We start from the raw sequence: 131,176 nt of genomic DNA on the forward strand, positions 1-131,176 counted from the left end.
GTGATAAATATTAGCCTGATATGGTGTGTAAATAAACATTCTGCGGTCTCTACCAATTAATTCTACGATATTCTTAAATTTTCTTCCATTGATGTACACTCATCCGTAACAATTCAAAGACCAAGCCTAATTGGAAACCAAACAATTTAAAATCACCATACAAGGCTCGTAAATTCGTTCTTCATCATTCATGAGCGAAAATGGAAACAGCATGCGAATTAACGAAGTGGCGAAAGCTGAACAGCGCGAAAACGAAACGAGTGATACCTGAGAAAAGGAGCAGATGAAGGAGAGACAGGAGGAAGGAACGCGACGTCGACATTTCTCTGGCTCAAACGGAGGTTCGAAAAAGCATTATCAGCAAAACGCAGCGTAGCGGAAACTCGGTAACGCCCGGCGGTTATCGTCTAGGCAGCGGCATTGCGGAGAGTAAGGTGAGGGCGCGGAAGAAAGCATCAGAAATTCAGCATGCAAATTGAAAACCCTAGGCAGAGAGAAGAAGATGGACTGAGAAAGAATGATGGTGAGTCGGAATGTTCTAGATCCCCGAAATCCGGTAGAAAAGAAAAGAGAAGAGAAGACTTACGAGAACGAGTCCACACCGTTGTGCATACACGCACCAGCAGAAGAACGAAGTAAGCGAAGGTATGCAGAGAGAGAGAGAGAGAGAATTTAGCGAGAGACGAAAATGGCGGAAGAGTAGAGAAGAGAACGATTTTGTTGAAACAGTGAGTGAGTGAGTTTATGCTATGCAAGAGTGATGATGGAGTTTATGAGTGTGTGTGTGTGTGTGAGAGAGAGTGCGTAGTGTTGGAGTGTTAAGTGAAGTGAACGCTATGTTTGGGCGCGTGTGACCATAATTTGTTCATGAAACGACAAATTGGAGGCCGTTTCATGTCGTCATTAGAAACCGTTTCTTGTTTTTCATGTGATACAATTCCCCAGAGGCAAGTGATCCCATGTTACGCGGCCTCCACGTTAGCAATGTGGACCACTTTCTTGCTTGATCAGGTGATTTTGTTGTCCACTGAAAATAATTATTCATACAAGTGATGTTTTCATGAGCTTTTATTACATGACTTAAATTAAGAACTTGACCATGGAAAATATCGACATATAAAGATTATTTAAGTGTTAATTAATTAGATATTTTTAAGTTTAATTTGATTAAATTATATTTTTGGTTCTTTATATTATTTTTATATTTATTTGATTCTTTATCTATTAAAATGTTCATTTTATTCATTTATGTTTTATATTTGAATCAATTTAATTCTTTTAAAATAATGATTATTTTTAATTTTGTAATATAATTTTGAATTAACTTTTTACTGATTCAAGATGTGAAACTTGTAATATTAAAGTTACATATATAAAAATTATGAAATATAATTGATGTTTAAATCTAAAAAAAAAACTATAAACATAGTGAAAATAGTGTGAGAAATGTAACACTGTACATTTATTTTCTAATAATTGTTTATTTGATTGGAAAATTTTTCTGATCTTTCTTTTTGTAACTCTCAGAAAAAGGATTGTTTGATGTCTATTTGGTTAGCCATCATATGGACAGTATGGTTGGTTAGGAATGAATAGTCTTTTCTTCCACTCAAATATCTGCATTGGAGATAGTAGATTTGGTTAAAATTAGAACCTAGAACTGGTTAAGGACAAGGCATAAAGATTTTAGGTATGACTTTGCTTCTTGGTCCATGAATCCAACAGTTTGCCTTACCTAGGTAAATGTATTTAGGTGGTAAATGCGACTATTGGAGAAATCCAACTCTGCAATTTCTATTTCAAAGTTGTGGGTTGAATGTGATGAACTAACTTAGGTACCTATTTTGGAACAATATTTTTAGTAATGCATAATACGCATATCACATATGATATTTTAGTAATGGGTTGGAGTACCCCTTTTACTTCCTTTAATTTCAATTATTTCGATTATCAAAAAAAATTATGATTTGATTGGTTTATATATTGTGGTGTGTTGTTGTTTATTTGCTGAGAACTCTAAAAATTTAGAAAATTTTAAGGAGTTTTAGTTGGTCAGGAGTGTCTTTGAGCAGAAGTCAAGCTCGACTTGTACGGGAAAATATATAAGGTCTTTCTAAAGAAATGGACCTCATAAGCCTATTTTCTTAAGAAAGTTAGAGAGTCTAGAAAGAAGAGCTCTGGAACCTAAGGAGGATCATTTTCTCTTCTAACTTCTTGAATCTCTTTTTTTCCCTTCTCCGCGACTAATTTTTGGTGATTATCTTGTGAATCAAGCTCGTAGAGCGAAGAATCAAAGTAGTTGTTGTTGGTGGTGTGGAGTAGCTTGGAGCATTCGTTCGCTTTCTTCTTCCTTGTTTCCCTTCATTTCGGAGGCAAGGGAAGTTTGTAGAATGATTTATTTGTGTTGCATGTGTTGATTTCTGTGTTATTTAGTCCATTGGTGGCATTTATGTTGAGAATGCATGCAACTCATGTTATGGGGTTTCGAGGTTACGAAGGATAAAGATGGATTGATGACTTTGAGTTTGATAGTAGTTGTGTGTGATGTTTTGAGTTGTATAAGGTATGAAAAAGAAAATTTATGGATTGCATGCATTTGTAGATGATGTGTGTAGCTAGATTTGTTGAGAGAAAGTGATTTTCACGGAGGAACATCGCATTCTCACTCAACTAAAAGTGTGTGTTTGCCTAGTGTTTATGCACAAATGAAGAAAATTAACCCATTTTTCATATTTTTGCTCAATAATGAGTTTTGGTCACTTAGTGAGGAGTTTTAGAGAGCTCAACTTGCTTAGCTAGAAATTGGTCACTCAATAATGAGTTCCAAAGAGCTCAACTCATTCAACTAGAAATTGGTTGCTTAGTGATGAGTTCTAGAAAGTTCAGCTCATTTAATGAGATAATTTTAGCTCAAAAAATAGTAGATGGTCAAATTAGACTTTGTAGTCTTCATGAACATTGTGGCCTTGGATGTTATCTTTCCAATGACTTTGGAACCACCTAAAAAAGAGGTTTAGAACTCAAGTTATGACCTTTTTAGTAAGCAAAGGTCAAGTTGTTAACTTTAGACTAAACCGTTGTAATTTTTGTGATTTTTAGCATAATAAATGCTTTAAATAAAACAAGAGATCAACATGAGAGTTTTATATAATTTTCTTAGCTTTTGTATGAGATAAAGATGAACTTGATAGGATTAGTGGAACTCTACCATTGTGTTTGGTTTATCGTGAAAAAGTCTTAAACGGTCGTTGAACGTGAAAGTAACAAAATGTTACTTCTCATTTTTCTGCTTTGGAATGAGAGAATTTTGTTTACATCATTTTAAATGATAATCCAAATAAGCTCTACATGTTGTAAGTTGTCTACTGTTGTAAATTGCCTATTGTTGTAAGATGCTTATCAATTTAAGTTGCTAGTTCTTTATACATTGATCTGTGATAATGTATATTGATGATTATATTGTTGAATTGTTAAGGTGTGATGCTGAGAATGTTACAGGTATTTAGGCATGTTGATTGACTTAAAATAAAAGGAGAGGGTGTTTTTGAAAGATTAGATATCCCATAGTGTGGATATTGGTGTGATACCATGTGAGCCCAATTATTAAAAAACCCTCCTTAAGTAGGCATTGTCTCTTGAGTTATTGAGTTCCTCTAGATCCTTAGTCAATGTTGAGTAAGGTATAAAATCAAGAGTTCAAACCCTTAATTGATTATTGGAGAGGTACGTGGTATCATGAGGGTAATTTACATGCTAAATTCATAGGTGACTTGGTCAATGCATGTCAAGATTGTAGTAGGCCCATGTCCAAGTTATGTTATACTTGGTGGTGGTACTAGGCTTTTCTAGTTTAAGTGGCGACATCCAAGAAATCATATCGTAGGAATTAATACCCCAATTGGTTATTGATCTAGCAGGTGTAAAAAGATCAGTTAGTTTGATAGGGTAAAGTCACTTAGACTACTCACCTATGTTGTAAGAGGTCTTTGTAGGTGAATGCATGAAAATGCATTAGTTAAGATGTACGCATATGATATTTTGTTTTTGGTGATTGTTCATATGTTATGCAAAGTTGTATGTTGGATGACATGGTTGTGGTGTAAGTTTGATATGCTTGAACTGCTTATGTTTCAAACTTATTTTATGTCATGTTGAGGTGATTTGTTGTGTTGTTAAGTTGTAGACTATAATGTGATTTTGTTGCATGGTTTACATGATGATGTTGTTGATAGTATAGTTGTGTTGCTTCATACTTGTTGTATGATTACTCTTTATACACTAACTTACCATTGCATGTTTGCTTAGTGATTGAACTACAATGATCATGTTTACATGGGAGTAGGACATAGATAGGCCAAATGTTGATGTCATCTTGAGAGCCATGTTGTTGACAATGTAGCTTGGTGCTACTAGTGATGTTGTTTTTGCAATGTTGCTTGTCTAGTAGTCTAAAATTATTCTTTACATGTATGAATTTATTATCAATTGCAAATTTCAGGAACTGTTTATGTATTAACCTTAGGTAGGTGTGTATGTCTTTAAATTTTTTATTTTTTACCATGTTTATGACACATTTGGTTTGAATTTCAATTGTTTTCAATAGTTTTCATATAAGTAAATTTTATGTTGTAAGTCTTGAGTCAGTCAAAAAAATTCAAAAAAAAAAATTAAATTGACCTAAATTTAGGAGATAAAAGTACTAAAATGAACATTTTAAAAATAAATAACCAAAATGAATATGAAAAATAAGATAAATGATCAAAAATATAATTTATTCATTAAATTTTAAAAATTACTAAAGTCGACCTAATAATAAAAGATTGGGGTAAAATGTATAGCATCTTAAGTTTGAATCCTATCCTATCATTATAATTTCAACAGATAAAAAAATAATTTTGAAATAATGATTATAAAACTTGCTGGTTATAATTTTTAATTATATACAAATTATAATTACATAATAATGTACTTAAAAAAGTAATTATATAATAATGTAAAAAAAATATTTACATAATTAAATATTTTGATTAAATTCAAATACGTATATAAGAGTAATATTATATATATTAATTATTTTATATTTATTTTTTTATCCATAATTTAATATTAGTGTAACTCACACTTAATTAACTCACATGATCCAACTTTTATATTTGACACTGATTGTTTGTATTAATTTAATTTTAGCATGCTGGTAATAGATATATTCCACATTTTCTCAACGGGGGAAATTTGGTAGAGGAAATTTTTTTTTATACTAGTAACTAAATACTGATTGTTTGGTAGGGGATAAATTTTTTCACATCCAGAAATTATGATTTATAAGAATTACAAATCTTAAGAACCATAATTTTTAAAAATAGTTAAAATATGTTTAATTATACATAAAAGTTCAAGAAAATATTCATCCAAAATTCTCGAGAAATTAAAAATTTTCATGTTTGATTACAATAGTATATTCTTGGATGTATAAATATTTTTTACAAAAATATTCTATATTAAAGTAAACTCATTAGAAATATTTATTTACCTAAATTTTATTACAAATGTGACATTAAATTGTTTTAAAAATTTGAAAATTTATTATAATTATTTAAATACAAAATTCAAAAAAGAAAGAAAGGAAGAAAAAATATAACACTATAATTAAGAAGAATAAAAATATATTATTTCATTTCATTCAAGTAAAAAAAATAAAAATCTATTAACAAATACTATTAAAATGTAAAAACTAAATGGACTTTAATAGAATTATTAAAATTGACAAGATCAATAAATAATAAAATACAAAAAAGAGAGAGAAACAAAGATATGGAAGAGAGATGAGAGGGGAAGAGTGAGCACGACTGCGGGAGTGAGAGAGACAGAGAGCAAGAAAGAGAAAAGGAAAAAAGAAATAAAAATAGAAGGGAAAGAGGGAGAGAGAGGGAGTGACATTGAGTGAGAAAAAGAGAAAGAGAAATAGAAAATAAATATTTTTTTGTTTTAATAAGAGATATTGTGATTTCTTTTTATATACATAAAACTTTTATTCTAACTCAGAAAAGTTGGATTCTCATTTTCTCATGAAAATAATTTTGTGAAAAAGTGGGATAAAAATAATTTTTGAAGAATTATATTCTCGAGAATCTCTTTACCAAATATGAAAAACTAAAATTTTCAAAAAAAAAATATTCTAAGTACCAAACATCCCCTAAGATCGATAAATTAATGTATATGTGGATTTGATTGAAAAAATAGTTTAAATTCTTGTAATATAAAACCAAAAAATGTCCTAATTGTACTATTTAAAGAATTGCTAAAAAAAAAATGGAAAACTTAATTAATGAAATTTTATTATAATTTTTAATACACTTTTTTTATTTAAAAAATATTTATTATTTTAAATAGTTTCTTCAAGACACTAATTAATAAATTTCGTGTCTCTATATTTATTTAAAAGTGTTTAAAAACTACCAATATTTGTTGAATCAATTGATATTGTATTTAGTCCTCAAACCTGAAGGTCTTGGATTTAAATCTTGAGTTTTTTTTGTTGTAAGAATAAGAAAGATTATAAAAATGATCGCAATGAGAATTGAACCTAAATTCTCATATTTTTAAAAATTTAAGGATAAAACAATTCAAAAATTATGTACACAAAAATAAAAAATTATTTATATATAAAAATATAAATAAAAAGTATATTTTTTTTACACCATAAAAAGTATAGATTTATAAAATTTAACGTATAACCATTTTTTCTATAGCAATTAACTTAACGTTCAACTTAAAAGTAGTAGTATATTAATTATAACTTGTTTATGTTGTTCAAAATTTTATATTTAATTTTATACTTTTTTTATGATTATTTAATTTAAAATTGTATATTTGTTTATTTTCTCTAATAGTAAGATTAAAATAATAATTTACACAAAGTCATAAATTTAAATTTTATTATCATTGTTGTAATTTTTATTGATAAAAAAATAATTTTATTTTAATAATAATTTAATCATCCTAGTATTAAATGTTGAGAGAGAAGAATAATAAATGATATTTAATAAGTCAAACATAATTAATGTGCAAATTTGTAATATTTAATGATGAAAGAAGGTATAAATATATTTTTGTTTTTAATAATTTTGTGAATTTAATCTCTCTATTTTTTTTAATATTTAAGGTTTATGCGCAAGAATTAAAAAAATGATTGATATTTTAATTTTTAAAAATATTTATTATTTACTTTCCTTTTATACCTTTTAGATAGTTGAAAAAGAAATAGATTCACTGAAAATGAATAAACATATTGTGCAATAAACATACATTAATTATCAAGAGTAAAAATGAAAAAAATAATTAATAAGTCATTGATTTTAGAAAAAATGATAATGAAAATTAAACAAAAAAAATAGTTTCAAAACGTCTATAAAAAAAATTGAAGGGAGTATAAGTTTGATTTTCAATATTTTTTTATTATAAATTTTGTCCCTTAATTTTACAATTAAACAATGTTGATCATTAATATCTCATTCAAAATTAAACAAAAATTGTTGATAACTATTTGTAGATAATATTATATGTAGTTAGTCACGTAAAATAATAATAGCATTAAAAATTATAAATAAAATTATTTTATATGATTATAAATTTTAATTGAAATCAAAAAGTAACATAACATATTTTGTATTAAAAAAACCAATATTGTTATTTACATAAAAATCATCGTGACTAAGTAACTATTAGGTTGGTATTGTACTCGTTTATTTTGTGTTGACGTAATAAATGTATTAATTCAATTTTGTGTACTTGATGTTGAATTTTATTTTGCTAAAATTACTCTAAATTAAGTCTCTTATGTTTCGTGTGTCTTTTGTATCCTAAATTATGACATCCATTATTGATACACCATTTTTGTATTCTCACAAAATTAAAAATATTTATCATGTCAACACAAAACAAATAAAGTTAAAAAAAACACTATGATAAAGATTAAAATGATTAAAAATTGCATGTATAAAAGATTGAAAAAAAGATTGAGAAAAGATAAGTATATAAACTAAAAAAATTATTTTTAAATTATAGAGACTCAATAGTAAAGTAAGTGAAAATATAAAGATCAAAACAAGAAAATACTATTGTGGAGAAAAGATAGATACTGGAAGGAGGTTGAACAATATATATAAAAAACTTCCACATTTTCAAGTTTGTAAAGTAATATATATAATAGACAAAGGGTCAATAAGAGTAATCAATAAAACACAAACAATATTTTTATACTGGTTCCCCTCAATCACCTAGGCTACATCTAGTTCTCGATCTAATCAGATTGAATATCACTAAATTTCAACAAAGTTACAAGTATTCTTTTACCAAACCACTTTTGGCTCAAACAAGAGTTGTTTGACTAGTCTCTTCAAATCAATACCCAAATATTCTTTTACAAACAAACCTCTTTAGGCTCAAACCCAAGTATTTTTTTTCAAATAAGCCTCTGTAAGCTCAAACTCAAGTATTCTTTTATAGTTAAGCCTCTCTAGGCTCTACCTTATAACAATGGTTATAAAGGTATTACAAGATCATAGTTATTGTCTCTTCTAGACGTGATTATAACAAATTGATTTGGTACAAAGACTCTTGAAGAAGATTTTCTATATTTACAATTTTGTTCTCAATATGTGCTTCTCTATCTTCTTCTAAGTTTTAGAGTCTCTTATATATAGAAGCTTTGAAAGAGATGATCATTGCATCTTCTTGAGTTTGATTCATAAAACTGTTTTGTCTTACTCCTTCATCTGATCTTTAGAGAGAGCAAGTATCTATTGCTACATTAAATACTTCAATTAATGTATTTCACCTAAATGTACTCCTTATCTTTGATAGATCAAGTTACTTACCAGAGTAGCAAAGCGGGAATAATAGGAAGCAAAGTCAACGTGAAGGCGAGAATGCATTCCTTTTTCAACATCTTTTTCGTAAAATCCAGAATCTTTGTCATTTGTTCAGCTACTCTTCATGCTTTTATACAGTTTTAATAGAATGTGAGTTCCAAGACAACAACTTTTGGTCTATTAAGGTATAAAACATTCATCTGAACATTTAAAATCTTCAGTCATTATAAATAATGATCGTTAGAGGAGGTTTGCATGCTTCGTCTAATTAGCTTCATCTTATAAATGATACTTCGTCTTACTTAGTTAGACACAATAATTTTTATAGCACGTTTTCTTACTAAAAATGTAGTATTTGTTATTATTAAAATTTTATAAAACATGAGGGATCGTCTTTTGACTTAACAAATACTAATAATATTTTGTAAAAGTCTAAGATTTTTGGAGGTGTAACTGCCTACTGTCAGGCCCATGTTTTAACTAGGCCTATTTGTTTTTTTCTGAAAAATATATAAATGTGTTATAATTTTGTAATATTTTCAAAATAAATCAAAATTACTATTTTGTTCAAATTTATTTTTTTATATTTAAATATAAAAATGATATAATTAAAAAAATTTATTATTTTTTTATGTATTACATTCATAAAAGATAAAATATGTTTTTAGTCTAAATTTTTTTAAAGTTTGGTTTTAATTTCTCATTAAAATAATTATCTTATTTTAGTTATAATTTTTAAGAGGCATCACTTTTGGTTTTGTAACGACCTGTCATGGTCGTCACATTACAGAACAACATCACACACCACTAGAATATATATATTAAATAGTATAATAAGAAAATATATACATCTATCCAACCATAAAGGCTCAATAGGCCAAATAAATATATACAATGCCAATAAAATGCTACTCCAAGGTAGCCTACAAAAAGATCATCTACTCCTACTCCTACCACTAAGTGGCCTCCAATTGCTCATAACAGCCTATCCTTGCCCTGCTCCCACACATAGTATGATCATCGCAGTCCACGCTGTGACACCCTTACTACCCCAACACATACATTGTAATAATGTAATTAAGTTAAGAAAAATAAACTTTCAAAGTTGGTAAAAGGGTTCACATAAAAACCTTTAGAAACATTCTTCGATATCCAAAATGTTTTGAAAATGAAACTTGGAAAATAAAACATAAGAGGTTATAAAATGTTTTCAAAATAATAAGTAAGCTCCATTTACAAATAAATTACATGTCCTAGAAGTCCTCTTCCCCGATGTCACAATATCAGAGCATACACATAACTCAATTGTTGGCATTCTAGATGCCACTCATAGCCAGATCTTCCTCACCTAAAACATCCACAAATTATACGGTGAGAAAAGAAAACATCTATATGAAAAACACACAAGAAAAATCCACAATATCGTCTCATCATAACTCATTACTTATTAAAGTATTTATAAGTATTTCTATCTATCCTAATTCTATCAATCACGCAACATCTTCACATCACAATTCACAATCACACCAATCCATCACAAATCTTGCAATTAACCTTATGCCAAGGTCACGCCTGTAGCATCTCTTGCTCGAGGTCGTGCCACCCCCGACATAAGCATTAATTACCTCACACATCCCACCCTATGCCAAGGTCACGCCTGTAGCATCTCTTGCCCAAGGTCGTGCCACCCCCAACATAAGCATGAGAAATCACACATCCTACATTGTGCCAAGGTCACGCCTGCAACATCTCTTGCTTGAGGTCGTGCCACCCCCGACATAAGCATGAGGAATCACCCATCCTATACTATGCCAAGGTCACGCCTGTAGCATTTCTTGCCTAAGTTCGTGCCACCCCTGGTCACAAGTGTGAGGAACCACAATCACATTCTCATTCACATCCACATTCACATCCACATCCACATCCACATCCACATCTCAATTCCACAATACATACACAATCCACACAAAATGGTGGTTCACATACCCCTCAAGTAATTCACCATGAATCCTCACCTAGATCATCAATTTTATCAAATAATATAACAATAACATTCATAAATTAATATAATAATCAATAGAATTAGAAATTTAATATAATCTTAACATAAACGGTAAAATCCTCAATTATTTCAAAACCTAACTCACAGTTACTTTTCTACGATTTCGTTCTCTCTCCCAGATCATCATTCTTACAAATTAAATATATATTTCTCAATCCTAAATATATACAGAATCACATAAGACCAATAATTCTCCAAACAGAAGTAATTATAAAATTACTCATAATCCTACGAGCTTCCTCTTCTACCCAATTCCCTCATGTAACTTTGTATACAAATAATCCCTTTTTCCCCCGTACCTTGATAAGTAGTAGCTGAACCTACGCAAGATCTGGTTGGTCTCCCTCGCTGGGTTCCCCTCGGTCTGAAGCAGAAAGTAGAGGGAAAGAAGAGAGAGCAGAAGAAAAGAAATCAGAAAATGGTGTACTTTTTGGGAGTGGCAGAGCGCTCTATTTATAGGCATCAGGCTTCGTCGGAACAGCCCGTTTTGGAGCCTTAACTCAACTAAAAATCACATCCAGAACGGCCCGTTCTCAAACCAGAACGGCCCGTTTTGGGGTGCATTTAATACGCACAACGGTCATATTTTGGAATGGCCCATTCTCAACTCTGGAACGACCCATTCTCAATTTGGGAACGCCCTGTTCCCATCTAAAATTTGTAGACAATTTTTGTATTTTGGAACGGCCCGTTCTGGGATACAAAATCACTCTCGTTTTAGTCGTTTGGAACGGCCCGTTCCGATTTGGGAACGACCCATTCTGGGCTACTAAATGACCTCTATTGGGCCTTTGGACCCTCAAACAATTTGTGAAAATCGGGCTGTTACACACGCCACATGGAAACATGCAAGGGTAAGCTAGTGAAAAGAATCAACATATATATATATATATAAGCAACTTACAACAAAACAATACTATCATCATCCTCAACGGTTCAACATACAACACATAACAACACACAACTCAACCACAGCTTCACAACACAACAACATATATACAACTTACATCAACACAAAATCAAATCATCAACAACTTATGCATCATCACACATTACAACTTGGAGATCTCTTACAACATAGGTGAGCAGTCTAAGTGGCTAGGTCCTACTGAACCGACAACACAAAATCTTTTTGAGCTTGCTAGGTAAACAAAAAATTTGGATAACAATCCACAACATGATAACGATTTCTTAGACTTTGCCACTTAAACAAGGAAGTATAGTACTATGTCAGGATAAGACAGCTAGATTTAGGCCTACCACGACATTATCTAGCTTAACTAAGCTACCTCTGGGATTAGCTTACTAACTATCCTCCAAATACTACAACTCTCGGATACTCGGTTAGGAACTAGGTTTCCGACTTCGTACTTTACTCGAATTGGCCGCTTGTAGTCGGTATAGCTCGACCTGGCCCCTATACCGTGGTCGCTTTATACACGTGTGCTTCGACCTTGCCCACACACGGGACAACTAAGTCCTAAAGGAGAACAACACATCACCCACTCCAAGGGACAACTTCCCAAAGGAGAGTTTTTCAACAAATTGGGTTCTTAGAGCACCACAACTATCTCAATCCACACAATAGGATGAGCAACTTCGAAAACATCTCCTCTAGTCCTAGTAATCAACAACTCATCATCACAACACGATCAACACAGTTTTCAACTCATCATCTCAATCAACTTTCAAATTGTACAACTCAGTCAACTCACAACTTTAACAACACAATTTATCAGCACAATAACTCATTAACATTATTTAACAACACATTTTAACAACACAACAACTCATTTCAACTTTAAACAACACAATTATCATTTCATCAGCTCAACTATCAGCTCATTTCAACTTTAAATAACACAGTCAACTTAACATCTCAATAGTTCAATTCACAATTTATAACTCAACCATCACAAATTAATATATTTTCAACACATAGTACGACATACAACTCTCATCTAACAACTTAGCAACACAGTCTACTAATAACTTTTGTATCGTCTCAACACCTCTACACACTTCACATCATACTTCTCACAACTCACAACATTATCATCATGTACTTCACAACTCTCAACTAGATCATCTCATCATATTTCACAAAATATAAATAGTCAATACATAACATAAAACAATTTTAACAACTTAATTTCAACGTGCTTCAACAATATCATCTGTTCAACATATAATAGATCAACACACAACTCGTAAACAACTTCACAACATACAACATATTCAACATACAATACAACTCACCCATCATGTTTACTACTCATCTATCATGCCAACTTACACAACATTTATATAGAACAAGAATTAACTTAAGCACCCAAACAACTTTCAACTTAACCAAATCACTCCTTGTGAAATGATAACCTTAACATAAAATAGCATATCAGGAGTTATACTCCTCCTATCATTCTCATTCGTATCTCATATGAAAGATAAGAAGATTTCCTACAACTCTTATGAGACATCAAGTCCTAATTCCATATCTACTTTGCTAAAAATTATTAAAACTGCAACAACTAACCTAAATCCTAACAGCTTGACCTTTTCTCACTAAAAAGGTAATAAATGGAGTTCTAGACCTCTTTTTTGAGTTATTCCAACTCTATTGAAAAGATAAGATCCAAGGCTACAACTTTCATGAATACTACAAAGTCAAATTCTGAAAGCACAAAAATGCTCAATGCTTTACCTCTAAGAATTCTCTCCTAGCTCGCGACCCCCAAAGGGCTCAGCCGTTCCCAACGGCTCAGCCCTTTTTCTCCAGGGAATGCTTCCCTTGCACGCTGTTCCCAAAGGGTTCAGCCCTTTAAAAGGGCTCAGCCATTGATGACAGAAACACTTAGGTTCTTCACCATTTTCACCAAAACCAAACATGCAAGCTTACTCAATCCATATAAAAACACCAATACAAGAAGATCCAATACAAGAAATCATCAATTTTGAACACACAACACAACATGCAACTCAAAAATCATCAAAAACACCACATGCAAACCCACTAGCTTCCTTTACCTCGGAGAAGAAGAATTCGAGCTTCGAGGAAGATAAAGAAGAAGAAGAGGAATATTCGTGCTTCCAGCTAGAAATCCACACCTCTACTCGGCACAGAGGTTCATGGTGGCGGAGCTGCTGAAGAGGCTGCAGTTGTTGGCGCAGAGATGGTGGCCCTCGGGAGCCTTGCAACGATGTTCCTCTACCATCTACGGTTGCGGTTTCTCTTTCTTCGTTAGTGAATTCTCTGAACCTTGTTGAGGTTGGGAAGGGGAAAGAGTGGATAATAAGAACAATGACAGTGAGAACTGAGAAGAATCTTAATAGAGAAGGATTAAGTGTGTGAAAGAGAAAATGAGAATGTTGAGGGAAAAGGGAAGAAAAAGAATGCATTATGCATTGCGGGTCTTACAAGTTTTCAAAATTATTTATATAGTACTTGATATAATAAATGATAGCATAAAAATATATTGAATGAAAAATATAGTTAACATCTTTTTGAGATTTGTTAACATTGTTATTTGTTTAATTATGTAATAAAATATATTAGTTTTAATTAAAGGATTAACACATCATTCAAGCTATGAGGTTTTTTAGAAATTTTTAATGAAGTCTTTATACTAAAAAAATTGTAATTGAGTCTTTCATCCTGTTATATTTTTATAATTTAGTCTTTAAGGTTAAAAATTTGTTTACGAATCATGAAATATGACATAATATTTTTTATATCCTCGTATTTACATAGTCATATCAAATTACTAACTATTTTATGAGTCTGTTTGGATATAAATTTATAAGTACTTTTGAGAACTTTTCTATTGAAAAATACTTTTTATTTTTAGTAGAGAAACTCTCGAAAGCGTTTCTAACTTGTATCCAAACAAACTCTATGTATTATTATCAATGTGTTGCAGGTTTTAGTCTATCTATAAAAGTTATATGATCTTAATCATAAGAATTATAGAATAATAAAAAACTTTAACAGGTGAAGATTAAACTTACTCCCTCTATTATTTATTATAAGAAATAAAATATAAATTTTTGTTTATAAATATAAACAAGCTTTAACAATTTTTGTCTTATTTAGTAATAATTTTTCTAAAATATTCTTCCTTTAATAATGACCTTTCAATTGTTAACAAAGACAACTTAAAAAGAATATTATAAGATTAATAAAATTTAACACAGATAACTAATTTTTTTAATATGCATAACATCAATTTTTTTTATTTACAATAAATAATAGAAAAAGTAATACATATGAATAATGATATAAAATATAATTTAATATGATTGTTTATATAAAAAATATTCTGCCTTATTTCATAAATAATAAATAAATATCTAATCTCAAGGACTAATTTATAATAATAAAATATATATATATATATATATATATAATAAAAGATCCAATTATAATTTTTTTAAATTTAGAAACTTAATTAAAATTTAAAAAAATCATAGACAAAATGATGATATCTATTTTTATATTATAAATATTTATATTTTAAAATATTTATACACAGCACATATTTATGGTTTCGCTTTAACCTGAGATGTTATGAGTATGACCCTGAGAACACTTATGGTAATGTCCATTATCTTTATTGAATGCTACATACATGTACTATCTAGATTCTAGCAATACTGCAAAGCATGAGGATCTATCTGAGTTCTGTCAATTTCATCAGTTTTTTCCTCCATGAGATTCGAGTGGATGGGAATCATCTATTCTACAAGGATGGTTAATGGGTCAAAGCCAAGCTGGTATTCCCTCAATGCTTCCTCGCATCAAGTAATGCTTGAGTTGAGGAGGCAACGTAGGGCTCATTTCCATCAACAACAGTTACTAAGCATTTAATTATCTCTCACACATATGTACTTTAAGTTTTATTTTTTGGTACATAAAATGGTATATAAAGAATGACACTCCAAGACTATTGGATAGAGAGTGAATGACATACTGAAAATCCTAAGATCAAATACCACTGTCCACTTAATGTATTTGAAGTTCAATAATATTTAATTTAACTCAGAATTTTACTTGTCAAATTGAAGACCACAGATGAAAGAATTAAAAAAGCTCAAGATTGTTGGAGTCATTCAATAAGCAAGGTTCTATATATTGTTTACATTTTAGATTTCTGCTTATTTGATTGATGAGTACAAAAGTAGTTATTAGTTTACTGGTTAGAATTAAAAAATTTGGAGATAGGTGATGAGTAGTGATTATAAAGGTCAGATAAGGATTATCAGTAGGTTATATTGATAAGCAGTCGCCTAGTACTGATGAGATGTTCTTAGCAAAAACAATGTTCAGGTTGGTTAGGACAAACACACATTTTATCTGAAAATTTGAGTATAAAATAAAATACTTGAAGCCGAAAAAATTATATTAAAATCATATTTTCCTGTCGATGGAACTATGGAAGTCAAAAATTTTCCAACATTTCCTTTATGCTCTTAGTTAAGGATTGAAACAATCAGGGCAAGAAAAAATTCTGTGCTATATCATGGCCATTTTCTGCACTCGGTAATATATTTTCGTATGTGGTGTTTTTATTAGCTCAAAAACTAAAAATTATTGGTCATTGCAACTTGGTTACATCGAGAGTATTGATATTGTTTTTTCTGTTAAATTATAAATTTGACATGACTTGTTTTTGTGTTAGAAGGAAAAAGAAGGATAAGGTACTTTTCATGGCAAAACTAGGAAGGTACCCGAGGATAAAGTAATATTTTAAGTTGTGACTTCATACTCAATGCAAGAATTAAACTTCAATATATAGTTAAAGAATACAAATTTCAAACCAACAACGATTGATAAATGAGGTATCTGATGTTTGATTTCTCTGAAGTCAATATGATGTGTTTAAATGGAGCAAATTTGTAACATTTTACAAGGAAAAGAGTAATGAAAAATTGTTCAAAAGAGGATGATGTTGACTTTAATGTGGTATTAACTATTGGCTTAAGCAACTTTCTGTCATTAACAAATGTAGAAGAGACTGGAAAGCCCTACTCTCCAATTTATCTTTATTTCTTTTGTCTTCTGTCATCCTATCTTGTCTTGTTTCTGTGGGAAGATATTGGATCCCTCACCTTTTTACTCTTTTTTGACAAGGCGCATATTTTCTCTGTTTTATCAGATGCAACTCTGTTGCCTTAATATGCTTTTGAGTTGAATCACATTAATTGACACCTAGTATACTTATCCTTAAAAAGATACTGTTTAATTGTAGTACGTGTTTTTACTCATGATTTGGGGTAGAATTCAACATGTGCTTCAGATTCATATGTACAACTAGATGGTAAATAGAATTCTCAAGTCTCAACTTCCTACCCCTATGTTCTCTATGGTAACCAATTGAAACAATAGGTAGAAATCACGAGAAAATAACGAGTATAGCCATTAACCAGTGCAAAGGTAAAGGATCATGTGCAAGTTCTTTACTCCTCTTACCAAATATGAAGAAGTCGTGCACTTTTGGCATGTGGTATGTTGCACTTGAAACATAAGAAGAAAGAAAGATAGGGTTATTATTAGCAATTTTAGGCTATTACTACGAAATCTTTATGCTTGTATTTTGACTCGAGTCCTTTGAGAACAAAAGGACAAAGAAGAATCGAGAAAGGGTAATTGATTGGTCATGGTTGTTGAGAGGTGGATTCATAGATGGAGACATTTTGTGTACATTTTGCTCTTAATGTCACTTTTACAAAATGGTATGAATGAATTTTACTTTATAATATGTTTGGATAAATTAAGTTATTTTAATATCAATAGTAGTAAGGTTAAGTTATGTTTCATGACACATTTGAAATTTGTAATATCAGTTAATCTACCTCAAACACAATATTTATATATTTGATAAAAAAAAATTTCTTTCTGTTGAGTATAAATTACAAACAAACTTCAATTAAAACAAAAATTTTAAAAAAAGGTACTTTTATTTGAAAGTTGGTTAAGTCCAACTTAACTTTCTAACTATAATCTAAATACACACTTAATAAATCGGGTAATTAAGAGTGGTAATATCAAATAAATGTTGAAATCTTGTGATCTTGCTTAGTTTTTGGAAGTATTTTAAATTAGATACATGCAAATATCCTTCTATCTAATTTTATTTATGCATGTTTTTAATTTTAAATTCCTGACAGTTTTTTTTAGTTATTATTAATTATAATTATTTCAGTATTGACATGATAATAAAATAAATAATATTAATTAAGATGATTGTCTTTTTTATTGTTAATATAAAAATGTTTATATTGAATTATTGACAATGTATTCAAATTAGACATTATTCTTATATTGTATCTATTTTAATTTTGCATTAGTTTGTTCTAAAATTTGTTAATTAAATATATAATAACATTAATTTTTATGATGAACTTTTAACTAAAATTCTCTCATAAATAATAGCCCGTTAATTACAAAAAATATGCTAATAACATGTCACTATGTCAGACAGTTTTTTGTCATTATGCATAAAACACCCGAATGTTCACGCACATGAAGAAAAACACTAAATAATTGAGATTTTTTTGTCGGTCGCTAATAATATTGCATATTTATAATAATATAGTTTTTCAACAATTATTTTTATATCTTATGAAATATGAAAATTTTACTTTAGACGTAAAATCGCGACTCAATTTATTATTTTACTTTTAAAGGAGACGACGCAATAAAAACAGAGTTACATTTCTTATGAAAAATGAACGTATCTCATGAAATAATCATTAAATGAAGTAAACATGGTTAATTTTATAAATGTCAAATGATTTTCTCAAGAAAGTCCGATTTAATAATAATCCTTCCTTAATTTTGTAAATATAAGATTAAAAAAACAAATCTGATGGATTGATTGATTGATGAGTCAAAGAAACATTAAAAATTGTATCTAATATCTAACTCTTTAAAGATGATTGGTTTGAACGGGACATCCTTTGACTGATTGGTTCCACCTTTGACTAAAACTACCAATTCCCAGCAAGAGAAAAACCAACCCCCACCACTTGCAGCACAAAATAGACACTGTGAAAGAATTAGAAGGAATACAATAATTTTGATGAATGAAAGTGCCAAAACTAATTGAATCACAATATACAATAATGATGAGTGATCCAAAACACTAAGAAGAAGAAGAAGAAGAAGAAGGTGACTCAAATTTGTAGTACTTATCCACAGCAATTGACACATCCCAAGTGCAATTGAGTCCCTTTGGGATGGTCACAAGGTCTCCAGCACCAAACTCTACAAACTCTGATGACCCTTTTGCATATGCCTTCACCTTCCCTTTCAACAAGTAGCATGTTTCTTCAGCATCAAATTTCAATTGGTACTTCCCTGGAGAACAACCCCATCTTTCATTTTTTTTTTTTTTAATAATATAAACCCCCCCATCAAAAGGAAACAACACAATATAGAAAGTTTATATATGCATGTTATGAATCTAAATAGAAATAAAAAAATAAAATAAAAATTAAAGGAAGATCAAGTTTAAAAAAACAAAAGGGCATGCATACATACTTGGGCCAACCCTTGATGTTCAATTCGGCTAGGCGTGACTCGGGGGGGTTGTTTTCAATGGTGATTCTAAGGTTAGGATTGGAATCTGAAGCCATGGAAGGAGGGGTTGGAGAAGAGAATATGTGTATTATATGATGAACAGAGTTGACCAGTGTGAGAAAAACTATGTATGCTTCGTGAATGTGGGATTTTGGAGAGAAAAGAAATGAAGGAATCTTTAGGATAAGAAAGAGGTTGAATTGAATAATGAGGATGTTGTGTTGGGTACCCATATTTAACAACCAACCTATCACATCATGCCCGCTATGCATGACAATTGTTTTTCAACGAAATCATTTAATGCACCTTGCCTCGTGGAAATGTGTAATGGGAATGGAACTAGGGTAGGGAGGCTTTACCTTTCATTTTAAAAAAATAATATTCACCATGATTTACATTTTCCCAAAATTTGTCGCACAACTTTTAAAATTACATATTTACTCATCAAAATTTTACATCTTTTTATTATTTTATTAGTTAATTTTTTAATATTGTTAGTTAATTATTATCATGTTAAGTTGATCATTGATATCTCGAATTAACTGTTGATGTATTATTAACGTAATATATTATGTTATGATATTATTTATATGTCATATCATTAATTTATGTTAATAGTTAATATGTCATATAAGACAATCAATTGATATGATAATAAAATATGTAAAATTTTAAAAATTAAGTGGCAAAAAGAGTAATTTTAAAAGTGTGATAAAATTTATAAAATCGTGAAATACAAGTGATAAAATAATGTAATTAAGTATTAAAAAAAATATTTGTTGAATACAAATATTTTAAAGATTCTGGTCAATAAATAAAAAAATAAATTGGTCTTAAAAAAAATCATGTGAACAAATAGTTAGATATCATTTGAGTATCTAACATCTAGTTCAATAAAAATATTTTACTATTAGAAAGAAATTTGATCATACATTATCAAATTTTAAGATGATTTATTTACAAAATATGTTGAGTAAGAATCAATAATAAGGCAGTAACTAGTTTGTAAGATGATATAAAAATTTAGTTTTTAAATATATTTTTTGTTAGATGACAAGTTTTATTTTTATGTTTTGATTTTGGCATTATTCAAATTTAGGAAGACAAAAAAATTAGTATAACTTTTTAATGAGAGAATTTATACAAGACTCAATATGAGTAGTAACGAGATCATGTTTAAAGAATAAAGATCAATGTAACATAAACAATAAAATTTGGTTTAAATATAAAGAACGGATTTATTTAATTAGATGAATGCGAGAGCCTTATTAATAACTAGACATTTTTTTAAATCTTGATGTTTGTATTAACTATAATAAGTCTTTAAAGTTATATATATAAAATAACCTAACTCATCTAGACTTTCTTTTATAAAAACAAAAGTGGTAGGAAACTAATAAGTCCATGAATACATTGAGCGAGTAACATTAAGAAAAAAAATCAATTGTAATCCTTTATATCTTACCTCATCTTAAGGGGTTGAAGAAAAAATGAATATGGGGTGTGAGTCTTTTCATTGTTAAAGAGAGGATTCAGAGAAAAAAGTAAGAAAGAGAAATGAAGAGAGTTATTAGAGAGATAATGGAGGAAGAAAAGGAGGACTAAATTTGAAAGGTATTTAAGATTATTTTTAAAAGAGAGGGGTGTATTTATTAATTAAAGAAAGTATAAATATTATTTGTCATACCAATACCTTCATCAATGTCAAAACTTGGCCCATTAAGATCAGCTGATTTGCCTCAACTTGTTCAAAATTCTCTTACTGAGACAAAAGAAAAGCCTATTGTCTTATGCTCCGTTTGGTAGGGAAATAAATAACAAAGAAAAGAAAAATAAGTGAATAAAAATATGTGCAAATGGAATGACATTAGTATTTAGTAGTAATTAATTAAGAGAAATGAGACAAAAATAAAATAAAATTTTAATATATTTTATATAATTAAAATTGATTGTGCATTTTTAAACCACCAATATCTATTTAAAATATTTAAAAATATAAACAATTGTGGCAATTTTTGAACTGGCAATATATGTTCAAAAAATAATAAAAAATGATTGTGATAATTTCCAAATAGTTAGAAACAAAAAAAAAACGATAATGAATTTTCAATTTTTTGTCAATTCAAAAAAAAAAAATAACAGCAAAATGAGTCAAAAATGTGTTTTTTCTCGCCTACTTTATGCATACATGCAAGAGAATTAAAAAAAGTGTGAGATTTACACTTTTTTTACTTTTCTCTTTCCTCATTTTTCCTATATTAAACAACACCTATTTATTTGATATACATTTTCTTTTCTTATTTCTTTCTTAGGTAGCTGGTGTAAAATTTTTAAAAAATATATAACCAAGTGAACTATTAGCTCCTCGTTATAATAAGTTTACCTTTTAGGTTCCTACAACATCATACCTTAATAAAGCTCTAATGACATTATGACTTTGGTTTCATCATCACTATTTAATCAAACATACTAACAAAAAAGTAACTCATTTTAATAATGGTAATTGAGAAAGAATTGATAGAATTTGTCACAAGAAAAATAGATTAAAAGAAAACATCACCTCGATTTCATTATGTTTAACATGAATCTTATAAAATTAGACAATTCAAAGAGTTCATAAGAGGATATACAAATTCAATAGAAAATTATTATTATGAGAGTCTAAATGGTTGATAAATACTATTTTAAAGGTGTAAATTCTTAAAATTTTTAGTCTAAGATTAGAATTAAGGCTAAATAAGCTTAATCACTCAATATTTTAAAATTTGATTTTCAATCCTAGTTAAATTATTTTGTCAACTTGTAATTCTCTATTAATTTTTTGTTACATAAATTAGTTATCTGAATTAAGTCTCATTTATTAAATAATGATGTTTGTTAAAAAGTGATGATCGACTAAATTATTATTATCCATGTAATTATCAACTAGATGTTAAATCATATGATATGTGTAATTTTTTTATTTGTTATAATAATTGCTACAGTAATCATGTAAGCATATGATTTGGTAGCCGTGTGAGTGTAACGACTCGCCTAGCCGTCGCACAACAACAACATCACACAGAAAAGAGTATGCATATAAATAGCAAATATATATACATAGGTCTAGCCTGAGGCTCAACAAGTCCTATACAAAAACATCAACCTAGCTACACTAGGTAGCCAAAAACAACAAAAAATATCAGCTCCATCTGCCAGCTGTAGTCCTACTACTATACTCCAACCTATCACTGCTCTGCTTTGCTCCCATACACAGTATGATCATTGCAGTCCAACCCACATGGAAACAGGCAAGGGTAAGCTAGTGAAAGAATCAGCATATAAATGAATATAAACAACTTTAACTTAACAGCACATCATCAATTTCATCAAGGTTAACATACAACACATAACAACATATATCTATATCTTAGCTTCACAACACACTGCACACATACAGCTCATATCATTCAGCAAAATCAACATCTAACAGCTTATGCGTTGTCACACATTTCAACTAGGAGATCTCCTCTAGTCTTAGTGATCAACAACTCAGTCTTACGGCCTACACAGCTCAGCCTTACAGCCTACACAACTCATATTCAACAACACAACTCAACTTTTTTTAAACAGCATATTCAACACTCAGCACAGCTTCGCTTAACAACATTAACAGCTTAGACAGCATACAACACAGCTCAGCATAACAACATTCATCAGCATAAGCATCATACAGCACAACTCAACTTCACATCATTAACAGCATAAACAACATACAGCACAGCTCAGCTTCACATCATTAACAGCATAAACAACATACAGCACAACTCAGCTTCACATCATTAACAGCATAATGTAATATCTTTTCAACACATAGTACAACATACAACTTTCATCTAACAACTTAGCAACTTTCTACATAACCAAATCACTCCTTGTGAAATGACAACCTTCACATAAGACAGCTTATCGGGAGTTATACTACTCCTATCATGCTCATCCTTATCTCCTATGAAAGATAAGAAGATTTAATACAACTCTCATGAAGACACCAAGTCCTAATTCCTTCATCTACCTTGTTAAAAATTCTAAAAACCGCAACAACTATAACCAATGCTGACAGCTTGACCCCTCTTCACTAAAACAGTCATATTTGGAGTTCTAAAACTCCTTTTTGGGTGATTCCAGCGCCATTGGAAAGCTAACATTCAAGGCTACAACTTTCATGAAGACTATAAAGTCAAATTCTGAAAGCAAACGCACGCCCGATGCATTAAAATCATGCCTGGCGCAAATCTCAACCAGAGACCTATTGAGGTCTCCATGCCCAACACAATTATCCTGCGCCCGGCGCAACCCCAGACAGAGACTCCCAATGAGTCTCCATGCCCGGCGTGCTCCAATCACGTCCGGCGCCATATCAGTAATAAAAACACAAGACTCACATCTGATAGTGCGCCCAGCGTGGTTCTCCCCACGCCCGGCGTGATTCACCCAGGGATTCCCCATTTCAAATCACGCCCGGCGCGACTAGCTTTGCGCTCGGCGTGAAAAGACAATGGTGGCTTCTGATGAACGCACGCCCGATGCCAAGAACTGTGCTCGACGCAATTTCAAACAGTAACTCTCATAACTTCAAAAAATTCAACCAAAACCTGCAAATCAGCCAGCTCAAACACATGCAATCCATAAAATGAACTACATTTACATCATACAGCTCAAAAACCATCTCTTTTTCAACATGGAACCATCAATCGCATCAAAATCCCCATTTTTCTCAATTTTTCGAAACCCTGAAAATGCACAACTCATCAAATCCGACCATCAATCTCCAGAAATCAAACAACATTTGAGTTTCTAAACTCATTACCAAACAATCTGCACGAAATCTAGCTTCCCTTACCTCGGAGAAGAAGAATCCAAGCTCCGGGGAAGCGAAAAGGAAGAAGGAGAGAAATGGAGAAAGGAGGAGTCAACTCGGAGCACTCAACCTTTACTCAGCACCTTGAGAGACCAAGGGAAAGAAGAGAGTGAGAAGAAATGATATTGAAGAGAGGAAGTGAAAATGAAGAATGTTGAGAGGAAGGGGGAGAAGGAGGGAGCGGGTCTCACAAATTAAATAAAAATTAATTTTTAAATGTAAGAAAGAAGTATATATATATATATATATATGGTTTTGAAAACTAATTTTTAGAACATGTTAAAGTTTATTTTCTAAAACACATTTCATATATTTTGGAAACTGAGTTGTTAAATATTTATTTATTATTAAAAATACTTTTGTTCAAAGAGAAATTTGTAAAAAAAAATGGTAAAAAAAGGTGCAAAGGGTGTTGAAATGCGTAAACTGAATTGCTCTTCCTCTTTTTTTGGCAGTCCAATCTAAGAAAGTCTTTTGTTTTCCTGTCACTTTCATTCGTTAGACTTCCATCTCTTGCACGGAGGATTTTCTTTTAACTATTCTTTTCAATTGCAATATCTCAAAGACTTTCATGGTTAACGAAAATATTATAACTAATGGCATATGTTTTAATTGAAAAAGTGGAAAAAGGAAAAAGAAAAAGTGTTTTTTTAAAACATTCATTATTATTTTCAATTCAATTATAATAATAAAAAACAATTTTGTTAACCATTTTCGATGAGTAATTTTCCTCCTGACTACCTTTAATAGGGTTTCTCTTTTTGACCATATTTTATTCTCCATCTATAAAATCCATGATAGTCATTCATTGCCGTTGTTGGGTATAAGAAAATGAAGATATGGTAAAATGTCAAAAAGTCTAAAACTTTTAAGTTGACACTGCGTAAGCGTAACTTATGTTTGAGGTTAAATGATTCACTCGATCTTTAAAAGGTGCAAAAAGATCCCACCGTCCAACCGACGTCCAGTGGCATTGAGCACAGGAAAAAAGAAATCAAACTTAGCCTTTATTTGACTCATAAAGAAAATAAACCATCCTTCCCTATTTTAGGCATCAACTTGTGACTGGAAAGAAAGAGATTCCTTTTTTGTGGGCTTCACATTATTCCAATCTTCCCTTCTGAAGGATTGAATTGAAAGGAAACAAAATTTTATCGAATAACGAGAATAATACATATTTTTCTTTTTCTGTTTTGTAACATCATATCGAGAGTGTATAACTATTTTATTTCTTCCTTTTCTTTCTTTATTTTTTTCTATTAATATATTTTTCTTTTCTTTCCCTCTAAGGAATCAAACAAGTTTCTGAATTCTGAATCCTGTGAATTTTATTTTTTGTACTTCCTAATGTGGTTAAATGATCCAAACTTAAGTTCTAAGCGTTCATGCATTGAACTATCACAAACAAATGCCTAGTTATCGACAGCAAAGTAAGATAATTTACCGGAAACTTTTAATTCCTAACGAATTAAGAAAACAAACTAGCAAGAAATAAAATTTCGCAATATATTTCTGATCCTCCTAGAACTCTGTCAGAAAAATTAATTGAAACTAAATTAATTATTCGGTATGTGATACCCACTTGAAAGTTTAGTCTTACGTTCGATTTGATCCCTACTTTGCTGGCAGCATAAACCAGTCTCAGGAAGAAAAAAAACACATATATGGTGAGTTTTTACTATAAAATTTATTTTAAGATAAAAGATTTTAAACATGAATTTGCAATTGGATTCAACGTTTTAAGAATGGTCAACAACGCTGCTTTCCAAATAGTTACGAGATAATAACATTCAAAAAGTAATTGGCAGCATCAAAATGTACATAGCAGAACATAAACTTCAAGCACATGTACGCTGCCAAGAACTTTAGGCCATTGAACTCTCCTCACCATGAAGCAATCAGCTATCGTTAAAGAATGCCAATGGAAAGAGATGCAACCATCTAATCAGTCCGAACCAGTGTGAGCAAAAAGTAGGGACGCATTTGTGCCTCCGAAACCAAAAGAATTTGACATGGCTACTCTAATTGGCATTTCTTCTGAAGCAGACAATGGCTTGAAACCATCACCGAACACAGGATCTGGCTTAGTTAAATTAAGAGTTAATGGAGCAATTCCCTGTAGTAAAAAATAAACATCACAGAGACTAAGCATACAGGGACTCGTTATAGATTAAGCACCAAAAGCAACAGTAGGTGCAAATATACTTCCCCACTTCTTCTAGATGCAAGTGCACAAAAATTAGAAATAAATAAATAAAAATGCTTACATGTCGTATTGCCAAAACTGCAAATATTGCTTCAACAGCTCCAGCAGCACCTAGGAGATGACCAATAGCCCCCTGAAAAATTGCTTCAATTTATTATTGTTCTCCCCATTCAAATAACACAAAATTTAAATGGCATCTCCCATAGGTGAGAACTGAGAACTAACATCAAAGAAGCAACCAACAGTTAGATTATACAGCCAATCAGATAAGTATTTCTTTGTCATACAGCTTGCTAACCTTTGTGGAGGAGAAGGCTAAAGCAGATGAGCTTGCACGGTCAGAGAATATAGTTTTGATAGCATTAGCTTCTATTGCATCGCCTATATAAAGGATTCTGATGAGGAAAATTATGACAAGCACAAATACACAGATGAAGTATTTGAAAATAATTATAGTGAAGCTTAAATGCTGGAAACAGTAAGTGCCCACTTCACTTGCCTAAAGGTGTAGATGTAGCATGTGCATTTATGTAATCCACTTCAGAAGGATGAAGACCTGACTGCATATCATGAAAAAACATTAGTTTAAAAATGATCATCTAGACTATGGCTAAGCCTAATGCACAGAGCAAACAATAATAATATGGCAAGAGTTTAACTTGTAATCATCAACACTTAATTTCTGCTAAGTAGGTCTAAAATGCTCTCAAATAATAAATGCTAAAATGCACGGAAGTATCTACTCTTTAACAGGATAATTTAATTTCACTTTCGAGCGTAGCTAATGCTGATTCTAAGGTTCAACCACTTGTTTGGACACTTATCACTGACATAGAACCTTCCATTCCCTGAACCTGATTGATCTCACAGTAAGAAATGACAATGAATAGGGTTTGGGTAGAGGTACTATAATACCTTTTCCCAAACCTGCATTTTAAAAAATTACTTTATTACCCATACTCAAATCCATATATGTGTGGGTAGTCATGGCAATCTAACCTACGTCCCGTGGATACCCGCCCGAACCTGTCCCGATTTGGATGGGGAAACTCGTATTTATCGAGTTCGGGTTTTCCCCGATTGATAAAATCGGTGTTAGGCAACTGGCATTAAAAGAGAGAATAAAAGGATAGAAGAGAGAAATAAACAATACCAAGAGTATTTGTTTTTGGTGTGTCTTAAACCTTACAAGGTGCCTCTATATATATAGCATAAGGAAGAGGCAAGCATTACAAACTAAGTGATGTGGGACTTAATAAGTAAGTTAAACTAAACAATGTGGGACTACTTCAATTTTAGAACTTAGACTACACACTTAACAATTCTCCCACTTGGAGTCTGAGTTCTAGTTAGCTTCCTTGTAAGCATCGAGTTCATATGCTCCTTCGCCTAGTGCAGCTTTCTTTATCTTCAATTATCCCTGAAGACCAGCTGAGGTAATGCAGAGCCTCAGTTTGTCAGTTGTAACAGTCTTAGTTAGCATATCTGCTGGATTTTCTGATCCTGAAATCTTCAGCAGAGATAATTCTTCATCATTTATCAATTCTCTAATGAAATGATATCTTAATTGAATGTGCTTGCATCTAGAATGGAAGACAGGATTCTTCGCAAGACATATAGCACTCTGACTGTCACTGAACAATGGAGCGTTCTTTTGTTCTTTCCCTAATTCAGTGAGAAAGTTCTTTAGCCAGATCATCTCCTTGGCTGCTTCTGAGATAGCTATGTACTCAGCTTCGGTAGTTGAGAGAGCAACTCTATTCTGAAGCTTAGACTTCCAACTCACTGCAGTTCTCCCCAAGGTGAAAATGTAACCAGTGGTGCTTTTTCTAGTGTCCAAATCTCCTCCCAAATCTGCATCAGAGAACCCTTGTAAAGTGAAATTACCTCTTTTGAAGAGCAAATTTATTCCTGAAGTACCCTTCAGATATCTTAATATCCACTTTACACCTTCCCAATGCTTCTTCCCGGGATTCGATAGGAATCGACTGACAACTCCAACAGCATGTGCTATGTCAGGTCTGGTGCACACCATGGCATACATTAAGCTCCCAACTGCTGTGCATATGGTACTCTTGACATGTGGTCCTTTTCTTCAACTGTCTCTGGAGATTGCTTCTTTGAGAGCTTCATGTGAGTTCCTGATTTTGGCATCTCCAACATTAAATCTGTCAAGAAGCTTTTCTATGTATTTCTCTTGAGACAACTTCAAGACTCCTTCTAGTCTGTTTCTAGAAATCCTCATGCCAAGAATTTGTTTAGCTGGACCAAGATCCTTCATCTCGAAGTGGTCTGTCAATTGCTGCTTTAGCCTGTTAATTTCTGTCATATTTGGCCCTGCAATTAGCATGTCATCAACATATAGAGCAAGGATAATATAACTGTTAACATATTTCTTAACATAACAGCAATGATCCATGTCACATCTGCTAAATCCTGAGTTTTGCATAAACTCATTAAATTTTTTGTACCACTGCCTTGGTGCTTGTTTCAAGCCATACAAGCTTTTATGAAGCTTGCATACAAGATTTTCCTTGCCTGAAACTTTAAAACCTTCTAGCTGAGTCATATAAATATCTTCATCTAAATCTCCATGCAAGAATGCAGTTTTAACATCTAACTGCTCCAAATGAAGATTCTCTGCAGCAACAATGCTCAGTATGACTCTGATGGTAGTCATTTTTACAACTGGAGAGAAAATTTCTGTTTAGTCAATTCCTGGTTTCTGCTGAAATCCTTTGACCACAAGTCTCGCCTTGTATCTTTTTCTGCCATCAGATTCTTCCTTCAGCCTGTAAACCCACTTGTTTTGTAGAGCCATCTTTCCTTCTGGCAATTCAGTTAACGACCAAGTACCATTCTTTTGAAGAGATGTCATCTCATCCTTCATTGCTAACTCCCACTTGACAGAATCATTCCCCTGTATAGCCTCATCGAAGTATTCTGGCTCACCAGCATCAGTCAACAATAAATAGTGCAATGAAGGAGAATACCTTTCTGGTGCAACTGAAACTCTGCAGGATCTTCTCAAAGGAGGAGATGCTGGTTCTGATTCAACCTCTATATCTGTACTCTGGCTTCTGTTGGTTATGTCGCTTTCTGAAATTTCTTCAAGTTCTACTTTCTCAGAAGGCTCTGGCAACTTGTCTGTATCAATAGATTCTGCAGAAAATCTATCCTTATAAAATAGATTCTCATTAAAAGTGACATTCCTGCTTCTGATGATTTTCTTGTTTTGGTCATCCCAAAATCTGTAGCCATACATGTCAGAACCATAACCAATAAAATAACACTTTTTGGCCTTGGGATCCAATTTGTCTCTACTATCAGAGTCTATCAAAACATATGACACGCTGCCAAATACTCTTAAATGTGAAAGATTTACCTCCTTCCCAGACCATACCTCTTCAGGCAATTGATAACCCAAAGGAACTGATGGTCCTCTATTTATGAGATATGCTGCTGTGTTGATTGCATCTGCCCAAAACACCTTAGGCAAGCCGATTGGATCCGCATGCACCTAGCCCTCTCGTTCAATGTTCTATTCATTCTTTCTGCAACACCGTTTTGTTCTGGTGTTCCTGGTATTGTCTTGATCATTCTGATCCCATGTTCTGAACAGAAGTTCTTGAATTCGTGGCTATTATACTCTCCACCATTGTCAGATTTCAGACTTTTCAACTTTAAACCTGTCTGATTTTCAACTTCTGTTTTCCATCTTTTAAACACAGAAAACACGTCAGATTTATTTTTGAGAAAATAAACCCATACCTTTCTCGTAGCATCATCGATAAAGGTGACATAATAGCATGAGCCTCCAAGAGATTTCACTGGAGCTGGCCCTCAAACATCTGTATGCACCAATTCAAGCCTTTCTGTTTTCAGTGTCTTTCCTTGCCTTGAGAAACTAATTTTTCTCTGTTTTCCCAAGATACAGTGTTCACAAGTGCCGACATCTACGTGCTTTAGTTTTGATAACTTACCCTTTGTCGCCATTAGCTTCATTCCTTTCTCACTCATGTGCCCAAGTCTTTGGTGCCACAAGAATGAATTATTGGCAGCCTCAGTAACTGCTATCATGTTCTCATCTGCAACCATGTAAAGTGACCCTCGCTTCTTTCCACGAGCGACAATGAGATTGCCTTTCTTGACTTTCCATGCTCCATCTCCAAAAGTGGTTTCGTGCCCTTCATCATCCAGCTGCCCTACAGATATTAAATTTCTTTTTAAGGCAGGGATATGTCTGACATTTTTCAGTGTCCAATGGCTCCCACTTGAGGTCCTGATGGCAATATCTCCTTTTCCAACAATATTCAGAGGTTTGCCATCTGCAAGGTAAACCTTTCCAAACCTTCCAGAAACATAGTTAGTCAACAATTCATTAGAAGGAGTGGTGTGGAATGACGCACCTGAGTCCATAATCCATGACTCAATAGGACTATCTAGGCTGCAGATTAATGCATCGTCTATCTCGTCAGTTGCTGCATTTGCTGATTCATCATCGTCACGTTTCTTGTGATTCTTGTTTTTCTTCGGAGCTTTGCATTGATTGGTAAAGTGACCTCTCTTGTCACAATTCCAACAAACAATGTCATTCCGGAATTTTGGTTGACCTTTAGCTCTTGACTTTGATCTTCCTCGGCTGTTGTAACCTTTTTGAGTGGTTCTTCCTCTACTTTCAGTATTTAATGCTGAACTGGAAGTAGAACTGGAAGGTTCCTCGGAATCTCTCCTGCGAACATCTTCGCTCAAGATCAGGTCGCGAATGTCGTTGAGCTTCAACTTGTTATCCCTTGCAGAACTGCTGACTGCAGTAACAGTTGCAGCCCAACTTTCCGGTAATGATGACAATAGTATCAATGCCTTCACCTCATCTTCAAATTTGATTTGTACTGACTCTAACATAGCAAGAATAGTGTTAAAATCATTAATATGATTAATCACAAGGTTACCTTCTCCCATCTTAAGGTTGAACAACCGACGCATTATGTGTACTTTGTTGGCTGCAGATGGTTTCTCATACATGTCTGATAGTGTCTTCATCAGACTTGCAGTTGTCTTTTCATTGACGATGTTGAACGCGACATTCTTGGCCAATGTCAGCCTGATCACGCCAAGAGCCTGTCGATCTAGCAAGTTCCACTCTTCCTGTTTCATATCGTCTGGCTTTTCCCCTATTAAGGGTTGATATAACTTCTTTTGATACAGATAATCCTCTATCTGCATCTTCCAGAAGCCGAAGTCTTTACCATCAAACTTCTCTATCTTCACCTTCCCTTCTTCTAATGCCATTGCTCTGCTGCTGAGAAAAGCTCTTGCTCTCTAAACTGAGACTCTCTCCTCTTAAACTGAGGAATTCTGAGAAAAGCTCTCACTCTCTAAACTGAAGATTATTCTTTTCTGTTGTGGAAGATCAGATAAAACTGCAACCACAGAGCATACTAAGAATACTCTCCTCTCACTCTCTAAACTGAAGATTATTCTTTTCTGTTGTGGAAGATCAGATAAAACTGCAACCACAGAGCATACTAAGAATACTCTCCCGAACCTAGAGCTCTGATACCAGTTGTTAGGCAACTGGCATTAAAAGAGAGAATAAAAGGATAGAAGAGAGAAATAAACAATACTAAGAGTATTTGTTTTTGGTGTGTCTTAAACCTTACAAGGTGCCTCTATATATATAGCATAAGGAAGAGGCAAGCATTACAAACTAAGTGATGTGGGACTTAATAAGTAAGTTAAACTAAACAATGTGGGACTACTTCAATTTTAGAACTTAGACTACACACTTAACAATCGGGGGCGGGGGCGGGGGCGGGGATGTTAATACCCACCCCGCCCCCATACCCGCCTCCGCTTAATAATATAATTAAAAAATTATTTTTATATATATATAAACCAAAATTATAAATATTTATATGTAAAATTTATATTATTTTACTTTTCTTTTATATTTTTTAAAATTGTTCATATTTATTTAAAATAAAAAAGAAAAAAAATAGGAGCGAGGGCGGGGGCGGGGCGGGGAAACCCGAACCCCGCCGGGGGCAGGGATGGGGACCCAGATTTTATCCCCGGCGAGTATTGGGGGCGGGGAACGTAAAACCCACCCCCGCCCCGCCCCGTTTCCATGCCTATGTGTGGGTAGGAACTTCAATACCCATACTCTTACTTGCTAGATACATATACACATAGAACCATTACCTGTAGTTAACTTGAATATGGATTCCCAATGTGTTTGTTTCACAAACTAATAACTAATAAGACATGAATGCTATTACAATACTAATATTAATGATGAAAAACCAATAAAAGAAAAAAGCATCTATCAAAATTAAAATATGTAACTAAGTGAAGAAATAATCAAATATAATCTAACTCCTAATTATAAAGCATTATAAATAAAACACTTTAACTTAATTAAAAAAAATATTTAAGAAACTTTCAAATTCTAGTTATAAAATATAATAAATATATTGCGTGGGCATGGATAAGGTTGGGTAGTACACCATCAGGACATGTATACATGAAAAGTTGGCAGCTCAGCCAGCTGAAAACTTCTAATGATGCATAACAAATACAAATCATAGCAGAAAGATAAACCACACCTGTCTTAGAGCACGAGTCATGGCCAAAATGGCACCTCTCCCATCACTAGGTGGTTGAGTAATGTGATATGCATCACCTAGTCAAAATCCACATGATAGAAGTGAACCATATAAGAAACTAAGTAATATGATATTCTCATATCACTAAGGCTAGAAGAAAATCCTACATATACTGCAACAAACTACCTGACATTCCATAGCCACGAACCTCTGCATAGACTTTGGCTCCTCGATTTTTTGCATGCTCGAATTCCTAAAAAGGTAGGAGAAACAAATAAATAAGAAAGATCAAATATTATTAATAAAGTTGGTCAAGAGGAATTGGAGGGATAGATGATAACTACACAATAAAATTCTTAACCAACCTCCAAGACCAAGACTCCAGAACCTTCACCTATCCTGAGTAAAAGCATAACTTTGATATAAGAAGCAAGACAAAACAAATCATGCAAACCAATAATTTGTAGTCAGACAACACATGATTATACTCAGAAACAAAACTACAGTGTTGTTATACTTACACAAACCCATCTCGACCACTGTCAAACGGTCGTGATGCTTCCTGTGGGCTTGAATTATACTTTGTTGACAAGGCCCGAGACCTGCATTTCTCCGCTATCAGATTTAAAATATCAGAGGTAAAAGGACAAATAATTACTGAAGTGATCAACAATAACAGAGGATGCAATGCACCGGTCATAATTTACCTGCAGAATCCTGCAATTGATAATGCATCAATGCTGGACTCTGTGCCTCCAGCCACCATAACATCTGCATCCCCAAATTGAATCATTCTCACTGCATCACCAATAGAATGTGAGCCAGTGGCGCATGCAGTGACTGCGGCATGATTTGGTCCCTATATTAGGAATAGAACATAAGTTCTCCACAGACCCGGTATTATTAATGGTTACAAAGGTCATAGCATAGTTGACAAATGTTATAAACTAACAATTGTTCTACCAGGAGATATATCATGGTTGTTTGAGTAATCAGTCTCTTAAACCTGATTGACATATAATTCATTATAGCCAAATTACATGAAGGGCAGTTCTTTGTTTCAGAAGGCCGTTATTTCTCATATGATTATGATGTTAGAAATTATTATAAGAGAAGAAACATGGAAGCAAGAAGATATATTTCCTACATCTGTTCTATGGGGTCAATTCATTCTGCTATAAACAAATAATTTTCATCTTGTAATCCACACATACACACATTCAAAAGTTAGTAAATGAAAATGCAGTTGCCTGTCCAGCACTCCAGCAGCTGAAGGAGGCTATGACCTCATTCATATTTGTAGTATAGAATATCAGTCAGTTGAAAGTAGTCTATTCACCTGGAACCCATATTTCATGCTCACATGACCTGACGCCATGTTGATCAATATTCGTGGGATAAAAAATGGACTAAGGCGACGAAGACGCTGCATTCAAGGGATAAGAAGTAAGTATCAAATACAGTATATTCTATCTAAATTACCAAATCATTTTGCACTCATAACTAAAAGCACTTAGAGAAAAACTTAAACAGGGAAGGATCATCAAATTAAGTTCTTCCATACCGGTGAGTTTCAACAAACTGACCTTCTCACATATCAGTTGTGCAGAATCTAAGATGTCACTAACACTTCCAGTTCCCCCACCAATAGACACTCCCTGATAGTTTTTGAGGTTAAAATACAAGTGACAAGGGAATTGTCAAAAATGATTTGTCATTACCCCGTATTCAGAAAAAAACATACCGTTCTTTCCTTATCATCCTGCTCAGTAGGAAACCAATTAGAATCCTTGAGTGCTTCGTCAGCAGCACATAGTGCATATGCTATAAACCTTGCTATTGATCGATGATCCTAAGACAAATGTCACAGTACTACAATGATGTCAATAACCATAATAGAAGCTCAGATCCAGCATGTGCAAGTAAAAGCAAAGCAATCTCAAACGAAACAACATTGAAAACCAGAAGAAACTACACAACACTAGGCCAAATTTATCCTTTTGGCACAGCAGGTTAGCAGGTTACTTTTCATACTCATACATGACATCCTTCATGAGCTCTTGACAACTTACAATTCCATTTCACTTACTTAACATAACACAACCCCTATTGCTGTATTGCAAAAACACGAACATCCAAATGGTAAACGGAAAATTCCCACACCTAACTACAGAGAATAAAAAGTAATCACAATAATAATAATAATAATAACCTTAGAATTAAGCCAGATTTGGTCGGTGAATTCACCAGGGTTGGTTCCAGTAGGAACAAGAGCAGCGACTTTTGATGTCAAGTGATGAAACGTGGTGGATTGGGTTTCTTCGTGAAAAGCATTCATCTTGAGGTCTTCCAAACGCAGTTCCCTGACCCCACATTCCCCGTCAATGAGGCGCTTCCACGTGGCGTGGACTCCGCAACCGAGAGGGGTGACCATGCCTAACCCTAAAATGAAATGAATAGATATAAGAGAGGGTAGAGAAAGAGAGATAGTAGGGTTTAGCAGTTACCACTTACCAGTGACAACTACTCTTCGGGAAGAAACAACCGGAGGAGGTGCAAGAGTTGATGATGAAATGGTTCGACAAAAGGAAATTATGAGTTTTGTAGCATTTCCACGCATTCTCATTGTTGCCATGTTCAACCTAAACGTCAAACCATGCGTATTAAGGGTTCGGTAGATAATCGGTTTAGTTCAGCCGACTTGATACTTGATACAGCTTCAGTTCTATTCTTCTATCCTACGCTGCGCCTATTCATATTCCTTCTTCCGCTCAAATTACAAAACTCGGAACAAAATAAAATAGAGTTAAGCAATCGTATCACACCGTTAAAAGATATTATTAGTTATCAGTATAAAAAAAAAATTATACTATATATATGATTAATTTAATAAAAAATATATAATTAATATTTTTATATTAGTAATTCATTAATAATACCGATATAACTTATACTAAGTACTGTTCAATAACTTTATATTAAATGTAAATTTTGTAAATTTTCAACCGTTGGATTGAAATTTATAGAGGAGGGTTATAATAATAAAATTGACGTAATATATTTATTTCAAAATTACTAAAATATGAATACTATTACATTTAAGTTATTGTTCAATTTTAACAAAATTTAATATATACATATAAAGTCATATGAACTTTTAATCTAACGGTTAGATTTATAAATTTTATATTTAATATAAATTTATTAAGAGATGTGATATTTAGTAAAAGTTATAGCGGTGTTATTATAACCCTCCTCATATATATTAAAATGCTAAAATAATTTAAAAAGATGATAATTGTTAGAACACGCTCAATAAGAAATCCTGAGTGTTTGGATGAGAAATTTTACAAATTTAAGGAAATTTAAATTTTTTGTATTTGAATTACTTTGATTTCAATTTCTATCATTTTTAAAATATTTTGTTTAGATAAGTCAATTCAAATTTCTCAAATTTTAAATTATTAGGTTAGATATGATAATTTGATTTCACCATGAAATTAATTTTAAAGATATATTTATATGTTGAGATTTTTTTAAAAAAATTTATAAATATAAATATTAGCTAATTTTTTAAATATTTAATAATTTAAAAATTAATATTAAATAATATTTAATAATTTTAAAAATATTTTTGAATATTCAATAATTAAAAACATGAAGAGATAAGAGATAAGATAAAATATATAAGTGAAATAAGAAAAAAAATATGAAAAATTTCAAAATTTTACTCTTTTGAGAGAATTTGAAATTATATCGTTAGGGTCACCGCATCTGAGGTATTGTTCGCTTTGGCGCTCGTTGCGCCGTCACGGTTTTGTCCTTGAAAAGGCGCCTCGGTGGGTTAAGGGGGAAGGGTGTTTATAAACTACCCTTAGCATCGACTCCTAAGCGATGTGGGATTTCTAGGCATACCGGAACAATAGTATTTCAAAGAATTTTACAAATATTTGAAATTTTAAATTCTTTATAAATTATTCATCTAAATAAGATATTTCACCTCAAAAAATTTAAAATTCTTCAAATGAATAAATTATTTCATTTAAATTTTTCATCCAAACACATTATTAAGTTAGTTAATAATTCAATAAACTTTAGCATGTTATACATAGTGTAACTTGCGTAATAAAGAGAATGATGCAGCTTATATATCTAGTGTGCTGTTTTCTAATAGATTCCCAATAATTTCTACTTTTTTTTTTAAAGAGGTGACATGCATGATGTCTCCTTCATGTGTGAGATGGTGGTGCTTATGGCCCCTTAATCATGTGAGATATATATGATAGTTAATCGTTAACAAAGGTCTGTTTATGGACGTCAACCTTAATCCTAGGCTCATTGATGACTTTATATTGCCAATTATGAATGGTTTAAGTCTCAATTATTTAGTATATGTTTGCCTTAGAATCCATAAACTATATTTGCTAGAATAACCACGTCAAATATCTCAAAATACATAACTATAATGATTTGCTTTTGTAAAAGATGTGGATTGAGATTAATGTAATATTAAAGTAAATATGCATTTAGTTATAGTTACTTAATTATTTATTTTAAATTACATAAAGAGTTATTATTTTCATGTAAATAATCTGAGATTCTTAAAGTGTCAAATTAAAAAGTAGGTATGATATTCTAATCCAACCTGTAAGTATTCATTCAAATCCATATCAATTTGGATCAGAAAAACTCGTGTTGATTGGGTTCGGGTTTGAGTTCGAATTTTTTTCAATTGACAAAATTGAGGATGGGACGGAGGTAGGGACGGAGATGTTAATACTCGCCCCCGCCCTGCTTAATAATATAATTATAAAACTATCCTTACATATTATTTAAACTATTCAAGAGACATTTTGATAAAAAAGAATGTAAAAATTTATATTATTTTATTATTATTTTTTTTAACATTTTTCATATTTATTAAAAATTTTATATATATATATATATATATATATATATATATATATATATATAAATAAAAAGTCTAGGAGAGAGAGGGATGGAGGATGTGTATCCAAATTTTATTCCTACCATCCCATTGCCATACCTACTAAAAAGATGTAATAAATGATGATAATATTGATTAGATGATCTATAACTTTTAAGCGTCAAAAAAAACATAAACAAATATTATTTCTAGTTAGATGATTTATAGTCTTTTGAGTATCAAACTTAAGAGACGCAAACAATTATTATTTTTCATTTAATAATCATTTTCACATTAAAGAAATTAATAGATTTCTAAAAAAAATACTATTATTACCAAATAATATACAATGTGATATTAACACACTTTTATCATCATTTTTCCAACACTAATCTTTAAACAACCGTTAGAAATTTGATAATTAGAATGTTAGTATTTTGTGTTGAATAATAATAGACATTTATTAAGTCATAAAATATTTTAATTTTGTACATATTTTATGATAATATATATATATTAAAATAAAGAAAAGAAATCGGGATGAAGGGTGTTCTCACTCGAATAGTAAAACTTGCTAATTTGGACAATATTGAGAAAAGTGTGATACTTTCGTACATATTTATATAATTTGCAATATAAAAAAAACCTCTAATGACAAACATGGGAATCAATTAATGTAAAAAAGTAATACTTTAGAGTATTATTAATACTAAACTTATTTATATATAATATTTATTAAATTAATTTATGAATATTATATATGTAAGAAATCGCTTTACTTTTTTTTTTTTAATTTATAAATACTATGTTATAAATCAATATAGGAAAAAATGTTCATTTATATATTTATAAATATTTTATTAATGACATTAAATTTTATATTTTTTTGTGTCTTTGTGTATTTTACATTAATAACTCATTTTGAATTTATGTAGATTGATATGAAAAGTAATAAATATATTATATTCATAAATTTTATTAAATAATTATATATATATTAATAAAATTAATATTTTATAATATTAGAAAAGTTAATTATACATAATAATTAATTAATTAATTAATTAATAAAGGAAATATAAATAATGTATAAGAAAAAAAATTCATATATTTATCGAGACAATATGCATTAATTCATTAGTTGAAATCTTGTAGATCTCATTATAACTTTTATTGATAAAAAAAATTATAAAATGTTTTATTAATAAAATTAAATATTATTTTAATTTTTTTTCCATGTATTTTATTTTAATAATTTATTTATTAAACTATTTCCAATTGAATTATATGGTATTTAATAAATAAATAAGGTAATATTATATAAAGAATGAGGAGAGATCCTTTTACTCGAGTAGTAAATATAGATAAGTTTACCTAGACTTACTTCATTCAATAACTCATGTTTTACATTAAATTTCAACGATCCAACCGTTCAATTTAAAGTTTTTAATACATAAATTAAATCTACAAATTTTTATAAAATTTTAAAAATTATTTAATACTTTATTTCATTAATTCGAATCAACGTATAAAATGATTTTATGATTATCCATCAATTTAAATTAATAAAATGAAATATCAAATAATTTTAAATTTTTTTAAAAATTTATAAATTTAATCTATACATTAAAAAATTGTAAATTAAATAATTAAATCATTAAAATTTAATATAAAATATAAATTATCGAAAAAAACAAGTATATATTTAGAGGATTCTTCCTCGTAAAGAATAAATGTTTTAAAAAGACAGTTATCATATGTTTATAAAAAAATATTATATTAATCTCAGAGTGGCTCCACTGTCACCATACCTCGTATCATAGACGACGATAGCTTTTTGGTTTCATCGAATCTGAATTCCATTTTGTCTGTGGTTCACGATGGCTACTCAAGGACAAGTCATTACGTGCAAAGGTTTTCTTTCTCTCTTCTCCCTATTCACCATCAAAGCTTCTCTCTCTTGTTATTTATCATCATTATTACACTTTCACGTGAATCACTGAAACCGTTTTCATGGCGAAGCCGCGGTGGCCTGGGAACCCAACAAGCCATTGACCATCGAGGACGTTCAGGTGGCTCCGCCGCAGAACGGCGAGGTCCGTGTCCAAATTCTCTACACTGCTCTCTGTCACACCGATGCTTACACTTGGAGCGGCAAGGTACATGCATACTACATACGTACCCATCTTTTTATTCCATCTCAGATTTTTTTACTTTTGCTTTGATTGGTGTTTTCTGTTTCTGGGTATAATACTTGGTCGAATATTTAGAAGAAAAAAATTATCTTTTTTTGTTGGCATGTACTTGGGTTTATGCACTGCAAGGATTAAATCTATAATAAGTTTGGTTGATGCATGAAGGTTTTTTCTGATGTGAATTTATCTTACTCTTGCAGGATCCAGAAGGTCTTTTCCCATGTATACTTGGTCATGAGGCTGCAGGGTATAATATATGAACAAAAACAAATCATAGAATACTATTTTTTTTTTTTGTTTTACCACAAGTATCTTGTTTAGAGGCATTCATGCAGGAGACATGGTTACCATTAATCTATTTGGATATAAGCTTAAAAAAAATTCTCAAGAACCCTTTTAAGTTTGCATTCAAACAGATTCTAAATGTAAACACTTGGTGAAAATTTGAACCATAGACCAAACTACACTGGGGGCTAATTGCTTCTGCTGAACTCAAACCTTGTTGGTCAATAAAATATGATTAAAATTAACTTGTATATAAGTTAATGTATATTTTGGAGAAGCTAATACAAAAGTTTCTACAAATTAGTTTATGCATAAATTAATTTTAACTTTTGGAAAAGTTCTTTTTTTTTTTAATTTTCTTAAGTGTTTCCCGAAAAATTTATCCAAACAAACCCTATATGTTTTGATCTACATCATTAAAGCATTTACTTTGGCACACTTGATTGATCTACATCATTAAAGCATTTACTTTGGCACACTTGATTGATATATAAGAGTTTGTGTTTTGTTACAGGGTTGTGGAAAGTGTTGGAGAAGGTGTTACTGAAATTCAGCCTGGTGATCATGTCATCCCTTGTTACCAGGCTGAATGTGGAGAGTGCAAGTTTTGCAAATCAGGCAAAACCAATCTGTGTGGCAAAGTTCGATCTGCCACTGGGGTAGGGGTCATGCTGAGCGATCACAAGAGTCGTTTCTCTATTAATGGAAAACCACTCTATCATTTTATGGGAACCTCCACATTTAGTCAATACACTGTTGTTCATGATGTTAGTGTAGCTAAGATCGATCCCAAAGCTCCATTGGAGAAAGTTTGTCTTCTTGGATGTGGTGTTCCAACCGGTATGTTATGTTATGTCCTTTTGTAATTTGAAAATTGTATTGAGATATTGTATGCTATGTAGAAAGTGGCTTATCACTGTAAGGAAGTCATGAAATGCGAGTGGACAAATGACAATGGTTTTCCATTTGGCATGGTGTGGTCATGAGAAACTTCTTGCCATACAAATGCAGCTGATTAAACTTTTTGTTCCTTATCAGGGTCACAAATTTAACTCAAGTTGCTGGTTAGAATAACCCCTTATACAACTTTTGACAATACTATGCTACGAAATACTTCTTCTCCACTTAATTCTTACTCTGGACTCTTGATGTATTCAAATGGTTTAAGTGATGGAGGGTATTGCTGAATGAATATGTAGTGAGGAATGGGGATAAATTATGGGATGTATATAGAAGTTTTGGTTGATACTTGTTACTCTGTCTAAACTTGGCTGAACCGAAAATTAACTATGTATCCATTTTGTTTGAATTCTCAAAACAATGTTTCTATAATTGTGGTTTTCATTTTTATTTCTTACTCTTCTATTCCATCTAAGCATTCTACTGGACAAGATTGGTGGATTTTTATTGCATTTATTTTTTAAAATATTTTATGCCCAATTCAATTATTATTTTGATTAACTTTTTAGGCCTTGGAGCTGTCTGGAACACTGCAAAGGTGGAAGCGGGGTCAATTGTTGCTATTTTTGGCCTTGGAACTGTTGGGCTGGCTGTGAGTTTCTCAAAAAAGACTAGTAGATTTTTGCTTTTTTGTTTCGTCTTGGGGATTTCATTTTGACTAAAAATTCATACTTAATAGGTTGCAGAGGGTGCAAAAGCTGTTGGTGCATCACGAATTATTGGCATAGATATTGACAGCAATAAGTTTGAAAGAGGTACAACATGAGCTTGGCTTACATAATTTGGACAGTATGCCTTGAATGCTGTGAAGTAATCTGCTGTCATGTATCTCTATTATGTTTTGCCAAATACTTCTCCAAATTATGTGTATTGACCTATCAGCAATCAGCTTAAATAATCAAATTTTTTACTAAGCTATCTGATAAAGATGATTTCATTTTTAAATTGTTCACTCACAAGTGGAATAATATAGCTACTATATGATCTTAATATATTTGCTCTTTTGGTTTGTATATATATTTTATTGATTTATAGTCTCATCATGTTTCTTCTGTCAAAACTGCTAGAATATAGGCCTAAGAACTCGGTCAACTTATGTGCTACTTTATGTTGTTTGCTCTCAGCTTTAGTTTTATTCAGTTTTCTATTTAGGGATGGAAATATAAAATGCTAAAGCCTCCATGTTATTAGTGCATTTCTTTTATTTACTTCTCTTACTTTACTTTGCAGCAAAGAACTTTGGAGTCACCGAGTTTATTAATCCAAAAGAACATGAGAAACCAATTCAGCAGGTCATAGTTGATCTCACAGATGGTGGAGTTGATTATAGCTTTGAGTGCATTGGAAATGTCTCAGTGATGAGGGCTGCTTTGGAATGCTGCCATAAGGTGAGTGTTGCTGCTCGCCTGCTAGTGCTACCTCATTGTTTCAATTTCTCTTACACTACCACAAATCCATGATTGATGTAAACAAGGTTCTCAAACCCGAGAGTTTATATAAATTTGTGGAGCTTCTATAAAATCTCGTAAACTCACAAGAATTTACTTATTATAAAAATAATATTAAAAAACCTATTAATAACATATATGCATAACAAAATACTCTTAACACAATAATAATTCAACGTTTCAACTCTATAAAAAGGCAAAGTAGTAAACTATAATAATAAAGTGTTATAGTACTTTGGTATCAAATAAGATTAAACTGAATTATTGATCAAATTATATGTAATTTCATAAAAGCATAAGTTCATAAAGTAAAAATATTTTAAAAAGGAGTTGATTTTTTCAATTCGTCTAAGTCATAGTAAAATATTAACATTGTGGATTCAATAAGGACAAATTACATTTAATTTTAAACTAGCATTTTGACTCGAGTATTTATGAGAGTTTACACGAGTTTAAAGAGCTTATCCAAAAAAGAGTTTGACATAGAGTTAACTTGTTTTTGTCTTCTCTATTCAAGATCGTAAACTCTTCAAGTTTAGTTTACTTGTTAACTCAAAGTTTGACAACCTTGAATGTAAAAGTGAAAGAAAAAAATAAATACATTTGCTTGTTGAAAATTTCCAGGGCTGGGGGACATCAGTTATTGTGGGTGTTGCAGCATCAGGGCAGGAAATATCTACTCGACCTTTCCAATTGGTGACTGGTCGTGTATGGAAAGGAACAGCTTTTGGTGGCTTCAAGAGCCGGTCACAAGTTCCTTGGCTTGTAGACAAATACATGAAGAAGGTAAAGGTTTTGAACTATTGTTGTATGCATTAAGCTTCAATGTTGTTGTTGGAAAGTCGAAATGCATGGTTAGTTATGAACACCAAGTTTCACTCATTTTGCAGGAAATCAAGGTTGATGAGTACATTACCCACAATTTGAGTCTTGCGGAGATCAATAAGGCATTTGACCTCATGCATGAAGGAGGATGTCTCCGTTGTGTGCTTGCAATGCAGAAGTGAGGTGATCTAGTTAGTTAAGCCTTTGCTTGTGGTGGTTGAAGAAAAGTCAATCATAGTCATGCCTTTATAATAATATGAACTTTGTCTTCCCAAGTCACTCAGCATGAAGAAACAAGTGATCAGAATGATGTTTTTTGCAATTGATGTTGGAAAACTATTTTGATTGAGTTTTGACTAAGTTATCCTTATAGCTACTTGTCAAATGTCAGTACTGAATAATCGTATGTTCTTGATCACCTCTCCATCAATTGCACATGCACCACTCCTACTGTTTTAATTAATATAATAGAAAAAATGTTAACCACTCTTAGGTAAATGGTTAAGGAATTAAAATTAAGTTTTTATTAAAAAGTGTAATAGTATATATTTCTTATATAATTTTAAGAGTTAATCACCTATATACTGCCAGTGTAAAGTTTTTTTACGCAACCAATTATATTTTTTAATTGTGTCATGTCACTGTTAAAAATAAATGTGTTTATAGTGACATGACACAATTAAAAGATATAATTGATTGTCAATGTAAAAAAATTTTATACTAACAGTGTATAAGTAATTAACTCTAATTTTAATGTAATTTTCAATAAAAACTTTATACAGCTAGCGTTTGCAAGACCTTGGCAATAAAAATTAACAATAATAGACAAGTCAGATATAAAACATGAAACGGTCACGATGTCATGCATACTTCCAATAATTCAACTGCAAATCACGAAATCTTTTAGAAACATGTTACTTTAATAACAAATTGATAACATCTATTAAGTCTAGACATGTGGTTTCATTGTCCCATAATTTAATTTTTGAAAGTTTAATTCCTGGCTGTAATATATAGACTACTAATTCTAAACATTCAATTTTGAAATATTCAGATAGATTTTAAAATTTTAATTCCAAAAGACAAATTATCGCAGTAAGAAATACTCATTGTTTGAATGCGTGTAACGTAACAATAAAGGACAAATAGCAAAAAAACGAGGGGCCAAAAACAATAAAAGATGTACCTAGTCCAACCCGTGAGTCCTAGTATCAATGCAAACAATACATAAGAAAGGGGAACAAGACTCTCCCATGAGAATTATAAATTTAGATAAAATATCGCCTCCACCTTCAAATTTATGGACATTTCTCTCAAATACTACGAATTGGACCTTTATTTTCATATTTTTCGTCTTTTAATAAGCTAATCCCAAATTTATCTATTAGAAGAAAATTAAGTTTTCTAACATTTTGGAAAAAATTTAACATGAAACAATATAAAATGTATAAAATATAGTACATAGATGAAATATTAATTTTTATCGTTAAATTTAATAATATAATAATAAACAGTTTAAATTTATTATTGGTAATTTGGAAGAAGTTATATTTGTATTTTGCAGATTAGTCTATTGTAAGAATATAGAATTTAAATATTAAAGGTTATTATTATCACTTCGACTAATGATTCCAACGGCGCTACATTTGACGTCTTCAATTGCCAACACTACAAGCTCGAGCATATGCACAAGAATTAAGACAATAATTGATATTTTAATTTTTTAAAGTATTTATTACATATTTTTCTGTTATACCCTTTAGGTAATTGAAGAAGAAATAAGTATATTAAAAAATGAATAGACACATTATTCAGTAAATATGTATTAATTATTAAGGGTAAAAATAAAAAAGAAAATTAATAAGTCATTCATTTTAAAAAAGTGATAATGAAAAAAAAATAACAAAATCTAACAAAACGACTATGAAAAAAAAAACGGAGAAAATATTATTTAAAATTATTGAATATAGGAAATATTTTGCAATATAAACAAGTTACAAAACCGATTATTACCGGTAAAGTAACTGTCTCACAGGTTAGGCACGCATCAAACTACTTCACCTTATAAGCCTTCTACATTTTGAACTTCTAACCATAACCTTCACACAAATAATGTTAAAAGTGGAAACATGGCCTATTATCAAATTTGCATTAATTATATACATAACGGTCAAAACTAACTTAGTGATCACACGTTTGCTTAAAAAAATGTATATTTATTTTTTAAGTTTCATTGTTCAAAATAGATATGACTTATATTAGTTAACATTTTCTACAATAATTAATCTGAGCTGAATAGCTCCTAAATATAATCCATCTATTGCTGATAATTTAGCCCCTATTATTCTTTTTTTTTTTCACTGTTTTTAATTTATTCCCCGTAAAAGAAATCATAAGGAAGACTGAAAAGAGGGACCATTGTGTAAATAAATATAACAATAAGGTGTATATACACACACATAAGATAGGAAACTGGAATGCACCATCTAAGTGAAAAAAATAAAAATAAAAAGAGGATATTGTACGTATTAAAAAATATTAAGTACCTAAAACTAGATAAAAGTCTAGACAAAACCAATAAATCAAATAATTATACATGTACCAAAAAAAAACACAAGCTATATCAAAATATACTTTGGTGACTAAGTTACAAGAGAGAAGAATCAGACTCAAGCAAGGGAGGTTCCTCGTATTTTAGAACTATCATTGAAATCTTCACTCACCAAAATAGTTGCAATTAGCAGGTAACTCTGGTTTAAAAGGAAGTCAAAAAAGATGGAAGAACTGGACGCCATCTGCTCATGACTACAAAGAGAATGTTTAGACATCAGATACCTTCAAATCCTGCCTGTTGCTTCCTTCACATAACTGGAGGAGCCCACTTTCCAGCTTTGAACTTGCTGTAAAAGCTGGATCGCTTTGAAACAACATAGAAAACTGCCAATACATCGTAGTAAGAGAAAATTCTAAACAAAATCAATGATGAAAAAGCCATCAGATTCCATGAACCACATTTTACCTGGGATTCCAGGAATGATGAAATTAGGCTCTTTAAGAACGTCATGAAGTGTTCTCCTTTCATTCACTTTGATCCATTTAGGGGAGCCTGATGAACATAGAAGATCACATCTCAGATCATATAAGTTTTCATGTTAAGGCACAGAAAGACCAAGACAATCTCCCCCTACCTCCCTCCCTTTTTCTTTTATTAAAATAAAAATAAAATAAAATAAAAAAAGAAAGAAGAGGAAGAAGAAGAAAATATATATACCCACTAAAACATGTGGAAATATGATCATGGGATGTCAACTAACATGCGAGATTTCAATAGCATTTGATGACAAGTGTACAAGTTTATGCTGAATTAAAAGCAGTATCTCTATAACTTGTCAAAAAAATCTCAAAACAAATGCAAGTTCAAATGATGTATTACCAGTGTAATAACATCCAACCTACAGCACGACCCACAACACATGATTAAAGGATTACAGACAAGAAGAGAAGAAACCTTCCATTTCTTAGACAACCCATACAAGCCGGACATACTGGTTTAAGACTTGACATATACTTAACAGTAACCATGAATTACCTTTATATAAAATGTATTTTTTATCAATCCAGTTGTTAAATTATAAGTTTGCTACTATTGATCATGTTGATCTAGCGTGGAAGATTTTGGAAAATCTGAAACAAAAGCATGTAATCAAACAAGGTAGTTGGATCTATGCATTATCTACACTAAGGACTCTTGTGTGAGGGGAAGTGTTAGAAAAGTAAAAAACATTAATGTATCTTTGCATAACAGCTGAAAATTTTGGGATACTTGCTCATGACAACATCATTCAAGAGTTATTTAATCAATCCAAGAATATAACTCCAACGCATGTTACATGCTTGGCTATAAAACCTGAGGATTTAGCTCATTCTTTTAAATGAGGGGTTCTCTCTAGAGAGTAAAGATGTGCATATATTTAATTATAATTTTAAAAGTTGATTTTTGAATCAAAAGCTAGAACTCCCTACTTTGTTAAGTGGATCCCTTACTCTAAAGGAGTCAAATACAAGACATAAGTTTGGCAAAACAAAAGATATTTATGAAGTACATTATGGAGGCATTTGCCTAGTTAATTATATGATGGGGCTGTTTTTTCAAGTATTAAATGTTTTATAATCACTTGAGATTTGAAACAAGTTCTTGATTGATCAATTTTCAGGGGAACTAATTCAAAAGAAAACCATTAAAACATTGGTCTTAAACTAACTATTAACTAGTTTTTATTTAAAATGAAAATTTATTCATTGTAGCCTTTGTTTTCCATAATTTATCTCAAGCTTAAAAGGGGATTCACCAAAATTTACCAAAGATATTAATCTAATCCAAATCAAATTTAAGACAAGCCAAGAGTTTTATGAAGTATCAGATTTATATAATTACAAAACCAGTTTGAACTCAAACAGTTATGAACTACTTTATTAATCAAACCAAATATCTGAGGTTTAATTGTAAGAATTAGACCGGTTTTATTTTAAGTCATAAAAAACGGTTCAACATAAATTAGACCAATACAAGCTTTCCTCATTGTTTATATATCATAAATCACCAAAGAAGGGGAACAGAGTCAAACAGAGAAACCAGGCATCAATTGCAAAGGAGGAAAAGAGCTTCAGAAGTAACATACCGCCATGTTGCTTAAAATCCTCAACTACATCTTTCTCTTCATCACCAACACCTTCCCTGTCAGAAGCTGCAGTTCCCTCTAACAGACAATGAAGAAGTTTTTCCTTTGATAGACAAATCCCAGAACAAGCCTGATTAAACAAGGACCAAGGGTGAGAAAAAAAAATGCTTGTAAAGAATAAATTGCCAAACATTTGATACAAAAATATGTCAATAAGAAGTAGGCTTCCAAAATTGATATTGTAAATATCATCTTAGCAGTCCAAGTTAGTAACACAAAATGTTCATGTAAATATCATTTTAGCAGTCCAAGCTAGTAACAAATTAAAAGATGGGGTATATGATGACTACAATTATCTACTTATGCAGTTTCTAAAGGCAGTTTTTAGTTTCATTTGCATTTTTTCATTCAATTTGATCAGCAATCAAACCAGTTGATAAATTTAGAGATCAATATGTGCACACTGCATACAGAAGCAACATTTGATTTGATTTAGATCTAGCACTCAGACTCTGAGCATTTATGTAAATAGTCACAATTTCTTTGTCAGCCAAAAATCCCCAATTGCTGACAAAAAATAAATCTTGGCATGTCCAACAGCACCCCATCCTCAGACATCAAGTAAGAGAAACTACAGAGGAACTGTTTACAAATGCAGGATACTACTGGTATGGCCTTGTCTCATGTGAAGTTCAACATTACAACTAAATCTTTCAACAAAATGTGATCACATTACAGTTTGTTAGGAATCAAAAGAATATAGAAGAAATGAAACTGAACTTTGTATTACAATAGCTCAATTACAATCACACCAACAAAACCATCATCAATGAAATAACAAAAATACTGAACAATAACAATGAACTAGAGTAGACAGCTCCTTACAATATGGATGGGAAAATAAAGGGAAAAAAAGTGATGAGAGAACCTTCTCTGCTCAGTCCAAACCTCTCCAATACCCAGATGCCACGCCCGCCCCCCCCCCCCCCGCAATTCAGTTACTTCCCCAAATATTCATGATTCCCACACCTGACTCCTCCACTCTCTCCTTGCCACCTGGCAATTCTGTTACTCACCCTTAACCTTATTTGGGCCTCTCATTTCCGTGGCCTATTCCCCTATCTGTCTCATTACCTCTCTCCTTTGATAAATATTTACTATGGGCCTATCACATTTTAAGCAAACAAAGTCAAACTACGAAACAATTTCAACAAGAGTTTACCTCATAGTATAATTCTACAAATTCACGTTTGTAGTTGTTTTCAACATCCCATGACAAAGGCTGATCTTCTGCAAATATGTTTGATAGCTAAGGCTGTACATAATTGATAAAACATTCATTCATCTTCATAAAATTTCACATATATATTATGAGTATAAACCACTTCACATAAAAGGATATCATATCAAGGTGAACCGAAAACATGTCAGTCTCGCAGAAATCCTCAATGAAGTCACTGGACATAACCTCTGCGTACAGAAGAATTACAGGCCAGTGAAGAATATTACTTTTATCCAACACAGGTTTCCGTAATCCAGTAAGTTCTCGGTACACTGCCTTTCCAATCTTCAAGCCTCTATATTCTATCGCAGACACAAGTTCCTGCATAGGTTTTGTTTCAACAAGGACATGAATCTCCATATAACCAAAACATATATTAAAACCAAACACACAAGAAAACAGTTCAAAGTCAAACTCCATACTTTTGCCTCTGCAACAGCCTTGGAGACCTCAGCCTCATGCTTTTCCTTTTCTGATATCTTAATTCCAATCTGTTGTTCAAGCTTCTTCAATTCCTCATTATTGGGGTCCAAGTCCAACTGAAGACCCTTCAGACAATACTCTCTAGCTTCAACCAACATATTTAGTGAAAGAGAAGCTTTGGCAGCTCTATAAATTGCCTAATCACATTTGGCATCACTTTGAGACATCAACTCAAACAATTACAAAATTACAAGGAACAAACAAAAACATCCAACACACATACCTTTAAATTTGAGGGGCACAACTTGAGGGCCTCCTGAGCATCTGTGAGAGCACGTCTAAGATTTCCTAGAAGCAAATTCACATGGGCTCTATTTGAAAAAAGAATAGAGGTCTCAGAATCACTCAAGGCTTTCTGATTAATTGCCTTTGTGTAGCAATCAATGGCATCAGAGTAATGCTTCTTACCCATCTTCACATATTGGTTGCCCTTTTCCTGAAATTGAAAGGTGAAGTGAAATCAAAAGCAAAAGAGAGAAAAAAAATGTTTTTTAAGTGTTCGTTCTCAAAGCATTAGCATACCTTGAATTCAAAGGCTGCAGACTCTTTGATTGCAGCAATGGCTTCAAGGTCTGCCTTCTCGCTTTCGGTTAAGGGCTCCGAACCCTTTTCCATCCATAGCGCCATTTTCACCTCCTTCGGCTATTGCCTCTCACCAATCACAGACAAAGCTTAAAGCCTTAAACTCTTTTCCACGGTTTTTTCTCCAGATTTTAGAACACACCAGAAACACTTACCATGTACTATGTAGTCAAAATATTAAGGTTTAGTACTTCACCCCTCAACTTCTATATTTTTTTTCTTTCAAAAAAACACTCTTTTATTTATTTATTTATTTTAGTTTCTTCTACACCATTTTGAGTTTTTAGTTAGTAGCTAAATTTTAAAAAATAAATAAATTGGGTCTTTTATTTTTATAATTTAATTCTAGGTCGGTTTATAATTCATAGAATTTAACCTAATATTCTTTATATTTTTATATTTAGAGTCTACTCAACTACATCAAACTTTATTTTAATTTTATTTCATAAAAATTTTCAAACTTACTATAATAAAGATTAATTTTGTTTACACTACTTTAACTGTCGCTTATTCGATAAGCTTTTTATAGAAATAATTATAATTTTTTGTTAAATAAATTGTCTTCTCACTGTGTGAGAATATTTTGTTAAATAAATTGTTTCTTTACTGTGTGAGGATATAATATCTAATTATGTCAACATAATATCAAGTTACGATTTTTATATCAATTTCATGTATATTAAAAACAAGCATTTTTTTTATGTGAGGGCGTTTTTAAATGTTTTTCATTTGACAACAAAGTTTTTAGAATTTTTTCATAAATAAAAATAATATTATTATATAAATTATTTATCATAAATCTAAAATATAAGTTATATGTTTAAAAATATATATTTTTGTAAATTTTAAATATAATTTATATATTCAAACATAATATTCATTTGTATATATATAATTTATTATAAATTTTAGTTACATATGACAAATATTTAGCATATACATTATAAGACTAAAATATTATAACCTATAACAATTATTAGAGTTGTTAAAATGGATTATCCAATTTGACCATCATTAATTGAATAATAAATGAGTTAACTCAACCCAAATCGACCAACTAGGAGATTGTTAAGTTAAAAGGGATTAACTCACTTAAAATAAGAATATATATATATATATATATATATATATATATATATATATATATATATATATATATTCAAATGTATGAATACAGAACATATTATAATCTTATATGTTAGCATTATACCTATGTTAATAAAAGGACAAAAAAATAGACTTTAACCACAACCAACTTAATAAATTTATAATATCAAAATATGTGTAAAATATTAACAAAATAATATCAAATTGACACTAATCAATACGTATATATTAAACCCGAATTCTTATTTTGTGCAATAATGTTTTTAGAAATTTTTCTTCAATAAGAAGATTTTAAATGTAATGACCCACATAGCTGTCGCACAACAACAATACCACACAGAATAGAGTATGCATATAGATAAAAAATATATACACATAGGTCTAGCCTAGAGCTCAACAAGTTAATATACAAAGTTCAGCAAAATAACTACACCAAGTAGCCTATCAACAAAAATCAATCAGCTTCTGCTACTACCTGCAGTCCAGCCACTACTTTGATGCCTATCCCTACTCTACTCCCATACACAGTATGATCATTGCAGTCTAACCCACATGGAAACAAACAAGGGTAAGCTAGTGAAAAGAATCAGCATATATAAAAATTTAAACAGCTTCAACTTAACAACACATCATTAATTTCAGCAAAGTTAACATACAACACATAACAGCATACATCTACATCTCAACTTCACAACACACTGCACACATACAGCCCATATCATTCAGCAAAATCAACATTAAACAGCTTATGCGTTGTCACGCATTTCAACTCAGAGATCTCCTACAACGTCATAGTGATCAACAGCTCAGCCTTACGACCTACACAGCTCAGCCTTACGGCCTACACAACTCATGTTCAACAATACAGCTCAACTATTTTAAACAACATATTCAACACTCAACACAACTCAGCTTAACAGCATTAACAGCTTAGACAACATACAACACAACTCAACATAACAACATTCATCAGCATAAGCATCATATAGCATAAACATCATATAGCACAGCTTAACTTTACATCAATACAACATTAATCAGCATAGTTATAAAAAAAACACATCCGCGCCCAGCGCAATAGGATTTGCGCCCGGCTTGGACCAACCAGAGAGCTCCAAAGCTCTTACGCGCCCGGCGCAACAAAAGGCAGAAACTCTCAGGAGTCTCACAAGCCTGGCGTACCAAAACTCGCGCTCGGCGCAAGTAAGGCAAAGACCTTCCCAAGGTCTCACGCCCAGCGCAATACCAATTGCGCCCGACGCCACCCCTAGCAGAGACTTCCATGGAGTCTCGACGCCCGGCGAGATTGAATCACGCCCGGCGCCATGCCAGTACCCAAAATTGTGAGTCACTGTCTAATATCACGCCCAGTGCGGTTCTCCCACGCCCGACGTGAGCCATCCAGGGACTTCCATTCCCAAGCTCGCCCAGCGCAAACAACCTTGTGCCCGACGTGCTTGACCAATGGAACTCTCTGATGGTTACACGTCCGGTGCCAAGAACTATGCCCGGCGCAATTACGAACACAACCCTCAAACTTCGAAAATTTTATCCAAAACCTGCAAAATCAACCAACTCAAACACATGCAATTCATTCAAAGAATCACATTATCAGCTTACAACCCAAAAATCATCACTTTTTCAACATGCAACCATCAACACATAGAAAACCCACATTTTCACCATTTTTCCCGAAACCCTAAAAAAGAAATTTCCTTCCAATCCAACCATCAATCTTCTGAAATCAAACAAAACTTGAGTTTCTAAACTCATTTTAACCAATCCACGCGATATCTAGCTTCCCTTATCTCGGAGGAAAAGAATCCGTGTAACGACCCGCCGTGGTCCCTACACTTAATGGAATCGCATTAAAAATTTGTAACTAAGATAAATAATAAAATTGGATAACTCATAAATACAAAACATGAAAAATATATATAAGAATAATTAATTTTTTAAGTATTAGTATTTACACAGTTATCCAAAACTACTATCTCCTAGTGCCGGTCAAGCACAAAACTGTTACCCAAGGTGGTAACTCTGACACCAGGAACCAAAATTCCACTTCGAGCAGCAGACTCAGCCAACAGCTCCAACCTAGCCCTGATCTGCTCCCATACACTGTATGATCATAACAGTCCATCCACATGGAAACAGAAGGGTAAGCTAGAATTCAATAATCAACCATATAAGTATAGGGAAAATACTATACTACTCATTCATTCAATCATCATCACAAACGACCATACAGTTCAACATAAAAACACAACTCACTCATACAACTTAGAAGCAACTTTAATTGATGTGCTTCCACTTGGATGCACATGGATTCTTCACTCCTTCTCGGATTCCTTAGATGATTCTTCAAGGATTAGAGACGCCTCAAAGGAGCAAGGTGACCTAGGCTTGCATACAAGCTAAGTTCTAAGAAGGTAAGGTGTCCTAGCTCTACAAGGAGAAGCTCTCAAGGAGGGTAGAGGCTAGGAGCAAAGTGACTTCGGAGGAGAGATTTCTTTGAGAAGAATACTCATTCAATAATGTCCAAAGTGTCTACAAAACTCGGTCATAAGGAAATTTATAGGCTAAATTAGGTTAAGGGTTTAAGTTGGGTTTACCTAGAGTTAAGTAAAACCATGGTATGGTTATCTTAACTCTAGGCGCCAAAATTTGAATTCTAAAATTCAAATTTTGGTGCCAACCGGTCACCCTCCCATGTGCACACATTTGGCATGTAATTAGGAAGCCATTTGAGTTGCATTTCGGATCACACCATGTGCATGTGTTGCACATGGCCGAAATGCACACCAAATGTGCTACTAATTAAATGCTAATGTAATTCCACATGTAACTCTAATTAACCTAAATTCAAATGACCTTCAAATGAAACTCCTATGCTACTAGGCCGAAAATACAAGGCCCAAAAGAAATACATGGCACTAAGGCCCACTCCTATACTAGCCCTAATCTAATTGGGCTTGATTCAACGCCCAACAAAATAAAGTGGTGGGCTTTCCTTGGGCTTGGGCCCACTCTTCATGCATCCTTCTGGCCATTGCTCTAGTAGTTGGGCCCTTAGCCCATGGGCCTCCTCCATCATCCCCTCCCTCTTGAAGAGGATTTGACCTCAAATCCAGAGCATCCTTCTCTAGGGTAGCTAGTCCTGTAAACAAAGAGAGATCAGAAACATTGAAACTAGAACTAACACCATACTCAGAAGGGAGATCTAGAACATAGGCATTGTTATTGATTTTCCTAAGAATTTGGAAGGGGCCATCTCCTCTAGGACTAAGCTTGGACTTTCTTTTGGAAGGAAACCTATCCTTCCTAAGGTGTAGCCAAACCCAGTCACCTTCCTTGAAGATAACTTCCTTCCGACCCTTATTATTGTATTTTTGGTATTTTTCTGTTTGGGATTGAATATGATCTCTAACCCTCTCATGTAATTTCTTGACAAACTCAGCCCTAGATGTGCCTTCTTTATGAATAAAGGAAGCAACATCCGGAAGAGGTAATAAATCCAATGGAGTAAGAGGATTAAAGCCATAAACAATCTCAAATGGAGACATGTTAGTGGTCTTGTGAACCACCCTATTGTAGGCAAACTCCACATGAGGAAGATAGTCATCCCATGACTTTTTATTGCCTTTGAGGATTGCCCTCAACATAGTCCCGAGAGACCTATTTACTACCTCAGTTTGCCCATCAGTTTGGGGATGACATGTGGTAGAAAATAGTAGTTTAGTTCCAAGCCTTGCCCAAAGAGTTTTCCAAAAATGGCTTAAGAACTTAACATCTCTATCAGAGACTATAGTTTTGGGTAACCCATGGAGTCGCACAATCTCTTGAAAGAATAAATTAGCAATGTTACTTGCATCATCCACTTTGTGGCATGGAATAAAATGTGCCATTTTGCTAAAACGGTCCACAACCACAAATATGGAATCCTTTCCTCGTTGGGTTCGAGGCAAACCAAGGATAAAATCCATGGAAATGTCTACCCAAGGAGAAGAGGATATAGGCAAGGGTGTGTATAGCCCATGAGGTTTAGTGGTAGACTTTGCTTGTAAACAAGCAATGCAACTACTACAAAACCGTTGGACATCTCTCTTCATATGAGGCCAAAAGAATTTTTCTCTCAAAAGAGAAAGAGTCTTCTCAATTCCAAAATGCCCCATGAGCCCACCCTCATGGCTCTCCCTAACCAAAAGTTTTCTAATAGATCCTTGGGGTATACAAAGTTTGTTTTCTTTAAAAAGAAACCCCTCAGAAATATAGTACCCTTGGTAAGGTTTTTGAATACATAAAGAATAAAAGTTAGCAAAATCAAGGTCTTTCTCATACAACTCCTTGATGTCATCAAAACCTAGTATTTGAGAACCTAGGGTGTTCAATAAAACATGTCTGCGTGACAAAGCATCAGCTACTACATTAGTAGAGCCCTTTTTGTATTTGATGACATAAGGAAATTGTTCTAAATACTCCACCCATTTTGCATGCCTTTTATTTAATTTATGTTGACCCTTCAAATATTTAAGTGATTCATGATCACTATGTATGACAAATTCCTTGGTCACAAGATAATGTTCCCAAGTTTGAAGGGCACGAACTAAAGCATATAACTCTTTGTCATAGGTAGGGTAGTTCAAGGTAGCCCCATGAAGTTTTTCACTGAAATAAGCTATTGGGTGGCCACCTTGTAACAACACAGCTCCTATGCCAAGTCCTGAAGCATCACATTCTAGCTCAAAAGTTTTAGAAAAATCAGGCAGAGCTAGAACAGGTGCTTGAGTGAGCTTATGCTTTAGATCTTGGAAAGCTAAGTTATGTTTTTCCTTCCATTCAAAGGCCACATCCTTCTTCACCAACTCATTGAGAGGTGAAGCTAATGTAGAGAAGTTAGGAACAAATCTCCTATAAAAGCTTGCCAATCCATGGAAGCTCCTAACTTCACTTACATTAGTAGGAATAGGCCATTCTTGGATGGCTTTGATTTTCTCGGGGTCCACATGAACCCCATTTTTACTCACCACAAACCCTAAAAAAATAACATTATCGACACAAAAAGTACACTTGTCTACATTGGCAAACAAGTGATTGTTTCTAAGAACAAGAAAAACTTGTCTTAGGTGATCCACATGATCACTTAGACTTTGGCTATAGATTAGAATATCATCAAAATAAACAACGACAAACTTACCAATGCAATCCCTAAGAGCATGATTCATCAACCTCATGAATGTGCTAGGTGCATTAGTAAGCCCAAAAGGCATTACTAACCATTCATATAATCCAAACTTAGTCTTAAAAGCGGTTTTCCACTCATCACCTTCTTTGATTCTAATTTGGTGATATCCACTCTTAAGATCTACCTTGGAAAATATGGATGACCCATGCAATTCATCAAGCATGTCATCAAGCCTAGGAATTGGGTGCCTATATTTTATGGTAATGTTGTTGATGGCTCTACAGTCACAACACATCCTCCATTTTCCATCTTTTTTTGGCACCAAAATGACAGGTACAGCACAAGGACTGAGACTCTTTTGAATCCAGCCCTTCTCCAACAACTCTTGTACTTGCTTCTCTATCTCTTTGGTTTCTTGTGGATTAGTCCTATAAGCTGGTCTATTTGGAAGACTAGCCCCAGGCACAAGATCTATTTGATGCTCTATTCCCCTAAAAGGTGGAAGTCCAACTGGACCTTCTTTGGGAAATATATCATCAAATTCATCTAAAAGATTTTTCACCTTAAGAGGTAGAGTAGTTTCCAAAGAAGATGTGGCAGTGCAAGTTAATGTTCCTCTACACATGAGGATAGATGATGATTCAAGAAAGAGAGAAGTTTTGTGTAAAGGTTTTGATTGAAAACTCTCTTCTTGAACTATCTCTAGAGAGGGAACATTAATCTCTCTAGAATCCTCCTTTTCATCAATTTTTAAAAGTTTTTTTTTTCAACTTTTTTTTGTTTTCCTTTTTCTTGCTCACGTTTGGCCTTCATTTGTACTTGATCTTCTTTCACTTGTGAAGGTGATAAAGGATGAAGCACAAACTTTTTACCCTTATGTGTGAAAGTTATTTTATTAGTTAGGCCATCATGATGAGTTTGTTTATCAAATTGCCATGGCCTACCTAATAAAATATGACAAGCCTCCATAGGAACTACATCACATTTAACTTTATCTTGATAGTTCCCTATGGAAAACTCTACTTCCACTTGTTGGTTGACCACCATATCCCCATCATCATTAAGCCAATGAAGTTGATAAGGTTTTGGGTGGGGTGTGGTAGTCAAACCCAACTTTTCAACCATCCTAGTGCTACAACAATTGCACCAAGATCCACTATCCACTATGAGAGAACAAGCCTTGTTTGAAATGTTACATCTTGTATGAAAGATGTTCTCTCTTTGGGATTGTGTATCACTAGGTTGGTTATTGAGGATCCTTCTCATCATAAGAAGTTCCCCATTATAAGGGTAAGTAACCTCACATGACTCTTCTTCACTTGCTTCTTCTTCATCCTCACTGGAAGATGAAGAAGTAGTAGCTTCATCTTGGCTACTATAAATATCTTGGCCCCTTAAAATCATAACTTTCTTAGTAGGGCATTGAGAAGCAATGTGGCCTCTCCCAAGACACTTAAAGCATTTTATGTCACTAGTCTTAGTGCTAGTGTGTGAAGTGTTTGTTTTCTTCTCTTTTTCTTTTTCTTTACCTTTGTCTAGGTTTTTAGAGGGAAAAGTATTTTTTTCGAAATCATTTTTCTTGCCCTCCCTCTGGTAGTCAACTTTTGAAAAAGATGATGAGTATGAGCTTTTAAAACCTTTTCGCAAATTTTGTTGTTCAACCTTGATGCAAAGTTGAACCAAATCATTTAAATCCCTATAAGGGAGAAGCTTTACTTTATCTCTTATGTCAAAAGTCAACCCACTCAAAAACCTAGCAATTGTAATATTTTCTTCCTCCCTAATACCAGCCCTCATTAAGTACAACTCCATTGTTTGTCTATACTCTTCCACAGTCATATTTTTTTGATGGAGTCGTTGGAGCTTATTGATAAGCTCCCTAGTATAGTAAGAGGGAATATGTCTCCTCCTCAAGGCACTCCTTAATTCATTCCAATATTGAATTGGAGGGTCATTATGGAGACGCCTATCTCTCACTAACGAAGTCCACCAATACATGGCGTGACCTTGAAAACTTAGGGTTGCTAAGGAGACTTTTCTTTCTTCATTCACTTGATGACAAGTGAAAATTTGTTCCACCTTCATTTCCCAATCTAGGTACCCCTCAACATCATCTTTCCCATGAAAATAAGGGAGATCTACCCTAGATTCCCTTGGCTTGGGGGCCCTATGCACTCTTCTAGGAGGTGGTTGATAATGATCTCCTAAAGCAAGACTATCATCATTCATTGACTCTCCTAGAGTAGAACTATGGTGGGAGCTATGTCTACTTCGGTGCTTGTGATGTAATTTTTCTTCTTTCTCCTTTAATATTCGAATCTCTTCCTCTAAAGTAGCAAGTTGAGCCTCTCTTTCAAGTTTTTCTTTAAGTTTTTGCTTGGCTTCTTGCTTCTTCCAAAGCTTAAGTGATCTTAATTCATGTGTTACTTTTGACAAGTCATTGTAATCACTTGAATTACTATCACTTTGAGGAGTAGAAAACTCTTCCATTATAGGAGAAAGAGGCTTTTTGAGAAATGATTTTTGAAAATCAATTGTTTTTATGCAAGGTTAAGACTAAGTACTTAGAGGATTATGTATACAAATTGAACTTTGGAAGGAGGTGAGCTACTAGGAGCCACTTAAAAACCAAGCCTCTTCAAGTAAAAATTACTAATCCCCTTTGTAGTTAATCTCTACCAAATTCTTTTCAATGAAAATGATTTTTGATGTTTTTGTGAACTATGATAAGCTAGACGTATAAAAGCAATTAAAACAAGGATTAAACAACAAAAATTAAACTACCTAACGTATCCTAAGGTGAGAGCTTGAGAGATACCAAAGATCAATCAAGGACCACTCCCACCAAGTACTAACGAAAATTGTAAACTTAAGGAGAGATGGTTGTGTACCAAAGACACTCCCAAGACACTCCTTGTAAAGGCCAAATACAAAGTATAATAACAAAGAACAAGTGGCTGAAATGAAGTATTAAAAACAGCCACAAAGAATTAGTGATGGATTAGTGACCAAATTTTGCAACAAAATTCAAATTTAGTAAGGTAAAAATCGGTCACTAAAAATCCGTCACTAATGCTTATACATTTTTTTTTTAAATTCAAATACAATTGAAATTAAACTCCAAGCTGCTTCACGGTTTTCCAGTCCAGCATCCACCAAATTTCCAGCCAAGAAGTGTTTATGGTTTGTGTTTAAGGGGTCAAAAACCGCAAGCCACTTTTATCTTCCTTCCTCCTCCTTTCCTTAGGCTTCTTTTGATGACCCTTGTAGAACTAGCTTCCAAGAAGATAGGCTAGGTCAAGCTTAGGTCACTCTTTGATTAGCACAAGATTAGAACAGCAAAAGACAATATGAAAGGAAAAGAAGACAAGAGTAGATTAAGTAGTGACAAGCTTATATGACACCAATGAAATAGTTGACTAGAACTAGAAGGAATTGACCTAGGAATAGTTCTAGAGTAGATGCACAAAACCAAAACACTCAAAATAGATGAGTTGAAAAATTCTTTTTATGAATCAAACTCAACTAGCAACCGAGAAGAAACACATAGAGAAACTAACTCCTTAATGGCTTTTTCCTTTTCAAATTAGGTTTAGCACATTTTTTTTTTATTGTTGTTTTGAATTTCTTTTGATCTTTCTTCTAATTTTTTTTTTATCAAAGAGGAGTTGCCTTTTGTTGCTCACAAAAATTGGTCACCAATGATTCTCGGTCACCCTTAATATTAGCACTAAAAACCGATTTAAACTAGTTGCCAAATACTAGTGAAATTAAGTGCAAATTCAAGTGACATGTGACATGCGTTTTATGCTTGTAATTTAGAATTGCACATGCACGGTTTTTAGGCTCCAACTCAAATTCAAATTTGAATTTCCAAACACCAATTTCAGCACACTCCAACTCATAAAAAATCAAACCTCACGGATTTAAAATTTTTGTGTAAGACATTTTCAATAAAATTTTGGAAGCCTAAAATTCTAAGAAAACTACTAATGATCTAGTAGTAGTTTATGAACTCAAAAATGAAACAAAATTCATGAGCTTATACCAAAGAAAAGAAATGGATCTCGGCCAAATCCAGAAAATTGTTTCAAGATGCAAATAAAAAATTAACAAGGATCAACAAGCATAGCTAAGATAGATGAACATATAAGAACTACACAAACCTACTAGACATGGATTTAAAAATAAAAGACTCAAGCATTTAATTGACCGAATAAGATGCAAAGAAGACTCAAACAAAATCAAAAGCTAATAGGCAGAAAATTCCTAATTGAACACAAGAAGAAATTAACATGATTCATGAAAGCATATAACATAGGCGCATATGAATCATTCAAGCAATACAAACTAGATCCATCAAATTTTGAAACAAGAACTAGATCTAGGAAAGAATCAACTCAATTGTGACATGAACTCAAAATTTTAACAAAATGAACTCAAGATGAACTCAAGAACAATTTGGAACCACGGATCAAAATTCAAGAAGATGAACTTATCTCTTGAAGACTGAAGCTCTTGATACCACTTGATGTGCTTCCACTTGGATGCACATGGATTCTTCACTCCTTCTCGGATTCCTTAGATGATTCTTCAAGGATTAGAGACGCCTCAAAGGAGCAAGGTGACCTAGGCTTACATACAAGCTAAGTTCTAAGAAGGTAAGGTGTCCTAGCTCTACAAGGAGAAGCTCTCAAGGAGGGTAGAGGCTAGGAGCAAAGTGACTTCGGAGGAGAGATTTCTTTGAGAAGAATACTCATTCAATAATGTCCAAAGTGTCTACAAAACTCGGTCATAAGGAAATTTATAGGCTAAATTAGGTTAAGGGTTTAAGTTGGGTTTACCTAGAGTTAAGTAAAACCATGGTATGGTTATCTTAACTCTAGGCGCCAAAATTTGAATTCTAAAATTCAAATTTTGGTGCCAACCGGTCACCCTCCCATGTGCACACATTTGGCATGTAATTAGGAAGCCATTTGAGTTGCATTTCGGATCACACCATGTGCATGTGTTGCACATGGCCGAAATGCACACCAAATGTGCTACTAATTAAATGCTAATGTAATTCCACATGTAACTCTAATTAACCTAAATTCAAATGACCTTCAAATGAAACTCCTATGCTACTAGGCCGAAAATACAAGGCCCAAAAGAAATACATGGCACTAAGGCCCACTCCTATACTAGCCCTAATCTAATTGGGCTTGATTCAAGGCCCAACAAAATAAAGTGGTGGGCTTTCCTTGGGCTTGGGCCCACTCTTCATGCATCCTTCTGGCCATTGCTCTAGTAGTTGGGCCCTTAGCCCATGGGCCTCCTCCATCATTAATACAACAACAAAAATAACAACAATATACAACTTAATATTTAATGCGTCGTCACGCATGTACAGCTGGGAGATCTCCAACAACTGAGGTTGAGCAGTCTAGGTGGCATAAACCCTACCGAATCCAAGGTTTGACCTATCTCAACCAGGTCAGTTATAGAACAACGTTAGGAACTCCGAAGAGAACCAGGTATAGACAACAATAGGCGATTGCTCAGGTGTGCCACTTAGACTCGAAGGTCCAGTACTACTGTCAGGACAGAAAGGTTTGGCTATGAGCCTACCACGGCCTTGGGTAGCCTCACCAATCCACATGTGGAGTTAGCCCACTCACTGTCCTCCAAGTACCACGCACCCTCGAGTACCTATTCAAAGACTACATCTCTAACTAGATACCTTACTCAAATTGGTCATTCAACCATGACATGGATCGACTATTTCCATGTCGCCCACACAGTACTAAGGGATTCAACTTTAAAACAACTTTCAACTTTAAAACAACTTTCAACTTATCACCTTAGTACTATGTATCTCAACATAGGACATATATCTTCACCATATGTCCCCAACTTTCCAACTTTACAATAATAGGCATTTTAACAACTTCACAGCAATAGACAACTTACAACTTTACAACAACTTACAACATTACAACTATAGACATCTTACAACAAGAGACAACTTACAACAATAAGCATCTTTCAACAATAGGCAACTTATACAACTTTAAACAACTTTTACATCAATAAACTACTTCAACTTATACATCTCAACTTATTCATAATTCAACAATAAACAACATAAAAACAACTTAGTTTTACAACGTATAGTAACTTTAACAACGTATCACATATTATGATGGAACTACTTGGAGAAGATTGTTGTTCTTCCAGTTCTCCATGCAAGGACCAAAGAAACTCTTGAGGTTGAACTCCTTGAGGTGGCAGAATCACCTTGGAGGATTCTCCAATGGTGGAGAAGCAATAGAATAGGTTCGGTTACTTCCTAGCTTGTGAAGGAAGCTTGAGGAACCAAGGCAAAGTTTGAAGAAACTTTGATAGAAACCTTAGAGAGAGAGAGTTCTCTACGGTTTATAAGACTCTTGAATGAGAAAGAAATCTGATTTCTATTTCTCAAAATGTTCAAAAGTGATTACAAGAGAGGGATTTACAAATATATAGGGAGAGGTAGCTTCTAGGAGAAGCTAACCTTAACCATGGTTCACTAGGAACCATGGTAAGGTGTAGCTAACCATCCATGGTTTATAAAACTTGTAGGAGAAGCTAACCTTGACCATGGTTCACTTAAGAACCATGGTAAGGTCAACCTAACCTACCAAGGTTTAGAAACTTGGAGGAGAAGCTTCAAAACTTGAAGGAGGACTTAGTGAATTTCGGCCAAGAACAAGGGAGGAGGCTAGGTGGCCAAGGCTCCAAAATGCTCCATGATTTAATTCAAAAATATTTGATTTGGTTTAGTTAGGTTCATCATATGATGATGAGACCTAGCTAAATCAAATCTATGAAAAATTAGGAGCAACATGAGTCCAATATGCAAAATTTTGCCTAGGCCCAGTTCTGGCCCAATTACTAGTCACACCCTCAAGCATTGCTAAATGCCACCCCTTTTTCCCTACTGAAAAAATACAAAATGAATGTATCAACTAGGGAGGTTAAATGGAGTTAAACTCTCCAAGTAACCTACCTTAAAATCAATATACAAACACTAATAAAAGCAAGTAAAGTGCCTCACAAATACAAAGGCAAAAATAAGCCTATACAAAGAAACTACTATATGTACAAACATATGAAAAAGGTCTTTAAGATCATCCCATTCCTCTTGGTTCTTTTAAGATATCACCTCTTGGATTCCTTGGCCTTGACCATAGTCTATCATATTATCAACACACAACATAATAACAACTTAAGCCAGCAACTACTCAATCCACACCCAACAACTTAATCAATCTACATTCTAGCTTCCCTCACTTGAAGATTGGCTTAGATTAGCCAAAAACTAAAAAAAAAAGTATAATTTTCCTTCGAAGCTTAACCTGGAACTTCAATCCACCCAAAACAGTTTTTTAATCTGTATTTCAAGAAATGACAGAAGGCATTAGTGGTCTAGAGGAGAAAAGGAATCATACAGAGAAATTTGGGAGAGAAAGGAGCTCACAGACCTAGAGACCTTCTCTCTAAAACTTCTCTCTAAAAACTCACATTCTCCTCACTGCCCATAACCCATATTTATAGACATTCCGGAGTGGCCAGAACGGCCTATACCGAATCCGGAATGACCCGTTCTGTACTCCTTCTTCATGTGCAAAAATCACATGCAGAACGGTCCATTCTAAAATCAGAACGACCCGTTCTGGAACTCTTACAGAACGGCCCGTTCTCCATCCAGAACAGCCCGTTCTTCAACCAGAACGGCCCGTTCTCCCTCCAGAACGGCCCGTTCTCAACTACGATTTACATGTCAATTTAATAGCTTGGAACGGCCCGTTTCAGATTGGGAACGGCCCGTTCTGAGCTACTAAATCACCTATATTGGGCTTTCTAAAACAACTTGCTACGTTACAATCCGAGCTTCCGGAAAGAGGAGGAGAAGGAGAGAAAACTTGGAAATGGAACCTCGGGAAGAAGGGAATCGACACCCTCAGCTAACTCCGCACGCCACTAATCAACACCTACAACCACCAAGGTAAGAGAATGAACCCAGCAAAGTGAGTGGGGAGGAAAGTGAGAAGAGAATGGGAGTGAAGGGAAAAGAGAAGGGAGGGAGTGGGCTGTGGGTCTCACAACCTCCCCAACAACAAGAATTTTCGTCCTCGAAAATTGACTTACTTTGGAATAAGGAAGGATACTGCTCTCTGCACTGCTGCTCAACTTCCCAAGTAGCCTCACCAGTAGCTGCATCCCACAACACTTTCACCAAGCTAATAGACTTGCCTCTCAACTCCTTCAACTTGAAATCAACCACAGCTACCGACAACTTCTCATAAGTCAGGTTCTCCTTCACCCGAACTTCATTCAACTCAACCACATGACTGGGGTCATGAACATACTTCCTCAGCTGGGATACATGAAACACATCATGTAGATTGGAGAGAAACAGTGGCAAGCCCAACCGATAAGCGACCAGACCCACACGATGGATGATCTGATAGGGACCAACAAACCTAGGTGTCAACTTCTTAGCCCTCATCGCCCTTCCCACATAGAGGTTGGGTCACCTTCAGAAACACATGTTCCTCTTCAACAAACTCCAAAGGCTTTCGCGTTTTATCAGGATATGATTTCTGCCTATTCTGAGCAGTCTTCATTCTCTCCTGAATCAGCTTTACCTTCTTAGTAGTCTGTAAGATCAGCTCTGGCCCCACAACCACTAACTCACCATCTTGATACCAACATAGAGGAGTCCTACACCTCCTACCATACAGGGCTTCAAACGGCGTCATCCCAATACTAGCATGAAAGCTATTATTGTATGTGAACTCCACTAGTGGTAGGACTTCCTCCCAGCTCTCCAAGTGGTCTAACACACAAGCCCTCAGCAGATCCTCCAAGGACTGGATTGTCCTCTCTGATTGACCATCCGTATGTGGATGGTAAGCAGAACTCAACCTCAACTTAGTGCCTAAGGCTTGATGTAGACTTTACCAAAATATGGAAGTGAACCTCAAATCTTTGTCTGAAATAATACTGGAAGGCACCCCGTGTAACCGTACTATTTCCCTCACATACAACTGCGTCAATTTCTTCAAGGACCACTTGATATTGATAGGCAAGAAATGTGCACACTTGGTCAACCTATCAACAATCACCCAAATAACATCACTATTCCTAGCTGACCTAGGTAATCCCACAATGAAATCTATAGTGATACTATCCCACTTCCATTCCGGAATCTCCATCAACTGCAACAAACCACTCGACTTCTGATGCTCCACCTTTTCCTTCTGACAAGTTAGACAGGCCGCCACATATTCAACTATGTCCCTCTTCATACCAGACCACCAGAAAGTCTTGTTGAGGTCTTGGTACATCTTAGTCATACCAGGATGTATGCTAAGTCTACTCTCTTGTGGCCTTCCTCCAAAACTGCTTTCTTTAGCTCAGAATCATGAGGTAGGCCAATTCTTCCCTTAAACCTCAAAATTTCGTCTCTGCCCAGCTCAAAACCAACTACCTTGTTAGTACCCAGCAACCCAAGAATCTTCACTATCTCGGAATCCTGCAACTACTTCAACCCAACTTGCCTCAAGAACTCACTAGTTATTGTAGTCAGTCCACAACTAATGTGATCATGAGCTAACTCCACATAGAGATTCAAATCTCTGAATTCCTCCACCAGCTCCAACTCCTTCACCATCAAACCTGACATGTGGATGGATTTCCTACTAAGAGCATCCGCCACTACATTGGCTTCACAGGGTGATACATCAACTGAAAATCATAATCTTTTAGAAATTTCATCCACCGTCTCTGCCTCATGTTTAGCTCTTTCTGATCAAACAAGTACTTCAGACTCTTGTGATCACTGAAGACGTTGAACTGAGCACCATACAGATAATGCCTCCATATCTTCAAGGCAAAAACAATTGCTGCCAACTCCAAGTCATGGGTAGGATAAAACCTCTCATGGTTCTTCAGTTGCCTTGAAGCATATGCCACCACTCTCCTGTTCTACATCAACACACACCCCAATTCCTGGTGAGAAGCATCACAATACACATCAAAGGGTTCACCAGAATCAGGCAGCACCAACACAAGAAAAGTAATCAACCTCTTCTTCAGCTCATCAAAACTCCGCTCACACACATCTGTCCAAATGAAAGGCTGATCCTTTCTAGTCAACTAGGTTAGAGGTGCTACTAACTTGGAGAATCCCTCAATGAACCTCTTATAGTAACCCGCTAGACCCACAAAACTCTGAATATCCGTGACAGCTCTTGGACGCTCCCACTACAACATCGACTCCACCTTAGCCGGATCAACTGAAATCCCCTCAACTGAAATAACATGGCCCAAGAACTTCACCTCTTCCAACCAGAACTCACACTTCGACAGCTTGGTGTACAACTACTTCTCCTTCAAAATCTCCAACACCAACCTCAAGTGTTCTCCATGTTCCTCTGGGTTTCTTGAATAAATAAGGATGTCATCAATGAACACCACCACAAATTTATCCAAGAAAGGCCGGAAGATTATGTTCATGTAATCCATGAACACTACCGGGGCGTTGGTCACACCAAACGGCATCACAACATACTCATAGTGACCATACCTAGTCCTGAAAGAAGTCTTAGGTATGTCACCCTCCTTCACCCTAATCTGGTGATATCCTGACCTCAAGTCAATCTTTGAAAACATCGATGCTCCCTTCAATTAATCCATTAATTCATCTATCCAAGGAAGAGGATATTTGTTCTTAATGGTCAATTTGTTCAGTTGTCGGTAATCAACACACAGTCGACTACCTCCATCCTTCTTCTTCACCAACAACATGGGAGCACCCCATGGAGATACACTCAGCCTCACCAACTGCTTCTCTAGCAACTCTTCCAACTGACTTTTCAGCTCAACCAACTCTGTTGGGGCCATCTTATAGGGAGCAACCGACACTGGCCCCGCACCAGGAACCAAGTCAATGCTGAACTCCATCTCCCTAGTAGGAGGTAACCTAAGCACCTCATCCGGAAACACCTCAGCAAAATCCTTCACAACTTTTATCTCAGCAATAACCCTCTCGGTTTCCACACTCATGGCAGTAAGCAGAATACAACATTATGCTCCATCTCTCATTAATGTTTCAGCTTGGCTAGCTGAAATCAACAACTCATCCTCCACCTGAGGAAAGATCAACCTCCTATTGGCACAATCTATACGGATGCGATTGGCAGACAACCAATCCATCCCTAAGATTATGTCAATATCTACTAAAGGCAAACAAATCAAGTTTACCTTATACCTCTTCTCATTCACCACTATCAGATAACCAACACACAACTCAAACGCAACCACAGAAGCAGAAGCAAGCGTCGACACTAGTACTCTCAACCCCAAATCACAAACCAGCACACCCAATAATGCAACACATGCATATGAAATAAAAGAATGGGAGGCTCCAGAATCAAATAAAATCATCACATCCTTACCAGCAACTTTGCCCTTCCCTTTCATTAGATCAAATGAAGTGGAAGTTTCAGCCCCGGTCAAGGCGAACACCCTCCCAGCAGTAGTAGGTCTATCACCTCTCGGAGCACCCCTATTCGGTTTATTCCTGGCAGGACAGCTAGTCAACTCATGACCCATCTGGTTACACCTGAAACACCGGCTCTCAGTATAAGGGCAATCTCGAACGAAGTGGGGCCACCACATCTATAGCATCTGAGAGTGGCACCTCCACCCTGACTCCCACCTCTAGCTGCGTTAGTAGGTTGCCTTATGACAGGTCCCCCTTGCTGTGGTTGGGGCCTATCATAAGGTTTCCTCTGACCTCCACATTTCTTGGACCCAGCTGGTCCCTCAGCATTCTTCATCACCCGGTTGCTACCTTCCAACCGTTCAACAACTTTAGCCTTCTCAACTAAGGCCGGAAACTCAATGATGGCCATAGGCACCACCACCCTCTTCAACTCCTGCTTCAACCCTTCAGCAAATTTCCTGCACTTCCAGGCTTTAGAAATAGCTTGCGAATAGAAACGAGCCAGGTGCTCGAATCTCATCGCATAATTAGACACCGTCATCCCACCCTGGTGCAACCTCATAAACTCTGCCTCCTTGGCATGTCTCACACTCTCTAGGAAGTACTTCTCAAGAAATACCCTCTTGAAGCACTCTCAGTCAACAACCACTCCTCTAGCAACCAACATCTGGTGAGTGCCTCTCCACCAATGTTCAGCTTCCCCAACCAGCATATAAACGGCATAAGCCAACCTCCTCTCTTGAGAACAGCCCAGCACTGTGAAAATCTTCTCCAGCTCACAGATCCAGTAGGTCAGCTACCTCTAGGTCTGCATCACCCTTAAATTGTGGAGGATGGCACTTGCGAAACTCGGCTAGATCCCAGCTCTCCTGTGACCCAACTAGTCTTGCTACACCAACTGCAGCTCTATTAGCATCCATCCTAGCAAAGTAGGCATTCTGCTGTTGCATAGCCATAGTCATCATCTCCATGGCACGGGCTATCTACTCATTAGTTCTAGTCATTGTCTACAAAAGTAACAACACTTTCAGCATACAACAACTAAACCAGTCAACAAAAATCAGCACAACATTCAACACAACACAAAGCTTAGCACAACAAAAGCTTAAAGGAACCACCCCCACAGAGTGTCCACTACACTCGAACTACTCTGATACCAAAAAGTGTAACGACCCACCTAGCTGTCTCACAACAACAACACCATACAGAATAGAGTATGCATATAGATAGAAAATATATACACATAGGTCTAGCTTGAGGCTCAACAAGTTAATATACAAAATTCAGCAAAATAGCTACACCAAGTAGCCTATCAACAAAAATCAATCAGCTTCTGCTACCACCTGCAGTCCAGCCACTACTCTTATGCCTATCCTTGCTCTACTCCCATACACATTATGGTCATTGCAGTCTAACCCACATGGAAACAGACAAGGGTAAGCTAGTGAAAAGAATCAACATATATAGAAATTTAAACAGCTTCAACATAACAACACATCATTAATTTCAGCAAGCTTAACATACAACACATAACAGCATACATCTACATCTCAGCTTCACAACACACTACACACATACAGCCCATATCATTCAGCAAAATCAACATTAAACAGCTTATGCATCGTCACGCATTTCAACTCGGAGATCTCCTACAACATCATAGTGATCAACAACTCAGCCTTATGGCCTACACAACTCAGCCTTACGGCCTACACAGCTCAGCCTTACGGCTTACACAGCTCAACCTTACGGCCTACACAACTCAGCCTTACGACCTACACAGCTTAGCCTTACGGCTTGCACAACTCAGTCTTACGGCCTACACAACTCATGTTCAACAACACAGCTCAACTATTTTAAACAGCATATTCAACACTCAGCATAACTCAGCTTAACAGCATTAACAACTTAGATAGCATACAACACAACTCAACATAACAACATTCATCAGCATAAGCATCATACAACATAAACATCATACAGCACAGCTCAACTTTACATTAATACAACATTAATCAGCATAGTTATAAAAAAAAACATCCGCGCCCAGTGCAATAGGATTTGTGCCCGGCTTGGACCAACTAGAGAGCTCCAAAGCTCTTACGCGCCCGATGCAATACCAATTGTGCCCGGCGCAACAAAAGGCAGAGACTCTCAGGAGTCTCACAAGCCCGGCGTACCAAATCCGCACTCGGCGCAAGTAAGGCAGAGACCTCCCCAAGGTCTCACGCCTGGCGCAATACCAATTACGCCCGGTGCCACCCCTGGCAGAGACTCCCATGGAGTCTCGACGCCTAGCGAGATTGAATCACGCCCGGTGCCATGCCAATACCCAAAATTGCGAGTCCCTGTCTGATATCATGCCTAGCTAGGGATGACAAATAAACTCGTACCCGTGGGTAATACCCGAACCCGTCCCGACTTTGACGGGAAATACCTGATTTGACCGGGTACGGGTACGGGTAAAACCTGATAAATTAAATCGGGTACGGGTATGGGTATATACATACCCGCCTCGTACCCGTACCCGATTTAATTATATTAAAAAAATTAATATTTTATTATGTGTAATTATTTATTATAATGTGAAATATTTATAGTTGTATAATTATTAAGAAATATCTTGATTAAAATATGAGATAAAGAAATAATCTAATTATAATATAATAGAAAAATAATTTAAAAATATTATATATATTTTTTACAAAAAAAAAAAAAAAAATTACGGGTACAGGTATACCCGATACCCGACGGGGACGGGGATGGGGATGAAAATCATATACCCGGCTGGTATGGGTAGGAGTACGGGGATGAGTTTGTGTTGCGGGGATGGGGACGGGTATCATAAAACCCGTACCCGACCCGCCCCGTTGCCATCCCTACGCTCGGCGCGATTCTCCCACGCCCGGCATGAGCCATCCAGGGACTTCCATTCCCAAGCTCACCCGGCGCAAACAACCTTGCATCCGACGTGCTTTACCTATGGAACTCTCTGATGGTACATGCCCGTCGCCAAGAACTACGCCCGGCGCAATTACGAACAACAACTCTCAAACTTTGAAAATTTCACCCAAAACCTACAAAATCAACCAACTCAAACACATGCAATTCATTCAAAGAATCACATTATCAACTTACAACCCAAAAATCATCACTTTTTCAACATGCAACCATCAACACATAGAAAACCCAAATTTTCACCATTTTTCCTGAAACCCTGAAAAAGAAATTTCCTTCCAATCCGACCATCTGATGAAGAAGGTGAGGAGGAGTGATAGGTGTTCTTCTCCTAATATTCTCTCTAGCTCGGATCTTCTTCAAGGAGATGCAAACCGAATTGGAAGAACACTTGTAGGATGATGTTCTCGGATGGAGGAAGGCTTAAGCCTTGGATGGAAGCATCCAAGCTTAAGGTTCAAGGGAAAGCTCACTTTAAAGAGGAGGAAAACCTAGTAGGGTTCCTAAGGTGAAGCTTTCTCTCATGGTGACTCTCAAGAGAAAATTGGGCTGAATAAGCTCAGTCACACATGTTCAGCCAAGGTGGCACCAAACATGTGACCCAAAATGCAACTTAAATGCATCCTAAATTAAACCTAGTTTACCCTAATTCATTTAAACTAGTAATCCTCCTTAAACCCTAATCTAATGACCTAAATACAATGGTCAAGGAAATACAATGAATAGGAAAAATTACAAGAATGAAAATGAGCCCAATATTGGGTACCAAAAGCCCAAAGGCCCATGAAGCCCAAAACTAGGCCCAACAAGCCTAAAACCTAAAATGCTACTCTATGTGGTCCAAAATACAAGACCAAAATATATTCAAACTATGCTAACAAAAATATAATAAGAATGTTAATAACAAGATAGGCCCATGTTGAAACTTGGTTTGGATGATGGAATCATGCTTTGGAGTGCAAGAGGTGACATACTCAAAGATACAAGACCTATGGGCTTGGAAGGCTCAAACCAAGTTTCAACATGGGCCTATCTTATTATTAACATTCTTATTATATTTTTGTTAGCATAGTTTGAATATATTTTGGTCTTGTATTTTGGACCACATAGAGTAGCATTTTAGGTTTTAGGCTTGGTTTGAGCCTTCCAAGCCCATAGGGCCCATTGGGCCTTGACTGGCCCAATCTTCCATGTCTAGCCCACTCCTCTTGGATCTTTGAGTATGTCACCTCTTGCACTCCAAAGCATGATTCCATCACCATCAATCTTCTGAAATCAAAAAACACTTGAATTTCTAAACTCATTTCAACCAATCCACGCGATATCTAGCTTCCCTTACCTCGGAGGAAAAGAATCCGAGCTTCTGGGAAGAGGAGGAGAAGGAGAGAAAACTTGGAAATGGAACCTCAGGAAGAAGGGTATCGACACCCTCAGCTAACTCCGCACGCCACTAATCAGCACCTACAACCACCAAGGTAAGAGAATAAACCCAGCAAAGTGAGTGGGGAGGAAAGTGAGAAGAGAATGGGAGTGAAGGGAAAAGAGAAGGGAGGGAGTGGGTTGTGGGTCTCACATTAAAATTGTTTTCTTTTCTAACTTTTAACCAATTCAATTTTTATTTATCATAATTATTTATGAATTAAATTTAAATATTTTTAAATAAATTATCAATAAATAAAAATAATATTGTATTACAATATGAATTATTTATCATAAATATATAATATAATTTATATGTTTAAAAATATTTATTTATACAAATTTTAAATATGATTTACATATTCAAAAATAATATTTATTTGTATATATAATTTATTATAAATTTTAATTTTATAAAATAATTTTTAGTTTGTGCATTACACAAACTAAAATACTTGTTATCATAATTTATAAATAGTATGTATTAAATTTAGTTAATAATATAAATGTATGATGACATAAACTAATATATAAAACAAAAAATTAAAAAGTAAACTGGGCAAACTAATTCATAAGTCAACTCAGCTCACTATAAGTTGATTTGTGATCGGGTTGTAAGTGGGTCAAGCCAAACTTTTTCGACCCAATATGGCTCAACTCATAAAGAGGCAAGTTGATTCACAGATTTTGACTTATTTTAATAACTTTTATCTATACTTATATATAATGGAGATTTTCCATTTTCATGTATAAATTTTGTTTGATGTTTTTATCCTTTAATATTTTTTTATTTGTTAGTTAAAATATAAAATAAAATAAAAATTCACAAAATTTTAAAACAAAATAACCATAACTAACGGTACAAACCATGCTTCTCAACTTTTCTTATAAAAGTAGTAACTATTTTACTTTTTTCACTTTTTAAATTTTAAATTTTTATTTTTTTAAATATAGAGGCGCAAAGTATCTTTTCTCCGTATATATAAAGGGGATTCTCTGTTTTAGTATATATATTATTGTTAACAATTTTAACCTTTTAAAAATTATACAATAATAATTAATAAAGATCAAAAAGATTTTTTTTGATATAAGTTTAGCTTACTACCCCCACTAAAATGTGTATTCAAAGAAAAACATGAAGTACATTTTACTCACCAGTAATTATAAAGACGATAGCTTATTTCAATGTCTACAATTTTATGGACATTTTTACCATTAACATATATAAAAGAGATACATAAGTTTATAATCATTTTTTCGTCCTCATATTTTTAGATGATTATTTTATCCTTAAAGATTTAAATAATAAAAAATAATATTAAAAATTTAATCATTCATGTAATCATTCAAATAAGTTAATTACCTTTAATCACTCAAATTCTTAAACAGCTTTATTATTTAAAATCAAATTTTATTTTATTTTTAAAATTTTAAATAAAATAAACTCGAATAAAATTCACTGTTAAAGTTTACATTACCCAGGCTATATTTTATTTATGAAAAACAAATTCCGCATTGCTTTCAGCTCTTGAAATAACTTCTTTTATGTAATTTATGATTATAATGTGTTCTAAATAAGTTAAAAATCATCCCGTAATAAAGTAACTTGCAAAAATCGTATTGACAGTAATTGTTTAAAGAAAATAATACAAGTAATACATTATCTAATACATTTTTCTTAACATACTTGTTATTATAGTTAAAATCGATTAAAAATTAGAAATAAAATTTATTTCATAAAAAAATGTGTTGCTAGAATTTTCCAAAGATTATGATATGGTTTCTCAATGCTCTTTAAAGTACACTGAATTTACCCAAAAGGTTCTGTTTCTTCTTCTTCTTGTTCTTTTTTTGTGACTATTTTTAGCAAATGAAATGAAATGGCATTGTCCGTCGGCACAGTACAGTGTATAAGTCAAGTCTTTCTAAAAATCTAGTTGATAAGAATATTTAGAATATTTCCGTTCATTTATGAGCCTCCAAACTAAAAGTTATAAACAACTATCGATTGGTTGTACTGGTGTTACGATTAATTTTCAAATTTGATTTTGATTTACGGTATTGAGTGATAAAAAATATTATAAGATAGTCTTAATAGAGTTTAGATCTCAATAAAAAAACTAATTATCAACGAAGAAAGATGATACTCTTATTAATTTCATGATAAAAGAAAATTAAAAACTATGTAAAAAAGATATAATGCTAACAACAAACTCTTTATTATTTTTATGCTTAAATATATTTAACTCATGTAAATTCAGAGAGTTTTAATTTTAGCTTCTCTGAAAAAAAAATTCTCTATTTTTCATCCTCTTAAAATTTATAAACATTATTTTTAGTTCTTATAAAATATTTTTAATTCTTATAAAATAAGAAAATTTTTGCTTTGGTATTCATAAATTTTTTTCTATTTCCATCTCTTTAAAATCTAAGATCACTATTTTTTATCCCAACGATGATTTTAAGGTTTATAAAGAATATTTAATTTAAAAACCTATGAAACTTTTAAAAAGTTTCATACATTAATATGATATTAGTAACGATTGTGGATAAACAACTAAGATAGTCACTTAACTCTTTAATGAACAATCAAATACTTAAAAATGATTACAATAATTCTAAATTTTAGAGATATAAAAAATAATGAAAAAAATTTATAGTGATCAAAATCAAAACTTACAATTTTTTGTAGAGATTAAAAATATATTTAAACCTTATTTTTATTATTGACCAAAGTTTATTTAACCATCATTATTCTGATAAATAGAAACAATGTAAAAAAAAATGCTAACACTTAATTATTTTTATTATTGATAGAAACATTATGGTCCACATGATTGCCAATGAAAAGGTATATGTAAGATAGAACACTATTTGTTAGCTTTACTGAATTTGATCTTGTGTTCACACACATTACTCTCAGAGGTATATACACTAGGTAGATACCCAAACACTTTATAGTCACTATATTTAACAAAATAAAGTAAAACTAAACTAGCTTTTGCCAATGCTAACAACTATTCTGTCAACAAATCAACTATGGGAATAAGGGAACATCTAACATGTTTAGCTCTTAACACAAGTCAAACAGCCTCAAAATGAAATGTGCCATATATTACTCAACTGAGCAAGTCATAAATATCAGCACAAAATTGAGTAGTAACAGTTGCATCATTCAGAAGCTAACAAATTCTAAACACTTTCATTGATGTGAACTAGAGATATTGACACATCACCTTGAACTCAATCACCATCAAGATAATGTAAAACATTACCCATATCATCTGAGTCAAGATTCGGAGATGGTATAATCGGATCAGGTGACAAAGGATCAGACGACAAAAACTCATTTGTTACTGCTGGAAAAGAGTTTCTTTCGAAAAGCCAACTTTCAAAATCAACAAGTGAATTGGATAATTGAGGGTATTCAATTAGAGGTGCATGGCTTCCTGCAGGTGGAGCACCATTTGCAGATCCTGAGCTTTGTAGAATGCTTTGACCAGTATTATCATTCCAACATGAGTCAAATGCTGAAAAACTTCCAACAGTTTCCATTGGCGGCTCTACATGTGGTTGTGGTTGGCTAGTATCTTGACTTGCAGTTCCAAATTGTGCAGTATTTCCATCAGCATTTCCATCTTGACTTCTGATTTGAGGCTCATTTTCATTCAGGCATGGTGCATAACTTGAAAGAGTGCCATCATTTACTTGGATACAAGTTTGATGGAAATCCTGACTATCATTTGGTTGGGGTAGTGGCTGGGTATTTGCTTGTGTTTCAGAAGCCACAGTATGCTGGTTAACACAACTCAAGCTAGCCGGTTCAGAGCTCTGCTGCAAGTAAAATGGTATATTTGTGGGTTGATATGGCCGAATGCAATTTCCGTAATTTGGAAATCTTGCTGCATTATGATAATTGGGATGTTGTGTCATGTTAACATGACTATTGAAGGCAGATGATCTCTGGGAAGAATTATTTGTCATCAGGGTGTTCCCAGCACTATCTGCACCCTTGGACATATGAGGACGAAGGAGCTGAGGTCTTAAATTGCTTGCGCTGTTTCCTCGCTCCTTCTGGATGGGGTGACTTCGTACACTCAGCACCGGCCTCGATACCGAGTGAGGCTGGTATCTGTTTATCATCAAAGTAGATCTTGATTCCTGAGACCTACCAAGGTTTGCACCATTTGGCACTGTTATGTTGGTGCCTGTGGACATTGTAGTGGTGTTAATAGGCCTAGAGATCTGATTCTGCACACTGGAATTTGGTGAAGAGGTGGAGAGAGGACGCGTTATTGTTGACAGAGAGGTTTGGATATGAGGTATGGAGTTGAGTGAGGAGATAGTGTGCAATGCAGTGGATCTAGACACTTGACTCGGCAATACAGAATTTGGTGACAAGCGAATAATACCAGGAGGCTGAAATTCGTTAGACTGGAGATTCCCTGGTTCGAGTGAAGTACCAAAATTAGTTGAAGCTGGTACTGGAGAACTCTGGCCAAGCTTCGATGTTTTTCTCTGAATTTTCCACTGCTCAGTTTTATCATTTGCATGACAATGATCTGAACCCAAACTGCCAGTGCCCCACTTGAGACATGGGGCTATAGAGTCACATACATAACAGTGACACTGCATATCATGAAAACAAATAAATGAGAGTGATACAGGGATAATATTGAATAGCAAACAACAGATAAGAATCCACGATAATTAAACCAGCTACAGCAATAATTCTGAATTTGTTAAAAGTCCAATGTTAAAATCTTTAGTTTTTTACCTGACTACAGTGCCTCTCATGTGGGGTGGAAGAGAATGGAAATGTGGCACAAAGATGCCGAGCATGAGGATAGTCTCGACATGCAATCTGTAACCAAAATTAAAATATGTCAACACATATAAAATGTTATAGCTACATCTTCTCCCATGATCAATATTCATTATTAGTGTTTTCTCAGATGCAACAGACAAGATGCATGGCCCAAAATTGAGGTCTTCGATCATCTCAAACTTCCTCACATCTTTGGCCTTCTTAACTTTCCTCACGAGGAAAATTTATGCCCTGCAAGAATTTGACATGAGGCTAACCCTTGAAATGATGTACCTAAGGACCTTAGGTAATGCAATATCCGAAATGATTGTTCAACGATGCAACATTCAATTTTCGATTCAAGATGTTTGAATCCACAAGCAAGATCATCAAAATACTTGATCACTCATGAACCCAGACAAACCACACCAACAGCATTGCACACTTGAAGCAAATACCCTTTATGCATAGAAGGAATGTGACAAAATCCACAACCGCAGTTTAAAACCTTGAACAAAAGCTCATGTATCTAAATCAAAAATTAGTTAATCACAAAATTCCTATGACCAATGAACACAAACAAGCATACATATGTGTCTCCAACACACACACCTCGTGTTTTCTCACAATAACAACCAAAAACAAGACATTAGAGTATAGAATACAGTTCTCATGAGAACTGCCACAGACAAAGCAATAAAGCCAGGACATACATACCGGACCCTTTTCCCCTATGACAAGCAATTCATCTGAATCAGTTGCTTCCTCTACCACAGAGGCACCCTTTTCAGGGTCACCTTCCAAGATGATACAATCATCTTCATCGTCTTCATCTTCATCGTCATCATCATCATCATCATGCATATTTTTTGTGACCAAAGTTGGCTTCTTCTCCTCAATTACCTCAACTTCGTCTGAATCATCAGACAAAATATCTCTAATCCAGCTGTAGTCTATTGCAGTAAGACTCTGCTCCAAACCCTCCTCTTCATCAGAGCTTATTTCTAATACCACAGGAGGCATGACTGCCTTCAACACTCAACAACAAGGTTTCGAGAAAACCTTTAAAAGATTAAATTTTTGGAGCAAACTGATTGTGGGGTTAGGGGAATTTTTCTAGAAAATCAAAGGGTGTGAAAATTGGGTTATAGCATAAATGAAATGATGAAAAAATTCTTTTGGAAGAAGAAAAGGAAACGGGAGGACCAGGGTTGGTAACAGGGTGTGATGGGAAAAATATGAATTTCCATGTGAAATGAGTGTCAATTTGAGAGAGACATTGGCGAATTGCAGAGACTTAATATCATTGGGAACGGAGGGAGAGAAGGGTCAGTGTGTTTGTGGGGAAGTTTCAGTTTTTTTTTTTTTTTTTTTTTTTTTTTTTTTAAGATCGTAACGAGAATTGAACACAGGTTCTCATATTTCTAACTACCCCAAACCCTTTCTTAAAACAAAGAAAACATAAATCAATCTATTATGTATCTATACATATTATAAAGGGAATATATTTTAGTAATTATTTTTTTATTTTTAATAAATAATTATACTCTTTAAATATAAAAATAATAATAATAAAATTTCTTATATTTTTTTAAATAATTATTTATAATTTCTAATATTTATTTGAATATAATTATTTAAAATACGAAATATCTCAATCTCTCTCGTATAAATATAAAATGAATATAAAAAAAATTATTTTTTAGTAATTATTTTAATCTTCATAATTGATATAGTATTATATTTTTTATTATTAATAAAAGTTAAAATAATAATTTTTTTTTATCAAATTTAAGACTTTAATTTGAGATCTTGAAATCTGAAAAATAATTATAATAACCGTTGTAGACCAACAAATGTTCATTACTTAATTGATTGTCTTTATTATTTAAGAGAGATATAAAGTGTCTAAACTTTACTAATAATAATTAAGGATTAAAATATTTTTTACTCTCTATAATTTTTTATTTTTTATTGTTCGAAACAATTCTAATTTGGATCTATGACATTATCCACTCGTGTCAAACTTTTTAGTTTCTCTCTATAATTTTTTTTACTTTTATTTTTTTCTATAATTTAAAATAGATATTTTTATTTATTATACTTATTTTTTAAAAAAATTAATTGTTATAATTTAAGATAGACAATTTTAGTTTTTATAATTGTAATTTTTAATTTTTTTAGTTTAACAAAGGTATATAACATTATTTTCTGATGTATAATTTATTTTGTTAGATTACACTAAATTAGGTCTCCTTTGCACTCTCACTTCTAACACTGATTATTGAAATATTTTTTTATTCTTATAAAATTAAAGACCTCTAATTATGTCAACACAAAAGAAATGACTGAGACTAAAAAGTATTTAAAAAAATGTGAGTATAGGATCTAAATAAATATATATATATATATATATATATATATATATATATATATATATATATTCATAGGAAATGAAATGATTAACAAAGGCAAATAGAAGAACTAAAAATGTATATTTTAAACTATAAAAATTAAAAGATAAAATAAGTAAAATCATAAATACTAAAAAAATATTATAACCATAATTAAGTAAAAATTTTATTTTTTATTTTAACAAAAAAAATTTTTTTTGCAATTCATAATTTTATTTAAATAGAATATGATTAATAATTAAAAAAATTCACAAAAATAATTATGTTCAAATTAGAAATTTCAATGATCATAATTTTTTTACTAAAGATAATTATGTTTGAATTACGAATTTTAAAGATAGGAGACAATTATGTTTGAATGGAATAAAGTAAAAAATATTTTTCAAACATATGGTAATTTTTTACATTACTAAACATTAAAGAAAAAAAATATTTTGTGTTTCTTAATATTTATCCTAAACCCTAAAAAAAAAAAAATATATATATATATATATATATATATATAAATAATAATGGAGTGAGTGATTATTAAAGTAAAATGGTAGCTATTAAAAAAAATCTTCATTTTAAATTTTCCTTTTCTTAATAACAGTAGGATATAATGTTCTAATAAATATAAAGAAAAAAGATAATTGTTAAAGAAGACATTTCTTTATATACTAAAAATATATATCTTAAACTAGAATTTAAAATGATTAATAAAGATAAATATAATAATTAAAATATTTATTTTAAATTATAAAAATTAAAAAGTAAAGTAAGTTTTACTATAAAAACTAAAAATATGTTTCTACCATAATTAAGTAAAAATTTTATTTTTCTTTTTTTCACAAATATTTTTTACGACAGATAATCTTGTTTGAATAGAAAATGATTGATAATAAAAAAATTCACAAAAATAATTATGTTTAAGTTAGAAATTTCAAAATGATATTTTTTTTATTAAAAATAATCATGTTTGAATTAACAAATTTTACAATCAAATTTTTGTCATAAGAGATAATCAACCCTTTTATATTAAATATGAATTTCTATCTTGTGTCAGAGTGTTGTTAAGGAGTTTGTAAGGATTTTTTTTTTAACTTTTTATCTATTTTTATTTTTATCTATTAAAATTATTTATAAATTAAATAATAAATTTTTAAAATAAAATATCAAAAAATAAAGACAAAATTTTGTTACAATACAAATTATTTATCATAAATCTAAAATATAATTTATATGTTTTAAAATATTTATGTATACTAACTTTAATATAATTTAAAGACTCAAATATAATATTTATTTTGGTAAAGATAAGTGTTCTTACCGGAAATCTGTTGTAGAGCTGATCCGCCGGGTAAGATCGGCGAGCCTCCTTCACTGGTACGCTGGTGCTCCAAGATGGGGGTGGTACCTGCAAAAGAGACTCTGATGCTAAAGTTAGTGTTTGTGGGAGTATGAGTCTCGTATAAATAATGCACATACCTTTGTGTGAATTAGGGTTGTCTTGGGCCTTGGGCCTGAGATAAGACATGATATGATAAGATATCATATGATATGATATGATAAGATATCATATGATATGATATGATACGATATGATGAGATGATATGATATAATTGGAGGGCAGTTCTGATCTGGGACGAGATCCCCGGGTTCGGGAATGATCTGCCCAAATACCGGGCCCCAAATACCGGGCTGACGTCGCTCAGCGTGTGCCCGGGGTGGCTTTGTATCGCTAATCCGGGCTCGGAGCCCGGGTGCGAAGTACGGTCAGTACACTAGCCCCCCGAGCTCTGAAGGCCGTAGGTCGAGGAGTTAAGACCGAGCTCGTCAAGGAGGACGACGTGGAGGATAGCTCCAGCGAGAATGCCTCTACGTAGGCCAATTTTGTTATGACCTAGTTTAACTTTCCCTTTGCTTTGATTTTCTGTTTTGAATTCAAGCGTTGAACTCTGGGAACTTTGTTTGTATATGCATATTTTTCTTCTGCCTTTATGTGTTTGCGTTTAGTTTTTGCTTTGCACACATTTTGAGACACACATTCGATGTCTGTTGTACACTCTCATTTTTGGTGAAAGCTCACGCTGAGATCTGAATTCGACCTTAATTTTAAGTAGTTTCTCGTGAAGGTTCGAACTCGATTTCAATCGAACCAGGATTCAAATTCGATCTTAGATCTAAGTAATTTTTGTGAAGGTTCAAACTTGACCGTAATAAGCCGAGGTTCGAACCTGACCTTAGATTTTCGTGAAGGTTTAAGCTTGATCTTAAGTAGTAGTGTCGAGGTTTAGATTTGACCTCGATCATTTCGAGGTTCGGGCTCGACCTCAAGTTCGAGTGTTTAAGGTTCATATTCAACCTTAAACAAATACGTTAAGGTTCGTATTCGACCTCGAATAAACGTGTTAAGGTTCGTAGTCGACCTCGAATAATCGTGTTAAGGTTCGTGTTTGTCCTTAATCGTACTATAGTTCGGATTCGACCTCAATCATACCGAGGTTCGAATTTGACCTCGGATTTTTCATTAAGTAACTTTGCGAATGTTCGGACTCAGCTTTTGTCATACCGAGGTTCGAATTCATCCTTGGATTTTTCTGTTAGATAATTTTTGTGAAGGTTTGGACTCAACCTTAATCATGCTGAGGTTCAAACTCGACCTCAGATTAGCATAATAAGGTTCGTACTCGCCCTCGAATAAACATGTGGAGGTTCGTACTCGACCTTAAATAGACATGTTAAGGTTCGTATTCAACCTCAAATGAATGTGTTAAGGTTCGTATTCGACCTTAAATGGGTGTGTTAGGGTTCGTACTCGACCTCAAATTTTGAGTAAAATGATTTAATTAAGGTTCGAACTCGACCTTAGGCGAGGGCATCGAGGTTCGTATTTGACCTCGGATGATGAGGTTCAGACTTGACCTTAACAAGAGTGTCGAGGTTCGTACTCGACCTCGGATTTGGTTCGTACTCGACCTTAGATTTGGTTGAAACGATTTTATTAAGGTTCGGACTCGACCTTAAATAAGGATGTTGAGGTCCGTATTTGACATCGACCTTTAACGAGGTTCGGGAACGAACTTAAGGTTCGTACTCGACTTTAAATAAGGATGTTGAGGTCCGTGTTTGACCTCAAACTTGGACGAGGTTCGGGCTCGTATTCGACCTTGAGATAGGGTTAGGTAATCCTTCACAAGGTTCGTTCTCGACCTCGGATGAGAATGTTTAGGGTTCGTATTCGAACCTCAAATAAACGCGTTAAGGTTTGAACTCGATCCTCAAGTGAGCCTGTCGAGGTTCGTACTCGACCTCGGAATTTTAACGAGGTTCGTACTCGACCTCAAATTTTGAGTAAAATGATTTAATATTAGGGTTTTTACTGTCTACCGGCACATTGGCATTGTTAGGGTTTTACCTTGTGATTGCGGTGCGATGACAAAATTGTATTTTTATCCGTTTGATGACGTGGCATCTTTGGGCCGATGTGGTATTTCGATATCCATGTTTCATGGCCGAGCTGAGGAACTCGACAATAATGAGCTTGCTGCTTGGTCAGGCTAGTAAACCTTTGACCGGGTCAATAGATTGGTGAGGGACAAGTTGGCAACTCTGCTGGCCAGTACACTTGCCCCCCAGCACCGAGTGATGTAAGAGCAAAGGGGCTTCTGAGGAGCTCCCAAATTTGATGTTTGAATGTTCTAATTCGATCTTGTTAAGTAGATGTGATTTTTAAGGGTCGATCTCGACCTTGACATATCAAGGTTCGAACTCAACCTTGGTTAATAAAATGTGATCTCAAGGTTCGAACTCGACCTTGGCATATCAAGGTTCGAACTCGACCTTGGCATATCAAGGTTCGAACTCGACCTTGGCATATCAAGGTTCAAACTCGACCTTGGTTGATAAAATGTGATCTCGAGGTTCGGACTCGACCTTGGCATAACAAGGTTCAAACTCGACCTTGGTTAAGAAAATGTGATCTCAAGGTTTGGACTCGACCTTGGCATATCAAGGTTCGAACTCGACCTTGGTTGATAAAATGTGATCTCGAGGTTCAGACTCGACCTCGGATGAGAGTATTGAGGTTCGTATTCGACCTCAAACCAAAGTTGGATGAACTTTTAACGAGGTTCGGACTCGACCTCGGATGAGAGTATTGAGGTTCGTATTCGACCTCAAACTAAAGATGGCTGAACTTTAAACGAGGTTCGAATTCGACCTCGGATGAGAGTATTGAGGTTCGTATCCGACCTCAACTTTGAGTGAAACGATTGAACTAAGGTTCGAATTCGACCTTAGGTGAGAGTATTGAGGTTCGTATTCGACCTCAACTTTGAGTGAAACGATTGAACTAAGGTTCGAATTCGACCTTGGGCGAGAGTATCGAGGTTCGTATTCGACCTCAAACTGAAGTTGGATGAACTTTTAACGAGGTTCGGATTCGACCTCGAATGAGAGTATTGAGGTTCATATCCGACCTCAACTTCGAGTGAAACGATTGAACTAAGGTTCGAATTCGACCTTAGGTGAGAGTATCGAGGTTCGTATTCGACCTCAACTTTGAGTGGAACGATTGAACTAAGGTTCGAATTCGACCTTGGGTGAGAGTTTCGAGGTTCGTATTCGACCTCAAACTGAAGTTGGATGAACTTTTAACGAGGTTTGGATTCGACCTCGGGTGAGATACTGAGGTGGAGCCCCAAGTTGCTGAGCAGGTCGCTCCAGCTACTGATGTGAGTGGTGTGGCCTGTGGCTTTTTCTATTTGATGTTTGGTTTCTTTGTTTGATCTTTGTCTGAATTTTAACGAGGTTCGGATTCGACCTCGGATTAGAGTATTGAGGTTCGTATTCGACCTCAAACTAATGTTAGATGAATTTTAACGAGGTTCGGACTCGACCTCGGATGAGAGTATTGAGGTTCATATTCGACCTCAAACTAAAGATGGCTGAACTTTAAACGAGGTTCGGATTCGACCTCGGATGAGAGTATTGAGGTTCGTATCCAACCTCAACTTCGAGTGAAACGATTGAACTAAGGTTCGAATTCGACCTTAGGTGAGAGTATCGAGGTTCGTATTCGACCTCAACTTTGAGTGAAACGATTGAACTAAGGTTCGAATTCGACCTCGGGTGAGAGTATCGAGGTTCGTATTCGACCTCAAACCGAGTGAAACGATTGAACTAAGGTTCGAATTCGACCTTAGGTGAAAGTATCGAGGTTCGTATCCGACCTCAAATTCGAATGGAACGTTTGAACTAAGGTTCGAACTTGAACCTTGGTTAAGAAAATATAGTCTCAAGGTTCTGACTTGACCTTGGCATAACACGGTTCGTGTTTGACCTTGGTTAAGAAAATATAGTCTCAAGGTTCGGACTCGACCTTGGCATAATAAGGTTCGAACTCGACCTTGGAATTTTAACGAGGTTCGTTCCCGACCTTGGGTAAGAATATTTAAGGTTCGTGCTCGACCTTATAATTTCAACGAGGTTCGGACTCGACCTCGGATAAGAGTATTTAAGGTTCGTGCTCGACCTTACAATTTCAACGAGGTTCGGACTTGACCTCGGATTATGGGTTAGATGGTTTGGCGAAGTGATGAGCGAAGCAGTTTGATTAAGGTTCGAAGTCAATCTTGTGGGGATGTCGAAGTTCGCATTCGACCTCGAATTTGTGATAAACTGGCTAATGAAGGTTCGAATTCGACCTTTAAGTGAGAATGTCGAGGTTCATAGCCGACCTCAAATTGAGATGGACGAAGGTTCAGACTTGACCTTAGGTGAGAATATTGAGGTTCGTATTCGACCTCGGATTTATGTGTTCGAGGTTCGTGCTCGACCTCAAATTGGGATAAACGATGGAGGTTCGGATTCGACCTTTAAGTGAAAATATTGAGGTTATGAAGGTTCGAATTCGACCTTTGAGTAAGAGTACCGGGGTTCGTGCTCGACCTCGGGGTTTATGTGAATGATTTGATTAAGGTTCGAATTCGACCTTTGAGTAAGAGTACCGGGGTTCGTGCTCGACCTCGGGTTTACGTGAATGATTTGATTAAGATTCGTATTCGACCTTTAAGGACAGTACCGGGGTTCGTGCTCAACCTCGCGGTTTACGTGAATGATTTAATTAAGATTCGTATTTGACCTTTAACGAGAGTACCAGGGTTCATACCCGACCTCGGGGTTTATGTGAATGATTTGATTAAGGTTCGTATTCGACCTTTGAGTAAGAGTACCGGGGTTCGTGCTCGACCTCGGGTTTACGTGAATGATTTGATTAAGATTCATATTCGACCTTTAAGGACAGTACCGGGGGTTCGACCTCGACCTCAGATATTAATATTAAGGTTCGTATGCGACTTAAATAGAGTTTAGTGGACTTTCATAAGGTTTAAATTCTTCGGAATAGGCGTATTAAGGTTCGTATTCGACCTTAGAATAGAGTTAGGTAAGCCTTCACGAGGTTCATTTTCGACCTCAAGTAAGAATGTTTAAGGTTGACCTCAAAATTTTAATGAGGTTCGTTCCTCGGGTAAGAGTGTTTAAGGTTCGTACTCGACCTTAGAATTTTAACGAGGTTCATTCTCGACCTCGGGTAAGAGTGTCTAAGGCTCGTACTCGACCTTAGAATTTTAACGAGGTTCGTTTTCGACCTCGGGTAGGAATGTTTAAGGTTCGTACTCGACCTAAGAATTTTAACGAGGTTCGTTCTCGACCTCGGGTAGGAATGTTTAAGGTTCGTACTGGACCTCAGAATTTTAACGAGGTTCGTTCTCGACCTCGCGTAAGAATGTTTAAGGTTCGTACTCGACCTCAGAATTTTAACGAGGTTCATTCTCGACCTCGGGTAAGAATGTTTAAGGTTCGTACTCGACCTCAGAATTTTAACGATGTTCGTTTTCGACCTCGGGTAGGAATGTTTAAGGTTCGTACTCGACCTAAGAATTTTAACGAGGTTCGTTCTCGACCTCGGGTAGGAATGTTTAAGGTTCATACTCGACCTCATAATTTTAACAAGGTTCGTTCTCGACCTCGGGTAGGAATGTTTAAGGTTCGTACTCGACCTAAGAATTTTAACGAGGTTCGTTCTCGACCTCGGGTAGGAATGTTTAAGGTTCGTACTCGACCTAAGAATTTTAACGAGGTTCGTTCTCGACCTCGGGTAGGAATGTTTAAGGTTCGTACTCGACCTCATAATTTTAACAAGGTTCGTTCTCGACCTCGGGTAGGAATGTTTAAGGTTCATACTCGACCTAAGAATTTTAACGAGGTTCGTTCTCGACCTCGGGTAGGAATGTTTAAGGTTCGTACTCGACCTTAGAATTTTAACGAGGTTCGTTCTCGACCTCGCGTAAGAATGTTTAAGGTTCGTACTCGACCTCAGAATTTTAACGAGGTGCGTTCTCGACCTCGGGTAAGAATGTTTAAGGTTCGTACTCGACCTCATAATTTTAACGAGGTTCGTTCTCGACCTCGGGTAAGAATGTTTAAGGTTCGTACTCGACCTCAGAATTTTAACGAGGTTCGTTCTCGACCTCGGGTAAGAATGTTTAAGGTTCGTACTCGACCTCAGAATTTTAACGAGGTTCATTCTCGACCTCGGGTAAGAATGTTTAAGGTTCGTACTCGACCTCAGAATTTTAACAAGGTTCGTTCTCGACCTTGGATAGGAACAAGGTTTGTTCTCGACCTCGGATAGGAATGTTTAAGGTTCGTACTCGACCTCAGAATTTTAAATGTTTAAATGTTTGTGGCCTGACCTTGGTCTTGCTTTCCTTGTGGTTTTCCGCGATCCTGGTCACGGAAGGCGGAGTGTTCTCCCATCTGGATGTATCCAGCAGCACGGGCGCTAGCTCATCCATGTCGCGAGGAGCTTCGCGACATAGGCTGTCGAAAAACGGTTCGGGCTTGAGTGCCATGAGTATGGCGTGTAGGGCGACCTCGGGATTCAAATTTCAAATTTTCACCGAGATGCTGACAAAGCATTGCATGAACGTCCGTAGTGGTTCATCATCGCTCTGTCTGAGGCTGGCCAGAGCAGCTGACGTTATGTGATGAGGCTGACTTGTCGCATACTGCGCTGTGAACCTTCTGACCAGGGTGCCGAAGCTGTCAATTGACTCGGCGAGTAGCTGGGTATACCAGTTGAGTGCAGCCCCCTTGAGCGAGGTTGGAAAAACCCTGCACAGTATAGCATCCTCATTAGTATAGAGGTTTACCTAGGTGGTGTATAGATTGATATGCTCGTCCGAGTCGGTTGTGCCGTCGTAGCGGTCGAGGTGGAAAGGCTTCCGCCCAAAGGAGAGAGGTGTCTCCATGATACCGTCCACGAAAGGATGGCGGCGGAAGGTTGTCTGATTCCCCGTGCCATGGGCAGGGGCGTTGCTGACGTCGTGCGTCGACCTGTTCGTCAGCGCGTGAGACTGATGTGTGGGAGGCTTGGGAGTCGGTGCCCTAGCCACTGTTGGCGGTTGTGAAACCGAGTGCCCTTCGTCCTTATTCAGCTTACTCTGCGGAGGGGGTTGATCTGAGGGACGCCGAAGGAGTTGGGTGTGAATGCACTCGTTCTCGGCGCATAGTGCCGCTAGGTCGGCTTCATTAACGGTGCGCATTGCTGCTAGATCAGTTTCGTGTTTGGCACGCATGCTTTGTAGGTCGGCGGCGTGTTGTTTCCGCATCTGTTCGACCTGGTCGATCAGCCTCCTCAATGTTGCTGCATCCCTATCCATGGTAGTTGAGCGATCTAGGTCGTCTATTGCGCGTCTGTTATGGCTTCTAGTGAAAACCATAAGAATGGCCGATAAGAGCTGGTCTTGATCGGCCCCACGGTGGGCGCCAAATGTTCTTACCGGAAATCTGTTGTAGAGCTGATCCGCCGGGTAAGATCGGCGAGCCTCCTTCACTGGTACGCTGGTGCTCCAAGATGGGGGTGGTACCTGCAAAAGAGACTCCGATGCTAAAGTTAGTGTTTGTGGGAGTATGAGTCTCGTATAAATAATGCACATACCTTTGTGTGAATTAGGGTTGTCTTGGGCCTTGGGCCTGAGATAAGACATGATATGATAAGATATCATATGATATGATATGATAAGATATCATATGATATGATATGATACGATATGATGAGATATGATATGATATAATTGGAGGGCGATTCTGATCTGGGACGAGATCCCCGGGTTCGGGAATGATCTGCCCAAATACCGGGCCCCAAATACCGGGCTGACGTCGCTCAGCGTGTGCCCGGGGTGGCTTTGTATCGCTAATCCGGGCTCGGAGCCCGGGTGCGAAGTACGGTCAGTACAATAAGAAATATTACAAAAACGGTCGCAATGAGAATTGAATATAAGTCTCCATGATTCTAACTACTCCAATCCCTCCTCACCCAATCACTAAGCTAATCCTAGTGGTCTAAATATAATATTTATTTATATACATAATTGATTATAAATTTTAATTATATATAATAAACATGTGTATATTGTATAGGTTAAAATACTAGTTATGTTTGATTGAAATATTGAAAATAATTATTTTTTAAACATACGATAATTTTTTATATTATTACACACTTGGTAGAAAAAAAAGACACTTTGCACCTCTTAATATTTGTTAAAAAAAATAAAATAAAAGATAATAGTGAGTAATTATTATAGTAAAATAGTAGTTATTAAAAAAAACCTTCTTTTTTTTCTTCTTAACAATAGAAGGGTATAATGGTTCAACAAATGTGAAGATCAAAGGTAATTACAAAAGAAAGTATACTAAAAACACTTCATTTCTATGTGCAACAGTCACATATTTTTTTTCTTCTATTTTATCTTCTATAAATATATTTTATTAGAAAGTTATTGTATAATTGAATGAATAAAAATGTAAAAAAAAAAAAAGTATAAACAAAAACGGTTATTAAAAAGTTTATTCTCTTTTGTTAAATTAATAATTATAAATTAGTATAAATTAATGTAATAACTTGTATTCATTTTTTTATTTTAAAAAATTCAAAATAAAATCCAATAACCTTATTATATAAGAAATTCCTACAAAAATTATAGGGAAAAAATGTATTGTGATGCATTCTAATTAAGTTATCAAATAAATATCATATTAACCATGATTTAATTGGTTTTTGTATTTGGTCCTCTAGTAACAAAATTTCAAAGTTCTAGTATTGAGTTTTGATAAATAAATAAAAAAATTAAAAATAATTTTAATATAGTCAAAATTTTATGAGACTAGTCTTTGACGATAAAATTAAAGGATAGTTTTATCAATATGATGGTAAAAAATTATATTAATATACTTTATTAAATATTGTTTTAGACAATGTATTGGGTTTTTATGTTGGATGTACATTAAAAATATTAATTAAATTAAAATTTAAATACAATACACACAAATAATGACAAAAATAAAAAAGAATAAAAAAAAATTATGAAATGAATGTATAGTGAATAAGGAAATTGTAAATAGTACAAATTTCTGGTAAAGATTAGACACAACTTTCCGAAGAGCTCTCAAAGACCAAAGTCAATAAGTCATTATATAATTATGAATAAAAAATCATTAATTAATTAATTAATACAATTGAACAATTTAATCTTGACAATAGAACATATTAATTACAATGATGGAGATTTTTCAACAATTCATAAAACAATAAAATGATATTAATTCCCAAATACTTTCTCATTTGAAAAGCACATTGAATAAATACTAAAAAATACACATTAAGTATTAAAAATAAAATAAATTTATTATAATGCCGAAGACTTTCCAAAATTCCATTGAATAAGATTAGAAAAAAAGCCTCTTATTTGGGAAAAAAAAACTACTATTGACCTTATTTCGTTGAATTCTTTTATAAAAGTCTCGCTTTTGAAAATTATATTAAATAATTAAATATTAAAGATAAAATACATAATTGCAGTACTAAAGACTTTTTCAATCAATAAAAAAAAAAAGACTTTTCAATATTTTATTGAATAATAAATACTAGATTGTGAAAATGCCTCATGAAAAAATACTATTAGCTTATCGCTATTATATTATATTATATATATATATATATATTAAGAAATTATAATGAAAAAAATACATTGAATGTAAATTAATAAAAAGTCTATCAATAAAAAATGCATTAAATAATTAAATATTATAAAAATATATTAATTATATTTTTGAATACTTTCAATGTTTCATTAAAATAATTGATACCCTTCAACTTATTAGTAAAATATATAAATTAGTTAGTATATATATATATATATATATATATATATATATATATATATATATATATATATATATATATATATTAGAAGTGTTTTATTTTAACGAAATGATATTTTTGAGATGGATAAGACCTTTATGAATTATAATTCATTTTCTCAAAATATTTAAAGTAACTTAATACTCAAAATTTAATTTGATATCACTAATTAAATTAAAGTTTAAAAATATATTAGAGTATCTTCAATGTTAGGTTTTTATCCAATTTCTAAGTTTAAGCTCTCATTGCTTATAATAAACATGCATTGGAGCAAGCTGACATGGCAGGTCAAATTGCTAAAATTTAAGCACCGTTGTTTATATAAGAGACGGTTGCTTAAGAATAAAAAAAATAATTTAATATTTCCTTCCTTCACTGATGCCAATAATTATAATAATTAAAATTTTTAAAATTTATTAAAAATGAAGTATGAGTGATTAAAAAGTGGAGGTGCTTATAAGCAATTTTCATTGGAGTAAAAATTATAAAAATATAATATAAGTTGCTTATGAGTGACATGACAATGTGAGATCCATTTAAAGTGGATGAGAGTTGTTTATAAATAACTCTCATTGTAGATGCTCTGTATGAAAATTATTTTTTTTTTAAATTTAGCCTTTAATGATTTAAAAAAACATTAAAAGTTTTTTCTCAAAACATTAAATGCTTTTAATAATTCTATTAAATGATATTAATTACCTTAAAAATTAATTTTTTTAATGTATTTAATGAATATCCTAAAAAATAAATTTTAAAATACCTTATATGCTTACAACATAATAAATATATTTGAATAAAACTATGTTAAGAAATAAATCATTTAGAGAAACATTGTTTGTACATTTTTTACAAGATTGACAAAAAATAACTCTCAAAATTAGGATTAACAATGGAAAAAGTACAATACTACTCATTCTTATACCCACGTTTGAAAGAAAAAAAATATGTACTTGTATTCATCTCTATATATGTGTGGATAACAACTTTACTCTACATCCTTGTATTTGTTAAGTACCTATATACTTTTACTTGCATCCACTATTTGCACTTAAATTATGTGTAAAATTAATAAATCAATGAAAAATATTAATCAAGAAAGTTGTAACAACTAAGTTGAAATTTCACTTTTAAATTACAAAAACATGAAATTAAAATAATTCAAATATAAGTCATAACTCATACTAAGTTTTAATCATTTAACATTGTCACTAGTAAGAGTATATGTCAGACCAAATATTGGCAACCCTGACTTTGGCCTACAACATATCTACTCTCAAAAAATAAATTATGAGTTTAACTTAATCTCACAAAATCGACTTGTGAAGTAAGTGTTGTGACCCCTATATACCCCCAAGAAACATTTCTTATGATATATAGTAAATTATGACAATTAAATATAATTATACCTTGAGATATTTGAATAAAGAGTTCACATGTGTTTAATAATGTATAAAACTTTAATTATAAAAGGAGTAAAGTTAAAAAAATCATAATGAGCCTTTGCAAAGTTCTTTACAACTAATATATGCATATGGTACATGCACACAAATGAGACAACTTAAGAGTACTTGGAAATAAAGATTACCGCACAATGGGTAAACAACACATTCACTCTCACTAAGATGAAGATTCAACTAGAGCCAGTCCCACTATTGAAACCCTTAGGACCAATATAGAAAACTATAGAGACCCTCATGATTGAATTCAATGACCAATACCTCCAAATGAAATATATATGGACTCGCAAACAACATACAAGAGCACAACACACTGCTAGGTAGTGTTTAGACTTTACCCTGCTAAACAAATGCGTATATTTCACAAATAACCAAGCATAACTTGAAATTTACCCGACTAAGCAACTACTTAGACTTAGCTCATAGATCACATTAACTTCATAGGCGCAAATAGCCCAAAGCACAAAAACATAAGAGACATCATCTTATTCATATATAACTTGTAGCTTTTTCAATTGTCACTCGTATTTTACTCCTTAAGCTCTCATAGTTTCTTTTATAGTTTGTTTATTGAACCTAAACAATTTTTCACTTCATTTCCAATATTAGAATGCCTTATAATAAAAAGATGACACTTAGATGTTCATCCATTGAACTCTTACTCGATATTTATACTCTAATCTTATATAACATTTCTATGAATTACATGAGACGTAAATATTATATCTATAGTTATATTTATGGTTAAAAAAAATTGATCTCTATGTCATTGGAAAGCAAAAAAAAATATTTACAACTCTAAGTTAACCTCAAATTTTGGTTTTATTACCTATTGCACCTAAAGTTACAAAAATTGTGACTTTTAAGCTTAATTTTGACATGTTGACATTCATTCACTAATTTGATCATATATTTAGTTTTTGACATCTTTTTTAAGTGATTCCAATGTCATTGGTTAGATAGCATATAGGGCTACAATTCTTATGAAGACTAGTAAACTTGATTTAGCTTTTTTAAAGGAGCATGATCGTTCTTAGGTTATGCTTAACCTAACATGGGCATGCTTGTCATCAAGTGTGACTATGCTATCAAAAATAGAGTCCCAAAACTTACAAACTCAGTCTCTAAGGCATAAATTAACTCCAAGTTCTCAATGTTTTTGCATCCATTTGTTACTTTTAATCAATTTTTATTATATCTATAGCACTGTAATGCATAATTGAACACATAATTCAAGCACAATAAACAATTGCACAAAAAAATCCCAATTTCAGCATATAAAAAAACCCTAAACTCATATAACCATGGTGGAAAGCTCAATTAATACAATTAAATCAGAAATTCAATCAATAACACACAACACATGTTAATCAACGCTTGTTTTGGGGTGTTCACAGTCGCTCTAGCCATACAACGAAAATCTAAAAGAGGTTTAGGGATTGTTTTACTAGTCATATTCAATATAAGTGCTCACATGTGAGATAATCTCATTTGCCCTCTTACCTTAGATGATGATCACAGGCTTTTAGGGTGTGGTTCAAGGATCCAGATGTTGTTCTCCAAACTCTTTTGGCAAAGTTTCATCCTTTGCAGTTCCTCTCAGTGTGAAAACTCCAAAATATGAAAAATGGAAAACTAAAGCATAAATCCTCACTTTTTATCTTGACAACTTACTAGTGGTTTAGGCTATTAGATTCCAACCCAATTTAACCCATCAACACACCTTCAAAACCCAACTCAACCCATTTATTTTATGTTTAAGAAAAATAACGTTAATTTATTTACAAGCCCAATTTATTAAATTAGTTGAACTAAATAAAATAAACCAAAATTAAGAAATTTAAGGGTTTTCCCCAATTATATGCCCTATTAAAGCTTTATCATTAGTTGATGTAAGACTTGAATTTTTCCTTTATACACCTCCCATCCCTAACACTATTAATCTTGGTGTGTGGATAAATTATGGTTAACCCTTTTAAATGATTTAGGATATGTAGGACTTGTGTTTTTCCAATACACTGTGTCATGCTTAGTGTAACATCTCTTAGGTTTGACGTCTCAACAGTTGCATAATCTAAAAGTTTGGATAACGACATTTGTACTTGAGTTTTAAGCTTGTTAAAAAGGGTGTATTTTTAATTATTTTTTTAAGTCATCCTTAATTGTACATTATCACACTAATACAGATCTCTAGATCCCTCTCATTTTAATGTGTTTAGGATGTTACACCTAGCACTGCTAAGCTTAGTGTATTTATAAATGATGGGTGTCCCTTGTAAATGATCTAGGATAAGTAGGAGTTAGATTTTCTCAATACACCCTTCATGTTTAGTACTATTGGGCTTGATGTGTGCATTAGATTTTATCCTAGATACATTAAAAAATACTACATGTGTCCCTAATTATAAGACCATTTCAACTAAATTAGACCCTTGAAGAAAATTAGTTATTTACTCAACAATTTAAACTACTTTAACAAAATTAATCATCTTTTTTTCCACTAAATCATTTCTCACATAATTAATTAATTTTTGGAAGAAAGAGATATCTATGCAACTATTTATCTTTTCTAATCCTAATAAGAGAGAGAGAGAGTTTATCCAATTAATTTTAACCATTTATTATCTTTTATCTAAAAGAATTGTTTATTAAATAAGAACATTTTACAAAAGATATAATTAGTGTAATTGACGATTAGAAGATAATGTTATAAAAAGGGACAAAAAAAAAGAGAGTAAAAATGGTCTTATATATATAAGCGAAATTAATATTTTATTTTTTTATTTATTATGCCTGAATCTATTCAATTTACATGTTATAGATCATTTTTAAGGTGGCATAACTTATTTAAAAGTTTGCATAGACTGAAAACTTATTTACTAACTTGTTTTATGCAAGACCCATAAACAAACCTATAAGCCTAAGTAAGCCAACAAGATTTATTCATCACCTAAATTATTTATCTTTTTTTTTTAAATAAGGTTCAAACCTAAAACTTGTAGCATACTACCCCAACTTTGTATCATTAAGCTAACCTTGTGATTCTTATTCGTGTTTTCTAAAGACAAATAATAATTATATTAAAAAACAAGCTATTATATTTTTTATAAATCAAAATTACAATCACGACAACAAAGCTCGAACAAGCTATTATGTTAAAAACATGTGGTACTTTCCATAAAATTGAAATTTAAAATTTACTAATGAAAATCATAGATATCAAATATATAGAGAAAGAGATTTTAGAAAAAAAAACACAAAAGAGCAAGACAAAATAAGTCTATAAATGTGAAAAAGACTAGTAAATATTTGTAATATTAATCATACATTCATATAATAATAATAAAACTTTTAAATTTCTAAATTAAATTATTTTTGTTAAAAAATTTAACATTAGTAACTATATGTTATATATATATATATATATATATATATATATATATATATATATATATATTAATTGTTGTGAGATGTTGTGTAAATATTTATTGTAACGTAGTAAGTTAATTGTTTAGAGTTTAGTTAACTCTAGAAAGAAGGGTATATAATGTTTTATTTGAGGACAAAACCTCATAAGCTAATTTTTAAAGAAAATCTAGAGAGAAGTTTTAGAGAGAATGACTTTGGGTCCGTGAGCTCCTTTTTCTTCCAAATTTCTCTGCTTGATTCCTCTTCTCTTCTAGATCACTAATTTCTTCTATTTTTTCTTTGAATTCAGGCTAGAAAGCTTGATTTTGGCAGATTGAAGTCTGAGGGTCAACTGTTCAAGAATTTTTCTTCTTCTTCTTCTTCCTCTTCTTGGCCGTTTTGAGCCAATTTTCAGGTAAGAGAAGCTAGAACTCAAATTATTGTATATTTTGGGTTGCATGTAGTTAGATTATCAATTGGGACATGATTTGGGGCTGAGTAGTGGAGTTGGGTAGGTTGCGTGTTGTTTGGGATGTGGGGTTCTTGGATGAGTTGGGGAAAAATGAGTGATTCATGGAGTTTAATGCATGCATGTTGAAATTTTTATGATTTTTGGGTTGCTTGAATGAATATATTAATAATCATGGGCATAGATCATGTTTAGAGGAAAGATTGGTGAAGAGAAGGTGAAGATCGAAGGTGAAAGCCATGGAAATGGAGAAAATTCTGCACCCACTGCTTGAGCCATGGCTCATGGCTCCAACCATGGGGTAAAAGAGAGGATGGCAGAAATCCACCGTTGTAGCCATGATTCATGGCCGCAACCATGGAAAAGAGAGAATGGCAGGGATCCATCGCTGTAGCCATGGTTCATGGCTGCAGCCGTGGGAATGAAACTGAGCTAGCAAAAATCCAGTGCTAAAGTGCTGATTTGAGCGCTGCATCGGTGAGGGTAGATGACATAATTGGGTCTCGAAGTCTTCATAAAAGTGGTATCCTTGGATGTTAGCTTTCAAATGGCACTAGAATCACCTAAAAAAAAGGTCTAGAACTCTAGTTATGTTTGTTTTAGTGAACAAGGGTCAAGCTGTCAGCATTAATTATATCTGTTGCGGTTTTTGACATTTTTAGCTAAGTATATGATTTATTTAGAATTTTATGTATTCATAAAAGTTGTAGATTATCCTCTTATATTTATTTTGAGATAGGTTTGAGCTTATTTGGATGAGTATAACTCTCTGTTTGTTGTCTTCTTTGACAATTGTCAAAGGGAGACACATGTTGTTTTGAGGTGTTAAGGTGTTATCATGTGGATTAAAAAGTTGTATAATACTATGTTGTATAATTGGTTCATATATGTATGATATATGATGTAAATTGGTGCTTGATTCATATGTATGCTTGATAATGATATATATGAATGTTTAAACATGATATGATATGTATGTATGTTTATATGAGGATGATATTGATCATGATGGTGGATTGACCATGTATGATGTATGATGCATTGTTGCATGTGATGCCTTATGGCATGTGTCTAGCCTAGGACTTGAGGAAAGGAAAAATGTTTTCGAACTGGAAGAGCTCACATAGAGTCTCTTAAGAGTGGTGCTTGGATATGCCACTGGTTTGGATGAGAGTGATGCTTGGATAGGCCACAGGTTTTGGGTGAGCATGGTGCTTGGATAGGCCACTGGTTTGGGTGAGTCTCCTCTAAGTCCTTAGCTAGTGTTGGAGCGGGGTATGAGGTCGAGGGTTATTCCCTTGACCTTGGGGAAGGTGCATGGTTCCTTGCGGATAGTCGGTGAGAAAACGCCACAAGTGACTTGGTAATGCATGTCAAGGTCGTGGTAAGTCTGTACCTAGCTGTTCTATACCTGACAGTGGAACCGGACTTCCAAGTGTGTAAGTGACATCATCCGAATAAACTCGAGTAGGGATTAATATCCCGGTTAGCTGTGACCGAGCGGGCGCATTGGGCGTGAAAACGATTGGGGTAGTTTCAGTAGGATGAGAAGTCACTTATACTGCTCTATTATTAGGCAGATCTCATAGGTGAATGCGTGACGATGCATTAGATGATTGATATGCATTGATATCTGTCATGAGTTGTTGTTATTGCATGATTGTTATTACAATGAAGTGTATGGTGTTTGACTTCATGATTGGTGAGTTGATGATTGAGTGAGATGGAAGTCCCTTAGGACATGATTGGATGAATATGTAATATAGATTATTATTCTATACTTGTATGGTTGTTTATTGAACTCTAGCTTACCCTTTTGTTTTCATGTGGATGGACTGCGATGATCATACTATGTATGAGAGCAGGTCAGGGTTAGGTTGGAGTCGATGTGACTGTTGCTGAGGCATTGAATGTTTTATCCCAATGTCGGAGTTACTGTTGGAGTAATTGTTTAGGTGTGTTTGACCGACACTAGGGTAGTATTATTTTGGATGACTGTATATGCATAGTACTGTAGTTTGTATATAAATATTGATTTTTTTATCACTTTCTTTACATGTATGTTCTGTTATCTAGCTTAATAATTTATCTTAGATGACTAGTGTAGTTAACACGATTCCTCTAAGTGTAAGGATCATGGTGAGTCGTTACATTTATCTTTCAAATTTAAATATTATTTTAGTATAAATCATTTCTTTACTTATATTTTTTGTTGTTTGTAATTTTAGTGTCATCATTGAATCATACAAATTATTTATTATTGGCATTGCATTAAAAAAACTCCCTCTTTAGTACATGTAACTCTACCATTTAAGAATGAGCCAAAATTGTGGAAGTTGTTAGCTGAATAAACATAATGAAAAATGTGAAGTGATAGCAATAAGTTGGAATGTACTTTCAGCTTATTGTTGCAATCTTGTTTTGTGAGGAAAATATTTTGATAATCATAATTATACTATTTGTTTTAATTTCTAACAATAGTTTGGAATGTACACCACTTTATTTAATCACTTAATAATTGCACTTACAAATTTCTTCTCATTGTGCAAGTGTTATGCATTTTGGTCGTGTACGATAACTTGAAGACTAGGTTGTGTTGAATTAAAATTTCATACAAATATTTATTACAAAAATTTTCACTAGATTGATTAATAATTTATATTTCATATTTTATAATTAAGGGCAGGTAGTTTAAAAGAAGTTGCAAGAGATGTATTCCTTGCATGTTTTTGCATTAATTAAAGGTTCAAGTATGAATCTTAATTTTGATTCTCATGCTTTAAAGGTTATATTTTGTTATTGGCATGATCACTGATTAGATTTATTTTTGTCTTTCAAGTATAAGTAACAACATTAATAAATCTTTTAATAATATCTCCTGCTAGAAATAGAACATTTGTACCAATTAGGAACTGAAGCTTAAAAGACTATATTGTTATTGACAAGCCTTGTGGAACAAATTTTGCTTATAGCCTTCCTCCTCCACTCTTTATCATGCAAGCCTTCTTACTTCATTCCTTTTCAATTGCTACATCACATTGGATCACCGCTCCAAAACCGTTGAGCAAAATGACTTCGAGTGGATCTTTGTGCAAAAATACTTGAATAGTTACAAAGTACATATACCATGGTGTGGATAAGGGAGTGCAGTGATGGAGCCTTGTCAACGTTGGAGTCGCCAAGAAGCACATAAGTATCAAAGTCATTATAGTGTCGTTGATGTCAAAATTACAACAATAATAATGGGAGCGAGTAAGCAAGGTATGGTACCCCAGTAAAGGTTTATGTAAGTAGTGGTGATTATGATGGACAAGTTTATCATATTATTTATTGGTGGATAAGTGAATAGTAACTATTTTTTTAAAAACTTAAATTATTTAAAATTACTAAAAGCCCTTTTTTAGAAGTTATTTGGACTCAACCAAGCAACCACCACTTGCACTTCACTCTAACGATGACGTACTCGCTACAAATGCACTCGTCCAGGATGGCCATCAGCTAACCATTGTAGAACCTGGCATAGGTGAGGTGGATTTACAAAAACGGGTTAGGACTTGATCTGGTTGGGTTTTGGTGAAGGAGACACAATTGTGGAGAGGGTGTGGGATAGTGTCAAAGGTGGAGTGGGGAAGGTGGTCCTACACAAGTACATGTTGATGAAGAAGTGGGCGGTGTGACGACTGAAGGACAGACCAAGCTTGAGAACAGAGTCGTGATTGGCACAGACATGGCGAAAGAGGGCGAGGGTGACATAAGAGAGGAAGAGGGGAGGGTGGTCTTGTGGTCTTGTGGTCTTGTGGTTGTGATTGTGGCAGGGGCAGGGGAGGTCAGCAACCATGTTGGTCTCCTCCTTGAAGGAACCAATTTGAAAATCTTGTCTTCATGGGCCTTCCTCTACTTCTTCGATGCTTGTTGGTTCCTCTTCAAGTTTAGGTTCAATTTCAATTGTGGTTATTAGCTTTTCTATGGATTCAGTTTCAACTTAGGTAATTGGTGGGGACTGGGGAGGAAGGTTGGCGACGGACTGCACTTCTTCTACCATAGCTGCTTTTTGGTCATTTACCATTAAAAAATAAAATTAATATATTAATAAATTTTTTACTACCAAATAAATCTAAATTGTTCGATTTAACTATTTATATATCTAATAATATTTTTTTACTTCTCCACAAGTAAACTACATAAAAATCATACTTAATTTTGTTGATTCACCCATAAACTACATTAAATATAAGTACATGGTAGATTTTTCCTTACGTAAGTATCATTTTGGCAAGTAATGATGAGGTAAGTACAAGGAAAAGTATATTCTCATCTAATGTGATACGAAAGTCGTAAGACATGGGGTAAAACACAAGAATGTGGATTGAAATTGTGTTTTAAATGATTTTTGCAAGGGCTTTTGAAAGACAATGTTTTGTTTGTAACATTAGATGATTCAAAACAATAGTTGAAAGACTTGTGTAGAAATATAAGAAAACTTTTATTAAAAACATTTTAATGAAAGCTAATATTTAAAACACAATATCAATCGATAAATATTAAACAAATATAAAAATAAAGATAAAATCACAATTTTTATATCAGTTTGTTTCTACACCTAAACTATGTATACCGTATGGTGGCCGACAAGACCGAATACCCGAATTTGTGGCCGACCCGACCGACCCAATGAATCCCCTGAGACCACCGACCACTCCCAAACTGAACGGACGCGTCGATATGCTCGGCCAAGACACGAATTTACTTCAGGGCAATTAAAGGAGGATTAATTTACGTGATACACCGGATTAGTCCCTTAATCTCCTGGGGCCCAATCCCTAATTACGGCCCAATAAGGAACACTATAAATAGACCCCCTACGAGGTACGTAACTAACTTTCAACTACCGCATTTATTACGCCGAGCACTTACTTGAGCATTGGAGTGTCTTTGCAGGCACCCCCCCCCGCTTCGAACTACTCGGAGAAGAACGAGAAGACCTAGACCCCGGACCCGACCCGCATCAGCAAGGATAAGTAGTGTGTATCCTAACACAGGAACATTTGGCGCCCACCGTGGGGCCAAAGAGACTTTTTCAGCCCCTTTGAACTCTAAGACTGAGACCGAGACATGGTAGTGACACGCAAAGGACCGTCAACATCGACTCAACCGATCCCTAACCCCGAGCACAACCCCGGCATGGCCAGACAAGAGCGATACCCATACGGAATGCCTCAAACACAACCGGAGCCTGTGATACAAGAGGTCCGACCGACCACCGACCGAGCCCAGCCTGATCTTCACGATGACTTGCGCACATTGCGCGAGGAAATGGCTGCTATCCAAAGACAGAGAGAAGCCGATGCTAGGGAGTTGGCCGAACTGCGCTGACAAAACGCCGAGCTCTGAAGTCTTAACCAGACATGCGTGTCGTCAACTCCCACTCTCCAAGAGGAGTCGGCATATCATGCCCCAACTGACCATGTGACCCGAACACCAGTTACCTCTTTGATAGGCAATAAGGCCGACACCACCACTCACTCCCTAAGGCATCCGTTTTCCCGAAGGATAATGGAGACAACCCTATTAGACCATTGGAAGAGCCTCCCAATCGAGAAGTACGATGGGTCTACCGACCCCGAAGAGCACTTGAACGTCTTCCTAACACAAGCAACCCTCTCTACTCAGGACGACTCCGCCTTGTGCCGGATATTCCCCACGTCGCTGAAAGGAAGGGCCTTGAGTTGGTTCACAAGGTTGCCGAGCTCTTCCATTGACTCGTTCAACGAGTTGTCATCCCAATTCACTCTCCAGTTCGCGACGAGCAAGCCGTACAAGACGACCTCACTAGCATTGGCGGGAGTTCGTCAAGAGAAGAAGGAAAGTTTGAGAAGCTTCATGGACCGATTCAACAAGATCGCCATGGAGATCGGTGACCTTAACCCAGCTGTGGCAATGGATCGGCTGAGTACTACCCTCAGGCCGAGGCCATTTGTGAATAGCTTGTGCAAGAAACCGCCCGGTGACATGAACGATCTTCGGCGCCGAGCCGAGAAGTATATGCAAATGGAAGAGCTGGCCGAGAGCCGATGAAAAAGACGAATGCCGAGACCTCAAATACTCGACCCCCGAGAGGACCACGCTACACAGTGTACACTCCCCTCAACACGAGTAGAGCCAAGGTAATGGAGCAGGCCCTTACATCAGAGATCCTAGTGATGCCGAAAAGGGCGAACACTCCCCCTAGAGCCGATAAAGCCAAGACGTGCCGATTCCACCGAAACAGGGGGCATTCGACCGAAGAATGTTCTGCACTTAAAGACAAGCTCGAGGACCTAATCAAACAAGGTCACCTCAGGAGCTTTGTCACCCCCCAAGACCACCAGTCAAGGGAGAGAGACCACCACTCTCGCGAAGCCCATCAGCCGAGAGACCGACGCCGCCGATCCCGTTCAGCCGAGAGGCAAGATCGTTCGCGGCATTCCAGGGAAGACAATGACTGACCACGAAAGGTGATCAACACAATAGCCGGAGGCTTCGCTGGTGGAGGTTGCACCTCTTCGGCACGAAAGAGGCACCTCCGGGCAGTGCGATCAGTAAATAGTGTATGTCAGACGAGAACACTGAAGATGCCACCGATTACCTTTTCCGATCGAGATTTTCGAGGCGTCGATCCCATTCAGGAAGACCCCATGGTGATTTCTGTTGAAATGCATAACTGTATTGTGAAGAAAACCTTGGTCGACCAGGGGAGCTCCGCCGACATCTTGTATTGGAACACTTTCGTGCAACTTGGGATCCCAGAGGAGAGCCTAGAACCATACCACGAACCGCTGGTAGGATTCTCAGGTGAAAGAGTGATGACGAGGGGGTGCATTGATTTATACACTCGCTTTGGTTTCGACCAAAAATCTTCCCGCGAGATCAAAATTCGCTACATTGTGGTGCATGCGAGTACATCGTACAACATCTTGCTAGGTCGACCTTCTATCAATACACTGGGGGCCATTGTCTCGACCCCTCACCTATGCATGAAATTCCCATCGAGGGACAGGCAGGTAATTACCGTTCACGCCGATCAGAAGACAGCAAGAGAGTGTTACCTTTCTAGCTTGAAGGTGCAACCTATTGCCGACCCCCTGACGACCACAAGAGGTGTGAACGTGGTCAGACAAGAGTGACGGAGGACATTGACCTCGATCCTCGGTTAGGTGAAGAAGTGCGAATCGAGCCAGCTGAGGACCTCGTTCCTTTTCAACTCGGCCGAGCACCCGAACAGGTCACAAACATGGGATCTCAATTGAGCGAGATCAACTCAAACCGAGTCAAGCATGTAGTCCGGGACAACCGGAACCTCTTCGCGTGGACGAAATCAGACATGCCAGGGGTAGATCCCAAGTTCTTGTGCCATCGACTGGCTGTGTGCCGAGACACACGACCGGTTGCACAAAAGAAAAGAAAGATGGGGGACAAGAAGCGAAAGGCAGCAAATGCCGAGGTGAAAAAATTACTACAAGCCAAACTCATAAGAGAGGTCACCTACACCACCTGGCTGCCCAATGTAGTGTTAGTCAAAAAGGCGAACGGGAAATGGAGAATGTGCATCGACTACACCGACCTCAACAAAGCTTGCCCTAAAGACGCCTATCCTCTCCCCTGCATTGACCGACTCGTCGACGGGGCATCCGGGTTCAGCTTCCTCGATGCATATTCGGGCTACAACCAGATAAAGATGCACCCGGCCGACGAAGAGAAGACGGCGTTTATCATCGAGAACGCCAACTTTTTTTACAAAGTCATGCCATTTGGACTGAAGAACGTTGGGGCGACCTACCAGAGATTAATGGACAAAGTGTTCCAGGGTCAAATCGGCCGAAACATCGAGATTTATGTGGACGACATGGTGGTCAAGTCCAATTCCCTGGCCGATCACGTAGCTGACCTGGCCGAAATATTCGGTGAACTACGCAAGCACAACATGAGGCTCAACCCCGAGAAGTGCACCTTCGGGGTCAAGGGAGACAAGTTTCTAGGGTTTATGCTATCAGCAAGAGGGATAGAAGCAAACCGAGACAAGTGTTAGGCCGTGTTAGACATGCGAAGCCCGAGCAACCTCAAGGAATTGCAACGACTGTCAGGAAGATTGGTCGCCTTGTCTCGATTCCTCCCTCGTTTAGCCAACAAAATTAGCTCGATGATGAAGCTTTTACGGTAGGCTTTGGCCTTCTCGTGGAACGAGCCATGTGAAGAAGCCTTTGCAACATTGAAAACAACCTTGGCGATGCCACCGATCCTCACGAGACCTGATCCTCTGAGCCCACTACTCGTGTATTTGGCTGTTTTTTAGGAGGCGATCAGCTCAGTTTTGGTGCAAGAAAAAGAAGGCACCCAAGCTCCCAAATATTTCGTCAGCCGGCTCCTACAAGATTCCGAAACTCGATACCAGTTGATAGAAAAAATGGCTCTTGGCTTAGTGCACACTTCCTGACGCCTACGACAATATTTCCAGAGCCACCGAGTAGTGGTACACACCGACTGCCCGATCTCAAAGGTCTTAGGCAAGCCTGAACTCGCCAGAAGAATGATGGCCTGGTCGGTGGAGCTCTCGCAATTTGACATCACCTTCAAATCGAGAGGACTGATCAAAGTTCAATGCCTAGCCGACTCCGTGAATGAGCTCCATCCGCATGGCCAATTCGAATAGCATTGGTGGACCCTCCACGTGGACGGTTCCTCAAATTGCCAGGGAAGCGGAGCAGGAGTAATTCTGGAGGGACCCAAAGGGATAGTTTTGGAACAATCCCTTCGCTTTCGGTTCAAGGCTTTGAACAACCAAGCCGAGTATAAAGCCCTATTGGCCGGACTAAGGCTATCCGAAGACATGGGTGCTTCGAGAATCAAATGCTTGACTGATTCCAAGGTTGTGGCCGACCAAGTGGGCGGTAACTTCCAAGTAAAAGACCACAACATGATCAAGTACTACCATGCCTATCAAAAGTTGAAGGCAAACTTTCAAGAGGTGTCGGTCGAGCACATCCCGCGCGAGAACAACACCCGAGCCGATCAGTTGGCTAGGTTGGCCACGACCAAGAAGCCAGGCCAACTAAGAACCATCATTCAGCAAGAAATCGACCACCCTAGTGTCGAAGCGGAAGTGGTAGCAAGCGTTGATGCCGACCACCCCGGCCAGAGTGACCCGCCCGACTGGCGAGACGAAATCAAGGCATTCATCACCAATGGCGTCGCTCCAGCCGACCTGACCGAGGCCAAACGGTTGAGAACACAGGCCAGCAGATATATCGTCATCGCCGATCTGTTATATAGGCGTGGCTTCTCCACCCCACTACTCAAGTGCCTAAACCTCACCGAGGCCGATTACGTGATACGAGAAGTTCATGAGGGTATTTGTGGAATGCACTCTGGAGCGAGAACGACCGTCTCCAAACTCTTACGAGCCGGATACTATTGGCCGACCATGAACACCGATTGCGAAACGTTTGTGAAGAAGTGTCAACCATGTCAGAAACACGGCAACTTGATCCACCAACCGGCCGAACAGCTACATTGTATTCCACCTGCATGGCCATTCGCCACATGGGGGGCCGACACACTTGGACCTTTCCCAGTTGCCAAGGGGCAATGCAGGTTCCTCGTCGTCGTCGTGGACCTTTTCACTAAATGGATTGAAGCCGAGCCCTTGGCATGCATCTCGGCTCATCAAGTCCAAAAATTCTTGTGGAGGAATATCATCACCCGGTTCAGAGTCCCACATACCCTGGTGACCGATAATGGCCTTCAATTCACCGATTGAAAACTCAACGAGTTCCTAGCCGGCCTAGGAATACAACACAAGGTCACATCGGTCGAGCACCCTTAAACGAACGACCAAGCCGAATCTTCCAACAAGGTCATCCTGATAGAGTTGAAGAAACGGCTAGGAGAAGCAAATGGAGCATGGGCCGAGCAGTTGCCTGAGGTACTTTGGGCCTATCAATGCACGCCCCAATCGACCACACAAGAAACCCCCTTCCGATTAGTCTACGGGTCCGACGCAATGCTCCCGGTAGAAATCGGGGAGCCCTTATTCCGCCGAGCCCACTTCGACGAATTGAATAATGAAGCAGAACTTTGAGTAAACCTGGATGTCATGGAAGAGACTCGAGACCGAGCACTAGTAGTTGCCGAGACCACCAAGCAACGCTACATGAGAAGATTCGACAGCAAGGTGAAGCCTAGAGAATTTAGAGAAGGAGATCTTGTTTGGAGAGCCACAGGCGAGGCGAGAAAAGATCCGAGACAAGGAAAACTTGCCCCAAATTGGGACGAACCTTTCCGAGTATGACACAACCTAAACAACGGGGCATACAAGTTGGAGTACCTATCAGGAGAACCAATTCTGAGAACTTGGAACTCCTCACATTTAAAAGTGTATTACAGCTCATGTATTAGTGCACTCTTTTCCTTGACCGACTTTTTTTTCCTTAAGGAGGGTTTTGTGTCGGCAAGGTTTTTAACGAGGCACTTCATCAATAAAAGATCTTCAAATTTCATCATTTTGTTTCCTGTTTTATTGTATGTCTAGGTCGCGTTCATGCAGGTCCACTCACATAATACGCCGATGCCGAGCAACCCTCGGCCGACCACTCAAAGGTGCACTCGAGCCCCTCAGGTTTCCCTCCCGAGTACCTTCCTCGGCTAAGGATGTACCTAGGCCGAGCACTACGACACGCGACGACACTGAGCAATCCTCGGTCAATCACTTAAACTACGTGCACTCGAGCCCTACAGGTTTCCCTCCCAAGTACCCTCCTCGGCTAAGGATGTACCTAGGCCGAACACTACGACACGCGGAGATGTCGAACAGTCCTCGGTCAACCACTTAAACAACGCCCAATCGAGCCCTACAGGTTTCTCTCCTGAGTACCCTCCTCAGCTAAGGATGTACCTAGGTCGAGCACTACAACACGCGGAGACGTCGAACGGTCCTCGGTCAACCACTTAAACAACGCGCAATCGAGCCCTACAGGTTTCCCTCCCGAGTACCCTCCTCGGCTAAGGATGTACCTCAGCCGATTACCTACGCGCATTGGAGCCAGGTTTCCTCACCGAGTACTCCTCTCCATCTAAGGAAATGCCTAGACCGAATACTACACCATCGACGATCACCACGTATTGAATCGCGACCCAACATCGTAAGGCCGAACGCGATCAGACCGATCACTCTCGGACCGACCACTCTCGCATGTTCACAATTCGCGTCAAATTGCGTGATCCAACATTCGGAGGCCGGGTACGAGTGAGTCGATCACTCTCCAACCGACCCCTCTCGAATGGTCACACCGTGTACAATTACGCGATCCAACATTCGAAGTTCGAGTACGCTTCGGCCAAGCACTCTCGTGTGCTTCCACATTCGAAGTCCGAGCACGCTCACGCCAGGCTTTAATCCGCGACAAACATGAAATTAATCCCCCCTTTCGGCCAAAAATGCAATTCAGTTAGAAACTGTAAAGAAATAATTTCAGTAAAATAATATTTCATTAAAGTATGGCCGACCAGTTCGGCTACTTACACAAAAAATCCAAGCGATACCGGCACCAATGGCCAAAGTTAAAAAAGGCACTAACGGCCCGGTTACAAGGAAAACAAAAGAAAATTCTAACCCTAACCTACTACTACCAGAGCCGACCCCCTATACCGCTGCTGAGTCCTCCGAGTTCACATCGCCGACCACATCAATGATCAGTTCCTCCTCCTCCCTGGTCGGCGGCACCGGAGCCTGAGTGGAAATCCCTCAATGAGGGGCTTCTTCGTCAGGCTGGGCACCCTGGGGGAACTCGGCATAACTGATGAACTTGCCACCATAGAAGTCCCGACTAACATCAAATTCAAAGTCAGCCGAGACCTCGCAATAGTAGAAGGCTTGTCGAACCGCATGCCAAAATCTGGCGTCATGCTGCTCGAGGATCTTCTCGGTGGCCTCGGCCTCAAACTTAGCAGCAGCCTCCTTCAGCCGGGCAATCTCGTTCGCGGAGGTGGCGGCCTCGGCCTTCAATCTCTGAACGGCCAACTTCAGGTCGTCGGCCTCCCTTCTATGGGCGTCGGCGGCCCTCTTTAGTTCTTCAGCCGACTCAATTGCCTTGGCGTTCGTAGTCAACGCCTCCTTCACTGTGGTCTCGACCTCCTTTGAGTCGGCCAAGGAGCCTCTCCTCCGAGATAGCGTACCTCATCATGACATGTTTGGCGACCAGAGAGGTCCGAGCATCAAGCTCACAGAAGAGCTTATACTCGGCCTCCGTAGACATGCCCTCCAAGTATTGTAGTCCCCCCCGGTAGTGAGATCCAGGCTGACCAGGTTCTCGGTCTCCACGTTCGGAGCAAGGAAGTTCGAACCAGCAACAACAACTGGAATGGCGAAAGCACCGCAGTCCAATTGCTCCAAAGATAGTTGCTTCGGGCGCTTGCTAGAAGAGCTCGGACGTTCCAGCTCTATATTCTTCTCAACAGCCCGCACCCAAGAAGTCCTTCCCTTATTTTTGGCATCGACCAGAGGGATGATCATATTGGGGGGCTTATCCTGCTGCAACTTTAGGGCCGACCTCGCCGGCGGCACTTTCCCGCTAGCCTTCGCCTCTTTCGCCCTCTTGGCGAGCATAGCAGTCACGTCTAGGTTACCTTTGGCCATTAAACCTGCAACAAAACAAGTCTTAACATCAATTCAAAACACTGCTACACTACTGATGCCTAAAGCACATACCTAGCAAGGCCATCTCAAAATGAGACGTTTCAAAAATGTCCAACAGGCCTCGGACAGGCAAACCCTTTGGCAATTTGTCCAGAAGCTGCACAATCTCTATGTCCTCGGCAGGGAGTTTCGATGTGGGCATCGCCTCGAAACGCGTCAGACGCCTTGTCTAATAGAAAAGGAACAGCGGAGACCCCTCTCGGTCATAAAAACAATTCTCCATTTCTGACCCCCAGCGAACTTTGAAGAAACTACTTTTGAAACCCTTGTATGACGAGGTGAACGCCGACAAAAATCCACGCTTCAGCACTCGAGCCAAGGAAACCCACTTCACTGGTTTGCTCGGACAACAAATATAATAAAAGAGGAAGGTGAGTGGTCAGGGCGTAAGACCGAGGCAAAGGCATAAATTCCGGAACACCTGCATGGCCGCCCAAGCATTAGGGTACAGTTGGGTCGGCGCCACATTTAGTGCTCGGAGGACTCCCATCTGAAAATCATCAAAGGGCAGCTTTATGCCGAGGTCCTCGAACCAGCACATATATGCGTAGAAGTAATCATCTTCATCGGGCCCCGGCTCCAAGAAGACGAAATCAGTGTCCGGTCCATCGTCCTCGCACGCCTCGGCAAGTAACGGAAACTCGTCCTCCCCACTCCCAAAACACTTTTCCAAAGACACGAACGTGTCTAATAATCCTTGGTCGGATAACTTTGAGAAGTATATGCCGACCTCTCCGTCCACCCACTCATACTCGGGCGTCTCCACTATGCCGTAGTCAATCTTTGCCTTCGCCCGAGCACTTGGACTAGCCATGCCTTTGCCTCGGTTATCGCCGAGTATCTCCAACTCGTCTCCACTGGCTTCGGCGTGAATGGTTTCAGCATGCGGGTTTCGCTGGCCGACCCGTTTTAAACCTCTAGCATCCACCTCGGTAGCTCGTGCCAAAGCCACAGCCAAAGTCACCGGGGGCGACACCTCAACCACATCATCCCCACTATCCTCCTGCTCGGCAAGGTCGGAGGGGAACACCACTTCACATTACAGCGGAGGCAACCTTGATATCTCACTCGAACCCGACCCCTCTCTATCCGACGCAGCACCCGACGCCTCCGAGGACGTCCAGCTCCTAGCCGAGGAATAACCCCTATCCATTTATTACCAGAAAATAAATAATACAAAATTGTACCTTAATCGGTGATCTCGGACAAGTTCTTGAATTCAGAGGTCTCGGAAATTTACAACAGGTAAATTCCCTCGCGCCCCCTATTTATAGGCAAGGTAAATGGGGGAGGTGAAAAGACACCCCGAAACCGCAACCGTTCGATCTGGACCATCCAACGGTCCAGATTTAATAACCATTGGATTTTTAACCGCCAAGGCCAACGTGGCAGGCTATACCCACCTAGGTCTCGGCATAGGCTACACCCACATAGTTCTCGGCATAGGCTACACCCACATAGTTCTCGGCAGCATAGTCTACACCCACCTAGGTCTCGGCACAGGCTTCATCCCTCGAGGTCTCGACATAGGTTACGCCCGCTGAAGTCTCGGCATAGGCTTCATCCCTCGAGGTCTCGGCAGAGGTTACACCTGCCACGGTCTCGGCATAGGTTACGCCCGTTGAGGTCTCGGCATAGACTTCATTTCGGCACAGGTTTGATAACCGTTGAACTTTTAATCGCCTAGTGACCGGTTTAACCCACCCAGCCTTAATCCTTAGGGCTCGGCCACTATTACCATATTCCACCTGAGGACCTTGGTCTCAGCTATAGTGGTCGGCCAGACACAATAGCCGTAGACCGTAAACGTAACACGCCCTGTTACAACCACCGAGGTCAAGAAAGCCAACTACACTGGGAACATGCACATTCCTACTAGCGGTCGAGAGCAATGCCTGTCATACGACGCCAATAGCCACCACCCTAAGCAATTAGACTGCCTTCGTCTTTCTCATCCTCGACGCTGCGGGGGTTGTATACCGTATGGTGGCCGACGAGACCGAATACCCGAATTCGTGGCCGACCCGACCGACCCAATGAATCCCCCGAGACCACCAACCACTCCCAAACTGAACGGACGCGTCGGTATGCTCGGCCAAGACACGAATTTACTTCAGGGCAATTAAAGGAGGATTAATTTACGTGATACACCGGATTAGTCCCCTAATCTCCCGGGGCCCAGTCCCTAATTACGGCCCAATAAGGAACACTATAAATAGACCCCTTACGAGGTACGTAACTAACTTTCAACTACCGCATTTATTACGCCGAGCACTTACTTGAGCGTTGGAGTGTCTTTGCAGGCACCCCCCCCCCCCCCCCGCTTCGGACTACTCGGAGAAGAACGAGAAGACCTAGACCCCGGACCCAACCCGCATCAGCAAGGATAAGTAGTGTGTATCCTAACACAAAAATACTATGCTTAATACAACACAAAGTTCCGCTATAACTTATCTTAGTTACAAGTATTGTTTCAACGAGTATTTTCAAATTAAACCAAATATTATTTCACTTGCCTTTCTATGTAATTAACCTAAGTTTTTTGTTTTGTTTTGTAAAAATAACTCTTTAGGCTTCAACTAAGTTCGCTTAGAAAATGATAAAGGTAAACTAACTATTTCTTTATGTGTTTATCGAACATGCAGCAAAGTTATAGTTACACTTAAGAAAAATTATTAAATAAAGATTTAAAAGATGAGAGCTAAAAAAAAAATTATAGCTTAACACATTTAATATTTCAATACTTCGCTATTTCATAAAAGTTTCTTCTTTTCTTTATATGAGCTGTTTAAAAGTATTTATTTGAGAGTTTTTAATTGGCTTCCTTATCTTTTTTTTTTTTTTGAAGGAAAATTATTATTGGGGAATGTCCTTCACTAACTAGTCATTTTGATAAGATAAAACAAGTAACTAAACTCCTTATTCTTATACTTGATATGTTCTTGCAAATAACATATATATTTTTATGTCAAAAAGTACTTTGTGCCTTTTCCTTTCACATCTTTTTGAGTAATTAAGTAATTGATTCAACTTTATGCATTTTTCTCCTTTAAAGATCTCAAAATTGTTGACATTATAAAAACTCCTTTTTTCAATGATAAATCACATAATATAAAGACAAGTATTTACGAATTTTATGTTTAATATTATTTGTTCTTGAGACAGAGTGTATTGCCTATTGATTATATGTTTACATAAAGTACTTATTTTTAAATCTTTACAAATTGTTTGTTAAAATCAAAGCATTTGAAGAACCTTATTCGTCCTTTGACTTAATAAGAGTGTTGACATTTTACATTATAAAACCTCCCTAAATGTCTTAGTGCAATAAAGGTCTTAAACTTTATTATAGTTATCAAATATAAGCAATAAAGAAATTAAAACAAAATGACCTAAGATAAGACTAATTTTTAGCTAACTATTTAGTTATGTTTCATTTCACTAGCTAGGATAGGTTTGTATAATAGTTAAGAGAAGAAGTACAAAGCGATCTACGTTTACACATAGCTAAGAATGATTCTTAGAGACTTATAGAGAAGGAAATGATAATTAGCATGAGAGAGTCATCATTAGCACTTAAGTTTCATGTTTTTCAGGTTAAATAAGTGGAAGATCTCTCGGATGATGTTTATAGCTACTTGTGAAGTGATTTAATTGTATACTTCCTATGATTGGGAATTTTATTTCTGTGTGTTTTGTATGACACCTTTAAGTGATTGTTATCCTATCAAATATATTTTATATGATACCTCTATTTTTTTAAAGTATTTATTTTGGTCATTTAATTTTAAAAAAATGTTTAACATTATCTTTTATAGAAAAATATTCAATTTTATTAAGGAGAGAGATGAAAAAGAGAAGGAGAAGATATTTTTAATCTTTTAGTTCTAACAAGTTATTTTAGTTGACTTTTAGATTGAAAATAAATAGTGAGAAAAAGAAATAAAGAGTAACTCTTTTAAAAATACTCTTAGAATTAAGTCAATTACAACAATAATAATTAATTAAATCAAAATTTAAAATTAAGCTAAATCATGTGTGTGTGAAATTAAGCTAATTGTTACTTAGTTTAATGATATTAAATTTTAGACTAAATTATACTTTTGAAATCCTTATAATTTAACTTGTGATTTTGATTTCTTAATTTTTAATTGTACAATTTTAACCTACTAATTTCATAAAACTTGCAATTTTAGTTCACCATTAAATTTTCACCCATTGACTAAAGTCAAATATTGACTAAGATATGACATTAAATAAATGTTGACACTTAATATTTAATGATATTTAGAATGACTTATATTTTGATCTTATAAAATGATAAATAAAAAAAGATGAAAAATTGAATTTGATCTAAATATTATCAAATATTAATTATTATAATATTTACTTGATTTTTTTTGTCATAGCTAATATTACAATTTTAACTATTAATAATTTTATAAAATCAAGAATTAAAATTGTATAATTAAAAATTAAAAGAAAAAAAAGTGTAGATAGGATATTACATTATTATAACCGTATAGAGGAACGAAATGCAAGAAAATGACGTTAACTCTACGCAAAGCACTTAACTTTTTTTATCATAAGATTTAGGACTATTTGTTTAAATTAAAAAAAAACAAAGGAGTTTAAAAGAAGTAATTTTTTAAGAAATATACAAAAAAAAATTATTAAAAAGCACTTTATATAAACACATAAAAAAGGTGAAAATACTTATTTTATTGAAAAATTGGTTTTAAAATTAAACAAACATGCCATTAAAGAATTTATTCATTTCAAGTGTGTATGTTTGTCTATTTCTCTATTATTATTTTGCTATCTTATTATAATTATTATTATATACATTTTCAGTAACTGTTTTAATTACCTTTTTTATTTATTTATGTTTGTTATGAATAGAATTTGATTTTGATTTACCAACAAGACTTCATCACGCAGGCCTAACATTGTTAGTCTCTCTCTTTTTTCTTTTCGGGTTCACCACTGGCCCAATCTAGCCCAAATCTAACCATACGTTATTTGGATTATGATTTATACAAAAAAAAAAAAAAAAAATTAAACACGCCTTTTTTTTTAAATAAATTTTTAAAATATCTTTAATCTCTTTTTTATTCTCTAATTTTTTAATTTCATATTTCTAACATCCAATTTAACATTTTTTTTTCTTTTTCACATATCATCTCCTCTCTTCAATATTCACACACATTTTTCTTATCTTTCTTTCACTTCTCATGTATTTTAGTAGTAATTTTAATTCTTTTAGTTTTCACATTACTTTCTTCCTCATTCTCCTTTTAGCTTCACATTGTTATCCTCTCCTTCTCATCTTCAAGTTTTTACATATACCGAAGATATATAATTAGTGTACTACAATGTTGTAGTTGTGCGCGACTTTCTCTAGGGTATCGAAAGTGTCAAGTTAGATGCATTTTATTTCTTCAAACACTTCCTTCCCTTTTACACTTTCAGAAAGCACAACATTAAGTTTAGTGTCAAAAAATAATTTCAAGAAACATCAACTTTAGTATTCTAAAAAGTACTTTTCAAAATAGTAAAATTAATTTTTCATAAAATATTTTCCTGAATTGAGTTTTTCACATTCTTTCAAAAAGTACTTATTGAAACACTAAATTTAGTGTTAAAGAAAAAACTTTTCAAAAAATTATTTAATAATACATGATAACAATGTAGGCACGTGCGACTTCATCGATAATATAAAATTTGTTGAGTCAAATACATGTTTTTTCTTCTAGCAATCCCCCCCCCCCCCCATCATACTTTCTGAAAAACACAATATTAAATTTAGTGTTTCAAAAAATAATTTCCAAAAATAATAATTTTAGTATTTCAAAATGTAGTTTTCAGAATAGTAAAATTATTGTTCTGAAAAATATTTTTTAAAATTATGTATTTTACATACTTTTGAAAATTACTTTTCGGGGCACTAAATTTATAGTTTTGTAAAGAACATTTTAGAATTATTTAATAGTGTGCAACATCGTTGTAAGTATGTATGACTTTCTTGACAGTATCGAAAGTGTCAAGCCAAATGCACATTTTTTCTTCAAACACTTTATCCCTTTTCACACTTTCAGAAAGCACAACATTAAATTTAGTGTTTCAAAAAATAATTTCTAAAAATATTAATTTTAGTGTTATAGAAAGTATTTTCTAGAATAATGAAATTAGCGTTCTATAAAGTATTTTTCACAATTGTGTTTTTTACAAGGAGTATTTTTCTTAAAGGTATTTCCAAGGAGTATGTTATTTTACATAATTCTAGAAAGTTCTTTTTGGAATAATAAATTTAGTATTATAGAAAGTACCTTCTAAAATTGTGTTATTTTATATAATTCTAAAATAGTAAATTTAATATTCTAAATAATACTTTTCAAAAATATATAAAAAACACAATTCTAAAAAATAAATTTTAAAACACAAAATTTCAATATTTTGGAAAATACTTTTTAAAATATTAAAATTAGTGTTTTGAAAAGTATTTTCTTAAATACTGAATTTAATGTTAAAGTTTTTAAAAGTGTGAAAGAGGAGAAGATGTTCGGAGAAAAAACATTTGTATGACTTTGCATCTTTGACAATATCGAGAAAGTTGCATGTACATACATATCTTTGCGTACCAATTTTATCATGTGAAAATTGAAATAGGACTGAGAGAGTAATGTAAAAATTAAAAAAATTAAAATTATCTATTAAAATAAGTAGAAAGTAAGAGAAAGACAAAGAAAAAATCTAAAGTGAATAGTGAATTAAAAATTAGAGAATAAAAAAATAAAATATATTTTTTAAAAAAAGGTGATCTACTTATTAAAAGAAAAGTTATATATGTAACTCTTCATTATTTTCCCTTCTCCGATTCGAACAGAGCTCTCTTTTATGCACATTCAGTGTAACTCCTAATTTATTTTCCTATAATTAACTTAGATCAGGAAATAGGACCATGTGAATTTTCTAGAGCATTGCTATATTTTCCGAATCATTGTCCAATTTAGCCTCCGAATAATTAAAAAATTAATATTTTTTAATAAATATATTATAAAATAATTATTTAATTTAATATTTTATTATTTAAATTAATTTTTTAATGATTCGGACAAAATTTCAATCCATTCATTCGGAACATCAACCATTTTTCTTTTTCTTTTTTTATGCATAAAAAAAATATATGAAATTTGGTTTGGTCCAAGTTTTGATGTCCAACAAGAAAGTAGGTCAACAAGAAATACTACTGACACAGATTTTTAATTAAATTTATTGAAAAATATAAATTTTATTAGACTCCACCACTAAATAAGAAAAATTCATTAAATAAAACATCCAAAAGAATCAATAGTATGTAATTTCTACGTTAACAAAACAAATTTAACAAAGTTAGTTACAAAGGTAAACGATGTCACCAACAAAACTAAATTAGCAATTCAACATTGGTCAATGATGGAGAAAAACATATACTAACAATATTAATATACCTTTGCTTTTCAAAAAAAAAAAAATGATGGAGATAAACATTAGACAAGTTGAACTAATCCGATGATTTAAATTAATCCAAACTAAAAAATAAAAAAAAATGAATAGTTACTTAATTTTTTTTTGCACAGCTTTATATCTCTAGTGTGTGTCTGTGTAACGCATAAAAAAACTGTTGTTTTATCCTTTAAACCATTTATGTTACTATTTGCTTCGTGTGTAAGTAAAAGGTCGCCTATGCAATGATCTTTTCTTTTTCTTAATCACACAATGTTTAGAGGGAATTTGCCTATTCGTTGGTTTGGTGCGTTTAATTAATGTGCGTCTTTGAAATTCCACCGAATAGCTTTTGACATGAAAAAGTTAGGTAAACGTCCATAAAAAAATTCTAAACACATGGTTACTTTTACAAAGACCGTTTCAGCGTTTTATCTTTTCGATTTTTTTTTTTTTACTTCCGTTAAGTTGTTTGTAGAAATATATCTAAAGAACTAGAAAAAATACAATTTCAAAATGATAATAAAAAAAATATTTTTAATAATAATTTATTGTAAAATCAATATGTCATATTTTGGAAATGACATGTCATAAAATTCACAACCTTGTATGAAATATTGAGGACTAAGTCAATTAGTTTCTTGATTGTTGAAGAGAAAAAAAATAAGAAATAGAAAAAGATTTAAAGAGTGATTAGAAATAGATATAGTAACAAAAGAAAATGAGTGAAAGATGAGGAAGAAAATGAAGAAGATAGTTTTTGAAAATAAAATTTATTTAAAAAATAAAAAAGAGTATTTAAGAAATTTTTTGAAAAAAATTGAGTAGAAAGACTATATTTATTAGTAAGGGGAGATATATATAACATTTGTCTTGATTGAATCATAAAGTTCATTCTCATATATGGTTTCACATTTTATTTAATAATTGTTTCTCTCCTTCCCTTCTCTCTCTTTCTCTCTCTATATATAATAAATTTTAATAAATTTTAACTAATAAAAATGAATCTTTTAAGATAAATATATTAAATATATAATAAGTTTCTAACATTTCTTTTCTCATATATAAACCATGATAGATATTCTTTAAGGAACTTGTATAATATAACTTTATTATGTAAGAATGAGTTCTCTCAAAGAAAAAAAATTATAAGAATGATGAATTTTAACTATTAAATTAAAAAATTGTACTTAAAATTACTTTCATAGTCACTCAAAAAATATTATTATTATTATAGTCATTATTAACATTATTATTATTATAATTATTATTGTCATTGTTACAAATAATAATAATAATAATAAAAGATTGTGACAATAATAATATCGATAAAGAAAATTATAATATGATGTTAACTAAATATTTTAATTCAATGATTAACGTCAATCATTTTCACTTAAAAAGACCATTTTCAAATGATATTTGTGTCACTTAGTTTTAGTTATATTTTTGTTAATTCATTAACTAATTTTATCAACCGTAACTATAAATTTATATGCTATTTTTTATTTATAAATTAGTTAAATATATATATATATAATATTTTTATTTTAATCAATTAAATTTATAAACTAATTAATAAAATTAAAAGCTAACGGGAATAATTAGTTAACCATGCTCAACTTAAAATGAATAGTTAAACAAACTCACATTGAGTAAATTTTGAAAATATCAACTGTTATTAGATTATATTACTGCATTAATTAGTTTATACATGTTAGGGTTAAAATAGTTACTACATATAATCCATTATATTTTTATAGGCATTGCATTAGTTCAAAAGACCTCTCGACTAATATATTGGTGAGATATTATCCGCTTTGAGCCTAAGTCCTCACGATTTTGCTTTTGGATATCACTCAAAAGACCTCTCGACTAATGGAGACAACTATGTGTATATAAACCCATGTCCATCCTCTTATTTGAACGATGTGAGACTTTGCTTGCATTGGACCATCGGCTCTACGGGACACGCCGCCTGAACACCACAATATCAGGAAGACTTTCGACACAAGGCACCAAGTTCGAATCTCCATCGCGAGGCACAACACTGAGGGTCTTCCCGCATCAAACCCAGACGAACCGTTGGCTCTGATACCACTTGTTGTGCACCGGGGGTATTACCACACATATACACATGTCTCCACATTGGTGAGATATTATCCGCTTTGGGCCCAAGCTCTCACGATTTTGCTTTTGGATATCACTCAAAAGACCTCTCGACCAATGAAGATAACTATGTGTATATAAACCCATGTCCATCCTATTGTTTGAACGATGTGAGACTTTGCTTGCATCCCAACACATAGTAACGATTTTAACCCTAACACGTTTGGGAAGAGTGACTTTACTATTATTTAAGGGAGGGGCTAAATCACATATTGAAGTAATTTTTTTATTAATTATTATATTATTTAATAATTTTTAATTAAATAATAATTATTTTTTAGATTAAAAATTATATATAAATTTTTTTATATTAATTCAATATGATTTAATACTTTATTCATATAAATTAAAATTGACATGTAATATATATATATATATATATATATTAAAATATATAAAAATATAAATAATTTAATTATTTTAAAAATTGTTGTTTAATTTTAATAAAATTTAATATAAATATATAAGATGATATAAAGTTGTAATTTGATGGTTAGATTAATAAGATTTATATATAATATAGAGTTATTAAATAATATAATAATTAAAAAAATTACGTCCAGGGTCATTTGATAATTATGTTCAAATTATATAAAATTACGACAAGTAATAGGACTTCCTTTTTTTTTTTTCCGAATATTTAAAACAACTTTTGTATTAAAGACTCAAAATTGAAAATGGGTTGATTCTTCGAATCAAATCGTATGAGCTGTCATATTTGATCTCTGATTAGTTACCAACTTGATTAATAAGATTAGGATGAAATAAAAAAAAATGTAAAGATTTCAGCCTTAAACACAACATTCGTGTCGGATTATATTTTGTCATTAATATTTAACCTAACCACTGTTCTTATGGTTAATTTTTGTAGTTTTAATGCAGAAGATGACGTATTCCTTAATATCATCATGGATGTCAACATAATATGATGCATAATTAATAGTAAAAGTTTATTTATACATTGTTAGTGTAAATTTTTTTATATTAATAAATAATTATATCTTTTAAATTATTTTATTTTATTTTTATTTAATTAAATAAATAAATAACATATATTATTAAAAGATATGATTAGTTGCCGGTATAAAAAAATTTTATACTGTCAATATATAAGTAATTAACTCTAATAGAAATTATAGAACCTATAATACTCCGACAAAACACCCTGTTTCGAGGTTCGCAATCCAAAACGGAAAATGTATTTTAGTTCCACTTGATTTAAAATAATATAGAAACTGGAAGAAGTTAAATTATTTTTATCTTTTTTTTTTCTCTGTATTTATCGATAGTATTTAATCATGATTTTTAAAAAGAAAATGCTAGTTAATTGATGGTAAATTATTAACTAAATCAGTTCGACAAATATGATTGGCTTGGTTTGGATTAAAAAAAAAAACCTTGGGAAATCTAATCCAAATTAAAGTAATAAAAATCGATTGATTCAAATTCTATTTTGTCCCAAATTCAAACCAAAATAGTTCATAAGCACCCCTAATAAATTTTAACATTCACGTCTGAATCGATAAATTCTCCTCATTTAGGAAATATGTAATACACCCTTATGCAATAAATTAAAAGAAGTTCTTTTAAGGAGTGCTCTAGACGGAAAGTTTTTACTTTTCTGGCAATTTGATGTCAAGAATATTAATTTTTTGTCTTTGGTAATCAGAGGATACGTTATTTCTTGGGAAAGGTTTTTCTTTTATAGATTTTTCATGAATTTATTCTTGTAAGACCCGTTTCTTTTTTTCCTCCGTCCCTTCAACACTTTCATTTTCTCCTCATTTCTTTTTTCTTGGTTTCAAATTCTTAAACTTCCTGGTGGTGATTGTTGTGGTTGAAGGTGTGGAGTAGAGACGTGAGGAGCTAGTCGGAAGTGCGAACCTCCTTGTTCTTCTTCTTTCCTTTCTCTTCCTCGAAGTTTGGATTTTTCTTTTCAAGGTAAGGGAAGTTAGATTACGTGCGGATTGGTCGTAAGTGAGTTTAGGAACACAAGTGATACTTGAATTCAGAAGATAAATGGTTGGATTGAAGAGTTGTTCATTTTTAGGGTTCGGGAAAATTGGGGAAAATGGTGATTTTGATGCGTTTGATGGTTGCATGTTGAAATAGAGCTTGTTTTTGAGTTGTATGATGTAAATGTAGTTCATTTCATGTATTGCATGTGGTTGAGCTGGCTGATTTGCAGGTTTTTGTTTGAAGTTTTTGAAGTTGTGAGGGTTGCTGTTTGAAATTGCGCCGAGCGTAGTTCTTGGCCCCGGGCGTGTGTTCATCAGGGAACTCCATTGTCCAAGCACGCCAGGCGCTAGGTTGGTTGCGCCGGGCGAGGTTGGGAATGAAAGTCTTTGGATAAATCACGCTGGGCGTGGGGAGAACCGCGCTGGGCGTGATATCAGACAGTGGCTCAAAATTTTGAGTTACTAATATGGCACCGGGTGTGATTCGATCTCGCCGAGCATCGAGACTCCGTGGGGGTCTCTGCCTAGGGTGGCGCCGGGTGCAGAATGAGCGCACCGGGCGTGAGACCTTGGTGAGGTCTTTGCCTTATTTGCGCCGAGCGCGAGTTTGGTACGGCGGGCTTGGGAGACTCCTAGAAGTCTCTGCCTCCTATTGCGCCAGGCGTAATGATGATACGTCGGGCGTGTAAGAGCTTTAGAGCTCTCGGGTTGGGTTCAGGCCGGACGCGAGTTTAATTGCACCAGGCGTGGAAGTGTTTTACTCTATGACTCAGAAAATGTTGAATTTTGTATATGATGAAAAGATGTTATATTATGCTGTATGTTGATTATGCTGTTAACGATGTTAAGTTGAGCTGTGCTGTATGTTGATTATGCTGTTAAAGATGTTAAGTTGAGCTGTGCTATATGTTGATTATGTTGTTAAAGATGTTAAGTTGAGTTGTGTTGTATGTTGATTATGCTGTTAAAGATGTTAAGTTGAGCTGTGCTGTAAGCTGATTAAGCTGTGATGATGAGCTGTTGATCACTAGGACTAGAGGAGATGTTTTTGAATTTGCTTATCCCATTGTAAGGATCGAGAAGTTGTGGTGCTCAGAGAGCCCAATTTGTTGAAAACCCTCCTTGGGAAGTTGTCCCTTGGAGTGGACATTGTGCTGTTCTCCTCTAGTACTTAGTTGGTCCCGTGTGTGGGCAAGGTCGAGGCACACGTGTACAAAGCGACCACGGTATAGGGGCCAGGTCGAGCTATACCGATTACAAGCAGCCAATCGAGTAAAGTACGAAGTCGAGAACTTAGTTCCTAACTAAGTATCGGAGGGTTGTAGTATTTGGAGGATAGTCGGTATGCTAATTCTATAGGTGGCTTAGTTAAGCTAGCTAATGTCGTGGTAGGCCTAAAACCCAGTTGTTCTCTCCTGACATAGTACTATACTTCCTTGTTTAAGTGGCAAAGTCTAAGAAATCGTTATCGTGTTTTGGATTGGCATCCAAATTGTTGTTTACCTAACAAGCCCAAAAAGGTTTTTTGCTGTTGGTTCGGTAGGACCTAGCCACTTAAAATGCTCACCCATGTTGTAGGAGATCTTCGAGTTGAAATGTGTGACGACGCATAAGCTGTTGATGTGTTTAATTGATGTAACATGAGTTGTATGTGTGCTATTATGTGGTGAAGTTGTGATTGAAGTTATGTGTTGTATGTTAAATCTGTTGAGAATGATGATATTGCTGTTAAAGTTGAAAGCTGCTTATATATAACTATATGTTGATTCCTTTTCACTAGCTTACCCTTGCCTGTTTCCATGTGGGTTGGATTGCAATGATTATACTGTGTATGGGAGCAGAGCAAGGATAGGCTGGAGAGTAGTAGCAAGGCTACAGGTGGTAGCAGGAGCTGACTTTTGGTGTGTGGGCTACTCGGTGTAGCAATTTTGTTAGTATTAGATACTGACTTGTTGAGCCCTAGGCTAGGCATATGTATATATATTTACTCCTTTATATGCATACTCTACCTCTGTGTGGTATTGTTCTGTAGCGTGACGGTCAGGCGAGTCGTAACAATTCCTATGAAAAAGGTAAGAAATTAAATTTTTCAAAATAAAAATAAAGTTTTAATATGACAAAAATGTCATGTTACCTTTATTTATCTATTTAATGTAGTAAAAATCCTTAATTTTTATAAACATATTTAGAAACATTTATGACCAATTGGATTGTAACACTGTAAGTTTTTTCATTAATTATTTTCTTTTATCAATAGTATGTGTTGATGTATTTTGAGGTGTGGTGTTGAGAGTTTCTAGAAGTTAAGGAACTCTTAAGGAGTTTTTAGGTGTTTTAGAAGGTTTCTTTGGGTAGAGATCCAATTTGACCTTAAAAAGAAAGTATATAAAATTTTTGCAAAGAATTAAGTCTCATAAGTTCAATTTTTCATAATCTTAGAGAGATAAGCTAAAGATAAGCTCTCCAAAGTCTATGAGTTTCTCATTTTTTCTGATCCTTCTCTTGAAAGGGTGAATTCTTTACCAGAGATTTGATTAGCATTATTTGTTGATTTAGCTCTTTAGAGTCGTGAATCAGTGGCGTTGTTGTGTGGAGTTTCCACAAAGAAGCTTGGAGCTAGTTTTCTTTTTCTCTCTTTGCTTGGAGTTGAGGTAAGCAAAACTAAATCCTTGGATTTTGTTGGATTGTTTGGTTGCTTGTTGGTTGGTTGCATGATATGGATGCTAATAGTTGCAATTATGTTGTTGAATTTCATGATTTAGAATGGTGATAGTTGAACTTGGTGATTTGATTTTTTTAGGAGAAGAACTTGATGCTCTTAAGAGATTGTTGTTGCATGTGTTGTTTCTTGTTGGAAATAAGTTTTTGATGATATATATGTATAAAATGTTGCAATGCATGCTTCGTATTTTCCTGTTTTTAGGTGGTTTTGGCCAAATTCATGATTTGTTATGTGTAGAACTCATTGTTACACCAAGTGCACCTTCATAGCATTGGACGTAATTTTAATTAGAGGTTCTCTGTCTTGCTCATGTTGGGTGCAAATTAGTGGCACCAGGCGTGAAGAGAAAGAATTTCCTTAAGTTGAAATGGCGTCAGACATGGTTTGAATGGCACCGGATGTGAGGTGAGAGAATTAACTCTACTCGAATTAGTGTCGAGCATGAGGAGAAAAAATTATCTTTGTCTAGTTTGGAGTCGGGCATGAGACCTAAGGCTCTCTACTTAATCTATGTCAAACACAAGTTGTATGGTGTCGAGCGTTGACAAGATAGAGAATTTTCTGTCTCAATGGAATTAGGCGTAGGGTGAATAGTACCGGGTGCATATTGCCTTATAATAACTTCTTGTTACATGATTAATCGGTGAACATGGATAAATTAGATACATTTATTTGTTGATTGATGATATTTGTTCTATGTATATTGATTGGGGATAATATATGTAGACGGGTTATATGGTTGAACTATTGAGGTGCACTTGTGTTGTAAAATGATTAACGTATTAGATCTATATCTATTAATATGTGGTAATGAAAGTGTTTTGGGCATTTAGGCATGTTGTGTTCATACACTGTTGAGGTATGATGTTAAGAATATTATAAGCATTCAGGCATATTGATTGACTTAGGATTAGATAAAATGTTGTTTTTGAAAGTTGGATATCTCATTGTTAGGATAGTGGTATGGTGATGGCAACCCTCCTTGCATGGATTGAGTTAAGAGCGTGAAAGAGGGATGATCGGACTCCTTGGATCATGGAACTCAAGGTTTCTAGCCTTGGAGATGGAGATGGGCGAATGGTGTTTATGGAGGCTAGGTGTTTGATGAAATGCTAAGGCAGTACTCTAGGGTTTTGGCTCACTTCATTGATGGATGAAGGCCACTCCTAAAGGTGAGAACACTCACGGTGAAGATGAGAAGGATAGGTGGCCGAAATGACCAAGGGGACTAAGGAAGAATATTAAGGCACAAAGGCTCTCTTAATATCATAAATTCCAAAGTATTTACAAGGTGTGGGGTGTTGGGTATTTATAGGAGGGGAGGCATCTAGGGTTGCATTTGGAGTAGGCAAATGCATTCCAAATGAAATGCAAATGAACCCTAGATGCAACTTGGTGGCCAAGGATGGAATCTTTGGGTTTAGATTGGCTATATCTAGGTGCATGATAAGACCATGCAACCTTTGCCCTCCACTTGGGCCTAAGCCTTTCTAACACCAAAAATAGACCCAATGACACCAAAAAACATGCATCACCCTCTAATTAACACCCTAGCCCAAAATTAAAAACCTAATTATCTAGAGCACCCCATAATACAAAGGCAAAATGGGAAATACAAGGAAAATAAATTCTAAGTCCTAAGCACCCCAAAATACAAGGGAAAATAGGAAATTAAAGATAAGGGCAAAAATAGGAATACAAATAAATGCTATAAAAACTTAGGAGCTAAGGCCCAAAAGTAGGCTTACTCCTCCTATGGTTTTTCAACACTAACCCATTCCTCTTGCTTCCTTCAATATATCACCTCTTGGTCTTCTTGGCCTTAGTGTTATCCCATCATTCCCTCCCTCTTGAAAAGGATTTGACCTCAAATCAAGAGGTTCCTCATGGTGGGCATCATGACCAACAAAAACATAAAAATAAGCATTAGAGGTAATAGTATATGATAGAAATGGAAAGTGTATCCTAAGAGGAGTTCTACTAAAAATGCTAAAAAGATTGTCTAAATTAAAAGGACTAGACTCTCTAATGCGAAAGGTAGGATCCTCCCCATGGTAAAGTCTAGATGTATAACCAAAACCTAAAAAGGTAAAAAGACTAAAATTATAGCACCCTAATGCATTAGTCCTAAAAACTAAAATATCTTGTTGGAGGTACCTAATGTAGTGACCTAGGTATGTACTAGAAAATAAAGAAAAATTAACTAAAAAATTACCTAAACAACTTTGTATTGCATTATTTGTTAGATACATATGAGAAAAAGGTGTTAAAAGAAGTCTAGAAAACTCATATAATCTAAGTTTGTCTTGTAGGGAAGTAACCAAGTTAAGTTTAAATAAGTTTGAACTTCCCTCAAGATCAAAAATAGAAAATAGGACACCATGAGATGTATCCAACAAATCATACAAATCAAAAGTTGGGTGCTTTATGAGGACAAGTAAAGTAGAAAGAGTTTTAAAGGCGGAAGGCTTATCTTCCTTAGGCACCACCAAGGAAGTAGCACAAGAAGTGGGACTAAGTGAAGTCCACTTCTTCTTCACTAAATCTTGAAGTTGAGATTCTTTTTCTTTAAAAAGGATTTGTTTTTGAATCTCCACTTCATGACTAGTGGCAACGTGAGAGAAAGAGTTAAGGTCTTGATGAATGAAGAGAGTCTTTTTTAAATCATTTTCAATGAGAAAGTGATTCTCTTCAAGCATAAGCCCTTTGGAAGAAACATTATCCTCCTTACTCTTCTCTAAGAGTGTTGGTTGTTGTTTTTCTTGTTCTAACCACTCTTTAACCCTCTCTATACTTTTCTTCTTTTTTTCTTTCTTTTCTTTTTCTTTTCTTCTAAGTTCTTCCTCTCTTTTGTATTTTCTTCCTCATGCATACTCTTAGGGATTCTAACCTCTTTGGAATTTTGATACCTAGTTGGGACAACCCTAGGTTTGGATCCACTAGTTTCTCTCCTCTCAACTAATTTTGCAAGTAATTGTTTTATTTCCTCCTTATTCCTAGTATTTTCTTTTTCCCTTTTTCTAATTTCTTCCTCTCTTTTTATGTGTTCCTCTTCTTTTTTTCTTATGTACTCTTTTAACTCTCTAATCTCATCTCTAACACTAGACCTAGAACTACAAGAGTTATGACCATGTACACTAGAATGATGACTCATCTTTGATCAAAAAGGTTTTCACAAAATTGTTTTCAAAAAGGTTTGAAAAAGGTTTTCACAAAGAATGAGTGATAAAAAGGTTTTCACAAATGGTTTTGAAGGTGCAAGATAGGTAGAAAAAGGCCTAAGTGTACAAAGTGAACTATCAAAGGGAGGTGGACTACTAGGAATCACTTAATAACCAAACCTTATAAATCACTAAGCCTTTTCTACTTTTCTCACAAAAAAATTTTGCACAAAAATAAAGTGTGTGTGTGTGCACGCCCCCTAGTAGGCAAAAGCAAGCCTTCTAAATGGAAATTGAGACAAAAATAAAGTCCTAAGCAATTATACTACTAAAAGCTTTAAAACATGCAAAAGAAAAATACTTAAAGCATATACTAGTCGAAGTCCTAGGTGAAGGTTTTCAAATCACCTTCAACTACACGAACTAAAACCAAAATGAAGAGGTTTAAAAATGGCCAATTATAAACCAAGATAAAAGAAAGCAAAGGCCAAAATACAAAAGGCCAAAAATTCACAAGAAAGAAACAATTAGGAAAACAAAATTTTCAAGTCTTCAACTCCTCCAATTTGGCTCCCCTTCACAAAGAACAAACAAAGTTAGTCCTCTCCTTTGGTGTTTGCACTCTTTGAGATATGATATCCTTCTCCAAAGCACTTGGGACCTCACGGATTTAGTCTCCACTCAATCCCCTAAAGAAATTTTGCTAAGGGTATCTTGGAGATAGTACTTCACCTACACTCAAAGACAACAAACCAACCAAGAACAAGAAGGAGGCCAAAGGAATAAAAACTGAAAAAGCTCAATTAAAAAGCTAAACTCAAAGAGAGATTAATGAGACAAACATAAGAATTTCAAGGAAGACAAGAAAAAATTAAGACACATTAAAAAGGCTAGCACTCAAAAGAGAAAATCCTAGAATGGCACTAGAATGGAATAAGTCTTTAAAGGTTTTGCAATTGTAAACTTAAGTCCTTTTTGGTAAAGTTCTAGCCACGATTTTGTGTCTCAAAGAGGGTCCAATAAGGTCCAAAAATTCATTCCAAGTCCAACTCCAATGTGCAAGGGTAATTAGGTCAATGTCCACAAGTCTAGCAACAAGTCCTTTTTGTTTTTTTTTTTTTTCCTTTTGTTTTCTTTTGGGCCTTTTTGATCACATTTTTTTTTTTAATTTTCTGTCCAGATTTTGTGTCTATTTTTCTTTTAAAATGTTGCTTGGTTTTTACACTTGTGGGTGAATAAAAATGCAGCACATAAAGGAGTCAAATTTAGAGAGACAAGTGGCAACACATGAGTGGGTGATAAGGCATATTGTGAGTGGAGTGTGTCTTGTACTAATTCTTTCTTTTTGTGCAGATTTTGTCAAAGATTCCAACACTCACACACAACATTTAATCACTTCACACATGTGCACAAAGGACAAAGGAATAATCATGTAATGATGTGCATGGAAAGGTGGCCAATCATGTATGTGTAGGAGGCAAATAACACAGATTTCAATACAAATTTGGAGCATGCCAAGGACTAATCAACATGCAAGAATGACTTTTAAATGGTGCAGTAAATTTTCAGCCACCTCATGGAAAAGCACATACATCAAATATTTTCATTTTTCTCATACATCAAATGGGTGCATCATACATATAGATTTTTGTCTTTTTGAGATGGGTGAGATAAACACAACTTTTGAAAAAACTAAAGGAAAAAAGATCAAAAAGAGATGGAAGACATGTTATTGATGTTCATAATATATTTTTCCAGCAACAAGAGTAAAAACAAAAATGGCACACAAGAACCTAAAACTCAAGAAAAACCCTAAAGCACAAAAGGAGGCTCATGAATAAGCAATGAACCATGGAGCAACATAAAAAGACATTTTTAACAAGGTTTTCATGGATGACAATGAACTCAAAGATGACGCAAATCAAGACTCAAAAAAAAAAAGACTCAAAGAAATGGGAAGGAAGCTAGTTACCCTTGAAGATAACCTAAGCTCTTGATACCAAATGATGGACTCCTTCCACCAAGGGGATGATCAAACGTTCAATAGTGAAGAGGAGCTCCTTTCCAAGGCCAAGATGGTGACCTTAGAGGGTGGACGTTCCTTCAAGGGTGAGGCTAAGTGATGGTGGGCGTGAAAGGTGGAGTCTTGGGCGAATAAGAGAAAGGTTGGGAGGATGGTGTTTTTGGGTGTTCTAGTTGGCTCTCTTCACCAAGTGGAGATGAAGGCCACACAAGGTAACCCTAAACTCACTCTAGGGAGGAGATAGGAGAGGTAGGCCGTGTAGACCTAGTGACTAAGGAGAGGATTTGAGGCAAAAATGCTCACTCAAATTCATATACTCCAAAGTATTTACAAGGTGTGGGGTGTTGGGTATTTATAGGAGGGGAGGCATCTAGGGTTGCATTTAGAGTAGGCAAATGCATTCCAAATGAAATGCAAATGAACCCTAGATGCAACTTGATGGCCAAGGATGGAATCTTTGGGTTTAGATTGGCTATATCTAGGTGCATGATAAGACCATGCAACCTTTGCTCTCCACTTGGGCCTAAGCCTTTCTAACACCAAAAATAGACTCAATGACACCAAAAAACATGCATCACCCTCTAATTAACACCCTAGCCCAAAATTAAAAACCTAATTATCTAGAGCACCCCATAATACAAAGGCAAAATGAGAAATACAAGGAAAATAAATTCTAAGTCCTAAGCACCCCAAAATACAAGGGTAAAATAGGAAATTAAAGATAAGGGCAAAAATAGGAATACAAATAAATGCTATAAAAACTTAGGAGCTAAGGTGACTAATTGAGGAAAGTATAAGGTCAAAGACTTAATCCCTAACTGAGTACTGGAGAGGTGTAACATTTGGAGGGTAGTTGGTGAGTTAATTTCATAGGGAGTTTAGTGTTGCAAACTAATGTCATGGTAGACTCATATCCAAATTGTAGTAGCCAATAAGAATATTATATTTCCTAGTTTGAGTCGCAACATATGATAAACCATGTTGTTAGGCAATTTGGCCTTTGACCTAGCTGATATAAAAAGGTCGTGTTGGTTTAGTAAGGTCAAGTCACTTAGATTGCTCACCTTATTGTAGGAGATATTTGTAGGTGAATGTATGACAATACATTAGTTGAGATGTATGCATATGATGTGATGCAATTTGTTATTGTTCATATGCTTGTTGGTTACGTAGTTGAATGTCATTAGTATGGTAGAATATGATTTGTCATACATTGTTGAATTGCTTACTTAAGTAAGGTTATTGAATGCATGTTGAGATGTTTGGTGTGTTGCTATGTTATAGATCATGAGGTGTTATGAGTATGATCTTACATGTTGGTGAGTAATGTAGATACTTTCACTTCTATGCTAGTGTTATGTTGATTCATTTTATGCTCTAACTTATCCTTACATGTTTTCTAGTGGTTGGAATGCGGTAATCATGTTTACATGGAAGTATGGTAAGAATATGCTTAAGGAACCCAGTGCATGTTGTATGATGACAATGTAGCTAAAGACTACTTTTGTATAGATTTTGTGTAAAATTGCTTGATTGACAACCTAAGCGTATATATTATAGTTTTGGATTATTATATATACTTATATAATATTTTAGTCGACGTTGGGAAATTTTATTGCATATATGTATATATTATTGTTGTGATTTTCAAAAACTATAGATATATGAACATTGAGTAATTGCTTTATTTTTCGTTGCTAGTAGTTGATTTTGTTAAGTGTAAAATTATGACAAGTTGTTACACAAACAAAATTTCACAATTCCTTAGAATCTCTAAACTCTAGGAGTTACTTAACTTTTTAGTTCATTTTTTTTAAAGAAAAAACATGTTATTCTTTTTATTTTAACTTCATTTTTTTTAAAAAAAATAACTACACTTATTATTCATAAATCTAAATATTTTTAAAAATTCATCTTAATTATCTAGGCACAAATACTTTAGAATTTTAAAAAATATTTTCAAACACGTATTTTAAACTTTCCTTGCATTTAAAAAATATTTATCAAACACATATTTTTATTAATAC

The 131,176-nt window shown here is 34.7% G+C and overlaps 9 protein-coding genes across 10 annotated transcripts in view; 3 read left to right on the top strand and 6 right to left on the bottom strand.

The window, feature by feature from the left end:
* The window catches only part of LOC109808895 (receptor-like serine/threonine-protein kinase ALE2), a 7,733-nt gene extending 6,927 nt beyond the window's left edge, over nucleotides 1–806 (bottom strand). The window contains exons 1-2 of one of the 2 annotated variants that reach the window (XM_083059595.1): nucleotides 587–806; nucleotides 268–484 (exon numbers count right to left, since the gene is read on the bottom strand). In XM_083059595.1, the coding sequence (XP_082915721.1) occupies nucleotides 268–322 (55 nt within the window). In that variant the 5' untranslated portion in view covers nucleotides 323–484; nucleotides 587–806. Of the gene's footprint in view, nucleotides 1–267; nucleotides 508–586 lie in introns of both variants that reach the window. The other variant, XM_020372071.3, reaches the window with a different exon arrangement.
* Nucleotides 807–18,783: 17,977 nt separating this feature from the next.
* Nucleotides 18,784–19,729, bottom strand: LOC109809424 (uncharacterized). The gene is made up of 2 exons (XM_020372732.2): nucleotides 19,475–19,729; nucleotides 18,784–19,308 (listed from the first exon to the last, which is right to left on the bottom strand). The coding sequence occupies exons 1-2, from the start codon at nucleotides 19,567–19,569 to the stop codon at nucleotides 19,077–19,079; spliced, it is 327 nt and encodes a 108-aa protein (XP_020228321.1). The 5' UTR covers nucleotides 19,570–19,729; the 3' UTR covers nucleotides 18,784–19,076.
* A 6,349-nt stretch (nucleotides 19,730–26,078) lies between these two features.
* LOC109808574 (Beta-ketoacyl synthase) lies at nucleotides 26,079–36,020 on the bottom strand. Its single transcript, XM_020371623.3, has 14 exons — nucleotides 35,742–36,020; nucleotides 35,440–35,669; nucleotides 34,972–35,079; nucleotides 34,814–34,885; nucleotides 34,567–34,653; nucleotides 33,935–34,086; nucleotides 33,749–33,829; nucleotides 33,593–33,626; nucleotides 33,414–33,480; nucleotides 33,228–33,304; nucleotides 27,119–27,179; nucleotides 26,918–27,000; nucleotides 26,681–26,752; nucleotides 26,079–26,529 (listed from the first exon to the last, which is right to left on the bottom strand). Exons 1-14 carry the CDS (start codon nucleotides 35,860–35,862, stop codon nucleotides 26,359–26,361), a joined length of 1,416 nt encoding a protein of 471 aa, XP_020227212.1. The 5' UTR covers nucleotides 35,863–36,020; the 3' UTR covers nucleotides 26,079–26,358.
* A 3,894-nt stretch (nucleotides 36,021–39,914) lies between these two features.
* On the top strand, nucleotides 39,915–44,297 carry LOC109808886 (alcohol dehydrogenase class-3). Its single transcript, XM_020372054.3, has 9 exons — nucleotides 39,915–40,068; nucleotides 40,177–40,313; nucleotides 40,550–40,596; nucleotides 41,149–41,474; nucleotides 42,104–42,186; nucleotides 42,274–42,349; nucleotides 42,825–42,982; nucleotides 43,667–43,828; nucleotides 43,933–44,297. Exons 1-9 carry the CDS (start codon nucleotides 40,035–40,037, stop codon nucleotides 44,047–44,049), a joined length of 1,140 nt encoding a protein of 379 aa, XP_020227643.2. The 5' UTR covers nucleotides 39,915–40,034; the 3' UTR covers nucleotides 44,050–44,297.
* Nucleotides 44,298–46,264: 1,967 nt separating this feature from the next.
* TPR2 (Tetratricopeptide repeat (TPR)-like superfamily protein) lies at nucleotides 46,265–51,063 on the bottom strand. The gene is made up of 8 exons (XM_083059596.1): nucleotides 50,834–51,063; nucleotides 50,535–50,747; nucleotides 50,251–50,448; nucleotides 49,945–50,149; nucleotides 49,769–49,842; nucleotides 48,547–48,676; nucleotides 46,887–46,973; nucleotides 46,265–46,804 (listed from the first exon to the last, which is right to left on the bottom strand). The coding sequence occupies exons 1-8, from the start codon at nucleotides 50,936–50,938 to the stop codon at nucleotides 46,728–46,730; spliced, it is 1,089 nt and encodes a 362-aa protein (XP_082915722.1). The 5' UTR covers nucleotides 50,939–51,063; the 3' UTR covers nucleotides 46,265–46,727.
* A 2,934-nt stretch (nucleotides 51,064–53,997) lies between these two features.
* LOC109807110 (uncharacterized) lies at nucleotides 53,998–68,279 on the bottom strand. Its single transcript, XM_083060920.1, has 8 exons — nucleotides 68,205–68,279; nucleotides 68,030–68,117; nucleotides 66,835–66,959; nucleotides 66,592–66,753; nucleotides 66,366–66,472; nucleotides 65,747–65,978; nucleotides 65,378–65,586; nucleotides 53,998–54,121 (listed from the first exon to the last, which is right to left on the bottom strand). Exons 1-8 carry the CDS (start codon nucleotides 68,277–68,279, stop codon nucleotides 53,998–54,000), a joined length of 1,122 nt encoding a protein of 373 aa, XP_082917046.1.
* Nucleotides 68,280–75,956: 7,677 nt separating this feature from the next.
* On the bottom strand, nucleotides 75,957–79,254 carry LOC109809690 (uncharacterized). Its single transcript, XM_020373065.3, has 3 exons — nucleotides 78,623–79,254; nucleotides 77,876–77,962; nucleotides 75,957–77,727 (listed from the first exon to the last, which is right to left on the bottom strand). The coding sequence occupies exons 1-3, from the start codon at nucleotides 78,926–78,928 to the stop codon at nucleotides 76,342–76,344; spliced, it is 1,779 nt and encodes a 592-aa protein (XP_020228654.1). The 5' UTR covers nucleotides 78,929–79,254; the 3' UTR covers nucleotides 75,957–76,341.
* Nucleotides 79,255–102,457: 23,203 nt separating this feature from the next.
* On the top strand, nucleotides 102,458–102,979 carry LOC145950009 (uncharacterized). Its single transcript, XM_083060921.1, has one exon. It carries the CDS (start codon nucleotides 102,458–102,460, stop codon nucleotides 102,977–102,979), a length of 522 nt encoding a protein of 173 aa, XP_082917047.1.
* A 536-nt stretch (nucleotides 102,980–103,515) lies between these two features.
* On the top strand, nucleotides 103,516–104,067 carry LOC145950010 (uncharacterized). The gene has a single exon (XM_083060922.1). The coding sequence runs from the start codon at nucleotides 103,516–103,518 to the stop codon at nucleotides 104,065–104,067; it is 552 nt and encodes a 183-aa protein (XP_082917048.1).
* Nucleotides 104,068–131,176: the final 27,109 nt, after the last annotated feature.

This window comes from Cajanus cajan, chromosome 7 (genome assembly GCF_000230855.2).
Source record: "Cajanus cajan strain Asha chromosome 7, NIPB_CcT2T_4, whole genome shotgun sequence".
NCBI classification, from domain to species: domain Eukaryota; kingdom Viridiplantae; phylum Streptophyta; class Magnoliopsida; order Fabales; family Fabaceae; genus Cajanus; species Cajanus cajan.

Bases quoted from the DNA above. Each gene is read 5' to 3' on its own strand.
- LOC109809424 (XM_020372732.2), bottom strand. From the start codon at position 19,569: ATGGCTTCAGATTCCAATCCTAACCTTAGAATCACCATTGAAAACAAC. The intron at 19,309-19,474 runs GTATGTATGCAT...AAAAAATGAAAG, and splicing joins AACATCAAGGGTTGGCCCAA to ATGGGGTTGTTCTCCAGGGA.
- LOC109808574 (XM_020371623.3), bottom strand. From the start codon at position 35,862: ATGGCAACAATGAGAATGCGTGGAAATGCTACAAAACTCATAATTTCC. The intron at 35,670-35,741 runs GTAAGTGGTAAC...ATTTCATTTTAG, and splicing joins CCGAAGAGTAGTTGTCACTG to GGTTAGGCATGGTCACCCCT. The intron at 27,180-33,227 runs GTGTGGTTTATC...CATGATATGCAG, and splicing joins TGACTCGTGCTCTAAGACAG to TCAGGTCTTCATCCTTCTGA.
- LOC109808886 (XM_020372054.3), top strand. From the start codon at position 40,035: ATGGCTACTCAAGGACAAGTCATTACGTGCAAAG. The intron at 42,187-42,273 runs GTGAGTTTCTCA...CATACTTAATAG, and splicing joins TTGGAACTGTTGGGCTGGCT to GTTGCAGAGGGTGCAAAAGC. The intron at 43,829-43,932 runs GTAAAGGTTTTG...CTCATTTTGCAG, and splicing joins TAGACAAATACATGAAGAAG to GAAATCAAGGTTGATGAGTA.
- TPR2 (XM_083059596.1), bottom strand. From the start codon at position 50,938: ATGGCGCTATGGATGGAAAAGGGTTCGGAGCCCTTAACCGAAAGCGAG. The intron at 50,449-50,534 runs GTATGTGTGTTG...AAATGTGATTAG, and splicing joins TGTGCCCCTCAAATTTAAAG to GCAATTTATAGAGCTGCCAA. The intron at 49,843-49,944 runs CCTTTTATGTGA...TATCAAACATAT, and splicing joins GGTTCACCTTGATATGATAT to TTGCAGAAGATCAGCCTTTG.
- LOC109807110 (XM_083060920.1), bottom strand. From the start codon at position 68,279: ATGAGTGTGGAAACCGAGAGGGTTATTGCTGAGATAAAAGTTGTGAAG. The intron at 68,118-68,204 runs GTGCTTAGGTTA...GCTCCCTATAAG, and splicing joins CTGAGGTGTTTCCGGATGAG to ATGGCCCCAACAGAGTTGGT. The intron at 66,473-66,591 runs GTAGACTTAGCA...CTAACTTGTCAG, and splicing joins TGGAGGAAGGCCACAAGAGA to AAGGAAAAGGTGGAGCATCA.
- LOC109809690 (XM_020373065.3), bottom strand. From the start codon at position 78,928: ATGCCTCCTGTGGTATTAGAAATAAGCTCTGATGAAGAGGAGGGTTTG. The intron at 77,963-78,622 runs GTATGTATGTCC...TTTTGGTTACAG, and splicing joins TCATAGGGGAAAAGGGTCCG to ATTGCATGTCGAGACTATCC. The intron at 77,728-77,875 runs GTAAAAAACTAA...CATGATATGCAG, and splicing joins ATGAGAGGCACTGTAGTCAG to TGTCACTGTTATGTATGTGA.
- LOC145950009 (XM_083060921.1), top strand. From the start codon at position 102,458: ATGGAGACAACCCTATTAGACCATTGGAAGAGCCTCCCAATCGAGAAG.
- LOC145950010 (XM_083060922.1), top strand. From the start codon at position 103,516: ATGCCACCGATTACCTTTTCCGATCGAGATTTTCGAGGCGTCGATCCC.